Source organism: Watersipora subatra, chromosome 5 (assembly GCF_963576615.1).
Source record: "Watersipora subatra chromosome 5, tzWatSuba1.1, whole genome shotgun sequence".
NCBI classification, from domain to species: Eukaryota; Metazoa; Bryozoa; class Gymnolaemata; order Cheilostomatida; family Watersiporidae; genus Watersipora; species Watersipora subatra.
Genome location: NC_088712.1, coordinates 64,499,040 through 64,620,935, shown reverse-complemented (window position 1 = coordinate 64,620,935; position 121,896 = coordinate 64,499,040). Strand labels below are relative to the sequence as shown.

The 121,896-nt window shown below is 36.9% G+C and overlaps 3 protein-coding genes across 3 annotated transcripts; 1 reads left to right on the top strand and 2 right to left on the bottom strand.

Moving 5' to 3' along the window:
- Positions 1–912: 912 nt before the first annotated feature.
- On the bottom strand, positions 913–58,632 carry LOC137396342 (thyroid receptor-interacting protein 11-like). Its single transcript, XM_068082572.1, has 28 exons — positions 58,545–58,632; positions 55,705–55,781; positions 54,994–55,104; positions 49,839–49,980; positions 34,892–35,037; positions 25,226–25,279; positions 23,498–23,636; positions 21,786–21,865; positions 20,037–20,118; positions 18,448–18,521; positions 16,027–16,236; positions 14,893–15,018; positions 14,121–14,639; positions 13,230–13,974; positions 12,019–12,932; positions 11,695–11,813; positions 11,383–11,537; positions 11,019–11,272; positions 10,139–10,411; positions 9,812–10,000; positions 9,170–9,349; positions 8,787–8,938; positions 7,637–7,800; positions 6,256–6,459; positions 3,983–4,064; positions 2,712–2,925; positions 1,972–2,173; positions 913–1,590 (listed from the first exon to the last, which is right to left on the bottom strand). The coding sequence occupies exons 1-28, from the start codon at positions 58,630–58,632 to the stop codon at positions 1,295–1,297; spliced, it is 5,991 nt and encodes a 1,996-aa protein (XP_067938673.1). The 3' UTR covers positions 913–1,294.
- A 416-nt stretch (positions 58,633–59,048) lies between these two features.
- Positions 59,049–81,887, top strand: LOC137396438 (UBX domain-containing protein 1-like). The gene is made up of 11 exons (XM_068082720.1): positions 59,049–59,178; positions 60,580–60,633; positions 60,718–60,809; positions 61,700–61,787; positions 66,211–66,342; positions 67,214–67,333; positions 67,987–68,058; positions 73,773–73,827; positions 77,932–78,042; positions 80,961–81,141; positions 81,295–81,887. Exons 1-11 carry the CDS (start codon positions 59,126–59,128, stop codon positions 81,333–81,335), a joined length of 999 nt encoding a protein of 332 aa, XP_067938821.1. The 5' UTR covers positions 59,049–59,125; the 3' UTR covers positions 81,336–81,887.
- A 1,503-nt stretch (positions 81,888–83,390) lies between these two features.
- On the bottom strand, positions 83,391–96,168 carry LOC137396878 (segment polarity protein dishevelled homolog DVL-3-like). The gene is made up of 7 exons (XM_068083181.1): positions 96,119–96,168; positions 94,189–94,279; positions 93,607–93,735; positions 91,751–91,983; positions 89,017–89,163; positions 84,827–85,048; positions 83,391–83,825 (listed from the first exon to the last, which is right to left on the bottom strand). The coding sequence occupies exons 2-7, from the start codon at positions 94,254–94,256 to the stop codon at positions 83,674–83,676; spliced, it is 951 nt and encodes a 316-aa protein (XP_067939282.1). The 5' UTR covers positions 94,257–94,279; positions 96,119–96,168; the 3' UTR covers positions 83,391–83,673.
- Positions 96,169–121,896: the final 25,728 nt, after the last annotated feature.

Sequence of the window (121,896 nt, the reverse complement as noted above, 5' to 3'; positions counted from 1 at the left end):
ATCCCAGCATCACCATACCTTTTGCCTATCACACCAAGGAAAGCCATCACTGTGTGGAAATCTCTTAATCTAGAGACAAGTCTTGACATCAGAATGGGATTGAGGAAGCGAATAGTTTGTGCTTTAAAATATATAGCTTGGTCAAACACTACTACTGCAGTTTCTATAGCAAACTTGTCAGCTTCATCGATACTTTTCTGAAGAACCCTAACCAAGGTTTCCCCATAATTTCCCACACCATAGAAGACACACTTCTCATCATTCACGCTTTTATAACCTTAAAATGTGAAAACTTTATTCATAGCAGTAATTCCAAGCAGGAAAATGGTGATTTTCCGAAATTTTAGGAGTTGTCCTCCTTCGAAAAAAATCGTCTTAGAACTTATAAATCTGACCAGTTATATGTGTAGAAACTATATCATTCAACTCAGCATAAAATTCTGGCCAAGAATCTGGTCTTACTTTATTCTCCATATTTATATAAATAAGAGTGAACGATAGCTCTGGGCTGCTTCTCCACTAACTGCATGTAGTTATAAGAAATCCTGAATCAATTTATTAGCGAGTCCATAACACGGCTGTACTTCTAGCGACATCACCTTACAAAGTTTAACAACACCAGGGAGCTATCTATGCTCCAACGAGGAATATCGCTTGTGCAGTGTGAATCTAATCAAACAAGATATACTTGTAAGGTACTAAATATCCTTGTAACTTGGATCCTATGAACAAATACTTTGGCTGGTAATAGCTATGCAATCAAATTAATTTCTTGATTAAATACATTTACAAAAACGGCTATGTATAAGATATACATATATATGAGCAATCTTTATTGTGGTAGTCAATAGTCATATGGAAAACGGAGCACCCAAGGTTATTCTGCTTTCGTTAGTTTATATAAGAAAGGAGTTGCTAATCTTCAATTGGGCCATTAGAGATGCCCTAGTTTATTTGGAATGAATAATACTTTTGGGAAAAGACCGAAATAAATTAAGAAAATATCTGCATATAAGAGGAGACCAACTATCATCGCCCACTTCAAAAATGCATCAGAAATAAATAAGAATATCATTGACACAATAGATCAGCTAGGCAAAAGGTATATGTACAGGACATCGGGACAGGCACCATATTTGAGAGAAAAAGTAAAACTAGCTTATGTGCTACTGCAACAGCGAATTCTACAAGATGAATAGAAACAAATCAAAATAAGGAGAGATGTATCACAGTTCCTGTAACACAACAGAAATTGCATAAATAAAGAATAAGAGATCGAGTGATAGACTCGTGATCAACTGAGAGGAGTGCTGCTGGCAGTTATAGGTATGAACCTAACGCTGTTATCACCTCCGGCCGAACTGGGTATCGGAGTTAGAGACAGAGCACCAGACTGGGATGTTGAGAGGCTCTTGGAGAATTGCTGGCCAGAAAGTGGGTTTACGGATTGTAGTGCAGAATTGCCTCCCCCATGCTGATTGGATGAAATTTGACCGACTGACAGTTGACTGGCTGGTTGTGGGCTGAGGGTGAGAGGATTTCCTGTTGGTTGACTAGCAGAGTACAGAGGAGAACCGTCTCTTGTTACTCCTACAACATAGCAACATCAGATGGAAATTTCACAGATAATTGTGAGAGAAATAATGTTTAAACTTGTCGAAACTTTAAATGTCTAAACATAAACTGATGTTTTTGTTAAATGTAGAGCTGCAAAGGACAACTGCATGACAACGGAAGTGGCTTTGATAACCCGAAAGGAAAAACAGCTATAAAGTGCATGTCTCTGACTTAGAGCAAACGCAATAAACAGCTATTAAGTGCATGTCTCTGACTTAGAGCAAACGCAATAAACAGCTATCAAGTGCATGTCTCTGACTTAGAGCAAACGCAATAAACAGCTATAAAGTGCATGTCTCTGACTTAGAGCAAACGCAATAAACAGACAAGAGGCTGAATGGCTCTACTACTCACCAGCGAGTAAAGGATGGGAAGAGGCAGCAGCTCCTGATGAGGTTGAAGCTGTAGGGGCAATAAATGGATTGAAAGCAGCACGGTGATGCTGCTCAGCTCTAACCTTCTCTTCTTCCACCATGCGGTCAACGGGCAGAGGGAGAGGAGCGGGCTTCGGCGTAGACTCTGACTCGAGGAACTTTACAAACATCTCTGAGAATGACTGAAAAAGAGGGAGACTCTTGATAAGGTAGACAAACAAAATATGCAATCTTCTCCTACACTTACGTAACTTACATGAACTCTCCTACACTTAAATGACTTACATCACTTCTACACTTACATCCCTTTTCCTACACTTACATGACTTGCATCACTTCTCCTACACTTACATGACTTACATCACTTTTCCTACACTTACATGACTTGCATCACTTCTCCTACACTTACATGACTTACATCACTTCTCCTACACTTCAATGACTTACATCACTTCTACACTTACATCCCTTTTCCTACACTTACATGACTTGCATCACTTCTCCTACACTTACATGACTTACATCACTTCTCCTACACTTCAATGACTTACACCACTTCTACACTTACATCCCTTTTCCTACACTTACATGACTTACATCACTTCTCCTACACTTACATTATTCACATAACTTACAAGGCTTACGATGTTGATCGCTCGCACATCAAAGGCGATGAAAGAAAAGAGGTAGTGACATACGCAAACCAAAAGCAAACCTTACCTTGTCATGTGGGTTAGGTGTTGAGGGAGTTGTGGGTACGGGATGGGCTATTTTCTGCCATATCCCACCAAGCCATCCGCGGTGTTCTCCAAGCCCTACCCTAATTTTTTCCTCTTCCGTAAAATTGAGAACACGACCTATCAGCATCAGTACTTCTGGCTTTTTCGTATCAGGAGCCGTGTTCCAGTTGATGATCAGATTCTTTACTAGCAGCCTGCAAACACATTTCACTTATGTATTAGCTAACTGCTGATACATGACTTCCGATCACTACTAACCCGCTGACATATGCCATCAGATTACTACTAACCTGTTGACACATGCCATTAGATCACTATTACCCTGCTGTGTGTGATTTTTGGGATTTTGTAACCGCAAAGCTGTGTTTGCCTCTGTGCGCTATTCAGCGCTGCCAACTTCAGTAAAATGCTGACTGTTCTACTCACTGTTGGAGGTGCCACACACAATGGTTTTTAACCTTGGTTAATCCGAGTTGTTTTCATATTCAGCAAATACATGACTTGTCCTGCGTTACAGCGTCACACACAAGGCACAGCAAGGAAACTGTTAAAATCAGTTACATTATGATACAAGTAACTATATTTTGCTTTTAGGATAAACTAATCTGTTGCATGTCTGAGGTTATTAAATTTTACACAGGTGGCTGCTGACATATTAGCATTAAACAGAATATTGCTGTTCGCACAACTAACGAATCAGAGGCCACCAAGGTTACATATGTTACACTGTAGAGGTAAGTGTGACAAGTACCCCGTACATGATAGGAACATGCTACTGCAACGCTGATAAGCACAACACTTTTTCAATTAAATTGTAATTTGGTTTACCAGGAGCAGAAATCTCTAGCTAACGGCAGCGAAAGTGTTGCCATTAAACAGCTTTGTATCGCCATGTGACGATGAGCTGAGTTTTGCTTTTTCTATTATCTTTGCTTGGCAAGATAAATTTGAGTGAGAAAAAAACCGAATAGCATCATTTCACTCAAGATAATGTCCTGAAGGCATCGCTGTCGATGGTCACCTGCTACGATGACTCCAACTACATTGTCATGATTACTCAATCACATTGCAAATCAATAGTTTCAATCATTTCTGCTTGCTTTACAATGAAATAAAGTAAAAAGCGGGTCAGTTTTTTTAGCAGTTGTGCAGTAAAGATGGACCTTTGGCAGCTATTATAGTCTCATATAAAAGTTTGAATGCGCTATAACTAAACCTGAGGAGTGAAACGCTAGTGCAAACTTAACCTACTTCTCCACTTTACTCTCATTGTTACTCGAAAGCCTTCGGATTCTTTCCTCCGCCTCCCTCAGCGATGCTTCCCTCAGTCCGACTGCAACCAGACACACAGCGTTACACATTTGATATTTAGAATATCAATTTTGTGCCGCAATTAGGGATGATCTGGCCGGCATTACTTTATCAAACTATAGATACGCTGTAATAAACTTGGCTGACCCTCTCTGAGGTTGGTGTCGGCAGAATCCATTGATCGTCAGGTCGATAAGCATTCGCAGGTAAATGTAGAGCAAAGAGTTGAGTAATACAGCAGAGGCTGAGTTACAGTTAATCAGTACCTGATGTAATACTCAATCCTTTACACCAGTTCCATGAGTGAACAACTCCAACAATTAACAGGGGACATAAATACTCAATACGTGACATCATCAGCAACTAGCCAACTACACACCCAGAATCAATTTGTGGTGCTTTGAATCACAAAGCTTCTAGTTCTATGCCTAGTAACCTACTACTATATGATATATGTATTCGTGAGCCAAGTAGACAAAGTACATTTTGTATATGTGGTGTATATGATACAACTGTTTCACAACCAAAAAACATATTTGTATACGCAGTATATCCAGTAAAATTGCTTTACAGGTGAGAAAAAACATCATTGTAATTAAAAGGAAACATTAGACTCACTCTCAAATACAAACATGTTAGACTCCTAGACTATCAGAAAGAAAACCAGCCCACTGGCCTATTACATCATTCACTACGGCAGTCTAGTGGCCACGACAGCAGAGATCAGAAGGATAGCGGCAGAGAGAAAGTGCGACGGTCAGTTGAAATCACTCGGTTAGCGCCTCAATCAAAGAGTAAATAGAAGAGAGAAAGAGTAGAAAGACAGTTGACTACAGTTCAATACCAGCGGATAGCCTGAACTTACGCAAACTCAATTCAGATTTACCAGCTGATATTAGACCGTCTCCAACTCGAGCAGCAAGATCCCGGGCTAGGCTAGTAACTATTTCTAGTCTAGCAGGTGATGGACATGTTAGAAAGCAAATCACTACAAATTCCTAGAAATTCAGCGTTTACTACATCTAAAGCAGATGAGACAGTCATTGCTTTCCTTACATGATCACCAAATATTTCTGATTGAAGTCAATCGATTTTCTTCAAAGAACATGTAAGATTCGGCAAATTGAAGAAAACAATGACTGCTTACAAAAAATACAAGAAAACAAGTTAAAAATTTAAAACATCGGTAAGCAAATAACAAATAAAATAGATTTGGTAGAAAATTAGATAGTGGAAATGTTAGAAGAAAATGGAAATTCCTAGCCCGTAGCATTTACAGTTAAAACCCATAAGCTGGGCATAAACTTGCGGGGGAGGCAAAAAACTAAGCTATAAGGCTTTAGAAGGTTAGTTGAAAGCGGATAAGGCAATTAGGTAATAAAGCAACAGTAAGCCAACAAGCCACACAACACGCCGCATGCATAGAGGCGGACTGGGATTACAAGCCGACAGAGGTTATGCAGTCAGGCAGATTAAATCTCAGTCAGCATCAGGAGTTGTGCTATCGCCTCCTAATTACCAGCTGAGATTAAATCTGCAGACGTGTTTGCAGAGGGACAGGGTTATCAAAGCGAGTTGCAGTTAGGCAGGCAGACTATACGTTCATCTAAAACTTGAAAAGGAGGCTGCACAACAAGCGAAACAGCACACAGATCTGTTAGAAAATATACACACAGGACACCCTCAGCTCTGACACTTGTTAAAATATATACACACAGGCCCGCCTCAAGCTCTGACACTTGTTAGAATATCTACACACAGGCCCGCCTAAAGCTCTAACACTTGTTAGAATATACACACACACAGGCCCGCCTCAAGCTCTGACACCAGCTAACCGTTATGGTTATATCTGGTCTCTCATACAAAACCAGAATTGATTCCATATTCATTTCTATGGACACATTGTACTCCATTATTCCCGTGACCCAGCAGATTTGACTCAGAAGCGCCATTTGAATTTATGCATTTTAAGCGATGGCCAGCATTGTTTGCATAAAAGGCTTTTGTTGTGAAAGAAAAAAAACTACTTCAAAAATTGGAAATGTGGATATTGGAGCAATAAATAGCAGCAACGATGTTACTAGCCTGCTGCCACAGGCATGAAGACAAAGATACACAAATGGAGACAATAATGAGCAGGAGTAAGCGAGGGAATCCTCTGCAAGTGGGTGGTTAGAAGCTCACATGCTGGCACCTGCTGGCACCTGTCATACCTTCATCTCTCAAAGCATCCATAGCTTCTTCTTTCTTCTCAAGCTGTTGGGTTAGACGTTGTGCTGCCTCTAGCGCCTCACACTGACCATCCAGTTGCCCCTGTAGGGTCGAGAGCTGACTTTGTAAATTGACGATGATTGTATTGTTATTAGCTATGGTCGCCCGTAGCTTTTGCACTTCTGCCATATGCATGGAGTCCTTTTCTACAAAATGGACAACCTATCCATAGATTCAATGGACAACAATCGACATAAAGTTAATCTATTTCGATATTTGTTCCGTTTATCCAAACTGTGATAACGCGGAGTAAATATTCTTATAATAATATATAGTGTTTTGTTCTATTCATTCCAGAGCTCAATAAAGTAAGGTACATAAAGTAATTACATATATAGCATTAAAGCAAATGTGTTAAATAAAACTAGGCAAAAGAAACTACATATATATCTATTAATTATATATAAAAACAAATGAATAAAGTAAACTAATAAATATATGTTTTACTGGTACTCCATCTTACAAACATGTGACCGATGTAAGCTAGGCATAAAGTCTTGCGGTATAGCGAGTGATAATTTTTCAAAAACTTACCGTGACTTCAGTTTAAATCTATTTAACTGAGATATTTTTATTATTCTGTTTTAATATCATTTTCATCCGCGCTGTAATGCTTGAGAAGCTAGGGATGTCGTATATCGGAATTACTTCTTATATTGAGGCAAATATTTGCTCAATTTTCACATTTTAGATGTTGACAAATTTCTATGTAGAGGGGATACTATTGATCTAAGTTGAAGTAAGTCGATCTATAAAAGGCTGGGGCTAGTATTAATTCCCATTTTATAGTGTCCTTCTCATTGCTAAATATAACTCCAATTCAGGTTATTAAGTATTTGGTTCCATATGAACCAGTAAGAAAATTGGTTAATTTGGGGAGGAAGATGGGGTCTCTCGGGCCCCCTCTAGACTCAGTCAACTCTAAGAATGTTTATGACCATTCTTAGCGTTTCTTAGTTTGAAATACGTTCAATGGAAATAAGATTTACTGCAATAAGGTAAGGAGTCTTCCTATTTTTAGTAAACGATCCTTAAATTAAGGAATTGTCCTTCCTCTCCTACATATGGCCAGTTCAGTGAGTATATATATATCCACCACTCAATACCTGGTACCTTTATGCTAGCGATACAAGCAAGCCTGCCTTGGATAATTATTGGATAATCAAGAAGTCTGTAAATTTACACCCACAAATAAACACGCAATACGGATAACTTGTCTCCGGTAATTTCTTACTTCTATAGACTTGACGCTGTGAAAATATTTGTGGGGCCAATCGTAAGAGCCTAGTCCGAGTTAGTCGACAGCTGTTATCATCTCCTTACCTTTCTGAAACTGCTCGAGAACCCCCTCAAGGTTGGTAAGCTGTGTTGAGTACTGACTGCACTGGTCCTGGCTCTTGCTCAGCTCCAAAAGACAGTTATCCCTTTCGGCAGCGACTGCGTGGAGTTGTTCTTCCATGGAACTCAGCTGTCGTGATGCCTCCAAACTACACATAAAATAAGACTTGGCTATAACAGAACAAGATTTGAAACCACCCCAACAGCAGTGACCAGAATAAGACTTATCCGCTCCTAGCTGCATGGAACCCTCTTAAAACTGACCAATGGTCACGATACAAAGAAATGAGTGTACAGGGTAATAAAATAGATGGAACAAGCCTAGCGAGCTACTGCTGATTGGTCGAATGGCCAATTTCAACTCCGTGTGCTGCGAATGACTAAGGTAGCTAGACTAGACCTAGAGGATCAGTAGTCTACCCAAGACAAAGACATCTAATAGCCTTTTATTAGTCTTCAATAGATCTAACATATCATCTGTTTAGAACTCCGCATTTCCACTCACTAATCTTATGCAGCTTACTCATGAAGACCTGTGCAGTATTTTTAAGTTGATTAAAATGACAAGCGCACCATCGCAATAAATGCGTAAATAAACATTAACAAAGCTTCATGGAAACGACATCAAAAGTATAACACTATTGACACCAATGTACAGACATGACATGAGCCATCAAACACTATTGGCCGATGTACAGCCAAGACATGAGCCATCAAACACGAGCGATCTTAAGAAACGTATCATAAAGATAACAGAGGTTATCACCACTCGTGCCTAATTTGAAAGCGTCAATCAATGTGTTGTTTCAATAAAACGTCCTGTTTAGTTAGATCTTCAAAATGCGAATCAAGGCATTGAAACAGAATGGCAGCAATAATGAGTAATAGCAATAATAGTAATAACAGCAATAATAATAACGCAGGTCATCTGACAATACTGTAACTAGTTTTGCTCCTGTAATAATGCATTTGAGGGGTTCATTATGACAGGATTGACAGCACCCTGTCATGTACTCTCAAGATGCTGCGTGTAAACCATGGTAGTATTTTCGCTGAATCGACACCTGCCATCCCCATCAGCACAAACACACTACCAAGGCTTCCTAGTAAGGGGGATGAATGAACACCACTGCACCTGGCCTGCTGGACAGCAGTAGATGTGTGCGCTGCCTTTTCCTCCGCATTTGCTAGTTTGTTTCGAAGCTCCTTCTCCCGTTCCTCAGACTGTAAGAGGTCTGTTGTATACCCCTCCTCGATTGAGACAAGGTGAGATCTCAGTCTTTCTACCTACAGTAGAAATACATGAAGATGTGAAGCATGTTTGGAATTCAGCTTAAACAGAGTAACAGTAAAACATTGCCTATACATAGGGATTTCTACTAAAATATCATGTATCTCTACTAAAATATATTTTAGCAGCAGTGGACAAGTCAGAGCAAAACGGGTACAACTAGGAAAAAATGCTAAAATGACAAGATTGAAAAGAACCGGCTGTATTTCTTATCCAACTAAACTTACCTCCCGCTCCAACTTTTGCACTCTATCCTTGGAACTGTGCAAGCTTTTCTGCAGCTCCTCGCACGCCTGGTAATTCTGTTGGGCAGTCAGATGGGCAGTGTCTCTTTCTAGGGTCAGCGCTGAGACCTGTTGCAGCAGCCTCTCCTGCTCGGCGTCTCGGCTCTCTTCTTTAACTCCCTTCTATATAACAGACACACGAGTCCATCATGATGAGATAACTCCCTTTTATATAACAGACACACCAGTCTATCATGATGAGATAACTCCCTTCTATATAACAGACACACGAGTCCATCATGATGAGATAACTCTCTTCTATATAACAGACACACCAGTCCAACATGATGAGATATTACTCCATGTCCAGATTCCATTAGCATTTCTTTAATAATGTACCAATTTTAGTGCAATCGTCAGAAATAGGGCAATGCATATCATTAAAGAATTACTCCATGCTAATGTGCTAACCTCTGTCCCAGTGCTAACTTGCAATCTGGCTGTAATCAATCTTAGCTGTGAAAGGAACCTAGACAGCGAAGCCCAAGGTTTTAGACAAGCAAAGGAATAGCTATGACAATTCTCGAAAAAACCAAAAAAAATTCAGTGGAAAGCTAACCAACAAATGAATGAGGCATTCCTAACCTGGTTAGAAAACTGAGTGAGTTCTCTCTCGCGATCCTTTAGACTGCGCTGAAGTTCCAACTCTGAAGCCTGCAAGGTTTTGATGGTGCTGTCACACTGGAGCAGCTGTTCCCTCAGACTTCCTTCACTGTCCGTCTTGTCATCCCTCTCCGCTCTAGTCTCCGACAGCTCAAAGGTTAGATTCTCTATCTGTAGCACCAGCCCATACTATCTCACCGCTGCTCATCCAACTTGTTATCACGCGTCAAAGATAATTATGAAAAGAGAACTAAGAGACGACTTTTCGACTAAAGATGAAAGACATAAAAGGAATAGCGTGGTTCCTACCTGTTTCCTGAGGGCTCCACACTCGGACTGTAAGGACGAGTGCGAGTCAGCCTCACTGGAGAGTCTCAACTGCATGTCCTGGTATGTCTTGTCCTTCTCAAAAAGCGCTTCCTTTTGCTTCTCAAGCCGTGCCTTCAGTGCCTCCCCTTCCTGTCTCAGACTCTCATATGCCGACTTGGGCACATGGTCAGACTGAACAGCCGCCTCTAGTTGTGCACTCAACTCCGAACATTTTTGCTTGTACTCAGAAAGTTTATGTTGTGTTTCTACTAGCTGCAAATAAATGTCAAAAATTACCTTTCTTGTGCTCTTTGAGATTTTAAATACTCTTTCCTAGTACCCCGTACCTTTCTATCGCTAAATGATGAGAGAAGACTCTCTTCAACAAATCAATTTTGGTTGAATTGAGAAACCACTGGTGTAACCAGGAGTTGCTTTACACTCTTGGCATGTGAAACAAAGGTGAGCCAATCTTACATTTGTATGATTCTCTAACCACTGATTTAAAGACTTTGAAAACAATAGACTTAGGATACTTCCCATTTCCAAGTATTCAGAGAGTTTTTATGTTCAAAAAGTAAAATAAAAAACAAAAAGCTATTTATTCCAATGTTTAAAAAAAATTCGAATGTTACAAAATACGTGTAGGATTTCGGTTGTAATTGAATGCACATTTATTCCAAGAGCTGACAAATCCCGACATGAACTATCCACAAATAAAAGAATATCTAGTAGCATGACAATGAAAAGTTCGTAGTCTGACACGTACTATCATACAAGTCATTATATTATTCCTAATAAACCTCTTCCTTCTCTATGACAGTCAACTTCAGATACATTCAGCTACTAATAACATCAACTTTAGCAAAGACTAACTCACCTGCTGTTTTCTCTCATGATACTCGGATTGAAGTCTTTCGAGCTCCCCCTCTCCTCCGACAGTTCTCTCCCCCGAGCCTCTCTCTTCGAGAAGACCCGCTAATCGTACAGCCTCCTGATGAAATGTGACAGCTTCCTGGTGTTTAATCTGAAGAGCAGAAAAGAGTTGTTCCCTCTCGCTGGTAAGTGCAGCCAATTGTTGGGAAAGCTGCTGCCGTTGTTCAAGAAGCTGAGAAACCTGCTGTGAGTTGTCACCTATGAAAATGAGAGACATGGCATTTAGGTGACGGAGTGACCAATCATAAACAAGCTCTAAAAAAACTGCAAATCAGTTGATGCGTTGATGAGTAGCGCACGGTACTTACTGCTGACAAACGCCCCACCATTACTCTGCAATATAGAAACTAAGCTCTCGTTCTTCTGCTTCAATGCCTCAATCTCAACATCTCTTTCATTGACAATTGCGGAAAGTTTTCGTATAGTAGTCTTCGTCATCTCAGCTGTCTCAGCGTCCTTGACACTGCGGAAACGCATAAGAGTGTAGAGCTTCCTTAGCAACCTCCTAGATACTCTGGCTTAATCCAGACATTCACGCTGTAGAGCTAATCAAACTAAAACACCAAATGATAATAGCTTCCCTAAAAAATGCAAACGCTCTAGCAGAGAATTGCACCTACTTTCTCGAGCTGCTGGCATCCATAAGACTCTGTAGCTGCTTTTTAAGAGTTGTTATCTCCCTACTTTTTTCACTCAACACACCGCTCATTTGCTCTCTCTCCACCTCCATCGAGCGAACCTGCCAATAACGACACTAGGTAAACATAGAGATAAGCAGCTCAAAATTTCACAAACACTCAACATAGTCGTTAGGTTGTGTAAATTGTTTAACAAAATTTTTGAGCAACAAAATCTTATTTAACAAGTAGAATACTGCCAGCACGCAGCAGAAATTAATAGGACCAGAACTAGACATACAAGAAGCTCAGCATTCTAATAAATACCTGCTCTGCTAGAGCTGAGGGGTCTGTGTAAGATGTGAAATTACGGGGTGACGAGTGGGAGCTACCGACTAGACGCTGTGAGTCTCTTAGCTGGGCTATAGTGGCATCTTTCTCTGCCACCGTACTTTGCAACTGCTCCAAGCAATCACGAGATTCGGAGAGAGTTATCTTCACTTGTTCGCCAGAATTCTCGGCGATTGATAGTTGGTCATGCAGTCTTTCTATTGCTTCATCCTTTTCAGCGAGATTTGCCACGAGAGCAGTATTTTCACCGATTGCAGCCTGTAAACTCGCCAACTCCTCTTCTTTCTCTCGCAGACAATCGCTAGTAGTTGAGATAAGAGCATCTTGTGAGTCAAGTTTTAATTGCAGCGCCGATACTTGGGATCTAAGTCTCTTGTCCGCTTCTTGTGAGTCCTGAGTCAACTGAGATATGACGAGCTCTTGGCTGATGACTTTCTGCTCAAGTTCATCCACCTCCGCTTGTTTTATCGCAAGTTCTCGCGAAAGTTTCAACGATACCTCTGATTCGGCTTGACTCAAATCTTCCTTCAACCTCTTAATCTCTTCCGAAGAATCCTGCAGCGCCTCATCTAACTCTCTCTTACGACCTTGTAAACCTTCCAATGCTTGTTTCAACCGGCCACACTCGTTCTCTGTATTGCCCAATTGTTCTTCCAAATCTCCCACGTGAGATAACTGATCTTTCAGGGAACTGAGCTCTGAGTTAATGTTTGTCAATTTCAACTCTTTTTCTTCAATCACACCATCCTTCTCGGCAGACATGGCCACCAACTGAATTTCGTGTTTGCAGACTTCATTTTTCATACTCGCTTGAAGACATGAATCTCGAGACATAGACTGGGTGGCAACAGCGGGATTACTTGCAGAGGTCATATCCTCTTCTTCGCCACCTGCTCAATCATTGAAAAACAAAACCAATGTTTACTTTTGAAAATACTTTCTTAAAAATAGGGTTAATTGAAAAAAGTCTTATTTTGTGTGATGGATCACTGACACAAAAGAGCGAGTGTGCTCGATAAGATAGTTGGTCCTCCTGATCATAACAGCAAATAAAGGGACAAATAACTAAGAGAGTTGGGTAATTCAGTAAGAGCTATACTAGTCAATTTGAATAAAAAGGCAGCAGGCTTCGGACAACAACTAAACTTCGGCAGCAATATGAGAAACAAGCAGAGACGACTACCAACCTTTGAGTTCATTGATGAGGAGAACCTTTTGAGCGAGAAGCTCTTGCAGTTCAGCCAGCTGGGTTTTTAGTTCCTGCACCTCAGTGATAGAAGCATCGGAGTCTCGTGACGCCTCCAAAGCCTCCTCAGATGGCTCAGGATCGGGAGGCTCAGAGTCTATTGATGAGCTGGCTAGTTGCGAGGTGAGTTCAGCAACTTCAGATTCAGCCAAAACTTTGGCTCTAATGCTTGCATCGAGTTCTGCGCTGAGGCTATCCAGCTCATGGTTTCTACTCTCTAACTGCGTCTGAGCTTGCTCCAAGTCTAGCAAATTCGATTTATAATTGTCTCTCAGCTTGCTCAACTCACTAGTGACGTCTATCACTCGTGCCTTGAGACTTGATGCTTCATTCGCGGAGTCACTCAGCTCCTTCTTCAACTTCTCCTCCCGTGTAACAAGCAGACGCGTCTCATCAGCTAGGGAAATGTTCTTTTGCGCCTCATCTTTTAGGTTAGCTTCGGTTTCCTTCAGCTGCGCAGTTAGGCTAGAGATTATCGAGTCTTTAGAAGATAGATCTTTAGTAAGACTAGAAAGTGAACTTAGGCTTTCTTCAGATTGTAGCTTGAGATCTGATATAGTTTGTTGGAATGCTGAATTATTGAGCTTGCATTGACTAAGGCTAGCTAAAGCTGAGTCTCGTTCTGTCATCAATGAATCGAGGTTATACTTAAGAGACGAGTTTTCTTCAAGCGAAGACTTCAATCGCTACAATAGAACATCAAACTCAGAAACATGGGCGCTGCAAGAAATCAATCGCAAACAGCATCCGTAAATAATTCCAAAGGAGAATTCAACACAACTAATACACAAAAGTGCTGCATATTGATTAAGAAAGTCAAGAGGAGACAAACCTGTTGTACTGAGTCATATTCCCTCTGTAAGTCTGATTCAGATGGTTTTTCAAGAGATCCTTGCTGTGATTTGCTCAAATCCAATTCTTGCCTATCTTTACTCTCCTCTGCCTGAATAAGTTTAAGGCTAAGCTCATGAGTTCTTTGCTCCGATTGGTCAAGGTCATTCTTGAGCTGCCCAATGTCAGCCGCCGACTGGCTGATCTGCCTTTTTAAATCATCGGTGCTCAATTTAAATTGTTCAACTACTTGATCCAGCTTCAAATTCCTAGCAGTTGATTCTTCAAGCTCAATACCGAGTTTTTTATTACAAGCTTCTAATTGGTTGAGATTACTAGTCATTTCTAGGAGTTCAGCTTGTGATTGGCTGAAGCTGTTGTCAGCCTCTGACAGTCTCAATTCTAACCGGCTAATTTCACTTTTCAATAACATTTTCTCTTTTTCAATGTCATCCGCCTGCTGAAGCTCCTGACTATTCATTTTTTGGACTGTGTCAAGTTGTAGCTGACATTCTCTCAGCTAAAATAAGAAACTGTAAGTTATTGTCTGAGAATTCATAGAATCAAAGCAACAGCTCCAGGCCTGGCTTCTTGGATTGACCTATTGACCTATACTATGGTGTCAGCTAAAATACATCCGCACATCAAAGCAGCAAGATTCAACTGATAAACAAACAATCAGCAGCGCTTGAACAGGGTTTAGCTAACAAAAGCAACACTAATGAAGGTATTTACACTTTATCTACGCATCGACAGTTGGTAATTTGACTTACTTGTTGAGTCAGGACCTGCCTCTCCTCTGCCTCTTGCACGAACTTCTCCTGCTGCAATTCCAGCTTCCTTCTCAATGTGACTAGTTCCTGCGCTGACTCTACACACCGCTCCTGTTGTTCTGACAGCTGTAACAAGAAACCAGACAAGGAGTTAGCCTATGAAACTGTATTTTGCTGCGAGCAGGAGCGATGCTCTAACCTAATCTCTGTCTAAAACCTGCTTGCTTATGGCAAAACTGGGCCATAGAAATGCAAACCAAGAGGACGAGTAAAGTTAATTATTTTTCCAACTTCCACACAAACCCGAATCTGCATATATGATATTTTACTTGATAGATTTTGCTTGCATAGTTGTGGCAATACTAAAGAATACGTTTACTGACACACTGAATAAATTAGCAACCTATTTAAACCAAAAACCCATTGACTGCATTATTTATACCTTCAACAAGAGAGATTACAGAGAGATCTTGTGAAAAACTGAGAGTGCAGCCTGTGATGAGTAAATAATTGCTCAAAGAAATAATGGTCTGACTGAGGCATTTGGGGGCATCATATCCTAAATAAGCTAAACTGGACAAGCATTCATATGAAAGGTACAGATAAAAACCAAACGCAAATGAGATCTAATGAACAGGCTTCAACATACAGTCTGAAGGCATTCTAGCTAGACAACCATTTATAGCTAGACAATCATTTATAGCTAGACAACCGTTTATAGCTAGACAACCGTTTATAGCTAGACAACCGTTTATAGCTAGACAACCGTTTATAGCTAGACAACCGTTTATAGCTAGAAAACCGTTTATAGCTAGACAACTGTTTATAGCTGGCTAGACATCCATTTATAGCTAGACAACTACCTATAGCTAAATATTACCACATTGATTATAATTCTAACATTTATGAAGACTAACAACTTGTATTGAAACAATTGTTTGATCTTTCAAAATGGTAAGAAAAACGTTGAAACACTAAGTAGTCCAAGTTTGTTAAATTTGGTGAGAGGATTGATTTGTGATTTGATTTGTGATTTATTTTCATCAACAAAATTAGGTAAACAAAAGAAAAAATCTGGAGGAGTGATGAAGCCCATAATACGCAATAGCATAGCTAGTCGGATGAGCTGGTCACCTGGACAGTTAGAAGGCCGGTGTCGTGCCTTAAAGAATCTCGTTGCTCAACAAGCTCTGCCACGTATAGTTCATGTTCCCTGTCAAGGTCGGTGAGGCTCTGGTTAAAGGAGGAGTTTTCTTCTCGCAGCTCCTCCAGCTCCTTCCTTTGCTCTTCACATTCCCTTATTTTCTGCTCAAGCGTCAGCGAGACCTCCGCTGCCTGCTCTCGCTGTACAGGGGGATAGATGTACTAGTTAGTTATACTTCTGAACAACAAGCCAAGGGAAACAACCTACCGTCTCTTCACCCTTAAAAAGGAATACGACTTTCGATTGGCCATACTTTAATATCAGAAGAGAAAAATGTTCAAGTGCAGCAGCGGTGAGTTAACAAAGAGCGAACATGGTTAAGAACGAAGGAACAGTAAACTTTGCGAGTAAATGTCTAGCTAATGACATGAAGGTAGAGAGGCAGTAGGGGCTAACAAGATACATCAAGAGGGTTAAATTTCTAGCCAGAGAATCACACAAAGGACGCTAGCAAAGTTGCTTGCATTTTACAAAATGAGATCCGGAAAAGCAAGAGAGGACAACTTCTAGTAGTGAGCTCATTTTGACTAGAGGAAAAAGTCACATTTTTTAAAAATGTTAACCTCAACTCTATCGTTCAGAGTAATGGCAGATAGAACTTAAATAGATATTAATCCTCACTGGGCACAGGAGTTGTCATCCCAATATTCTTCACAGTTGTTGCGATAGCCAAAAGCTTATTATCAGCAGAGGATCTCAGAGCAATCACATATCTCACTTTTTATGCCTGTCCACAACAGGCACAACTATCCACAAGGAAATGGCTACCATTTCATTGCCTTTTACTATGTTTTGAGATTTTATTGGCTGAAACCAGTTTTAACTCATTTCTGTATTTGGATGAGCGGTCAGGTGAGATTCTCTGGCTACCTAGTGCTCTGTGTCTTGCGGTTTGTAAGTAAACTTGACAAACGCTCTCCAACATTGGAGAGAAAATAGTTTAGCTTAAAGAATTGCAAATGTAACAGAGCATGGCTATAAAATGAAGTAGGAAGGAAGAGAAGATGTGCTAGAGGAAGAGAGTAAAGGTAGCGGAGGGAAAGAAGAGAATTAGACAATGAGAGAGGAGAGGAGTACAGAGAGTCTGAAGGAGATAAGGGTTAGAGAGGGCGAGTGGTGAGTGATAGACTAAGAGAAGGAAAGAGCAGAACAGAACAAGACTGACTACCTGCTAAGATACTGCTTTAGAGAGGGCGAGTGGTGAGTGGAGTGGTGAGTGATAGACTAAGAGAGGGAAAGAGCAGGACAGAACAAGACTGACTACCTGCTGAGATACTGCTGCACGCAGCTTCCACCTATTCAGCTTCTCACGTCTCTGAACATGGCAGAGTGTCTCACTCACGCATCTGAGGGACACCTGCACACCCAACCCATTGTTTTGGTTATCACAAAAACCACAACCTGATTTTAAAATGTATTTTGGGAACAGAATGGTATAGGCAGCAATTGCAAGCACATGTCTAACAAATGAAGCAAAGCCAAGCCTCGAAGGCTAAAGGTAGAAGCAAGTTTTGCCGCTATAATGGTGACACCTAGAATATTTGACTACACTCTCTCACCACATTCTCACATATTTTAGCATGCTGATGAGACCCGCGACACGATAAGAACGAGTAGAGCCCGTGTGGTGACGAGCTCTCAATAACAGAATGCTGCGACTGGGCAAGAGCGATAGAAAAGGTTTTTACCGTCAGGGATATGCATATCCATGCCACATTAACATATTAACGGTTGATCAACTGTTGGGTTAGCGATGAATGATCGTCTGTCAACTATGATTGATATCTTGCTTTAATATTCTCTGCCACCGTTTGACACTGTATTTGGAGGATGGCATTTATTCGCTGGCCTGACAACCATGAGCTGGTGTCCGGAGGTATCCGCTGCGTATTGTAGTATGGTACCAACCTGTATCCAGACACATAATCTGCTGGGCCTATGAGAAGGCACACATACCTTTGACACTCACAGCGAGCCCAAGGCGCTCGGACATGCCCCAGTCACAGGGATTTTACTAAGCGGGAGGTATGCAGGTACTTACACTAGAGCCATTACACAGGGTCATGGCTCCTGAACAAAATCTGTACATCGGCATTTTTATTCATGAAAAGTCACCAGGGGCCCTCACGTAATTTGAATGTCCCTAACCCCTACATATATTTATAATCACACAATCTCATCTCTATATTCCTGTAAGCACCATCCGAGGGTGTTAATTACTTCCACTAATTAAAAAGGTGGCAATTTAAGGAGAAAACTGAAAGACAAGATGTGAAATAGAATCGCAAAGCAACCGGTCCCCCTTAGAGTATAAAAAACCTTAGGCTAAACATGTATTTTTAAAAGCTTACCATTTTTTCTTCCTGCAGTTCATGCAGCTGCTTTTTATGCAGACCTTGTTGCTCCTGGGTCTGCCTAAGGTGCTCTGTAAGACAAACATTAGCGTTTAGTAGCAAGTTATAGAGATGCGTGGTGACTAACTAGAAAGGCATACCACCACCCTATGACAGTCTAATAATAATACTTCTTGGCTGCTAGCCGACTCATTCTAAAAATGGATAATTTCAAAGCAATTGTATTCTAGCTATGCGAAATGAGCCTTTCTAACTAGATTCACAGATGTGCTATGGTAGCATTGTAACTACCACTTTCGACAGGCCAAGTGTGAGCCGCACTGCCTATCTTAGCTCATGCCAACTCGTTGGGAATGAACAGACAGTATGCTGATGAGCAATGGCTAACAGGAAGGCTGGTGGGGAGCACCTGCTAGCAAATGCCTCTCAGTGTCTAAAACTAGAGTAATTTTACATGATGTCGCCTTATTAGAAAAGAGTTATCTGCCAACCTCACAATATTCGGTTACTCCTTTTGAACTTTATGTAAAAAGAACTTTATGCATCACATTTTGGAAAAAATAGTCTTTTACAAATACTTTATTTGTTATGTTCCAGAAAGCAAAAACAGTAATAAGTTCTAAAGTAATTGCATATAATACTAAATATCTAAATATAATACTAAATATAATACTAAATATCTAAATATAATACTAAATATTTAAATATAATACTAAATATCTAAATATAATACTAAAACAAATACAGGAAAATTGTGTAAATACTAAATTTAAAACATTAACTTGTATGTAAAACTGAATCAATAAATTAATAATGATAATAATCAGTCAAAAGTGAATTTTATTGTCCTTTTACAGACACATGAAAGGATGTGTGTGCTCAGAACAGTACAGTTGAGAGGTGGAGTGTGTAATAAAAATGTGTAACAACTTACTATAACTTACACTAAATCTATTACTTACTTTAACTTACGCTAGATTATTACTTACTCAAACTTACACTAGATACATCGCTTAATTTTTTTCGTCTGAAAATCCAGTGTCCTGATCGTGCTTGACAGGAAATGGTTTACGAAACCGTTGTTATACCTATTTTTTTCTTACATGGCATGACCAATGAGTGATACGATACGCAAATTGCGTTGCATGTCGCATGAACGATGCAATTCAAATACGCACCAGAAAAGGTTCCTTTTGGCTTGCCTTTAGTGGTCAATGCAACAAGAGCAATTAAGGCAGACTCGCTAAAGGATAGACCACTGCGCTAAACAAAAATTCTTAGGAAGGCAAAGTCTCTGCCAAGTTTAATCAGGAGATGCTGAAGATGAAGTTTTTCAAAAATGGGTTTTCAAGCAACTCTAATGTCAACCAATTTCAACCACTCTAAAACCAACTTGATTGCGATTGGATGGCTCGCATTTTGAACTTGCCTTCTCATTGAGTCCTACGAACTTGCCTTGAGAAAGTTAAATTTTTTTTATCAAAAATGGCAAAAACGCCTTTTAGTCATAAACATTTCAAGTCATATTAAAACGAATTTTGACAAGTGAAAGTTTGGGCTCACTATGGAGGAACAACATGGCTTACCGGCAATCTTTTCATTAGCAATCCTAAGTTCATCCTGACTTCTTTGCAGCTGTTCATACAGTTTCTCTCCCTCCTCTTCCAACTGCAATATAATAATAAGATAATATATAATATAATAATAAATGACCGTTACAAATCTAGTTTAGCGCTCAGTTCACCAGTAAGTTTATAGTGAGAAGATATCAGGAAAAATGAAACTCATGTCTCCGATTTATCTCTTCCTCAGACAGCCAGCTAGACGGAGAGTTGATGAACAGGATACGGCATTGTCGACGGAGCTCGGTTCATTAGAGAAGAATCTGGTGCAGACTCCTCTGCCGCTATACAGAGTACGGTTCGCTGCTTGACATCAATGATAAATCACTGGCTTTCCATAATGGTGGGTCCCAGAAAAATCAATCTCTTCATTGTTGCTATTGATTCGGGAGCTCTGAGTGTGGAGAGTTGAAAAGAATGCTGTTTGGGATGCCTGCACCAGACAAACAAGCATTACACCTGATTTAAGTCCAGAGAGGGCCTGCATTGGTCAGCGAGTGCAGATGGTGCATTTTCGGCAGCAAAACCAATTTCCCACAGTCGTCTAGAACATGTTTGCATCCCGTTCTGCCCACACGAAGAGATAGTTGGCAATTCTATGCGACTTCTATTCACCAAGTTTTTATTTTCATGATATGAGGAGACCAAGGTGAGCCAGCAATCTAGACTGACAATACCAAACAACTCTTTATCACTATCTGATGTGATAGACGGGCAAGAACGGTGACTGGAAAAGCGAGGATGTGGAATCAATCAACTGACGCCTACCCGTCCACACAGCTCGAGATAACAGGCGGTCGAAGAACAGTTGATTCTGGTCACAATAAATGGGTACAGCAGAGCAGACTGACAAGAATTCAGGCATTGTACAATGAGGAGTATTTGTGAAACTGAAGGCATTGTCCGTGATGTGAATGGTGACAATAACAGACAAACGATTCTCTTGTTACACATTAGCATCGGATTCATGATACGGAGCAGGGCGCTTGGTCTACAAACAAGCCATTTCTTAATTGAGAACGGTCACTCGGTGATTGAAAATTGATCGCGACCAAATGCTGCACTCGGTTCATTGAACATAACGGCAACAATTGACAACTAATTACAACTACACAATTGCCGTTTTCTTCCAAAAAGCATGAGGAAAAATAGGATGGTAGACGGAGTGCTTCAGCTGAAAGCTCTGACAGTGCAACGTTTGAAATGGCAGTCATGTCTTTACAAAATTGTTCGATAAATAGAACCAGGATGAGTTTCAATTACTTAATAGGCCAAAGACTAGCGTTCGAGCATGGTTAGGAGACACCTACGACAATCCACGCAATCACCTACTTCTTATTAAATTGGTAGGAACACAAAATTAGCTATGTAAAGACTGTAAACATACACATCGGGACACAAGAGAGAGTAACTTCAAAACTATAAGCAATAGTACTCCATGAGCATGTTTGATAGATCTTATGAAAAATGTAACAAGTAGCTTGCTCGAGTCACCAATACTTCGATGTCCGTAAGAAATGAGAGACGAACATGCATTTAAGTCTTTGAGCTACCACAGTTACGATTTTTAAGAAAAAAATCTACAGGTTGAAAAATTTCAACAATATTACTACGCAAAAATTCCTGTGAGATACATCGTCTATCTGTACATTGCTGTTTTCTGACAATCAAAGATGTACTATGAGAGAAAATTGATGAAACAGGCTGCCATACCTGGTGAACTCTTTCAATTAACTCCGCTTGACTCTCCGTTTCCTCTCCACCTGCAGGGAGTGTCACTTGCTGTGGTTGAGCTGCAAGAGAGACAAGAGAGGTCTCCTCAAACACTTCGCCAGTAAACGTACAGCGAGCAACTAGCCGTTGTCAAGCCTGCCAAGCTACTAGCAAATGAAAGCTTCGCCTCCTTGATAGATCGCTTCGCCAGACCTGCCAACCGACTGCCCATTGGTCAGACGGATCACTTGTAGCCAATACGGCCAAGGTTTCACCTGCAGGCTATGCTTGTTCAAATATGCAAGAGCTTAAACTTTGTGGAGAAGGTAAAATTTATCTTCCCCTTGCACTTCATACTAACTAAATTGGACAAAAGACCAAAAGAGTGAATTTGTGGCGATTATCCCGTAGACAAAACAACATGGATATTTTTGAATAACACCAAAACATTTTTATTCCCCTAGCTTAATGGTAATCATTCACAAATGGAGCTGTTATTACAATAGCTGACACAGAATTCAATTTCGTGCACAAGTTAAGATTTACTGCTAACACTTGCGCTCCATACCATATCAATTCAAGCAGCATAGCATAGCTTTGAACAATTTATCAGCAGTAATAACAGTTCAAACCGATGTGGCAGATCTGTGACAACTTCTAAAAATGAAAGTCAAACAATAGGAATGCTAAGCTATCCATCATGTAAATTAGATATATCGCCATGGAAACTGAGATATCTTGGCTCCTTGTAATGAACCAAAAGCGCATCTGGCAGGCTAGAGGCGATATATCATCTGTACCCATAGTAACCATCATTTTTTTTAAAAAGGCCTGCCAGCCAGAGCACATTTCACAAGCCGTCAAATATGCTCGAGTCATAAAGAATGAGGCAAACTGACAATTGTGTCAGCCAAGCATCTATGTCCTTGCCACAGCCAACAGATAGCGAATGAACTGAGTATTTCTACTCTCACCGAGTTAAGTAAGGCTGTGTTAGAGGTGCCAACACTTTATGACACGCAACGACTGGTCCAGTAGCTCACAACCTTTCACAGTATTATCATGTCAAACTACCACTGAAAACCTCCCCTGTCATTGCTTGTTTCCCCTAAAGACTCGACAAAGAACTAGCTGAACAAAGTTGGCTTGCACTTATAGACCTCTAGCTCAAGCAATAGTGAGATTAACAGTGAATAAAATATATCTATGGCATTTCTGGAAAAATATGTCTACCAAACTTAATGTGTCAGAATGTCAGAACTTTGTCAGAATGTATCAGTATTCTTATCATTTGTTGTTGATGTTTGAGGCAATCTGACTGCCTGTATGTCTCAAGAGAGAACAAAACTTGATCGAATCAAGCGAAAGTGCGATTATGACATCTATAGTTGCAAAGAGACCGGCCTACCGATTAGAAGAAGCGGAGAGCTTCAACTTGAACGCAATAGTCAATATCAACTGTGGTGATGATAGCGACTAGTGATGTCATTAACTCATTTCTCTTCTGAGTGTTTTAACAGCGATCAAGTTTTGCTGACTTTAATCTATAAACATCCTGACAGTCACATCATCTCAAACATAAAAAACAATTGCGAATGATGGAAAAATACTGATACTTTCTGATAAAAGCTACTAAAATAGATTTTGTCTAAGTTCTCTTTTAAGCTTCAAGAACCAGGTAAATGAACATGGAAACAAAAAACAACACTGACCAAGTCGTGATTCTAATTCTGCAAGTTGGGTGGAGTGTGCTTGCTGGACACTAGCTAACCTCTGCTGGTGCAAATCCTCCAAAGCTGACAACTGTTGCTGGTGCTTGTCAGACGCTGATAGGAGGCGTTCTTCAAAGCTCTGCAAGTTACAAACGAGCAACCATGACCAGCTAGTAAAAGGTAAAAAGCAAGCTTTACGTTGAGTCTCTGCTAGCCTACGAGTTGACACAAATGCGCCGAGCTGCCATAAAAGAGTATTGCGCTGCACACGCAAAGGGGAAGAGGTCAATATACAGAGTACGATGCAGGACAAGACCATCCTCCTCCTTGTTTACATTGTTAGAATCAGGTCCTAAATGATTTTAGCGCCAAATGTTAGGAGAAAGAAACCGATTGGCTGCAGTGTTTGTCATGCAAATGTTTGCGCTGTAAATGTTTGAGTTTGCGCAGGCAACGCGGGATAATGGACTAAGACTAACGAACAGGTGAAAGGAACATGACAGCCGGCCAAAACCAGTAGTCAAAACTGACTAATGCGGGAACACTGTGGGTATTAAAGAAGGTGTAAAGCTCATAACTAATTGCCATGAAGTGATTAATGTGACAATATGGGGTCTCGAAACAATATAGATGCTTTGGAAAGGTGGTGCAAGGTCTTGAAGGAGTGGCTATTGGCAACATCCTGCCTGAATGTTCGTTCTCACAAATATAAGCCTATGTTCGTTCTCACAAAAATCTAAAAAACTTCCTTGTGTTAACATTCAAGGTCTAACTGTCATCCAAATTCTAACTGCAGTCCCACTCAGTACTGAATTGAGTTAGCAGACGGTGTCCATATATATACATACATGTATATATAGGCAGATACAGTCGCGTATCCTTCGTTTTTTTATTTTTATGACGTAATTTTATCGTTGTTAGCCATCTTTATAGACAATTTTATCGTTAAAAACACGAAGCTTTTGCAATAAATGTTTAAAAACGATGCTTTTGTTTGCAATTTTTTTATTATAGTATCGAAACAACACCAAAAAGTACTATTAAATAAAAGAAAAACGATTGTTTTCTACAAATATGGCGGCTTTTTCGTGAGCAAGCGCATGTGCAAATGACTTGATGACGTCAAAAAAACGATGGATAGCGTCTCAATACATATAGATACACATAGTATTAGCAAAGCGCAGCAACTTTCACAGATTGCACACGCATCTATTGTGAACATATGACAGACCTTTTGGTCACATAAGCAGCTAAAAAATGACTGAACTTTGTGGGCCTTCTAAAGCCATCTTGTTTTCAGTCGCCAACAGGTAGTAAACCCAAATTCATGAATTAGATGAGCATGCAACTGAGAATGACTAGAGATAGAAATACCAGCAGGCTATACAGAGATAAAAATAACAGCAAGGCTATACAGAGATAGAAATATCAGCAAGGCTATACAGAGATAGAAATACCAGCAAGGCTATACAGAGATAGAAATATCAGCAAGGCTATACAGAGATAGAAATATCAGCAAGGCTATACAGAGATAGAAATATCAGCAAGGCTATACAGAGATAGAAATATCAGCAAGGCTATACAGAGATAGAAATATCAGCAAGGCTATACAGAGATAGAAATACCAGCAGTATATACAGAGATAGAACCCTTAACCAGTCTACAAGTATTAACTGCCACTAACCATGACTATCTCTATGTCAAGATTGTTGAAATAAAAATGGCTACCTTTATTTGCTGTAACAGTCCCTCCTTCTCCTCAGTTAACGAGTGTGTTGCAGTCTACAAGGGAGAATACACAAGTATATTCTGATTGGAATGGTCTGCCTACTGATCACACACAAGCTATTTTCAGAGATTTCATGACTAGATTTCTTGATCTTCAAAACAAGTGTAGAGCCCGAAAAGCTGAGAATTTATTAGTTTCAACGCTAGTAAAACTATGACCTTCACCCTTCAGAATGGCTAACCAGAACAATACTGAGTACCTAGAATAACATGTCAGCCTGAACAGCTCTTGTGACATGTCTACTGTCATCAGAATGGTTTAATATTCTACCAATGTGTTAACCTAACAGTGTGATATGATATGTTAACATATTGACATGTTAGCACACTGTTGTGATTATATTGATGGCTAATGTGTGTTAACAGAATGAAGCGATATGTTAACACTGTGATAACATGTTAACATAATGACATGACTACATGCTAACATATTTCATTATACTTTTCATAAGTTAATACGCTAACACCATTGGTAGGTGAATATTTCACTAAGTTAATAACATGAGTTAACATACAGTTGAGTACTATGTTAGAAACACGATAAGATTGAAAGGAAAGCTTAACTTTCTAGTAATCACATTAAAGATGCTTGAGCGGTGTAATTAAAGTGCATTTGAAAGAATTTCAATGTCAGTAAGGAAATTGCCTTCTTGCTCAACGAGGCCGTAAGGAGCATTATCTGCTATCGGAGTGGGAAGAAGGAATGTGATGACCTACCTCTCGCAAGGCCAAGCTATCAAAGAACAATTCACATAACCCATGGCTACCTTCACGAAGGGATCAGTATTAGCTTCAAACTATCATGATAATCTTCACCATAAAATGGGGACCGTTTCGCATGCGCCCTACCAATGAGCTTATAGCGCTTGAGAACAGCTGTCTCCCGCTATGCACACAATAGCGGCCAGACAGTATTTGCACAGTGTAAGGACCTTATAAAATGTGGAGTGTCACTCCATAATAAAATTGATAAGGGAGTTTTTTAAGCAAATAAAGGGTTGAAATGTTACGGGAAGGGCCGATCAAAGCCCTAACTATAAGCCGAATCATTCACTTGTAACGGGATATAAAAATCTGCTAGTCATCCTGAAATAGAATACTAGGAGCTACCATACCAGCTCATTTGAATGTTATGGGAGCAATATGTAACTGGGCCACAAAGCCTCCTATGCATATTACCTGCCAGGCCTGTAACATCTATGTATTTAAAATCATACTTTACTGCCAACTAATAAATCATCTTTGATTTTTAGCTACGATAATCGGCTATAAATAACAAGAGACAATTGGAATACGATTAGCCGGAGACCCTACAAGGACAGCCGCGTAAAGCCCTTCAAGAGATCGAGTTGCCAATATAACGCCTGTCACCAATCCTGTCTCTTAATCCCTTTTATAGGAAATTAGCAAATAAAACCTTCGCTTTTTTAATATTGGATAATATTGAATTACAAGCGGCGCGAGTTGACAAAGTCGAGGGTTATCGACAGGCGAGCAGACAGCAAACATTCGCACTTACATCATTAGACAACGATTGCGTGTAAACATATTCTACCTGGCCCGTCAGCAGGCTCCGCAGCTTATGTTCACATGAAGCTGCTTCGCAAGTGATTCTATGATAAAGCTGCTCAAGCAAAGGTTGCTTAGAAAATGGCTGCTGTCAACAAAAGGCTGGAGTTGATAAGTGCGAATCACATATTGGTCACGATACGCTGGCAGACCTTCACCTGCATAATATATTTCGGACAAGTCTTGTCTGTGGTTCGTTTGTAAAATTTGAACAGCGATCACCAACAACAGCTAACTCTTGGAAGTTTATGTTCCCAGTTAGTCGAGATAATTTGGCGAGCCTATAAAGGTGCTTGTGTCTAAATGGAGACCAAGCTTTATCTTATCTTAGGAAATGCAAGCCATTAATAAATTCTAAGGGAGTCTTGTGTTTAACAGACCTATTCCTATTTTGAAAGCTCCGTGTTGCTGCGAGTATGCATTAGCTTTGTTATCGCAATACTGTAGAGCCGCTATATTTAAGATGTTTGTTGGCTACGAAAATTTCAGTTTTCAGCTGCGATTACAACTAAAAATGGCACACAGCGACAAAACTGCCTTATGAACCTAATAGTAGATGCATGAACCTCTTTTCTTTATCACATGGAACAGCTCACTAGTTTGCTAAAATTTCCCCAACATTTCGAGTAGGCATGCGAAAATGGTAACATCCCTTAGCGTCAGTCGTGTTGACCAGAGCTATCAGCGCTTTCCTCTTTCTTGCAACCAAAACATTTCTTTTCACGTAGCCGTTTTAAGATGGGCCATAAACCTGCAGGTTGCTGTCCGCTTGGCAGAGTAAAAACCAGGTAATGAACCCAACGAGACTGGTATCAAATCAAGACTGAGAACATAAAGAAACATGTTACGTTACCAGCATACAAAACATGATCTATTTGTGTCTATCTTTGCAGAGCCATCATCAAGGTAATGAGGATTCGTATCAACATATCCTCACAAAAAGTGAAAGTTATCCATGCGAAATCCCCAAGCTGTAACGAATCTGTACCTTATCGCTATGAAAACCTCATTCTTGGCGACATAATGTTACCACTATAGGGCCAAGCAATTTGGTTTCTACAGAAAATGGAAGACTGCTTTGCATCTAGAAATTAGAAGGTATTTATTGCCATCAGATTAACTTGTATTGCATTGCTACTATACAGATACGCACTACTACTCTATATAGGTCGTAGTGCCTATCTGTGTAGACACTACGACCTATATAGCGTCTACCCGCTATATACATGTAGGTCTACTAACTGTAAAAACCAATGCAATGGCTTTGTCATCGATTCTGCTCTGTGCCCTTAACACATTCTCTAAATGTAGTGCATCACTCATCGACAGTTAGCTTTTCAATTTTAGAGTCGTGGAGTGCTCATCCTGCTGATTTCCTTTTATTAACACTATCATGAGCTATACGATGCACGATGAAAAGATTTCCTGCAAGGCATTTTCAAGCACTGTAAAGATAGATGTAGAAACAGAATAATAATTCATGGTCAGATATAAGTTTATTATTTTTATGTTGCACATAATCAGAGTAACTGAGTAACGGATGAAACCATGGAGCCTGCATGTCAAATGGACACCATTGCCTATCAGGTGCCTCTAGGTGCTTGTCAAATGAAAACCACATCGCAAGTTTCCTCTAAATAGCCCTTTGAGTACATTCAGATTCCAGAGAGTTATGCACCACAATGTATTTAAGATATTATTGACAAACTTATTGATAATCCATAGACAATGATAAGGAATTATCCTGTCACGCGATAGTCAGCGATAATCGATTGACTGTATCGATTGGAGGATACAACGCTGTAATAACCGAGTAGGCTGGACATTGGCACTTTGTGATAGAAGTGGAGGGACGATAGATATTTGCGCAACACACTTTTTTTGTAAAAAAAAGACAGATTGCTGCTAGACAGCCATGGATCTTGACTGTTTTTAAAAAGGATAATAAATAATTTTGTATGTCCTTCCTACATTGAACATGAAACAGATGTGTGTTTACCGTGACAAGTGGAGTTGATCGCCGTTATAACATAAGCCACATTTATATAGCAGGTGTTAAAACACCTCGCGCAGCAGTAGGGAAACAGAAACTTTCACTGACCATAAAAGGATGCCTGCGAAAATAAATCTCTTTAAAACTTTGAATCTTCTTTTTGCCAGAAGAACCAAGCTGCTATGAAGGCCCAGAAGAACCAAGTTGCTATGAAGGCCCAGAAGAACCAAGCTGCTATGAAGGCCCAGAAGAACCGAGCTGCTATGAAGGCCCAGAAGAACCAAGCTGCTATGAAGGCCCAGAAGAACCAAGCTGCTATGAAGGCCCAGAAGAACCGAGCTGCTATGAAGGCCCAGAAGAACCGAGCTGCTATGAAGGCCCAGAAGAACCAAGCTGCTATGAAGGCCCAGAAGAACCAAGCTGCTATGAAGGCCCAGAAGAACAAGCTGCTATGAAGGCCCAGAAGAACCAAGCTGCTATGAAGGCCCAGAAGAACCAAGCTGCTATGAAGGCCCAGAAGAACCAAGCTGCTATGAAGGCCCAGAAGAACCAAGCTGCTATGAAGGCCCAGAAGAACCAAGTTGCTATGAAGGCCCAGAAGAACCAAGTTGCTATGAAGGCGTAGAAGAACCAAGTTGCTATGAAGGCCCAGAAGAACCAAGCTGCTATGAAGGCCCAGAAGAACCAAGCTGCTATGAAGGCCCAGAAGAACCAAGCTGCTATGAAGGCCCAGAAGAACCAAGCTGCTATGACGGCCCAGAAGAACCAAGCTGCTATGAATGCCCAGAAGAACCAAGCTGCTATGAAGGCCCAGAAGAACCAAGCTGCTATGAAGGCCCAGAAGAACCAAGTTGCTATGAAGGCCCAGAAGAACCAAGTTGCTATGAAGGCGTAGAAGAACCAAGTTGCTATGAAGGCCCAGAAGAACCAAGCTGCTATGAAGGCCCAGAAGAACCAAGCTGCTATGAAGGCCCAGAAGAACCAAGCTGCTATGAAGGCCCAGAAGAACCAAGCTGCTATGAAGGCCCAGAAGAACCAAGCTGCTATGAAGGCCCAGAAGAACCAAGCTGCTATGAAGGCCCAGAAGAACCAAGCTGCTATGAAGGCCCAGAAGAACCAAGCTGCTATGAAGGCCCAGAAGAACCAAGCTGCTATGAAGGCCCAGAAGAACCAAGCTGCTATGAAGGCCCAGAAGAACCAAGCTGCTATGACGGCCCAGAAGAACCAAGCTGCTATGAAGGCCCAGAGGAACCAAGCTGCTATGAAGGCCCAGAAGAACCAAGCTGCTATGAAGGCCCAGAAGAACCAAGCTGCTATGAAGGCCCTATACGAATATTCTCAGAGTCGGCTAGCGCCAGTTGTTTAGGAAAACTCTTTCAAATTTCTTTGTTTACCGAATGACCGGATAGAGTAAAAAACTCAAGCAAACTATTCTAAGAGAATTTGATGAAAATGTATTGACAATCATCATAATTTTACTGTGAGAACCCCGTTGCGTTTCAAAAGTAGTGCTTTTACTTTTTCAAAACTAGGTCACAGTGGTTTCTGAACAAGAGAATATTCTTAAAACTTTTGACTAAAAATCTAGCTTAAAACAGTTTAGAGAATGTTCAGCTCTGTTCAGCAGTCTTTATAGATGAGAGAAATGAAACTAGCTCCATGGCTATTCATTGTTCAGCTTTTAATACAGTTATCTTTAATTAATGAAAAGAAAAACAGTTGAAATATTAAATCTTTGTAGGTTATAGAGTTGAAATTACATGTATTTAAATCATATTGTTTCTCTTGATCGATGTTCTTAACAATATATATATTATATATTGTTTCTTAACAATATATATATTGTTTCTTAACAATATATATATTATATATTGTTTCTTAACAATATATATATTATATATTGTTAAGAACAATACGTGTTCAAGTTTGTAGAAATTCGCACAAGCTTCTCTGAACCTAAAGCTAGGACCCTACAACAACAATGTAATTGTATTAAACCATAACTGCCACGAACAACTTTTATCGTATTTGCTAGGTAAATCAGACACGCTGATTCCGATTTTGTAATCAAAATAAAGATTAGGCCACTAACTTTCAGAGTAATGAAGGATTTTTATAGCGTTTTAATATCGGTCTCGAAAACAACACGATCGGCATAACAAGCTCCGCCCATAAATACTTGACGTAACCAAGCTTTTTAGGAACAGAAGTTACGTAGGGATGTTTAGACCGATTTAGAATAATAGAGATGGGTGTTTTAAAATCCATTAATATCTAAATTCAGCCTTAAAAATAATATCAGTCTTTTCTGAAAGGTAGATAAGCTATTTAGCATTGCATATTTAAAGAGCGCGATAATAACGCTAGCTCGTGATAAAACCGCGCTTTTTGAGCTCATTTTTCTCGGCGTTCAGCCCATTTAAACGTCATGTAACAAGCTGCAAGCAATTTTAAATAGTTTATATCCCTTTCATAAAAAACTGAAATTATTTTACAGGCTGGATTTAGATAATAATGGGTTTTAAGACACCCATCTCTATTATTCTAAATCGGACTAAACATTCCTAACTTCCGTTTCTGAAAAAGCTAGGTTTCGTCACATATTTATGGGCGGAGCTTGTAATGCCGATTGTGTTGTTTTCGAAACGGATATTGAAACGCTTTAAAAAAGCCTAAATGACTTTGAAGGTTAGTGGACTAATCTTTATTTTGAGTACAAAATCGGAATCAGCGTGTCTGATTTACCTAGTAAATACGATAAAAGTTGTTCGTGACAGTTATGGTTTAAAACTATCTCTATAGGCTTGTTATGATCTGGGGAGACGATTTCTTTGGATTCCGACAGATGACTTGTTTTAAAATATCCGAAGATAGTGAAATATGCTGTTTACTGTATAATGTGAGAACACTAATCAATGGCCTTTGATTTGGACAAACAGATTTACTGTTTATAAATACTATGGGATATTTGTAACATGGTTTATATGCTTCCAGCGGCAACACCCCTATAACGTAAACATTTTACGTAATTTTCACATAACGTAAAGAAATTAGGTAAAGTTTTTGTATCAAGTGAAAGAGTTTTTTGCATCAAAAAAGTGAAAGAATCAATTTAAAATGATATTGACTGGATGTGGTCCCCTTAATTTAACGCAAAATTATTATAATCTTGGACTCTAAACCAATTGTAAGTGGTAAAAAAGGGAGAAATTGTCGATACCAACCAATAATACTAGTCACTTGAAATAAGTGTAGCTTTTTTTATTTTGAAGGGCCAAAGGGGTGAGTTTGAGAAGATCTTGGAATGGATTAGGCTATTTATAACATAAAATCCCTTCCTTTACCCTTCCTGTAACATAAAACCCCTATAATGGAGCAGATTAGTTGTTGTCGGGGCATTTACTGTATAAGTTATTCACTTGGTCAACACAACTATTAGGAATTTCACTTTGGAAGTCTTCCACAGTTGACAGTACCTCAAACAGTTGACAAGCTTCTCATAGACTTAATGTTAGGCAATCATAGAAACTCAACTGAAATTCTGTCTCCATGATAGAGTAATGAGAAAATAACATGCATGGGCAACTCTGAAGGTCATTGTTTATTTACCAATATTATAAAAGCTCGCAAGGAATGTCAACTCTGAGTGTTGTCTACCTTTGTCTCTGTTGGTTACTAGCTAGTAATTTAACTAACTAAAATATCTCTACTAGAAACATTGTGAGCTGAATTAGTTTAGCTAGTAGACTTCATTTACATAAAACAGAATGCTATCAATCACTCAGTGTTCTTTCGACGCGAACCAAAGGAGTTGAGTTGAACGCAGTACCTAATGGGCTAGGGATTCTGCTAAGTCTTTGGTACCGAGACAAACTCACATATAACTCATGTTATTATTTTGGTACTGAGTATAACCCCCAAACAACTGGTGTCTCTCATGCGCAAGATACTACTAAAACAGCTATTTATAATAGACTTGCATTTCCAGCCAACATTACTACATTATATTATATCTGTAATTGTGTTTCCTTAATTCATTTTATTATTCTAGTGTATGAGGCTGATCTTGAAGATATTTACAGTGCGCCCTCGGGTTACGATGACCCTCGAGATACGATGACCCTCGGGGGAGGATAGGCCTAACCCTCGGGTGAGGATAACCCTCGGGTGAGGATAACCCTCGGGTGAGGATAACCCTCTGGTGATGATAACCCTCGGGTGACGATAATAACCTTCGGATTACGATAAACCTCGGGTTACGATGACCATGTTATACAATTGTTTCGCCTTACGATGTGAAACACAATGTTTTTCGCTGTCGCCATACAACATATTTTTCGCGACACGATATCAACAAAATTTTTTCTTGAAACTTACATTTGACAGTTGGTATGCTAAATACGTCGGAATAGTAAAGATGCCAATGCGCTAATTGCCAAAATGCCTCCAACAGCATGAAAGATATGCTGTTGCAAGCTCAATCTGTCTCAGTTCACAGTTATTCGTTGTTAATAATGGTGAAAACGAAATTGGCAATAGGTGATAGAATTTTAGCCGATGAGAAAGTTGAAGTTTAGTGAAATAGTTAAAAACGCATACCAAAACTTAGTTTCAAGTATGTGTTTAATAAGCTAGGTTCATGTAAGTTATACGTCTGCCTTTAAGGTAAGAACTCCCCATGGGACGTACTGCGCGTAGTAAATTGTAATGCTACATTTTATTGCAGATCACAACCACTAAATACTCGAAAGTTACTGCAGGTAACTATAGTTACTAAGGTTAACATACTGTTTTGTTACTAATTGTTACGTGATGATTTTTATTAGGGGATGTTTGTGTCGGATAATTACTATGGTTTTTATACCCCTCTATACGACATTTTCACCTTACGATACCAACACTGGAATGAATTAAAATCATATGGCGTGAGTCCACTGTATTCAAGTATTGTTAGGTGCCACTATGTTGATCTGATAAAGCAATCATCTCTAGTAAACCCAATCTGATACATTTTCACATAGTTTAAAATGCTGGTTGTTGCCCACAATTGGTTAAGATTTTTTACAGTGGATATTTATAACTTCTACGTTTTCAGGCTCGGCCACCTCAAAACTATTTTAGAATTTCCAAAAACAGTGCAACTAGCGGTAGTTCTTTCTGTTAATGGCCTTCATTTTCAGGAACATCACAAAAAATAGATAATTAAAAAGTCCACAGCGAGAGGGATATACTTAATTACGTTGTTGTTGTTTTATATTCACTTCACTTGATGTTTTTATAAATGCACCAAGTTACAAAACAGCCTCCGGCAGCTCTTGCCGTAAACTCTAGTGTGCTGGAAGCTCTTTGCACTCGATAAAAATTGCAGTTCAGTTTAAAAATAGCCTGTTGCTTACAACTTGTATTGTATTGAAAACTTGAAATGCATTGAATTGTAAACCAATCATTTGTGGTTAGGCTTGGCCCGTATGTCACTATGTATTTTGTCTTTCCAGCCTCATTGTTCATATGTCCCATCTAATTGTGCATATGTCCCACCTCATTGTTCATATGTCCCATCTAATTGTGCATATCTCCCGAAATAACGAAATATCATACATGTTTATGAATATATCTGTTCCAACATTCGAAGGTTTCACCATAAGAAGCAGCAGCGGGAAAGGACTAACAGCATGACGCAATTTAACTGTCCTCTGAAAAGATGACTGAAGAAGAAGGTAGACTCTCCAATATAGGTCACCTATGGTGACCTATATTTGACTACTGGAGTAGCTCATCTATTTAGAAAGACGACCTAATAAAAGGCTCAGTGAGATCCTGCTAACTTTTTATAACCCTTCCCATAATGCACTATACTGTCTTTCCATGAGTATTATCATTTTGAAGCATTTATTTCGATAGGCTGTGTACTATAAATCGAGCACTGTTGTCTGCCGATGATAAGCCATGGGGAGAGTAGAACAGTGACACATTCTTTCCAAGGATGAAAATATAACATGCAAATATCTACAGAACTTACACCCAAATAGTTAGGACAAACTCACCTCTTGTGGAGTCGCTGTACGTTTGCTTTCCCGTTTCCAATGAATAGCTTCAGCTCTGCTTCTCTCCAACTCGGAATTCAGTCTATTTATTTCCTGCTGATGTAGGAGAACGTCTGTGATGTCTTCAGTTTCTTCGAGGAATGCTCCTATCAAATATACAACAATGCCTAGAGGCGATGTCTATGTCTCAATTAAGTTTATTATTAATAATTGAATTGTCTTTTAATGGCGAATTTTTGAATTACTTTTAAAATAGTGATTTTTTGATTTATATTCAAAAATTTTGACAGAAGTGAAACAGCTATAGGCATAAATATCAAATGCTCCAACAAATGAATCCACTAACGTCAGCTGAAACATCGACACCAGCAGGATTGATCGATAATTCTCCAAGGCGCTTCCGTCTTAGCAAAAAAATATTCGGTTTGGCTTTTTATCAGACTTATTTGTCAATATCTTCTCAACATTTAGTAAAGCTTGTACCGCAGTCCTGCATATATTCTGTCTATAAAGTCATAGGTAAACCGAATGACCACCTCCTAACTATGCCACTGTATAAACTGACAAAAAGCCCAAGTTCAGCCTTAATGTTTAACTATAGATGCGCTACAGTAGATGAAAGTGAAACGATGCCTGAATTTGATCTAAAGGGCAGCGTCTACAAGTATATCCAACCTACACAACAGAATAATGTTGACTGTCTAGCTAATGCTAACACTAATAATATGGCCACATGTGCCGATTTCTTCATTGGTTTTGACTGAAATCACGAAATGAACGAAAAACACTGAATTATTCGGCTGAAATTCACAGAATTGTCAGAGCTGTGCGTGCACACTGAAATCGTCGACGAAACGCTTTTACTTGGCTAAACAAATGATTAGGGAGCACGATTTTAGGAGCTTTCGCAATTGATATAGTCCAAGGCACATAACGCGACGCGCAAGAAAAATACGAACGCGAATCGCCATAGTAAATACGATGCAACTGACTTGATTGCGCTAAAGATGTCAACTCTTTTTACAACGCAACTTTTGCTGCTAAATAAAAAATGTTATCATTAAAAAAGAAATGATTTGTATCGATAATGTCTGATTGATAAAAAATAACAAACCACAATCTAATGTACTATGTTGAATTGCACCGGTACTTTTGTGTCTCGTAATACCTGTCTTGGACTATACCAATTGCAAAAGCTGCTACAATCACGCTCGCTAATCATTTGTTTAGCATATTAAAAGTGTTTCGTCGACGATTTCGGTGTACATGCACAGTTCTGACACTTCTGTGAATTTCGGCCAAATAAATCTGTGTTTTTCTTTTATTTCGCGATTTCGGTCAAAACCAACGAAAAAAATTGGCGTGTGCGGTAGTACCCTAACTTTACGATGTTCTTTTACAGACTAACATAGAGCCTACAGTATATGGTTAACTTTTATGCTATGTCATTTGTCTGTGACTGCTATTGTGATTGATGCTAAAAGTAATCCGTGGTTGAAGAATATCGTTACACGTTTTTAAAATCGTATAAGAACCCTCAACTCAAGCTACAGTTTTTAACTATAGACAAGTTATAGTAAAGTGGCAGTGGCTATGACATATTCGATGCATGCGTTTGTACCATTTATTATAGCTTCAATTTATCATCATGGATGTCGACATAGTACTATCTCTGTTAACAGTGTCTCAGTCTAATAAATGTTTTCATGTTCGTGAGCAATTAATAAAAACAACACTAAAACGTATGAGAATTCATTTATAAATATTATAAACAATTTGAAATACATTTAAACACAAATGTGATGCGATTACAAGAATAATCGTAAGTTACCATGTTATAACAGAGATCTACAGTCAGATCAGATTCTATAGAGAGGTTTGTTAGTATCAGTGGCTAACACAAAGGAAGTAAGCGAGTACATGGATCTGACACTTCTCGCAGGTGGCTGGCACCATCGCCAATATAGCATTTGTCTGCGTGATACAGGACTCGTTCTGGAAGTTGTTCATCAATCACACTAATCAATATTCCTATATTTATATTCATTTCTTATAACCTGGACAAACCAAGTTGAGTTGCCTAGTTCACCATTAAGTTCTACATTGCGACTAGTCATACGCTGTACCACCTCATGGCAAACTGAAGCGCAGCAGGCGAGAGGTCAAATACTACATACAAAACTCTAGCGATTACCCCAAAGTCACAAAATTGAGTAGCTAAAAAACAAAATTACAAGCAAAATTGTCGAGCGACAGCTCTGGATGACGGCTCAACAAGATCGCATGGCTTTGCTCAGATGTTCTTGTCACACAACTTGGTTTCAACTCATTTTTTATTTCAGTGTGCTCAACTCTGACATAAAAATGCCAATACTAAACATGACTAAGATTTAGTATATGCCCCAATAGCTTTTACAGAATCACCTTCGCAAAGGAACAACCTCCAACTTTTTACACACAAAAACGAACTTTCAAGTACTAGCTACTAGGAGATGAAAGCAATAAAACAAGTTATGAGCACCGGAGTAGGACTTGGAATAAGCGTAAGAGGGACTGGCAAGGTTTCATAACAATCACGTCCATTGATGACAGCTGCCACAGGTAGCGCAGTGGTGACAGTGTTTAGACAAAAATCAGATTTGCACATTAAAAGGCGATAAGAGAGAGAGAGTTTAACTTGTGGATGAATAATGGCATGATATACGTGCGTATAAGTATTTAGCCTGGTCAGCAGGCTTGGGTCAGATTATTGAAGCATCATAGGACCTGAGATGGGGTTAAAAAGCAGCTCATAGCTGACTGCTATTGATCTCAGATCAGAGTCCCTGAGTTACCTAATGCCTATTGCAAGTTTCATTGTTTTAAAAGTTTTTTAAAATGATTTACAAAATATATCAGCTTTGATAAACACAATTCCATTTAATTCATCATTTGTAGTATGGATAATTTATTAAATGCAAATCTTTTTGAATTGTTAAAATCGGTGTGCTAGATTTGGGCAACTCAGTCTGACTGTTTAAAGCCAAGCCATGGAAAAACAACAAAAGAATTTGCATAACCCAATTGATATTCATATCATTACGCTTGCATCTACCAGCCATGTACATTATTTGAATTTTTGGTGACTCGTAATACCAGGAAATGCGGCATGGTTGCGATTATGAAATAGCTAAGCAAACAACAGCCGGCAGGCTACTTTTCCCGCCAATATCGAACGGTACTACAAAAAGCACGCTCCCTTTTTCCCATATCATCTCTCAGTACTAGTTGCTAACACGTTTATATTCCCTAAGTTATAAAAGGACTTACTCACAAAACACGGCGTTTAGAGTTAGCTATTGAATAAAAGCATACAAGGCCAACACAGGCCTGCTTGTGAGAGGAAATGTAAAGATATGGACAATTTATTCACCTTGAACTAGACAGACCAGATGATAGCGCGAGTGGGATGACAAACAACGCAAGTGTCTGAATAGGCTTGTTGAAGAGATAACGTCTCATGTCCATAATGCATTAGAACAGCCTTTGAAATGACATGGCAAGTGTCTGCTTTAGGCATTCAGCATTTTGGTTACGCAAAAATCTAGATAAAGTTTGATGAAGGAGCAAGAAGCTCTACCTATTGAAATTCATTCCTTGTAACCAAAAATAATTTTAGGGATTTCTGTTCTAGTAAATTTAGTAATGAAAGTGAACTGTTGAAATTTTTCATAAAATAAAGAATGCCCCTCAAATTCCCAACAAAGTTGACAATTACCAATTCTACTAAAAGGTTTTAGCAATATAACAAGCGGATGTTGAATTCGGAGAAGACTGTCTGGAGGCAGCGATGAAGCACAATGTGTCCGTGCGAAAGTCAAAGGCAGTGGCCAAAGGGTTAACTAGTGGAAATACAAACAAAGTACTTTTAGACCAACTGAATGCGAGACACAATGTAAAGATAACAAAAATAATAATTTGAATAAATTATATTATAATAGAATGAGAAGTCGTTTATCTATATTCACAAATGTTAATATTCATTTATGTAATTCCTACTACTCTACTATATTCATAAGCTGCGTAAAAAAGGAAACAGCTGTTACCGTAGCGCAAATAACGGATTGTTTGGCAAATTAGCTCTCTTTAGTTCAAAATTTAAATTCTTATGTCTCCAAGTACCCGCTGACACTTGATCATAAAACCGTTTGAGATACGCAGAGTACTATGCATCTGATTAGCAATTCTACCATGGCCGCTATAACAATAGACTTCAAGCACCATTTAAAGCTGTCTAGAATATTTATCAGCGACAAATTAGCCTTCTATCACGTCACACAACGCGGAGATGTGAGGATGGTGCATTCAAAACTCAGTTTTCAACCATGAAACATGTTTGATTACCAAAACCATGGTAAGTGTGTACAAAGGAATCCAACTAAAATTATAAAAAGAGTTCCTATAAACTGCATTGAAGATTTAATCTATCGAAGACAGTCATACGTCGAGAAACTACACTGAGCTACAAGGCAAGAGAGCTCCGACAAGATTGCGCTATTAGTAAGAGTTACTGGTTGGCGTGTTCTGTAGGTAAAATAAGATACAATGCGAACTGCTAAAACTTGTATCAGCACAACCAAGCGAACTCAAGTCATCGAATACTAACTCAACTTTTATCTTTCACAGTTATGCCTGAGCTATGTCACTCATAATACAAAGTGTATTTTTACTATTCGTTGTTAGTAATTTACTTTTAAAACAATTATTATTAATAATTGAATTGTAATAAATAAATTTTTGATTTATACTTAAAAATGATGACAGAAGTGAAACAGCTATAGGCATAAATATCAAATGCTCCAACAAATGAATCCACTAACGTCAGCTGAAACATCGACACCAGCAGGATTGATCGATAATTCTCCAAGGCGCTTCCGTCTTAGCAAAAAAATATTCGGTTTGGCTTTTTATCAGACTTATTTGTCAATATCTTCTCAACATCTAGTAAAGCTTGAACTGCAGTCCTGCGTATATTCTGTCTATAAAGTCATAGGTAAACCGAATGACCACCTCCTAACTATGCCACTGTATAAACTGACAAAAAGCCCAAGTTCAGCCTTAATGTTCGACTATAGATTCTCTACAGTAGATGAAAGTGAAACAAAAGTCAATCAACTATTTAGCAAATTATCTGATGGAGATAGTCTATACTCTGAAGCGTTTAAAATCGCGCGGAACTATTTACGTAGTTTGTGCTTCTTTGTCAATATTTGAGTAACGGTATTCTCAACTGGATTCTGTTAAGTACCAGCTGTCTTATACTGACCATTATGACCGTGTAGTAACTAGCAAATATTAAATCTCCTTTTCGTTAGATAAAATACTATTCTTGTTACCAGTTGCAGCATGAAATACTTACCCTAGGACACTTATGTATTCGCCTCATCTAACTTTCGCATTTTCGCAGAGTCATCCTCTCGCAAAAATTCTATGAGTGAAACTAAACAATCATAACGAACGAAAACGCGAAATTAAATAGCTTTGTTCATTGATAGTCCAAGAAACGAATGGCAGCAAGCGATCAAATTGCATCATCGATATCGCCCACACAATTCTACCTGCGGTTTACAATTAGTAACTAGTCATAAATTGAAAAAAGTTAGAAAGCACAGTCCTAGTTCTGCGGCCTATACAAAAGTGCGGCTTATGTATCGTTTTATCATCGTTTATTGGAAAATAAAGCAGATGCAGCTTATATAGAGGTGTGTTTTATAGTCCGAAAAGTATGGTAGTCCCAAATTGAAAAATATTTCGTACCAGTGAACTGGACCTGGGGAATCTAATTATGTTTGTTCCACTGCATTTATTTTTACCTCACTATATTTTCGCACTCATCAGAGTTTCAAAATTACGTTGCAACGAAATTTTACTATGCATGCTACTCACGAAACTAAATACTAGCGAAATATAAGTGTCCTGGGGTATGTGGGATCGAAGACAGTTGGCAATAACCTTTGTGTACCCCAACAATCTGGAACATCAGAATGGCCGGACCACAAGCTGATGAATCTAAGGACAGGTAGCCAGTGTTATTGGTCTTCAGGCTATAAGATGTTTTGTTGACCACAGAGTATGTAATTAGATACCTTGAAAACCAATGAAAATTGTGAAAACAACTCCTCTATGTTGTTGTTATAAAAGACAAGAAATAAGGTGTAAGATGTAACTTTAACAACTGGATAGCATTGTCATTCACATATTTGGTGTAAAATTTAATAGCGGCTCAGGCAATGGAAAATTTTTCTAATCATTCAGCTCGACCAAATCCAGCCACCGGTGATTTAAATACGGACTGCCAATCGTTATTAAGGCGAGATCATTTTCAAAACTTGATCTGTCCAAACCAAACTCATAGTGTATTATCACCGGGTAGATGACGTGATATTTGCAGAAAGAGCCTATGCATATACAGTAGTCAAAACTGACGGGGATGTTGGAGAAGTGTTGGTACTGTTCAAACACTGATAATGCTACACCGACTAAACATCTAACCAACACGTCATGAAATATCATGTAAATGTATTATACAAGTAATTGACTTTAACAACAACGGCATGACTAGACTGGTTCATGTTTAACTATTAAGAAGGCTCTCATATTGTATCAGCACCAATGACAAGGGCAATCGTGTTGTAGTTTGTCATGGAAAGTTTAATACCATTGTATCTCACTTGTAAGTTTTGCTTAAGCCACTGAAAATAAATCACTCACGAGAAATATATTACCTTTGAGTAATAGTAAAGAATGATAGGCCTATTTTACTTTATTGATCATATTATTGATATATATATATATTGATATACTTTATTGATCATATTATTGATATATAGATATTGATATACTTTATTGATCAATATTATTGATATATAGATATTGATATACTTTATTGATCAATATTAAACTAGTAGCAACTGCAGTTAAAAAATGTGCACAATATAATCAAGTACAAAAGAACATCAAAATATATGGTGTCTTCGGAATATCTAGACAGCCCAGGGTTATCAATTTCGTTACCAGCTAGAGTTTCCATGGAAACGTACCACATCCTGATATTTTTGAACAAGTTTGAACTACTGAAGAACATCAACTCACCATTTTATATGTGAGTGTGTTCCCTGGAGGCAGCTATGCCAGTAAACACAGCAGACACGAGATAGAGCCAATGTTGTATCCATTTGTAACATGGCACAATACAACTAACATTTTATATATATGCCAGTGATGTTTCAGCTCTACAACAGCTTTAATGAACCCAGCTGTTTCCATGACATTTTCATTCAAACCGGGCTTGTTATGTCGATTGCGACACCGATATTGAATCGCTGTGAAAAACCTCTAAAAACAAAATTGACTTTGAAAGTTAGTGGGCCAATCTTTATTTTGAGTACAAAATCGGAATCAGTGTGTCTGATTTACAGATGAACAAACAATGGAAGCTGTTCGTGGCAGTTATGGTTTAAGTTACTGCAAGGTAATTAATGATTAGATAACAACTTTTTGCTAGTTATTTTTAGGTGAAAAGTTAGACTTACAAGTTTGTTTATCACTGTTAGAAAATCATGTTATACACTAGTCGGCCAATAAAGTTCTTCGAAAAAGTTTGATTGAACTTAAACTGTTATTAAACCATAAACAGAAATAAAATACTTGACAGAAAAGTGTGACATACACTAATGGCTATCAATCAGAAAACAACTTTGGGCAAAAAAGACATATAAAATGACGGCGGAAAACAGTGACTCCCAACACAAAACTACGCAAAAGTTTGTAGTTTCAACTAACAGCTAGTACTAGTACAGCTGTTAGTAGCTAGTACGGATTGAACTTAGAAACAGCATTTACAGAGTATGGGACCATCTCTTGCTTTATGTTGAAATTGTTGATTATGCAATGAAATATTTCTGTATGTGTAATATTCGTTTATGGCTGAGTGCCTACCGACACCTCTATTGTCTATTGCTGACACCTCTATTGTCTGCACCTCTGTTGCTTACAACGGTTTTGAATAAGTCTATAGTTCAAAAGAGCACTGCAATAGGAACTGCTTGAACACATTCTCTGAATTTGTTAGACCTCTATGCATTTTGGTTTGAAATCATGTTTGGTATCTAACAGGTGCGTCATCTTTGTAACTTTAGACGGGAGTTTGCATGCTTTATATACAGGCAAGTTTTATAAAAACTATGAAATTGCCCTACGGCAGCAAAAAACATTGGATGCCTACATAAATCTACTTTCTTGCATTTTTAAAAGTTACCATTGAAAATGCAAGGGCATAATTTTTTTTTAAACGCAGTAGACCAGAGTCAAACCCACAATATCAAAAGATCTGTACTTCAGCTGTAACCTTTTTCTCAAGGTACAGAATTTAAAATCCCATTAGCTTTTGTGAGACTTTTTTCACATCAGTCGCGCTCATTAAAACTTTATTGCAACGCGGTTTCCTGTTTGTAAGTTTATTACACTTGCCGGAAAAGACTTCATACAAGTGAACGATAAGGATTTGCATAGAGCTTGCTCATTGTACGTTACAAGGAACGGTTACAATAAATGGAAGCTTGGAACAAACACCCTTCTTCCATGTCCAAGCATTATTCTAAGAATTTGGACAAGATTACAGCATATCATCTCTTGGGAGGACACAGAAAGGCAGCCAAGAGAAAACAGACATGATCAGCTAACAAAACCTGCGTGCCTACGGGAGACCAAACTAAACACTCATTAAATATTTGAATGCTGACCAATAGCAACGCACACAAACTATAGTTTACTAAACGCAAAGTCCTATTAAATGATACGGAATCTAAAATCAACACATGCTGTTTCTCAGAGACCAATTTTTGTACAAAGTAAACACTGTCTCACACAATCTCATACAAGCTCACTGGCCATGATTAGATAAAAACCTACCTACTATACGCCCTAACGGCCTAACCATATTAGTATTCCAAGCCAGCCATATTCAAACATACAAGGGCCATTACGTGGCAAGCCACGATTACTACTGGCATTGACCTTGTTTTCATGAGCTCTGTGTTTAAGAAAATTTGTTATTCAGGCTGCGGGCACCATTTTGAACATCAGACATGAGTAGCATTTTGAACATCAGATATTGGCAGCATTTCAAAGATTACATATTCTTAATGTAAAAGCTGCTACTATACAATAATATATACTTTACCGCATTACAAGGTGCCTTCTTTGAAAGTCCTGTGATTCTAGCAAATGGTTCGTCGAACGTTAACAAAAGCCCGTGTTCTATAAATAGTTGTTAGTATTAGATATTTAGTAACAAGAAATTCAAATAATACAGCTTCCATAATAAAATGGTTTTGGACGACAGATTCGTCTGGTCTTGACAACTCGGAATGATGATTATACATCCATATGGCTAGTATCGAAGAAATGTGGAATTTTCATGATCTTTTATGCTAAAACCTTTAAAATGTGCAGATCACCAAGACCTGAGACTGAGGAGATTTCTACAGCCAAAACCCCAAAAAGCAGCACTGAAAAAACAGTTAAACAGTACAGAACAAACTTGCCTAAATCAATGGCTACAGTTCAATGTTTTAGGGAGTTGATGTTTTCAGGTAACGATGTTTTGGGGTGCAGATGTTTTAAGATACCAATGTTTTAAGGTGATGAGGCTTGAATGTGGCGGTGTTTTTAGGTGATAATGTTTTAGTGTGCTATTGTTTTGAGGGCGAAAATGGTCGACAAGGGGTATCATATTGATGTGTGGCCACACAAGTCAATCATGCTTACTAATGTTTTCTTCGGGATGCCTCCTTTACACTCTCTACTGTTGATAACGCACATACTAGCAATGTCATGTCTAAGGAAGTTTCACATGAGATTTTCAACTAATAATCCAGTTATTTTTAGTTGCAACATAATAACTGTAATCTTTACTATAATAATAGCCACATTCTTATGTCCGTTTGAAGCCACCCTAAGAACATTAGGAGAAAAGGCTGCCACACACTGGAATCAAACTCAGGTACTTGGTTCAACAGTCGGGCACGCTACCATCTGCACCACTCAACCACCTTTCCACATCTGAGAATAATTGTGCACATACTTATTCTGACAATCTCCCACGGCATATAAGACTGCTAGGGTACTAGTAGCAGTCCTAGTCCAATAGCAATAAAATTTAAAAACTATAAAGGTATGTACAAGAGAGCAGATTACACCAATGGAACAGAAGCAATCAGAACAAACACCGACATACTAGACTGACATCAAATGCGGGTGACCAAAGCATCCGGGTCGTAAAGACCGACCTGTGTAGCCATAGTTTAGATGCAAAACTTATTTTAGGGAGCACCAGCACTAGATTAAACATCCTGGGTTATACTAAAATACCTCCATATCTCATCAAGTCTCATTAGTCAAACACACACATATATGCTAGTGAAAACGACTGACAATTATTGTAGCATTGCAACAAATTTATGGTCGTTAATAGAGATGAGCTCTTCAGGAATATATCTAAAGTAGTATTTTGACTCCAGCTGCGGCTACTTTATGTGTTTTAACGAGTACTTTGTGTTTTAACAAGAGCTCCATGGTCAAGGGCAAGTCACTTAGATAAACCACTACGGGGTTTTTTCGCTTGTTTATGCTACTCAGAGACAAATTCTGACCAAGACTAAAATGGCAGACATACACTGAAATAGAAGAACTAGCCCGAGCTTTAGACTTTGGTTGGAGCCGCCATGGATGTTCGAGCGGACAGAGCGGCAGACAAACGGCTTTCTCAATACTAATCACGATAGTACAAGTGAAAAATCATTGAAAGGTCATCCTAACCACATATTCAAATATTTAAGAACACGAATATTGTTTAAAAAATGAAATTGGATCATTAGTGAAAAACTCATGCAAATTCCGCATGCAAACTCAAGAGCGAAATCCTATACATAGTGCTGCACATATTGCACATGGTGCTATACATATTGTTGCATGTACATTTGATCTCCAAATATATCGAATATTGGAGTTGTCTTCTTTCGGTATACAGTGTTAGGCTTTAACATGAACGATATGAGAAGATATTGGTTAACATCGATTGAAAAACAAGAGTTGTCCTCTCTTTACAATAAGGAGAATGGACAACTCCAGTTTTGCAAAATAAAATAAGCCGATATTTCGATAAAATATCAGCTTATTTTATGGAAATGAACAAGTTTAAGGAGAGTAAGTTGAAGGAGCACACTCAAATAATGCAAGGACAATTGTCAAATGAAAGCTGGCGAGCATTACAGAAATATCACGCAATTTCTTGCGTAAAGTCAGAAAATCTGAGCAGAGATTGACTGTTTTAGTTTTTTGCTATGTCACATTTGCTTCACTGAATGAAAACATTTCAAAAATGAATTTCTCCAAAGTATATGATTTAGATTAAGATATAAACTTCATAATATATATAAATTGCAAACTATTATTGTAAAAACCAAAAGTTCATATCATGCAAAAAGCTGTTAAACAAATACGTAAAAATTTCACAAATGAATTTGCCTTCAAATTCATGCAAAGATTCTTTAGCATGCTCTGGTCTTAAGATTATTATAGCTGTAGACAGACATTTCAGAGCATACGTCTGGCTTAATACTTATTGTTGGTTATAAAAAACTAACCAATATTTATAGAAACAAAAGTCACCATATGAGTCACCATATACGTAAGACTTACTACTCTCAGCACACGTACACAGTTACACACGTACAGACTATGATTGTAATCTCTCGCTACTTCACGACTTACCTTTCGCAGTTTTAGTACTTCGCAGTCAAAAAATGTCCATTAAAAGTAAATGAAAATTCACTAAAAAAATACATTAAAAAGATTGAAACACAAATATACTGTACATACATAAAATACATACATAAAATACATACATCTCATGCATTAGAAACATCTAACTCCTTTTTCCCAATTAACCCAGTCAACCGCATGTTTGAATATTTTGACAAAATGAAGTTTCAACTACGCCCATACTAGGTAAGTGCATTCTCCGGCTTAAAATACTGGGACTTAATATATTGGAACTGAAAATGAAATATAAGCTGACAGTCACACAAGATAACTTCAATTTATTTACTTGTTATAAAGGAAATAAATACAATATTGCTAGAAAGCAGTTAGGTGTTCTGGTGTGATAACTTGGCTCATACATATGCTCTAAAACATTAGTTTCTATTTCACGGATTTTCACTTATTACGAGGGATGTTGGTTCCCATTAAACATGCAGAGTGAGGAGTTACCATATGTAGATGATAATATCAGAGTACAAAATGTGGTTTATGATGAAAATTACTCCTTTATGCTAATAATTGGAATGTTCAGTGGCAGGGCATACAGAAGACTGTGATAGTTTGAACTAGGCTTGTAAGGAAAGTCAATTGAGGAGTTGCCTTAACATATTATAGTGAAAACTGACAACTCCAAATTTCAACTAAATATTACTCACACGGTTTGTGCTTGTTAACTCAAGAAATATTTTGTAAATAGCTGATCACTCTCTCCACACTTACTACTAAGTCTGCAAGGCTAACCATACACTCTTATATAAAAATTGTTTTGTTCTTAAAGGCAGAAAGGGGCGCTCGAGTTAATATGCTTGCTTGAGTAAGCATTAAAGCTCATCTTCCAAGTGAACTGAATAGATTCTCTGGAATTTTTTTTTGCTGCAGAATTGAATTGGCTCGGAGCATCCTGCCAGTAAGAATTGAATTGAGTCCTTACTGTCACCATAGATGAATTGCCTCAAATCTCTATTTTCAACAAGCAACACGACTCGAGTCAAAATGCACTTATGCTTCCCTTTATTATTACCGCAATGATGGAAAATCCATCTCGATCAGTAACATCTTAAGTAACCCAAACTGTTACTTGATACGCACCAGAGCAAAGATGTCAGTGCAGTCCCATGTTGCCAGTCGCACACGTTTTACAAGACCTCGACATCACTGCGGATATTTTATTGGTCGTTAATATGCACTAAACAATAACATAGTTTATCTCTACGGTTTTCATACGTACTAACAAAAAGCTTATTTATAAACTTTATAGCAAAAAAAAGAATCTCTAGTGAAATAGTTGATATTTGCTATACAAACAGTCAATAAACTCAGCTAAAAATGTGTAGCTAATTAGCGATTGTGAGTTATTGCTATTTTTATATATTGTTATAGGCCAATTTTTGTAAGAATTGATAGAGAATTGATTTTGTTTATTTGGGAGAATTGAGCCATTGAAGTTAGGATAGTTAAGGAATTGAGAATTGAATTATGTTTTTGAGATGAATGGTGAATTGAATCGATTCATACACGACGTATGATGCAAAAGAATTGAATGGTTAATTTTTTGATGAGAATGGAAATGACTCCAATCATTTTTCAAAGCCTTATAAAAATCTCTGGGCAAAGGTAAAAAGGTCTGATTATACGCGCATATAATCATGCAGATTCACCTTTACGAAACCAAATTGTCACACAAAAGCATGTTTGTTCACACAGCAGCAAGTGTTGAACCATGTGAACATAGCGTAAGACATAGTCAGATAAGACAGACAACTGTGTACATATCCTTAAAGCACATAAATTACATAATTATTTTATTGTATATTTCAATACATCAGAGTCTTGGCTTTCGAATGAGCTATTGTTTGCCATGGTGAGGCAGACATTGGTTGGTGTTTATAGGATTTCCCCAAAGTTCTACCGCGAAAAAGTTTACTGGCATAGTCTCGAAAATTGTGACGTCACAATTCTCATATTCGTTGTTGTGTGCTCTTACCGCTTATTTATCAACTACGATAATGACGCCAGTAGCAGGCGAAGGTAGGACAACTCCAGAGAACAAATGAAGATGACAAAGGAATCAGTGTCATTAGTTCTCCATGTACATATTATTTCTATGATAAGTACCTCAGACTCCAAGAACCATACTATATTTTCCCGATGATATTATGCACTAGCTCTTTATTTTTAATGTGATGTTGAGGGTGACGACTGACTAATTAATTTCAAGCATTGCGTGATCTCGAGAAAGTGCGATTGACATTTAGTCTTCGGGCCACGCAACCGCAGGTCATAATTTAATTGATGTGATTTCATTACCTTTATCAACAACAGTACATTTATTGAAGCATAATTAATTAACCCATAACATGTGTTTGTATTGGTCGGGCGTTAGCACGATCGCGGGCATTGTTTATCTAGAATCTTGGTATATTATTAGCGCTCTCCGGGTTTAACAGCACCGATTGTCACAGAAAAACGCAGCCTCAATGGCAGCGAAAGGGATCGCCGACCTAAGGCTAAATGAGAATTATGACGTCACATTTTGAGTACCTGAACCAAGTGGTTTTTTGCAGGACGTACTTTTGACACCCCGTTTTTCATAGTTCTATTATTCTTTGTGTATTGAATATAGGCTCATTCGAAAGCCAATACTCTGATGTATTGAAATAAATAATAAAAAAATTACGTAATTTATGTGCTTCAACCATGTTTCCAAAATTCGTCTTTGACTAAAATTAGCAAGGTCATTGCCAACAAATAGATTGCGAAACCACCTTACTAGTCTATTTAAAATAAGGATCAGTGAACTTGTGTGAACAGGTGTTGACAGGTGCTAGCAGTTGCTAATAGGTTATAAAAGTATTAATAGGCAGGTAAAGCTTATACAAGACTTGAAAGTGGCGTCAAGTGTTTTAGCATAAAGCTATTACTAGCATCAGCTTCATGTCCTGAAATGATTGACAAGCTCTGAGTCGCATCACAAGTTCGACATCGCTTACCTAGACAATAGCCAACCATGATTTTCTCTTCATATAGAGATATACAGATCTTGAGATACCAGAGCCCATGACTTCCTAATACAACTAATAATTACCGTTAGGCTGCGAATGTTCTGATTGGTTGAAATGATGGTAGTGGCTTCGGCCTCTCTCCGGTGGGTTATGGTTAGAGACAAGGAGACTTTTGTTGGACTCATTGAGTTCTTCAATTGTATGCTTCAGACTTTTTAGTTCCTCCTAATCAAACATAGCAAACTGCTAGCAGGTGCTTGTTAATGAATAGGCGTATATAGCTCATCCTATTTCACCTTTTCACTGCCATCCATGTACAAATTTAGCTTTCGATCTACTGCCAGTCATTTTATTGAAAACTGCCGATTTTGCAGCATAATACTTATACACTTTTTTCAATTTCAAACACTATTTAGAACAATTTTGTTACATATTTTATGTTGCAAACGTATTAACAAACAGAGCTATGCAAAAAATTCAATGCAACTATATAATGTCCCTTGCTAAAGATATGTGAAGCTACGATCGCTACGAAGCTATAACGATCCTCTACAATGTTCCTTACTCTTACAAAACTATTACTTTCACCACCATCAGAGTCAGTGCTGTCCTTTTTATTGTCTGAGTATTTAATGAAGTCTAAATCTAAATCGGCTATAATGTCATCAACAAAAGCTCTTCTTTTCTAACGCAGAAGACGCTTGCAGAAGTCGTATTACAACTAAAAAGTTTGATTGTCAGAAAAAAATGTTCGTTTTTGACTTAGAATTTCTTGATCAAAGGATATAATTTGCTTCATGAATATAGGGTAAATTTTTAGAGAAATATTCGGACAAGACTCTGAGCGCCTTAAAAATACAATGATTGTTGGTTACATTATCCTGAATAATTAATATAGCCGGAATAATTAATATCCTACGGAACTGTAAATTTCGCAAAAATGCGTCTTCGGCAGTCGATCATAGATATAGCATAAACTATGCTAGGGCAGTGAAAAGGTTAATAGAGAGATACATATGACACCTTCTGTGCTAGTAGAAGCAAGTATTAATATGCGAGTATTAATATGTATGACTCCCTACTGTCTAAGCTGAGACATCTACTAGCATGTGCTTGTTGGTAACTAGATAAATGTTGAAAACCCCAGGTGACTCAGCACAATCTAAGCTTAATTAAAGGTTAACTTGCAACAAAATTCACATTACAGTTATTTGATATGAAAAGATTTACCATGTCTTAGTCTGTTGTGTTGTAGGCGCAAAATATGTGGGAATGTGATTGCAACCTCTTGAAAACTAAAAAAACGAACAGGTAATCGCAGCCACACGAGACCGCCGTAGTTTGGATTCTCTTTCCAAAACGGCTCAAATGTGACGTAGTTGTGGGAGATGGTTTCTGTTTATACTTTCATGCAACCTTATTCGTCGAAATATTTTCACAAATATACTTCACGCATTCAATAAAACCATGTCTATTGTTCTTTCGCGTCTATTTTATCGTCATTGTAATGCTGTCACTTTTAGCAGTCATATCTTAAAACTTACCGTAAAAATACATTTAATTTTTTAACCTTACCTCGAAGGAGTACATATCATTGTCTGATAATCAAGACGAGCTTATTGGTCACCTGTGATAATTGAAAAGTGCTGCAAAAATTATTTGCGAAGTATTGGGTCACATGATCAGATTACGACTTGACAATTAGATCAAGCCGAAACAAAACTGTAAAATAGAGAGCATCTATATTTAATACGGGGTGTTCGGTAAAACCTGAAGTGTTTGTCATAAACTAGTGCTACGATAAGTTCTATATTGAGCTTTTTATTGGCATTTCAATTCACGTGAGAACATCACGTGACAAGACAATAACCAAACTGTCATGACTACGTCATCGAAATAAACAGATTCCAAGCTTCGGCGGCTTTTCGTTTTTGAGCTTTTAAGAACTTGTAATCACATTTCCACATGTTTGGCACTGACAACACAACAGAGTAAGACATGGTGAATATTTTGATACTAAATACATGTAACTGTAATGTGAATTTTGTTGCAAGTCAACCTTTAATTGGCACAGGTTTGGTGATCAGATAACCAATTTAGGTAATATTGATGCTGAACCTGATATCACTTCCATAACTTTTTTGAATTAAATTATCGACAGACTGAAAACTTTGATGAACAAGAAAAAGGTCTAGTCCAAAAAGTAAAATCACACAGCTAATAAATTGTGGAGATGCAAGGGTTGCTATTCTCGCAAGACTGATCAACTATCGCTACCATGTCTAAGACTAGTCGTTTGACAGATAACTCTTCCTTTGAAGTTTTGAGATTATAAGATAACACTAGAAACTTTTCAAATGATAAATTTTACGAAGTCACGTAAAATCACTTTCTATGTCAAACTGTCATAGTATTTGCTGTTGAATTGGGTTGAAAATTAAAATTTTAAAGATTTATGATGAAAAAGAAGAGAAACGTTGGTGGCCTGTTTGGAAATGAAACCAGGGTGAATGTCTTCATGTCCTGAGAGCAATTGTTATCTAATCTTTACTATGATGAGTAGTCCATCTGTTTGAACCCAGAGTTGGAGGTTGGGAGAAAAGATTGCATCGAATGGAATTCGAACTCCGTGACATTCGCCTTAACTTAGCTAATTATCTGTCTTCCAGCATATCAGAATAGTTGTGGCCTCATTACTCTCCGCGCTATAACAACACACCTGATGATCTCTCATGGTACACAAGACAGCCAGGCTACTAGCAACACACCTGAGGATCTCTCATGGTACACAAGACAGCCAGGCTACTAGCAACACACCTGATGATCTCTCATGGTACACAAGACAGCCAGGCTACTAACAACACACCTGATGATCTCTCATGGTACACAAGACAGCCGGGCTACTATCAACACATCTGATGATCTCTCATGATACACAAGACAGCCAGGCAACTAGCAACACACCTGATGATCTCTCATGGTACACAAGACAGCCAGGCTACTATCAACACATCTGATGATCTCTCATGATACACAAGACAGCCAGGCAACTAGCAACACACCTGATGATCTCTCATGGTACACAAGACAGCCAGGCTACTATCAACACATCTGATGATCTCTCATGATACACAAGACAGCCAGGCAACTAGCAACACACCTGATGATCTATCATGGTACACAAGACAGCCAGGCTACTATCAACACACCTGATGATCTCTCATGGTACACAAGACAGCCAGGCTACTATCAACACACCCGATGATCTCTCATGGTACACAAGACAACCAGGCTACTATCAACACATCTGATGATCTCTCATGGTACACAAGACAGCCAGGCAACTAGCAACACACCTGATGATCTCTCATGGTACACAAGACAGCCAGGCTACTAGCAACACACCTGATGATCTCTCATGATACACAAGACAGCCAGGCAACTATCAACACACCTGATGATTTTTCATGATACACAAGACAGCCAGGCTACTAGCAACTAATAACTACCTCAGAGTGATGCTGATGAAAAAACTCTTCATAGAATACTCTTGGAGATTTGTAAGCCAAATTTGTGCAAGCAGTTAAAATCTTCTTATACATGTACATATTAGATGTGTCACAATAGTTTTTAGCAATATTCTTTGAAAAGGTATTGTGAAAAATAATTCCCGACAGATGGAAATTTGTTAAAGTAAATCTACGTCATAATTTCCTGCAATTAGCTAAATAGATAAAATTTGTGTGTAATGAGAAAAGCTTAATTCAATAAATGCTCACAAAAGATTTCTGTAAGCAGGCTTTGTCAGGATGGAACTATGCCTTGTTCACACGAAAAAACCAGCTATCTTTGAAACGGTATGCTTTGCACAGGGTCACATAATGATACTAAAGGCGAAAAAGGACTGCATATCTTTAGGCCCTGATATAAGTCATAATAGCTAGTTACCCAAGTCCACAAATCTTATCATATTTTGAAATTACAAATAAAATTATGCAGAAAAGCTTTCCCAGTGTTTTATATGCAGAATAAATAATTCAAATCATACAACTTATGTATCAGTAGAGTAAAACTGTAGTTATTATCTTTTGTGTAAGTGAAAGGAGGTTTTAAGAGGTCACTACAATAAAGCTGGAGTTATCAGTTTCTGTCTAAGTGAAAAGATATTGAAAGGTTATTAAAATGAAACTGGAGTTATCAGCTTCTGTCTTAGTGAAAGGAGATATTGAGAGGTCATTAGATTCAAACTGGACTTATCAGCTTTTGTGTAAGTGAAATGGAAACGAGAGGTCATTAGAATAAAACTGGAGTTATGGTCTTTCGTGTAAGTGAAAAAGAGACATAGTGAGGTCATCAGAATAAAGCTGGAGTTATCCTCTTTCGTGTAAGTGAAAAGAAGATACTGAGAGTTCGTTAGACACAAACTGGAGTTAACAAATATTCTGTAAGTAAAACGATCGCGAGTACTAAATCTAATAGATATACAAGCTGAGCCAGAGTAAATTTAAAGAAATAACACTAGAGAGCTTTAGATTAGCATCTCTTGGATTACTTAGCAACTAGTTCATGTGAGAACTGCAAAACCAGTAAAATTATCTGTAGCTGTTTCTAGTTTACAAACTTTGAATTAGGTGAGTTTAGAATGTGTGACGATCTTTCTACTAATAAGTTTATGTTAAAGCTATGTAAGTCATAAATATGACTGCTATGTTACGCTACACGTGTATTTGCACAAGAGAGAACAACTATGCATTAAGTTATTTATATAAGCAAACAAGAGCAAATGTCCAGTTTTACAGTGTTATAAATGAGCTAAATGGATGAAGATGAGTAGGCCTACTTATGTAATGCAGCGCGACACTCACTTACAGAAGTTAGAATATACATTAATCAGACTTAAGATTCACATTCAGTAGATTATAAGTAAACAGTTCATCTTTATATAAGTTGCATGCTTATTCTTATTCTCTTCGACCGCTCTGTCATTTTATGTACAGTAATTTGATAATAATAATCTAATGCATCTATTGAATGCAACTACATGTATACCAGGCTGTTAGTATCCAACTTCAAATATATATATGCAATTACCTTATGCACATATTAGACTTGCTAGTCAAGTTCTCTAGTAGTCACTATATTTGTGTTCCATGTCTCAAAGAGCTTCAGTATACTCAGGAGGACAAATGTAAGACCTCAATGGTGACAAGAATAGACAGGTGCCCAAATGAGCCTCACCTCTCTGTCCTGCAGCAGGCCCTTATACTCTGCGCTCACCGATGTGATCTGTATTTCAGCTGAGTGCAGTGAATCATTCAACTCTGCAACCTTACTTCTCAGCATCTCATTCTGCAAGCAACAAACATTAGTGAGCTGTTCAAGACAACATACTTCATATTACCATAAAAAAGCTAATCATGTGGAAACAAACCTTTATTGTAAGGGATGACACCAAGTCCTCCATTCAACCAATAATACTACCCCTTAAATACAACGCAGCAATTTCAATGAAATGCATTCAAAAGGTGCTTCGGGATTCTCAACATGTCATTGAGAGGATTACTCATAAAATATATATGTGTTGTTAAACTTGGAATAATCCTCCACATGAACTTTCAGCGATGCGTGATCAACCCGGCCGTTACTCTATCCATACAACAATCACACTTCTTGTGAAACATGAGTCTAGTTATCATGGACTTGAAACATCAAAATATTTATAATGACTTGGAACCACAAATTTTCACACACACGCGCTTATTCACGTATCGACTGGGTATCTGTGAACCCATGTGTACCTAAAGCAAGATAAAAGACTAATTGTCTTTAAATTTTCAAACACCTTACGAGTACCTCCTACAAACAAAGAATCCGCAAGTACTTATATATGTCTCTATATATGTATAACATATATACATTATTACATTGTTTATATAACGATGAACTGACCTCTCCTCTGATAGATATGTTCTGAGCGTGTAGTTCATCTGTCTTCTTCTGCTCTACCTGCAAGGCTGTCGCATGGTCTACAAACAATAAACATCTACAGTATGTTTAGCTTGTAACAGAGTAGTAAAATTATTTCCCAATCCATATTTGTACACTTCACTGTAAGTGTAAAAAGACTTCACTGGCTAATAGCCATAGGTACAATATAGAGAAACAAACTGTCCAATCATGCTTCTTAAATATCTGAATGTAAATGAATTGCAGTTAGATATATAAAATTATCTCACAAAGAGGTATGTAAGTGGAATTTGCAAACAAAATGAAGGGAGCTGAACTTCATATAATTTACATGTGGAAATACACTGAAGATACGCCGTCAGATTTGGACACATTTTAAAAAAGCGTGTTGTCTATCTTTCTATTTTGACAGATGAAACCTATAAATGAAAACATTTTGGTGTGCAGTGTGAGTGGCTGAAGTTTAATATGAGATGCAATACCGCTAAGTGCAAATGCAGAATGAAGTGCTGAGTTGTACGAAGTTGAATAAAACAACCAGGGTTGTGACGCATTACAACTGCACTGCGTCATTGCAACACAGTAATTTGGCAATCAATTACAATTTCCTAATGCGTAGTAGACATTTACTGCTGTACTGCTTTAGTAGCAGTAAATGTCTACTGTGCATTAGAAAATTGGGCAGTCAATTTTCATCAGCAATTGACTGTCTGTTTAATAGTTCCTATTGCAAATTATCGCTGCGCATCTACTTTCATCATGCATTACCCGAAACCCAGCAATTCATGCTAACTGCAAATGCGTGTTCTTGAAAACTGCATGTGTACTGCACATTAGTATGAAGTTGATACTGTGGATCATCTGAGCCTGCTGGATTTCCAAGCATCGATACTGCATTGTACAAAATTGTCAGATACCACGTTGAGCAAGCTCATGAACTCGTGCTTTAACCCCCATATCATTTTAGAATAGGGAGTCGGGCATTATCACCATTCCGATAATGAAAATGGGATTTTTGTATTGTACTTTAATCAACATTACATATATTAAAAGTATAATGAACCTTCATTTCTACCATATGCAGCATGACAATTATTGCGATCAATTTGTTTAATAAAGTTCTGTGATGGGTATTCATGAAAATGTGCTGTGCATGCATGTAGCCCACAATATAATACAAAAGTTAGTACTGCACTGCGAAATGCGCACTAGCAATACTCCCACCACATCCAGCACTACACAATGTGCAGTAGGCACCGCGTAATGTACCGCGTAAAGTACGTAATGCAATACACTGCATCACTGTGACATGTTTTCATCTACTACCGCACTGTTAACGCAACTACGTAGATATCAAGGCAACAATTTACTGCAATTTCAATGGATTTTACATATGAACATCAGTGAGTACTTATCAATGCAGTTATTATTTATCATAATTGTTTATCGTATTTATTTAACCCTCAAAACAATTCCCTTTACAAACTACAAAGCATCAAGTCCATTGGTGAGACAGTGTCGAGAACAAAAAGATTAAAGGTTAAAAATCAAACTCAAAGTCACTTGTACTTCCACACCAATATGAGGATCTCATTGGTACTTACGCTATATATCTGCTGAATGCATTTCTTTTATCCAAGCAAGAGCTTCATTACACATATTTTGCAGCATACTGTAAAGTACTAGCACAGGGAAGCCCAACAGTCTCATTCGCTTGTGTAGTTTTTTGACAACAGTTGAGCATTTATTTGCATCTGTTTGATGAAATTCAGCTGTGCTTCTTTTGCATTCATGTTTTATGATCATAAACATAACATAAACATCTATTGCTTAATTAAATGAATTGGAACAAAACTTGTTCCAAGCCAGATGTAGAAATCTTACTAATACCTAGGGATTCGCCAGTTCTTTCAGAAGTCAAATTTTCATCTTTCAAATGCAATTGCTGATCCAAGCCTTGCGCTTGAGCCAATAATAAAAACTCAAGTTATGACAGCCGATAGCAGTCTGTGCAAAAGCAGATAATACTGGAAACATCCAATATGCCGCTCTAGTGTAAACGAAAGATATCTCAAATGTTTTTCCTGATATGAGCAAAGTGCTCTATACAAATACAGGTTCTTTGAAGAGGACATCTTAGCCATGAGGTTCCCGACTCGTCCTCAACATTTAAGAAAAAGGGGCAAGTAGGTAACAAAAGCACAAACTCTATAGTAGCTGTCTAGGCAGCAGTTCAAAATTCTTCACGATTTGCAAAAACCATCAAAACATATTAAAGCAAGAAATTTAGCCTCATTAAAAATCACCTGGCAACGGGAATCACGCAAGTGTACCACACCGGACACAATATACGACTTACCATGCCATTAAATTTCTAAAGAAAAGTATGTGCAATAGCAATGTAATGAAATAATGCTTTTCAATAGGCTTAGACCTATGCTACACTATCTTGCTTCGTCTTCCTTCGTAAGTCATTATGTAATTGGTTACCACGTTCCTTAGCGGTTTCATACGAACGCATGTATTTTCATTACTCATACATGTACACCTATTATATCATATGTCTGAGAATATCAGCGCAATTCGTTTCTATTTCACTTGTGCTGCGCATTAGTGCAACTAGCCAATATCACTGCACCTCTCTCGTCCTATAGGCAACGTAAAGCAACTTAAAAAAATAGTCGCGTAAATTATATAGAATAGTAAAAACGAGCTCTTTATTGTCTGTTACTCATATCGATAAAAAAACTAACTTGTCGACTAGGTGGCTTCATGCACATATTTAACCTGCTATTTGTTATTACGGGTATACATGAACTGACCGTCAATTTCTTCAGTTCCTTCGGTCAAGACATCTTTTGCCATAGAAGACAACTGCTCCGTCAAACCACCCCACCATCCTGTTGCCATTACTAATGGACTTGGATAATATGTTTAAAAAAGAGCAGACGTCATACGACAGGTGATAATAATAAAACTCCTAGCCAGCATTTTCTACCGCTGCCAACGCATCTGCGGCCCTGCAGCAAGAGCACCAAATGTAGATTTTAGCTATAAAAAGCTTTGTGTAAATATTAACGTCAAAAGACAGTTTGCAGATACCTTATGGCAAAGATAATAAAAAATTTTTTAGTTTATTTGCATTAAGTTTTTTATCTAATAACAGTAAAGCAGAAATGTTAAATTTTAATATAAAAGCTAAAATGATATTTTGGTATAATTTAATTTATGTTTTGCTTGGATGTAAACTGCGTAGGTAAATTAACACCTACATACAAACTCAGTCACTTGTTTGCTTTTTGCATTTTGTAATTGTACAACTTTTTGTAGCGAGCATAGTTTTGCTGATTCTAGCTATAAACTTTTTCCATTCGAATGATTCCCAGCTTTATTGTCGTACACAATGCCATCCAATGTTGATATACTGGTTGATATGGGATTTCCACAAAATCGAGCGTAAGTATTGCAAGCAAACCCAGTAAACCATTCTTAAATGTAATCTTCAACACTTTAATGCGAGACGATATGAAATCATGCTTACATACGATAGCAGCACTATATTATTCTCCAATCTATGTTACTGCGGTCATTACAAACATGTTTAACAGAGCGAGTATTGGATTTATTTTAGTTTGGATTCCATCCCTAGTTTTATTTTAGAGTTAAATAGCATGAACTCATATCAAAAGTTGCCTAGAAGGGTAACAAGGCCCTGGCCATGACAAGAAGAGGTATTTTTAACACTTCCTGTCAGACCAAACTGATTGCTTTTAAAACAGTTGTGAGGCCAATTTTTGAATATGCCTGTGAGGTGTGGTCGCCATATAATACGTCCTTAATAGATATGCTACAAACTATCCAGAGGCGTGCCATTGGATGGATTTTCAGACCAGGGCAATCAGAAAATGCCACTAGCTGTATGAAAGAGCATTCTATAGATACACTTGAGGCTTGTCGACAGGAGTTCAATAAAAATTTTTTTTGAAAAAGTTGAATCTGGTCAATATGACATTGACATAAATGATTATATCTCTGTTAATAAATCATATTCTACCCAAAAAGGTACTGTCGCTCCTCACTTTCGCTTGAACCGATTCAAGTTATCATTTTATAATAGAATTAGAGTTTTATTAGATGGACTAATGCAACCGCCATCATAGTAAATTGTGAATAGTTCCTTGCTTCATTTTAGTGAGAAAAAGGAAGGCCAAAAGGGAAAAGTAAAACTAATTTTTTTATTTTATTTATTTATTTTTATTTTGGTAAATTTATATACATGTATTGCCCACGGGTGTAATAGATCATCCTGTATATATATATATAATTTATTTATTTGGAGTTGATACAACGATGCCTCAACAAATAAAGTACTGTGGGCCCAGCGCCTCGACTAGCTGCAGTGCTACTGCGCATGTGGGTCTCATCATGCCTCAACGAGTAGGAACTAAGCTTTCATTTATTTTGTTTGACTTAATCAATATTATAATTATATCTTCATTTTTGCTTAATGTTTGCTTCCACTATTGATGAAAAGAAATACATACACATACTGCGATTTTATGTAGAAAATTATTCTTCCAATATTTGAACATTGATGCCCGATTGAAAATTTTGAGATTAAATTTGTATATCAGATCTCGTAATGAAACAAATAGGTTGTTATTATATAATCATCGAAATGCAATGTAATCTTATGGGTTTTGAGATTATGATGTTTGCTTGTAGCAATTCATGTTTGCAGTCCAGTTAGTTTTTTGACAATACCATGGCATCAGTTTACATAGTTTTGCCATTAAACAAACCCATGTTCAGGATGAGGCAGCTTCTCCTATGTAATGTGACTTATAATGCTTACAGAGAGAAAGCTCTTGCTAGGACCAATTATAAAGGCGTGCAGGAGGCAATGGATTGGTATGTTTTATACCTTTTTTATTCATGAGTTCTCATTGTTCTACTCGGTGTAATACGAACTTACTCATGTCCTTGACCTTGCAGGCTACTAAGCCACTCAGATGATGCCGACATAGATGAGCCTGTCGATGCTCCTAAAGGAAATGTACTGAATCCTGATGCATTCGTCTATCATGGTTTGAAATATTTTTTACGCATCTAATTATGTTTTGTTAGCTTTGTGTCAATGTTTTATTCGTCCCTATAGCATTAAAATGAAACATTTTCAATAGTTACATGGTCAGAGATTGGGAAGGTATAACTCGCGTTATTCATTTGAAATTTAAAAACAAACTTTGCATTAAGCTAAATCACACTAGTGGTGATCAGTCACACCAAGTTGCCATGATCTTCAACTGCTAGTGTATTTAGTTATAAGTTTATCAAATGTTTCAGCAGTTAAAACTTTGATGTGCTAAATCACCAACATTCTGCCCACTCAAGCTATTTGTAATCCATGAAGTCTGGCTCTTACATTTTCTTAGACTGAAGGTTGCAGCCAAGTATTAAGATTGCTTGGATGAAGCCAAAAAAGCAGAACACACTGAAAAAGCTTTTGTTAAAGAGTATGAAATGGCTTCTAGAGCTTTCTAATCAATATTTGCGAACTAGAAATGTATTCAAGTTGCCTGGTAGGTAAACATCTGAGGTATGTTCAGTAACAATTGTTTTTTCTTGGCTGTTAGTGCCATTTTTGAGAGGTACAAATAAAATATTGTTCACGATGCTATAAATATTTTTCAAAGGGTATCATCCTCCCTTAGACACTACGTTTCTCTATTGCTTCAGTTATGGCCAACTATGGAGGAATACAATGGTTTGACATGTTGACTACCGTTAGCCAGAGTGAGATACTCCCTGGCTAGTTGCATGAGGTCAACCGGGTGCATGTGCAAAGATAACTCCGTCTTTAGTCATCATTCAGATATTTTTAGCTCGGCAGCAGCGGCCATTATAGTTATTAGGTTGTGTCACTAGAGTACTTGTTTCAATGTTTTTACTAGCCTTTGTTTCCCTTGCTTTCAAGAACCTAGTGAGGAGGGAACATCAACCGCCTCCACCCCACAGCAGTCAGAAGAACCTGAAGCTGCGGCACAATCATTTAAGTGTGAAGAGTAAGTGAGCTGTTTCCTCTTTTCATTTTGTTATTTCTCTGTTATGCTGTTTTCCCATTATGCTGTTCCCCCGTTATGCTGTTTCCCTGTTATGCCGTTTCCCCGTTATGCCGTTTCCCCGTTATGTCGTTTCCCCGTTATGCCGTTTCCCCGTTATGCCGTTTCCCCGTTATGCCGTTTCCCCGTTATGCCGTTTCCCCGTTATGCCGTTTCCCCGTTATGCCGTTTCTCCATTATGCCGTTTCCCCATTATGCTGTTTTTTCATGGTCTAGTATTTACTATGGAGTTCAATTGTGTGAACTTGGCGTATATAGGTCAGTTATATAGGTCAGTTCAATCTTTAGTCTGCAGAAGGTGTTACAGTTTTTAACGAGAAAGTTAAAACCCTAAACAGATTCGTAGGTCTTTACAATTCTATGATCAGCTGTTGAATGTGCCTGGGGAACTCTGCATCAGACTGCTCTGAATATTCTTTCAGATAATAATATCCTAAGTGGACCAACAAAGTTTTAAAAACTATGAGTCCTGGTGGTGGCACAGAAAATAAAAATTTCAAAAATTAAGATTTGATTAGAGGTGTTCAAGTACTTTGATATCCCATAAAAATTGAGCAGTATCTTTAATTGTAATTTTGAAACAACCTGTAAATTATTCCCCATATAATTCATAGGTATGGCCTCCAAGTAATCACTGTAATTACACAGCAGATTTCAACTTTTTAACATATATCTAAGGATGGGAAAGTTGTTCAGTCTTAAAGACGGACCATGAAAACATTACAATTAGTAGCTTTTTATTTATAATTTATTTAGAAAACTATTTTTAGATTTGGTTTTTTTGTCATTTTTCAACACTCAAAAGCTATATAAATTTATATTATTATTAAATTTATATACAAATTTGAACTTTATAAACTTTGTCATATTTTTAAAGCCTCTAAAATAGGAAGTTCTCCATTTTTTTAAACAAATTTAAGTAAACTTGATTAAAAAACCAGCAACTTTAAAATACTGTAATGGCAATGTAATGTAAGGATGGATAACAAACAGAAATGGACTCCAGTTTTATTACAGAGTGGCCCAAGGATATTATACTCAATAACCCCCAAATATGTGGGTAGCAAATATTGTTTTCACTAATGATTTTAAGGTTCTGTTCAACTATGTTCAGGTGAAACACTCTGTTAACACCATGTTAAGGTGAAACAATCTGTTAACACCATGTTAAGGTGAAACAATATGTTAACACCATGTTGTTAACATCGTGTTGTTAAGCAGGTTCTTTTTACATAAATCAACACATGTCGAGTCATCTAGAGCTTTAGTTGTCTCGTAACTGGCTATATTGCTCATGCATATATAGCCGTGGCTCGTGAAACAATTACGGTTTCTACCAGTCATTTGATGATGTGGGTTCTTAAATGTTTCAACGAGTCGCTGTCTGCTACTGGAGTAGAGAGAATTCGACTCCTACTAAAATATTCATTTTTTCAAGTGCGAACTCCGCGTTTGGTGGGTTTTCATAAACTAGCTCCAGTTACACAGAGTAAAAGTACATCTGATGCCCTTTAAACTCTCAATGCTAATTTCTTTTTATTGTTTAGAACTTGTTTCTTGGTGATTGGAGCCAATATTTTATAAAACAGTAAATATACTAAGTTTTATAAAATATTGGATAATAAATATATGTAGGTCTTTGAAATAACCCCAATTGCATCAAATTTTAAACATAAAAAACTGTAAAAATATGATTTGTGACGCATTGCTGTTTATTAAACCCTGGGAAGTTTGAAACTGAAAGCCAGTTGTGCGTTTAATTGGATAAACCTGGCAGATCAGTCAGTCCATTTCACTCCAAATGTTTGTTATAGTAGCATGATATTATTTATTTTATTAATTATTGGTTAACATAAATTGAACTGCAGCCATCATTATTATTTAAACAAGTTCCTTATATCTCATCTCTTCTCTCTCGTTTCTGTTTAGCTGATCCGTATTAAGGTTAGAAGGCACCCTCGGAGAGACCCCCCATCTATATATAGTGTTACAAACTTACAAATGTCATATTCTGGTGTAGTTTTTTTAGACAAATCTAATGGTATACTTGGTTTGTTCACCAGACAAACGGTTCCCATTTTATGAGTCAGAATGTAGTTTCGAAGTCATGTTTCTCATGCAAAATATCTGGATGAAAGTCTAAGTGTACCCACTTTAAAAGTGGTTATTATAGTGCCAAACAGTGTATATCATGACAATATGGGAGCAGAATTTTCAATTACAACTTTTTTTCAGGTAAAAAGAGACAAAAAGTCATATATGCGAAATCAGGTTGGAGTTTGGATCGTGGGTTGGACCCCGTACACAGAGAAGAAACATTCTGAGACCATAAAAACATCAGTTAGGTTTCAAGGATTGGCCATACAAAATTTCAAGTCGATATCTTTAAAATTGACAAAATGACAGCGTTTTAAAGATTGAAAACACTGACAAAAAGCCAATAATGAGAAAATGTTGCCTAAAGTTTGGGAATAGAAAACGGATGATTTCTTTACAGTTATGGGCAGCTGGATTGTCTCATACACTTTTAAAATCCTCCACTTGAATATGTATTATTAAAACCTTCCACTTGAATATGTATTATCATCTGGTGCAGCTGACCTTCTGTTTGCCTTCCTAGCAGCAATTACCACAGGTTCAGCTGCCTTGTTTCTACGTACCACCCGGCAGCGATCAATATCTCGGGCATATTGTCTCTGGAAGTGGCCACCATTCAGTCCAAGTTATAAGTGTTTTAAAGTAGTTTGACATACTTTTTAGTAGCAGCAATGGAAAGAGCACACTTGAATTATATAGGAAACATGTTTTTCTTGAAAATAATTTTTTTTGAAAAAAATACTATTTTGAGGGTGCCTTCTAACCTTAATAAATCACACTTGGTCATTGTGTCTGTCTGTTTATCTGCGAAACCGCTACCTGTTTTTACATTTTTTGGCTGATTTCATCTAAATTTCACACGCATATGTTCCGTGCCTTCCACCGGGTTACTAGAATACAGTCAAACATGGATAACTCGGCCACGGATATTTCGAACACATTGTTAACTTGAACAGATTCTTTGGTCCGTTCATACGCAATGATAAATTGCTTGAGATAACTCGAACTTAACATCATTAACTCGAACGGTTTTTTTGCCGAAGGAACAAACTTTGGTTGTTATTTATGTAAATTCCTTCGGATTAAAACAAACTTTGGTTTGTTTCAATCCGAAGGAATTTACATTAGTCGCGGAGCTACGACTACTCTGCCTTCCTAGCGAGTAAAGCGCTCCTTATATGTATATTGTGTACATACATTTTCCCCGTACCGTATAAAGGAATTGATTAGGAAATCGTATAAAACCTGATTAATGGGGTCGCTAACACGTCGGCTGAGTTACGACCAAACTAAAAACGTAACAAAGTATTAGCGATAAAAATTTAATAAAGATCGACACAACATGCAAAAATGCATATTGTAAGAGTGATTATATGCGAATATATAAGGATAACACACCTTTTTACAGACTACACTCGATAGATTTTTTAAATGAAACAACTGATCCGATGTAAATCATGCGATTTTGGATTGGTCGTAAATGTTTACTCGTGTGAAGTTTTAAAAATTATCCGAAAATTTAGATATTTTTCTATCAGCTGAGATTTGTTTGTAGTTTCAGGTGATGTGACTGCCAGGATGTTTTAAGATTAAAATTGGCAAAATTGATCTCTGTTTAAACGCTCAGAAGAAAAAAGATGGGTCTTATTCTCCGAGTATTTTAACGGCGATCAAGTTTTGCCAATTTTAATTTGAAAACCTCATGGCATTACATCACCTAAAACAACAAACAAATCTCAAGTGACAGAAAAATATCCATTCCTAATAAATAATTTTAGAACTTTACATGAGAGGCTCTATAACTTGCAACAAGCAATCTATGATTTTGCTTTATACATAGTTTGTATATGTACATTTATCTTCTGTTAAATACATGCACTTGTGACAGTGCTCTGATAACTTGAACGCTCTAATAACTCGAACACTTTCGCTCGGTCCCGTGAAGTTCGAGTTATCCATGTTTGACTGTATTTGGTTTCAAAACCTAATCTGCTCCCTGACAACCAGCCGCTTGCTCACCCACCTGCTGGATATCCGTAAGCAAATGAAAGAAATTAAAGTGGTGTGCCATAAATACTTCACTTGAGCATTCAAGGTGTTCAAATGCAGTTCTGGTTGTTGTCAGTGTACTGAGACATTTCTCAGCCGATCTCTATTGCCTTGCTATCTAGAATATCCTAGATACAGCTGCATTAGTCTAGCATTATTCTAAAGGATGAAAGACAAGCTGAGATATGAAATCACGTTATATGGTGGGTGGTCATTGCAGTTGTGGGAAGCAACTTAAATCAGGAGATGCTGTCCAACTCCATGCTGCTAAAACTGGGCACTCTAACTTCGCAGAGTCAACAGAAGAAGTGAAGCCTTTGACAGCTGAAGAAAAACAACGACAGTTGTCTTTGTAAGTCACTAGCAGGTGTCTGCATAAGTCACTAGCAGGTGGCTGCGTAAGTCACTAGCAGGTGTCTGCGTAAGTCACTAGCAGGTTTCTGCGTAAGTCATTAGCAGGTGTCTGCGTAAGTCACTAGCAGGTGTCTGCGTAAATTACTAGCAACTGTCCTTGTCTGTATAGCAGACCAGAAGCACGTATCAATGTAAGTGTACAATTGAAAGTGTAGTTATTATTAATCAAATACATTGAATTGTTTAATGTTCAGTAGAAGGTACACTCCTAATTTTTAAAGACTGCGCAGTCAGTGTTTTTGGTTTTTAAAATCTGGTCTTTCGACAGTTGAACTGTTAGATAAAGAAGAGAATACTCGGTTTCTTTATTCTGTCAAACAAGGTAACATAACTCTTTAAAAGCTGTTTAGGGAGCTCAAGCTCCATTTCTTTTTAATCGCTGTTTCCATGGCGCGGTAATCCGCAAATTTGCATCCATCCGCAAGATGGCAAAAATAGGCGAGCTAAGCAAGTTTTGTCACTCCCAATTCTTTACCGAATGTTTCATGTTTGTGAAGATGGAAACGGCACCCTCCGCAAGAAAAGAGATGCGCACGAACAAGCTATTCCATTTTAAATATTTTTGCACATTTTATTTCTTATTTCAATTTGAGCAGTTCCAAATGCATCGCTATTAGCTCTGGCATAGAAATTCTTAACTTTTTTACAAAAGCACCCAAATTAGTCCGCAACATTCCAATGTCCATTGAAACACTTATCACATGGTAACTCGACGTGTGCACAACCCCAAATCCTTGTCATTAATATAACGAATCTAATAATTTAGGTCGGTTTTATATTTGTTTAAGCTGATATCGTTTTGTGTGTAGACTACAAGAAAAGCTCACTAAAAAAAGGCAAGAAAGGGAAGCAAAAGAAAAAGAAGAAGCAAAGGCTAAAGAGAAGATTAGGAGAGCTCAGGGAAAAGACATCACAACTGCCAAGCTTGAGTACGTGAGTTGAATGTGCCAATCGAGCCTCTTAAAATTAAAAGTTGATGAGCAATAGCCAATAGGCATTACTGGCTATCGACCAATCAGAAAGTTCATTACGCGATTTGGAAATTGGATCAATGCCTACAGTTATTAGTTTTTTTTATCAATACCTACAGTTATTAGTTATTTGATTAATACTTACAGTTATTAGTTATTTGATCAATACCTACAGTTATTAATTATTTGATCAATACCTACAGTTATTAGTTATTTGATCAATACTTACAATTATTAGTTATTTGATCAATACCTACAGTTGTTAATTATTTGATCAATACCTACAGTTATTAATTTTTTGATCAATACCTACAGCTATTAGTTGTTTTTTAGCAATGAACTAATAAAACTGAAATAAGGGGCCTAGTTTGATTTTTCTGTAATAGTCTAAGATTTCACTAGTAAATACATTTAAAGTTCTGTCCACTGCGCCAATTTTAAAGCTATCTATAAGCTTCAATGCTATAAGCTATTTGGTGCAAGCTTTTTTACAACTACTGAAAGCTATATATGTTTCTAACTTTAAACCCATCCTGTTTCAAATGTCTATCTGCTCCTGTCGAAACCTGTTGACACATCTCACAAATAAAAGTATCAATGAATTTGACCAGGATGGAACAGAAAGAGATTCGTTTACTTGCTGAGCAGAAAAAACGGGAAAAGGCAGAGGAACGAGCAGCAAAGTGAGTAATATGCAGTTTTTCGCAGACTGTTGATGTTTAGGGGTTATGCAGGTGTGTATATTATAGGGGTTATACAGTTGGTGTGTGTTTAGGGGTTACACAACTGGTGTATGCGCAGGGTTACACAGTTGATATATGTTTAGTGGTTACGCAGTTGATATATGTTTAGTGGTTACACAGTTGATATATGTTTAGTGGTTACACAGTTGATATATGTTTAGGGTTACACAGTTGATATATGTTTAGTGGTTACACAGTTAATATATGTTTAGGGTTACACAGTTGATATATGTTTAGTGGTTACACAGTTAATATATGTTTAGTGGTTACACAGTTGATATATGTTTAGTGGTTACACAGTTGATATATGTTTAGGGGTTACACAGTTGATGTATGTTTAGTGGTTACACAGTTAATATATGTTTAGTGGTTACACAGTTGATATATGTTTAGTGGTTACACAGTTGATATATGTTTAGTGGTTACACAGTTGATATATGTTTAGTGGTTACACAGTTGATATATGTTTAGGGTTACACAGTTGATATATGTTTAGTGGTTACACAGTTAATATATGTTTAGGGTTACACAGTTGATATATGTTTAGGGGTTACACAGTTGATATATGTTTAGTGGTTACACAGTTGATGTGTGTTTAGTGGTTACACAGTTGATGTGTGTTTAGTGGTTACACAGTTGATATATGTTTAGGGTTACACAGTTGATATATGTTTAGTGGTTACACAGTTGATATATGTTTAGGGGTTACACAGTTGATATATGTTTAGTGGTTACACAGTTGATATATGTTTAGGGGTTACACAGTTGATATATGTTTAGTGGTTACACAGTTGATGTGTGTTTAGTGGTTACACAGTTGATATATGTTTAGGGTTACACAGTTGATATATGTTTAGGGGTTACACAGTTGATATATGTTTAGGGGTTACACAGTTGATGTATGTTTAGGGGTTACACAGTTGATATATGTTTAGTGGTTACACAGTTTATGTATGTTTAGTGGTTACACAGTTGATATATGTTTAGGGGTTACACAGTTGATGTATGTTTAGTGGTTACACAGTTGATATATGTTTAGTGGTTACACAGTTGATATATGTTTAGGCGTTACACAGTTGATGTATGTTTAGTGGTTACACAGTTAATATATGTTTAGGGGTTACACAGTTACTATATGTTTAGGGGTTACACAGTTGATGTATGTTTAGGGGTTACACAGTTGATATATGTTTAGGGGTTACACAGTAAATATATGCTTAGTGGTTACACAGTTGATATATGTTTAGTGGTTACACAGTTGATATATGTTTAGTGGTTACACAGTTAATATATGTTTAGGGGTTACACAGTTGATATATGTTTAGTGGTTACACAGTTTATATATGTTTAGGGGTTACACAGTAAATATATGCTTAGTGGTTACACAGTTGATATATGTTTAGTGGTTACACAGTTGATATATGTTTAGTGGTTACACAGTTGATATATGTTTAGTGGTTACACAGTTGATATATGTTTAGGGTTACACAGTTGATATATGTTTAGGGTTACACAGTTTATATATGCTTAGTGGTTACACAGTTGATATATGTTTAGGGTTACGCAGTTGATATATGTTTAGGGTTACGCAGTTGATATATGTTTAGGGGTTACACAGTTGATATATGTTTAGTGGTTACACAGTTGATATATGTTTAGTGGTTACACAGTTGATATATGTTTAGGGGTTACACAGTTGATATGTGTTTAGGGGTTACACAGTTGATATATGTTTAGGGGTTACACAGTTGATATATGTTTAGTGGTTACACAGTTGATGTATGTTTAGGGGTTACACAGTTGATATATGTTTAGTGGTTACACAGTTGATGTATGTTTAGGGGTTACACAGTTGATATATGTTTAGGGGTTACACAGTTGATATGTGTTTAGGGGTTACACAGTTGATATATGTTTAGGGGTTACACAGTTGATATATGTTTAGGGGTTACACAGTTGATATATGTTTAGGGGTTACACAGTTGATATATGTTTAGGGGTTACACAGTTGATATATGTTTAGGGGTTACACAGTTAATATATGTTTAGGGGTTACACAGTTGATATATGTTTAGGGGTTACACAGTTGATGTGTGTTTAGGGGTTACACAGTTGATATATGTTTAGTGGTTACACAGTTTATGTATGTTTAGGGGTTACACAGTTGATGTATGTTTAGGGGTTACACAGTTGATATATGTTTAGGGGTTACACAGTTGATATATGTTTAGGGGTTACACAGTTGATATATGTTTAGTGGTTACACAGTTGATATATGTTTAGGGGTTACACAGGTGATATATGTTTAGGGGTTACACAGTTTATGTATGTTTAGGGGTTACACAGTTGATATATATTTTTAGTGGTTACACAGTTGATATATGTTTAGGGGTTACACAGTTGATGTATGTTTAGGGGTTACACAGTTGATGTATGTTTAGGGGTTACACAGTTGATATATGTTTAGTGGTTACACAGTTTATGTATTTTTAGGGGTTACACAGTTGATATATGTTTAGGGGTTACACAGTTGATATATGTTTAGGGGTTACACAGTTTATGTATGTTTAGGGGTTACACAGTTGATATATGTTTAGTGGTTACACAGTTGATATATGTTTAGGGGTTACACAGTTGATGTATGTTTAGTGGTTACACAGTTGATGTATGTTTAGGGGTTACATAGTTGATATATGTTTAGTGGTTACACAGTTGATATATGTTTAGGGGTTACACAGTTGCTATATGTTTAGTGGTTACACAGTTGATGTGTGTTCAGTGGTTACACAGTTGATATATGTTTAGGGTTACACAGTTGATATATGTTTAGGGGTTACACAGTTGATATATGTTTAGGGGTTACACAGTTAATATATGTTTAGGGTTACACAGTTGATATATGTTTAGGGGTTACACAGTTGATGTATGTTTAGTGGTTACACAGTTGATATATGTTTAGGGGTTACACAGTTGATATATGTTTAGGGGTTACACAGTTGATGTATGTTTAGGGGTTACACAGTTGATATATGTTTAGTGGTCACACAGTTGATGTGTGTTTAGTGGTTACACAGTTGATATATGTTTAGTGGTTACACAGTTGATATATGTTTAGGGGTTACACAGTTGTATATGTTTAGTGGTTACACAGTTGATATATGTTTAGGGGTTACACAGTTGATATATGTTTAGTGGTTACACAGTTGATATATGTTTAGTGGTTACACAGTTGATGTGTGTTTAGGGGTTACACAGTTGATATATGTTTAGGGATTACACAGTTGATATATGTTTAGGGGTTACACAGTTGATATATGTTTAGTGGTTACACAGTTGATATATGTTTAGTGGTTACACAGTTGATATATGTTTAGGGTTACACAGTTGATATGTGTTTAGTGGTTACACAGTTGATATATGTTTAGTGGTTACACAGTTGATGTGTGTTTAGTGGTTACACAGTTGATATATGTTTAGTGGTTACACAGTTGATATATGTTTAGGGGTTACACAGTTGATATATGTTTAGTGGTTACACAGTTGATATATGTTTAGTGGTTACACAGTTGATGTGTGTTTAGGGGTTACACAGTTGATATATGTTTAGGGATTACACAGTTGATGTATGTTTAGTGGTTACACAGTTGATATATGTTTAGTGGTTACACAGTTGATATGTGTTTAGTGGTTACACAGTTGATATATGTTTAGGGTTACACAGTTGATATATGTTTAGTGGTTACACAGTTGATATATGTTTAGAGGTTACACAGTTGATGTGTGTTTAGTGGTTACACAGTTGATATATGTTTAGTGGTTACACAGTTGATATATGTTTAGGGGTTACACAGTTGATATATGTTTAGGGGTTACACAGTTGATATATGTTTAGTGGTTACACAGTTGATATATGTTTAGTGGTTACACAGTTGATATATGTTTAGTGGTTACACAGTTGATATATGTTTTGGGTTACACAGTTGATATATGTTTAGTGGTTACACAGTTGATATATGTTTAGGGGTTACACAGTTGATATATGTTTAGTGGTTACACAGTTGATGTATGTTTAGGGGTTACACAGTTGATATATGTTTAGTGGTTACACAGTTGATATATGTTTAGTGGTTACACAGTTGATATATGTTTAGGGGTTACACAGTTGATATATGTTTAGGGGTTACACAGTTGATATATGTTTAGGCATTACACAGTTGATATATGTTTAGGGGTTACACAGTTGATATATGTTTAGTGGTTACACAGTTTATGTATGTTTAGTGGTTACACAGTTGATATATGTTTAGTGGTTACACAGTTGATATATGTTTAGTGGTTACACAGTTGATGTATGTTTAGTGGTTACACAGTTAATATATGTTTAGGGATTACACAGTTGATATATGTTTAGTGGTTACACAGTTGATATATGTTTAGTGGTTACACAGTTGATATATGTTTAGGGTTACACAGTTGATATATGTTTAGTGGTTACACAGTTAATATATGTTTAGGGTTACACAGTTGATATATGTTTAGTGGTTACACAGTTGATATATGTTTAGTGGTTACACAGTTGATGTATGTTTAGTGGTTACACAGTTGATATATGTTTAGGGGTTACACAGTTGATATATGTTTAGGGGTTACACTGTTGATATATGTTTAGGGGTTACACAGTTGATATATGTTTAGTGGTTACACAGTTTATGTATGTTTAGTGGTTACACAGTTGATATTTGTTTAGTGGTTACACAGTTGATATATGTTTAGGGGTTACACAGTTGATGTATGTTCAGTGGTTACACAGTTGATATATGTTTAGTGGTTACACAGCTGATATATGTTTAGGCGTTACACAGTTGATGTATGTTTAGTGGTTACACAGTTAATATATGTTTAGGGGTTACACAGTTAATATATGTTTAGGGTTACACAGTTGATATATGTTTAGTGGTTACACAGTTGATATATGTTTAGGGGTTACACAGTTGATATATGTTTAGGGGTTACACAGTTGATATATGTTTAGGCATTACACAGTTGATATATGTTTAGGGGTTACACAGTTGATATATGTTTAGTGGTTACACAGTTTATGTATGTTTAGTGGTTACACAGTTGATGTATGTTTAGTGGTTACACAGTTAATATATGTTTAGGGGTTACACAGTTACTATATGTTTAGGGTTACACAGTTGATATATGTTTAGTGGTTACACAGTTGATATATGTTTAGTGGTTACACAGTTAATATATGTTTAGGGGTTACACAGTTGATATATGTTTAGGGGTTACACAGTTGATATATGTTTAGGGGTTACACAGTTGATGTATGTTTAGGGGTTACACAGTTGATATATGTTTAGGGGTTACACAGTTGATATATGTTTAGTGGTTACACAGTTGATATATGTTTAGGGTTACACAGTTGATATATGTTTAGGGGTTACACAGTTGATATATGTTTAGGGGTTACACAGTTGATATATGTTTAGGGGTTACACAGTTGATATATGTTTAGTGGTTATACAGTTGATATATGTTTAGGGGTTACACAGTTGATATATGTTTAGGGGTTACACAGTTGATATATGTTTAGGGATTACACAGTAGATGTGTATTTGGTGGTTATACAGTTAATATATGTTTAGGCAGAAGGCATTGGATGATATACGTAGAGACAAGGAGGCAAGAGTAGCTGCTCGGGTATGTTTTGAATTATAATGCTGTCTCTTTTGTTTGATGAAAAAATTATTAAATGTAGGGATTGATTGCCTATTGGTCAGTGAAATTTGATATTGTCACGAGCTGACTGGAGTTATTTTCAGCTGCACGAAGATCTTTGTTATTTGTGACTACACTTATTTTCCAGGAACTTGACGGTTGACTTGCAACAAACTTTGTATTACATTTATTTGGTATCAAAAGGTTCACCATGTTTTACTCTGCTGTGTTGTAGGTTCAAAATATGATTACATGAAAATGTGATTACAAGCTCTTGTAAGCTCAAAAACGAACAGTTAAAAAAAGCGGCCGTAGGTTGGAATCCCTTATTTTAATGACGCATTCAACGTGAAATGGTTAGTGTTTTGACACATGAGGTTATCATGTGAAATGAAAGGCCAATAAAGGGCTCAATATAAAATGTCTCGTAGCAATAGTTTATGACAAACACTTCGGGTTCTACTGGAAAGCCTGTATCAAATATAGGCGCTCGCTACTTTACAGTTTTGCTTCAGTTTGGTCTAATCATCTAGTTGTAATCTGATCATGTGACCCATACTTCCTGCTAAATGGCGCGAACAATGTCTGCAGAATTTATTGACTATCGCAGGTGACCAACAGGCTCGTCATGTTTATCAGAGGATGATAAAGCCCCTTCGAGCTGTTAAAAAATTAACCTGATTTGTAGGCTAGGTTTTGAGATATCAGTGCTTAAAGTGACAGCATTACAATGATAATGAAATAGATGCGTAAGGGCAATAGTCTTACTGAACTAAAGGGCAATGGTTTTATTGAACGCGTGAAGTATATTTGTGAAAATATCTCGACGAATGAGGTCACATGAAAGTGTAAACAGAAGCACATTGCGTTCAACTACGTCACATTTGAGCCGTTATGAGAGGGATTCCAACCTATGGCATTTTCGTGATGGCTGCGATTATTTGTTCGTTTTTGAGCTTTTAAGAGCTTGTAATCACATTTCCGCATACAGTCATACTTCAACTTACGGGCTTAATGCGTTCCGAGACTGAACTCGTATGTCAATTTACTCGCATGTTGGTGCAATTTATTTATATATAGAACAATTAAATATATTTTGATTGGTTTCCATACTCTAAAAAAAACAAATAAAACACTCAAAACAAGATATTGTAACAGAAAGAACATGTTGGTTATTGTTCTTACGTACTACATGCTTTCAAAAAGCAACAAATAAAAAATAATGCAAGGAAATGTGATTAATTAAAATGTAAAATTAAATACATACAATAGCAGTTAACACTCGCATTTGCCAGGGAGGGAGATATAAGTTATCCTTCGTTACTACAGTTGACTTTGATAAATTTGGATTTTATCAAAGTGTTAAAAGACAAACTTAGAAGAAATCTAAAAGCTAACTTTCATTTTCAACTTAACGTAATTAAAATTTCTTCGGCGTTCATAGTTTGAAGTTTCTCGCTGGTTAGCGAGAAATTTTTCCTTTTTTTCGCTTTCATGACTAGCCGGCCGTTTTAAGATAAACCTATCTAAGGACGTTTGCCTTTGTCGCCCTTGCAACATGTTGTGATTAGGACGAACACAGGTGTCGTCACAAATGGTTAATGCACGACCACTAGCCAGCTTGTCCGAATGTCTATTTTTATAATTTTGATAGATAGCACTGGCCTTTTCAAATAGCGTCGTTTCAGTTACGCTCTCACCGGCCAATGGTTTATCTTTTATCCAATGCCTGAGCGGTCTCTCTATCAGCGGCGGTGAAGATCGCCGCGCCGTTTAGAAACTATGGTTAGTCCTTTTGCGAGCTAAATGCCCTGAATATAATCCTTATGTTTGATAATTGTGGATGTATTTCTGTCATATTGCTGAGCTAGCTCAATCATGCATACACATTTCGCATATTTTTCAATATTTTTTCCGTTTAATATCAATTGTTATCATTTGCTTTTTCTTTGTATTATCTTTCATTTTACTGGCAAACTTTTGGTCTACGCACAGTACGTTTAATTCACATAATTTTGCACAAAAAATCGTGCACAAAAAACACGGTACAACAGTATAACCTGAGCAGTTGAAAAATACAGAATGATGCTGTTGTCATAAAACACCTCTGGCATACTGGGCAACTGACTCAAGTGCTCGTATCTCAAACATGGCTCGTATGTTAGTGCTAAAACGTGCTTGAAAGCTGGCTCGTATCTCAAGTTTCTCGTACGTTGGAGCACTCGTAAGTTGAAGTATTACTGTATTTTGGACCTACGGCACAGTGGAGTAAGACATGGTGAACCTTTTGGTACCAAATACCTGTAATGTGACTTTTGTTGCAAGTCAACCGTTAAGACTGGTTATGCTTTGTGTGAAAATTAATATATTAATTAGAAGTTATAAGAATTAGAAGTTCATATTGATCAGAAGTTATATTTCGATGTCGTCTCGAAAGCATTAACGTTCAAATACCTTGAGCTACACTTTTCATCTCGTGATACCATTTTAGATGGGCTGAAGCATGACTCAAAGATATTTAATGTTATGTCAGAATGGTGGAAAAACAGCAACCTTAATTTTACTTTTCCAAAACTAGATGTAGACTTGACTGGTTCTTTCTGAAATGGTTCATTTAACTGGCTAAAGATTCTTCAAGCACTTTTAGCTGACAAACTGAAAAGTTTCGTTTTTAGTTTTTGGTTCTTAGAAATCAAATGATTTAAATCAGGATTTATTAATCATGAGTTTTTTGTGAAAAATAACGCTATGTTTTGATTTTATAATTGTTTTGAAAAGATTAGTCTTTACAACTATATTGTTTTGATTATTTAACAAATTTATTAACACTTCTCTGTCGTGTTATTAACACTTCTCTGTCATGTTATTAACACTTCTCTGTCATGTTATTAACACTTCTCTGTCATGTTAATAACACTTCTCTGTCATTTTATTAACACTTCTCTGTCATGTTATTAACACTTCTCTGTCATGTTATTAACACTTCTCTGTCATTTTATTAACACTTCTCTGTCATGAATTAGCAAGTGTGATGGAGATAATCGACTACAAGTGTAGTACAGTGCTATAGAAGGACTATCGAAGTTAGGACTTATGAGTTTATTTAGTAAATCTCAGAGCAGGATTAATTCTGAAGTAGCAACTGTAACTGGTACAGTTTTCTTTCACTTCTTTGTTTAGTGAATTACATTATCACATCAAACTCTTTACTGCAATCAGCTCAAATGCTTCAAAAGAGTGTTCTCTCTCTACCTTTGGTTTTGTACATTCAAAAATAGGAAGAGAAGTAACCGGTATAAACGAGCGAACTGATGTTTATATTTCGCATGATCAACAGCATTGAACACAAGTGCTCAAATATTTCATAGCATTCTTTTGTCTTCATGCTCTCATTCGTACTGCTCATTCGTACTTTGTGTGAAACAGCTAGTAGCTCCACTCCATTAACTTACACGTAGGTTACACATTATAATATTATATGACTGTTGAGTGTGAGAAAGATAAGAATCTATCAAACTAAAGCATGTAGGTCACTAATACTAAAAATGGGCTCACCAGAATTCTGGTGTCCTGTGTAATGCTATGCACAGACAATTTGAAGGAGCAAATATGGGCAGAAAAATAAAATTTAACCCAAAAAATCGCATAAATCTATTCAAGTCAAGAAACTCTGATTTTTGGTTATATTCTTTAAAAAAACCAATTTTGTCTGGTTAAACCCTGGCTAGAAATGATTAAGTCCATGAATTTTGGTCCCATATAAATAATGTACGGAAGCGGAGAATAGACGTATATTTCATATCAATGACCGACCTGAAAAGTTTAGTTTTTTAGTGTTAATGTTGTCCCAGAAGTAGAAGTTGGTCTCCTTTCTGTCATTTTAGCCAAGGATTTACTAAAACTCTGATAAACATAAACAGCCAGGCAAATCAGATTACTATTACCAGTGGTCATGCAATTCCGTTATTGTCGTAGTCATGCTCCTGCATACATAGAACAATGATATTCCTTGTATATACATGTAGTTCAGCAACAATATACTTTTATACTGTTAGTCTCTTTTATGTGTAGTCAGTTGATTTACAGGCAGCTGCCAAAGGGCAAGTACAGAGTCAGCCAGCAGCAGCCGTCGTAGCCCCAGCCGCTGCCAGCAGCACCCCCGTAGCGAAGAAAGAGTACACAGAGTGTAGATTACAGGTGAGGGTGTTGTTGACATCATTTGAACCAATCCGATAAAAGTGAAACTAGAGGCAGCATGAGCTCTGCTCTTTTAACATTATTCTCTCACCTAGATTACTTTGCATTAGGATTTTAATTATAAGAATGGATTGATAATAGCATCGTAAGTTTAAAATCTATTAGTTGTTGTACGGAGTTGTCCGCTCGTGAAGCTCAGTGATGAAATAACTTATCTGTAGAATTTGATTCTATTACTATGCAGACACATATTAATTGTAGCAGTTTGCTGCACTATATCCTAATAGGTAGCATGTTATCTGATACTACATAATATAACTTGAAAATATTAGAATGGTGTAGGGCTCTATTTAACTGAATATGGAACATGGTGTAGGGCTCTATTTAACTGAATATGAAACATGGTGTAGGGCTCTATTTAACTGAATATGGAACATCATAACTTAACCCAGAGGATAAGCTGTAGCATTTTATGCTGTCTTTTTTGTTCCATTTCTACGTTTTTCATGTTAACTTCCACATGGTTAGGTTTATTGTTCATCTGGTAGTGTTAATATTTTTCCTTTATTTGGCTTTTCAATTCTCAGACAAGTCCGGTGTTGTTTTTACTTCTGCTCAAGTCACACTCGTCTCGGCTCAATAATTCTAAAGCTTGAAAGGTAGGAAGCACTGTGCTATGTGATTTGAGATCCAAGTTATCAGGAACAACTGGGTACACATGTGCTGGTTCACTAAACCAGCACATGTGTTTGCACCAGGGTTTCAAGAAATATTAATTGTTAAACATACAAGTTCATCTGTTCAACTGATCGTAACCTGAGGTTTGAGATCCTGAGGCTATTGATTGTATTTAGTTTCAACTTTAATAATGTTGCAAGTTTCTGATTAGTTTTCTGGTTACCATCGGAGCTCTTATCAATGTTACCATCAGAGCTCTTATCAATGTTACCATCAGAGCTCTTATCAATGTTACCATCAGAGCTCTTATCAATGTTACCATCAGAGCTCTTATCAATGTTACCATCAGAGCTCTTATCAATGTTACCATCAGAGCTCTTATCAATGTTACCATCAGAGCTCTTATCAATGTTACCATCGGAGCTCTTATCAATGTTACCATCGGAGCTCTTATCAATGTTACCATCGGAGCTCTTATCAATGTTACCATCAGAGCTCTTATCGATGTTACCATCAGAGCTCTTATCGATGTTACCATCGGAGCTCTTATCGATGTTACCATCAGAGCTCTTATCGATGTTACCATCAGAGCTCTTATCGATGTTACCATCAGAGCTCTTATCGATGTTACCATCAGAGCTCTTATCGATGTTACCATCAGAGCTCTTATCGATGTTACCATCAGAGCTCTTATCGATGTTACCATCAGAGCTCTTATCGATGTTACCATCAGAGCTCTTATCAATGTTACCATCAGAGCTCTTATCGATGTTACCGAATCATCCCACGACCAAACGAGCGGAGCGGATGTTTGAGAGTTTTATGATAAATGCATGTGCACACAACTCACGAAAATTATTCATCAACAACGTCGCAAACCCTTGTACCGAAATCTCATCAACAAATTTAACCATTTTTGTGTAGAGTCGTTTAAGTATAATAATGATACAAAACACATAAAAACATATTTAAATATGTTACCAAGTCTTTGAAAATTGTCGACATATTCCTAAACCTTACCCATCTGATCGGATTATACACAAATAGATTAATTTGGCCGAAAATCGTTATTAAAACTTGCCAAGCCTTGCTTTTATCAAAATTAAGACCGGCAAACGAACCGCCGAGCGACAGAGAATAGAACCATTAAGTCGTGCGCATTTCACGAAAGAATAACGTGCACATTTCACCAGTCTATAGCATTGGCGAATTGCCGAAGGTTTTTGTAATTAACGTAGAAGTACTGAAATCGTTTCTTTTTTGCCGATTTCAAAGTAACTGACATTTTGGAAACTTTTGAGTACTTTGGTATTCCAACTGATGACCAAATCAGTGAAAGTAAAGAAAATGACGATGATATTTTTTTCTAACGATTCTTAGGAGATTATTACAATATTTAATTATAAGTTTGGATGACTATTGAAGTGTTATAGTCACACTAACAACATCGATGATGGGCAATATGTTACTGTTATTATTTTTTTCTAAATAGTTTTGTTAAATAGATTTTCTAAAAATCTATATAAATATCACAACTTCTTAATATTGTTAGCTATGGCGTTTTGAAATGTAAACAAAATTGTGCATTGGTTTTCTATTATTACTGTATAATTACTATATTAATAATATTGGTTATTCTAATAATATCAGTGCTTTTTACTTCTAATATTGCATTTCTCCTATTGCAGGGGGAGAGATATAAACATATAATCTTTTCCTTTCATTATTGCTGTTTGTTGTATATAATAACACCCACACCCAGTACATTACAGCTACCATTGCAGTTATCCTATTGCACTGCAGTGCCATTTGACTGTTAATATTGCATTTATCAACCATCAGTACCCTTTCTTTTTTCCAATATCACTTTGGTCGTGGGCTGTATGAAAGGGGAATTTCTAGTTTTAATAATTATTGTTGGATTAGCCAATCATATTTTAGCATTCATTTAATAATCACAGCTTAGCTAAATCTCATTATAGAAAAAAAAATGTTTGAATTGTCTGCATAGCCTTTGGTAAACTGACAACTGATGTATAACTGGTAGGGGGGGGGGTGTGAAACTGAACAGTTTGTCTACAATTACGCAGTTATTTTAGCATACCTATCGTAAGTATAGGAAGCAATTTATTTGAATCATAACTTTTGCTTTCGATGCTCCTCTTCTGTGAGTGTGCTACCATAGAAATGGTTGAACTAGAGTGCACACCTTTTTTATTAATTGGTTCCATTGCTGTTAGATTCGCCTGTCCAATGGCCAGCCGATCACACAGACATTTAAAGCGAATGAGACGCTGGCAGCAGTGCGACTCTATACGAGTCTCAGCAGCGGTGAAGCGCCGGGAGACTTTACCTTCATGACGACCTTTCCTCGTCGAGTCTACACCGAGGAAGATATGGAGGCGCCTCTTTCTAGTCTAGGTGGGTGGCCTTTAATTTTTATGGGTGGACAACTCCTTTTTTAATCTATCAAGTGTGATTCTTTACAGTAAGTCAGTTGGCCACTCGTGTTACGCATCAGTATGACCTCGACATTGCTGTTTTTATCTTATCATGCTGGTTCCTTTGCTTCAGGTCTGGTCCCGTCAGCGGTACTCATGGTCAGCAAGAAATAAGTGAAGTTCCAGCCTTCAGTGAACCGATGTTATTTTATGTGTGGTCTCTCACTTTTTCACATTGATTATTCAGGATCAATAGCCAAGATGAACTTGAAACTCATGTCTAGACACGTGTTTATCTGCTCTTTGCTATATTGTTAATATAGACATTAATGTTAATTATATATTTAAATTGAAGTACTTGCCACTCCATCACATATCCTTAGATTAGACATAGATTAGATCCGATCTAATACTTTCAATAAAGCGATTATAGTTTTTATTCTCAAGCTCCTTGCTTGTTACAGTAATAGTAGTAATGTAGTATATTAAATAGACAACTAATATTCATGCATAGTAATCTGACATGCGTTCAAGAGACAACAACTACTCATAATTGGTGCTTGTTTGTCAGCTCCTTTCAGTCATGTGACAGCAAGAACAGCTGAATATATTAATGAGCTTACACAGCTTTGTAACATAGTAAGGTATAATATATTAATGTGGGTTTGATAACAAAGGCATAATAAAATATTGTCCTTTACGGTATGGATAGTCTATTTTTATCTATCAGTTGTCTTCCCTTCATTGTTTATCAAGTTGCGATACTATTTGAATACTGGCTGGCTATTTGGTCGCTAGGAAATCATTCCTCCTAAATATAGGTAACCTATGAATAAATACATTGGCAGATGACCTTCTCTGTTGGCACTCCTGCTAGCAATCCATGCAAATCTCTAACTTGCCAAGATCTTTATCTCATATTTGGGAGTGATTCATTCATAACACTCGAGTGTTAAAATCTCTATGGAGCCGATGGTGACCATGGCTAATTACTCCTTACATCTTTAAACATGGCTTCTTCCGACCCCTTCCTTAAGATAACCAATATAAGGTGCATGAATTATATATTAGTCTTCAGTTTGCGGATGACTTTGACTAAAAAATTGGAATACCATCTTCCACTGTTATAGGGGGAAAGGTTCAAAGGTCATGAGGAACATAAGTATTATTCTATATGTGGTATTTCCACGTGGTTGCACTGTGACTGTCACCACTTTCAATCACTTGTTCCGCGTGTCAGCTGTGTTTCTGACTAATTGGGCCGACTGTTAACACTTTGAAGCCTGGGACCAAGAAAATTTTGGGAGTTGTTTTTCATCTTATCCTATGCCTGAGTAGACGCGGCTGCGTAGTTTTGCTTTGTTTTTCCGTAGTTTGGTTTATGTAGTTTATGTAAGATTACGATATTTTGGTCAATTTTTATGTGTTACGTTGTGTAATACGTTTTGAATAAAATTCCAAAGTTTGAAGTGGATTAAACTGTTAGTTCTTGAGATATAGTCCAAATACCGAAAGCAGTTCTTGCCAACTGAGAAATAGAAAATGGCTGCCAACAGAACACTATTTTCTAATGACACAACTGAGTGAAGTTCTCTGTAATGAAGGATCAAAAATAGACAAAACTAGAAAGCTTCTCCTCCGCAACAAGAGTTTTACACTAAAACTATTTGTGTTTTTATTGATAGCAAATATACACACGTTGTCAGACTCGTTGTACTGTAATCATTACATTTCTTCAGTTACCCCTAAATCATCATTTTATAAGAGTGTGAAATGAGAACTATTTACTCTATTTTATTTCTTTTTTCATTGAATTCTGCAAGCTTGGAGCTTCAACAGAATTTTCAATTTTAAAGGAATTGCACTTTCCCTGTCGATGGAAAGTTATTACTACAGTCTAGGATCATTGGCCCTGCTTGTCTGTACAAAACTAGGCCTCAAACTGTTGAAAGGCATGTGATGTTTTGCCGTCAATATTCCATCCAATTTCATAGTCGTTCTGAACGATTATGAAAATGTTCCAAGTTTTCAACTACCACTTGACATCCAAAGTGTGAGATAGACCGAGTTTGACTTCAGTTGTCTTTCTCACGCAACCATCTATTTAGGAAAGGATGGATTTGCAGACAGGATGGCTGTAGCAGGCGCCGCTGAGCTGCCCTAATGCGAGATAAGCTCGCTCATTTCTCAGATGTCAAAGCTTGGGTATGACTAATGTTTCTGTGAGAACATAGATTTATTGCGTGTTCCTTACGTAACCCCTACTCTTGTATTTTTGGAATACCACAACAGTAGGGTAGGAGCTAACTGGCTGTACCCTCCGCTTTATGAGCATTTCTAGTGTATAAGCACATAACAAAATATCTATCATCTTAACAATGAACCCATCAAACCGAGAGTTAAACATTAACATAACGTTTAGAAATATTTTGAAGGATTTTTACATAATAATGATTGTCAAACTGTAACTAAAAACCTGGATGAATCTTCAGCAGTCATTGCGGCTCGCTAGTCAATAGCGTCGAACTGCCAGTCCTGTGGAAGATAGCTGGTTATGGAGGAGCTGGAGACGGTCTATGGTCTTGTCTGCGAATGCCCTTGATGTAGAGCTACTCCATTGTGAGTTCCATGAATTTTTGGTCATAGATGATAGAGATTTAGCACCTGCAAATTATGCCAAAGTAGAAAAAACTAAAATAAGACAAGGGCAGAACGTATATCGACAATCTCAGTTATTGCATTCATTCAGTAATTATCTTCCTGATGTGTTCATTTTTGCGGTTATAAGAGCATCCAAATCTGCCATTGCAGTAAGTCTTTGCAGTAAGTCTTTTAGCAATTAAATTAAGTCGATGGTAACTTTTAAAAACATAACCTTGTAACTGAACAAGCAGCCAGCTCAAGTTCTATTGATAGTCAATCTCGATTTAATTGTACGACAATACAAAAAAATTCCCTGTATAGACACAAATATACGCTCTTTTCCCAAGCACATGCGTGTCTTGTCACTCCCTTGAACTAAGTTAGCATACATGTTTGTCACTGCTTGCTATTGTTAGCCACGGAGCCATCAGCAGATGTTAGAATAGCAACAAGCACTAAGGAGGCCACTACATTTTCGTAAGATCAAAGGTAAATCTAGATAAATGAGAGACATAAAAATACCGCTCGCTTGCCGACATAAAAGTGCTACAACTACTTATGCGGGTGATTCGTGTTGCATATTGTAATCCCTGACAGATAGTTTTCTGGCTATTACAATTCACTTGAACTGTTGCTATTACAATTCACTTTTCGGCACTTGTCTCACCCTGTCTCGCCAGCAATGCTAACTGAACTACTTGTCTCACCCTGTCATCAATGCTACCTTATTTGCCTCACCCTGCCATTAGTGCTAACTGAATTACTTTTCCAACCCTGCCACCAAAAGTAACTGAACTCCATGTACTTGTCTCAACCTGCCACCAATGTTAATTGAACTACTTGACGCAACCTGCCACTAACTTTACCTCAACTACTTGTCTCACCCTGCCACCATTGCTAACTGAATTACTTGTCTCACCCCGCCACCAATGCTAACTGAATTACTTGTCTCACCCCGCCACCAATGCTAACTGCCACTGAAGCTTATTGAACATTGATCACTCAACACAGGGAAACCTTACCCGGTGTCATGGGTCTACCAGGTGTGGCAGGTCTTGTGTTCACAATGTAATTTTCACTTCTAGAAAATTGCTTATTGGTGGCCTTGTTGCTGCCTTGGGATAAATACGCGCTGGCTGGCACCAAATAGTTGCTTGCGATTAGCTGGCTAGCATAGCTCACTACTTCGGCCAAATCTTTGAATCCTTTGATGTTGTTATACAACCACATCTGCAACTCTGCACCTGTACAACATACACATTCATAATTCTATCAACAGTTGAGTCTGTAGCGATAGAACTAAACACTAGAGCTGCCACAGTACGGCAGCAATTCAAGTAAGTCTAGTAACAACTTTGCAAAGCTTTTTTTAGTAGATGCCTCAATGCTGACTTTTTTTATTACTGAAGTAACATTTCAGTGTTAATATCTAATGCAACTACTAATAGTATAGATGTCATTAAAGAGTTGTCTTTCCCTATCGGCACAAGCGAATAAATGTCCTTCAAAGCTTATTTCTTACTAAGAGCAAAAGCATTGCGTTTGGACTGCCATAGGACCTTTTAGCCTCAGATCTACAAATATGTTTTATAGATAATCTCCTACTCAAGCCATAGCTTGCGGTTCGGTATCTGTGTGCCAAGAAGGTGTTTGTCCTCATAAGCAGGAGAGTTATGAGCTATATTGAGTGATACATGTTCCAGTCAAGTAAAATATTTCATTTCATGCACCATTAGTGTGATACAGACACCCATAACTAGCAGACGCCAAGAACTGGTAATTTTTATTTTACACAAAACTATAATAATAAGCGTAATGATACATGTTTCTAATCTTTAATATAGCAAGATACGTGTCTGTCCTTCCGTTTTGGTTTTTAAGAAAAGATTACGCCTCATAACAATCGAACCCATAGATCCGGATGCATAAATGTTACGCCTAGCATAATACCACTGAACCATTCAGCTTCCTCGCCTCATCTTGGACTAATTGCACTTATTACCGCTACACATCATGATCTCTCACGGTCCGTTAGACTACAAATGTTGTTTTTGGGGAAGTTTTATGAACGTAACTTTTTCAAGTTCTTCTATAATGAAAACTTAATGAGCTGGTAAGATGATATAATTTAGACAATCTGCTTTAGTTCAAATGTGCTCATTAAATGCTTTGTATAAAAGCCTTCAAATCTTTTTATTCCATCTTTGGAATTTCATGTCAAACTATTTTTCTAAAATTCATTTCACTCACATAAAAACACACAGTGAGCTTTTGGCTTACAACATTTTGAATAGTGGCATGTTGTTGGTAGCATGTGTGACACCTTATTTTTACAACTATGTGACAACTAGGAACAGGTGCTATATACATGTAATTCCATGCTACAAAACTCCAAATTGACAATAGATTACTATCTCTATAATGCGATATTCTCAGCCATTTTGTCATCACAAAATTGTCTACTCACTACTGTTCACTATTACTCACTACTACTCACTGCTACTCACTACTACTCACTGCTACTCACTACTACCCAACCCACTACCACTCACTACCACTCACTACTACCCACTATTACTCACTACTACTTGCTACTACTCGCCACTACCCACTATTACTTACTACTACTCACTGCTACTCATTACTACTCACTACTACTCACTACTACTCATTACTACTCACTGCTACTCACTACTACTCACTACTACTCATTACTACTCACTACTACTCACTACTACCCACTATTACTCACTATTACTCACTACTACTCACTGCTACTCACTACTACTCACTATTACTCACTATTACTCACTGCTACTCACTACTACTCACTATTACTCACTATTACTCACTACTACTCACTGCTACTCACTACTACTCACTACTACTCACTACTACTCACTGCTACTCACTGCTACTCACTACTACTCACTACTGCTCACTACTACTCACTACTATTCTCCTTGAAAGAAAGTCTATAGGAGCCTTCATATTCATCCCAAAAGCTTTCGCTTTCGGGGAAAACCTCAACTTGACCTTCTCACCTAACTCCTACTTTAGATACTAATCTCAGAAATTACGAGGCATTTGAACACAAATTATTCAAGAAGAAAGGCGACATCTGGCCTGACAGACTGTGACAAATGACCCAGAGTTATTAGGTGTACAGAATTAGTCAATGACCAAACATTTTTATCCCTAGATATTTGTCCCTAGATATCCCTAAAGACTGTCTGATAGTGAGTGCAGCATACCACCAGGAAAGTTTCTGGATGATTTCCTCGACTTTCTTTTTAATCTGATAAGCTAAATATAAACACAATAGCAATATTAAAGATTGTGCGAGAGGAGAGGCTTTTCAGAGAGACATTTTTTTATCAGTGACGAGCACTCTTAACAACGATTAACTTCATTTGAAGTCCGTATGATGCTAGCTCTTTGTGGAATTGAAGGTGTCATAATGTGACACACTAAAATTGTTTAGGATGCCCAGAATCTTTTGCCTAGAAATTTAGAGTTTTTTTCAGAAGCCATGTGATTTAGATGAAGGTGAACTAACTTTTCAGATTTTTTTACACCAATTTGTGCTTGCATAGCTGTACACGCTAGTCATAGGATTTACAAGGCGTGTAACTACTTTGGCAGCAGCATTCATTTTAAGAGAGACAACACTTACAACGTAACGATTTGTACAGTTCTCCATTATCACCATTATCTAATTATGCTATCCAACTATTATCAGAAGCGCATCAGCTAAAGTTTATCCTCGAGCTCTGTACAATTCAGGTTCTGAAAAAGAGATAAGAAACCAACCCACTGCAGCAGCTAAAGAAGATTTCTTATTCCAGCTATTTTTAGCTCAAAATGTCAAAAAAGATTAATAGTTTATCTCACTCGAGCAGTTTCGGATGAGTTTTGCATCGCTCACAGTTCAGAATACTTAATTGCTGGATTACGACAATTCTCGATGAGGTTTTTGGCCGACCTTCTAACAAAGCTACTTATTATCTTCGTGCACTCACCATAATCCACATTTGAGCAGTCTTAATGAAATAAAACAGGGATTTGCTGGCAGGCGCCATCGCTAACTGCCCTTCAAAGCACGATAAACCGCTGCAGTAATTGCTCAGCTGTGATGAGCTCATAAAAGCTGACAACTTTACAGCTTTTTCGTTAGATCTACCAATAAGTAATGATTAAGAAATTATTACATAACTTCAAGAAAGTTTGGAATTGCCATGTTCCATTTTATGGCGAAGCACCATTGGGCAAGTGGTGGATGGCTGAACTGGGATGCACTCGCAACAAGGTTTTAAAAGTAGGCAAAAGTAGACAAATATTAGTATAGGAGGGATATAAAAAGGGAACTGCAGACAAACCTAGCATTATCAAAGGCAAGCACATTTTAGGTGATGTAAGAAGAAGATTTTGCAACGGAAAATGAAGCAGTCTTTTGTGTAGATAGATATTAATCTGTCTTCTACCTATATATGCAAATCTCAATATCTGATTGTCAAGTGTCATTTATAGCTACAAAGTTTGAGGAACAAAAAACTACTTCTCACTGGAATTAAACTCTTAAGTCCCAGTTCTGCAGACAGGCATGCTATCTACTACATGGCCTACTTGCCATACTATGGAATAATTGTGCACATACTTATTACACCTGCCAATCTTTTACTGCGATTGATTAACAAATACTCTCGCTTCACGCTTCAGCTAGCCCACTTGAACTAATCTATTGAAGAGAAAAAATTTGCTAGAAGAAAAATACATGCCTAGACTGGTCCATACGCTAGAAATATATGCATATATAGCGTAAACTTTATTAAACTTATAGCACACACATAAATAAACACTCATCTTAATTTAAAAGTTGAAATCGTTAATGTTGTAGCCTATATGTTGATTGAAGACAAAATTTTCTGTGCAAAAACTTATTTTTTACCCGCGCAACACCGGACATTCGTCTAGTTTTCACTATAATAAGAGCCGTGCTCTTCGTCCGTAGCAGCGGTTAGAGGCTGGTAAAAAGCAATGTATTGAATTTGAACTCTCAACTTTTAGCATGGTTGACCAACACTCCAACATCTCCACCAGTCAACCGCCCACTGGTATTCCAGAATATTTGTATGCATAGCTATTACACCCGATGATCTCCTATGTCCCACTAGACTGCCAGGGTGCTAATTATATAGTATGAAGACCTTACCATTCATAGAAACTGTATTCCGGGTGGCTTGCTGAGTCTGCCTGCAATTGTTCCTTTCTATTATGAAAAGTCGTAATCTATTAGCGATGATGTCAGTAGGAGTTTCTAAAGGCATAGCCTTCTGTCCAGTTCTTGTTTTGAAGCGCGCTGCAAATGAAAGTAGAAAGCTGTCAACAGGTGCTACAATAGGACAACAGAAAGCACTAGTTGACATGTGCCGCAGTGTCTATTCATTTCACACGAAAAAAAATTGCAGTGAGTTTTCCATGGAAAACTGTTTGTATAGCATCTAGGAGATCTCTTCGAGAGAAGTCTATGGAACACTGTTCTCTATTGCTCTTCCACATACATGTGTAGGCTTTCTATGAGAGGTCTCTAGAAGAGATTTTCCAGACATAGCAGTATTTCCCTGCTCTTCCACATACTGATGACAATGAGAGGAACTCTGCTCACTCAGCTTATGAACTTACGAGACGGACAGCTAAAGATATACCGTGACTCCATAGACTGTGATATCAGACACTGGCACACAGCCATTCGGACTGAATGGAGTGAAGAGTTATGTGCAAATACGCTTCGCTTCGTGTACATCAAAGAAAATCTGTTTCAAAACTTTTTACAATAACAACTATGGATTAATATTAAACTATAGATTTACCTCTCTTTCTTTGACCTTGTGGCTTTGGGCGTCTGACCTTGGGTGTTGAAATGCTAACTACTAAGCATTTTAATTATCTCTTGGTCTAATTCGCTTTGAAGGACATTCACTGGTGTACATAGAGTTAATATCTATCTTTCTATCAATCTATTTCTCAAAGTTGGTCTGTTCATGTATGTGTCCACCTATAGTTATTTTATTATCTTGGAATAAAGAATCCATAAAGCAGGAAAATTGATCTCCGAGCCTCCTGTTCACCAGTTTGACGTCTTACTGACTAACCCACAGAGCTTGATAGATTTACTAGGGTGATGTATGTCGCTATCTGGGAGCAAATAGGCTATGGCTCTCGGTCATGATGTCGGACCGAAAGCTCCTATTAGTAAGCTTACTCAAATTATCCATTGGCAATGTGCCAGGCTAATAGCGTGTGGCAGGCAACTCTCATTACCTCTCATTGTTTATAAGCTGATTTTAGCACCCGGGCAACACTGGGTAGCACAGCTAGTCTATCTATATGTTCAACTATATATCTACTTATTTATCTGTCTGTCTATCGCTGAGTATGCAATACGTCCAGATGTACACACATATCAAATAATTGAAAAAGTAATATATATTATAATATTTCTAGTACAGATACAAATCAGATATCTTCAATGAGCAGTTTTTTGATGTGTACCCAACGATAAAAACACAAAAGTTGTCTAATAGTAGGTTTTGCTGACTTCCAAGCCATAGCAGCAGTAAGCAATAGACAAAATCCGAAACAGTTTGTATCAAAAGAATGATGTCAAATGATAATGCACCCAAAATTGTATTCATGAGATTTGTTTTTGTGATGGATCTTAGGCTATCTCAAAGATGAACTTGTACAATGTTTTACAAGATTTTATCAGAAAGTATCGACATATTTTTATCAATTGCGATTGTTTTTGATGTTTGAAGTGATCTGACTGTTAGGATGTTTCAAGATTAAAATCGACAAAACTTGATCGTAGTTAGAATGCTCAGAAAAGAAATACGGGCTAACTGACATTTCCTATAGTTGATATCAGCTATTGTGTTCAAGTTGCAACGTTGCGCGTCTCCATTCTGTTGGTCTCTTCACCACTACAGATGTCATGCATTTTCACTTGATTTGAGCGATTTAACTGCGATCAAGTTTTGTTAATTTTAATCTTGAAACATCCTGGCTGTCAGACCACCTCAAACATCAAAACAATCGCAAATGATAGAAAAATATCAATACTTTCTGATAAGACCAACTAAAATTTTGTGTACGCTCATCTTTAAATAGGGCTCTCCAAAAGCTTTGAGCAACAAAAATGAATGTGGTAATAATGCGTTATGCAAAGAGTTAATTTCTTATTTTGGTGAGTAGATAGTCTGCTACATTGGGACAAGACTTTCTATTCGCCAACTTTACTGCTCATGTGTGGCAGCGCTGAACAACTATAAATAGATTTAGAAGGGAACTAATCTTAGTTATAGCAAAGCGGTTTGTCCATGTAGCAATTTTCAGAAAACTGCACTGACTTTGCCGCTGTCACACCTCCTTTGACACTGATCACTCTACTGATTCTAGTCTCAAACCCTGATTTCTTAACAACAACCAACCAATACACAGTTGATTGTTTGACAGTGCATAGAGTAGATATTTTCATCGTGACATGTCAATTCAAAAATTTATGGCATTGAAAAATCGGTTGACCAATGAGCATTGGCTTTAGTTGTGTAAAGGTTGCGACATCCTGGCTGGGTTTTCGACTTTTGTTTCTAAGGCAGTGACCTTGTATTAAACATTTATTAGGACTCTTCAAATTGATGTTATTGACCAATCGGAAATCATAATCAGTGTTATTAACCAATCAGAAGACATAGTCAATGTCATTAACCAACGAGATTTCAGAATTAGAATGATTAACCAATCAGAAGACATAATTAGTGTGATTAACCAATCAGAAGCCTTAGTAAGTATCTTTGACTATCCAGAAGTCAGAATTAGAATGATTAACTGATCAGGATCATAATCAGTGTGATTAGATAATCAGAAGCCAGTCAGTGTCAACTTACCGGCAGTACTTGGCATGCTGCTGGAGAGACTGCTGCTGACAGCGCTAGTCTGTGAATGGAGAGCCTTATAGTTAGGCCATATCTCTGCCCTTCTTCTCTCAGGACCCTTGTCCGACTGATAGGCAAAAGAGCTATGAGCCAACCATTGCCATGGCTCTATCGGCTCCACTTTTGTAGCACAGCTTGTAACGCTCCCATCATCCCAACTTCCAACTATTGTAAGAGTTACTTCCCTATCAAAAACACACTATGGCTAGCAGGGCAAGCGTGAGTTAACTTTACCTCTATATTAAAGAACCTGCTGTGGCTAGCAGAGCAAGTGTAAGTTAACTTTACCAAAGTGAAGTTAACTTATCGTTAGCCTAACCAAGTTAACTTAAGTTATCAAAGAACCTGATATAAGTAGTGGTTTAAGCATATGTGTATATATTTTTATACTAAATGGGTAATAAACAAACAGTTTATAAACAGTGGCAGGTAATGTAGTTGCCATTGACTACGATTTACCATACATGTAGCTTCTCAAATTATCAAACTGGCTAATTTGAGTAAACTATGCTCGTGTATTGTTAAACTTACTACAGTGCACCTCTCGAGCTACGATTACACTGTTATACGGTTTTTTGCCTTACGGTGTGGGACTCGTTGCCTTTCACCCCTGCCATGCAAATTCTTTTTCGTCGTTAGACATCAACAAAAATCTCTCCGAATTTTAAATGAGGCAGCCAGTGTGCTAAATACATTGGAATAAAAAAGATGCCGGTATGTTATTTGCCAAAAATTCTCCCACAACGTCTGAAAGAGATACGATGTTCGCTCTCTCAGTTCGGTGTTATTCGTTATAAGTTATAGCAAAAACAAAACCGGAAACAGATAGAGGATGAATCTTTAGACAATGGCAAAGTTAAAGTTTAGTGTAGCAAAACATATACAAAAACTTAACATCAAGTGTGTGTTTAGTAAGCTAAATTCATTCAAGTTTAATTTAAAGTTTGTGTTATACATCGGTCTTGAAAATAAGATTTTCTTATAGTACATACTTCACATAGTACATTGTAATTCTACATTTTATTGCAGGTCATAACCACTAAATACACCAAAGTTACTGTAGGTAACTATAAGTAAGGTTAACATACTATTTTGTAACTAATTTATAATATATACAGTGTGTATATAAAATTTTGATGTTTTTTACCAAGGGGTGTGTGTATTAGATAATTAATATGGGTTTCTATACCATTCTATACAACATTTTCGCCTTACGAGGGCAACACTGGAATGAATTAATATCGTATGGTGAGTGCACAGTATATTAAGAGCCGTGAGCTGTGAAGCCCATTAAGGTGTGAGCCACGGAGCCAGCTTTAGTGATGTGACGCGGCACACAATGTCTGATGTAATGACTATGAGCAGGATTAATCCATTCCATCTCAAGTAGCCAGTCTAGTTTAATAGGTTAGCTTGTCGCCTCCAGAACTGGAATCGGAGTTGAACTGAAGTTAAACTGGAGTTAAACCAGAGTTTAACTCTAGTTTAACTAAGGCTAAACTAAAGTTAAACTGGAGCTGAGGTGAAATTAATATCCAGTGTGAAACGCATTTTTTGTTGCTAAATTTTGTTGCTATAACTGGACACAGGACAGACAGACAAACAGACCAACAGGCAAACCCTGAGATTTATATTAATAGACAAATGCTGTTTAAAATTTTTCTATCGTTGAAACTAAAATTTCAACTCAATTTGAGAACTTTTCCTGTTTGTTATAAATTTATTTTATAATTGCTCGGTCCTTGTCGCTAGAATTTCATTTGACTGACTATGTGATATGAAACTGTTGTATTTTCTCACTGACTTACCTGTTACACTTAACTGATTGTCTTAGCATTTCTACCGCTTCTCTTTTAGACATTCCTTCTAAGCTTTCACCATTGACTGCAAGTAACAGGTCCCCAGGCTGTACTCTCCCATCTCTGCTAACGGCACCCCTGCAGGAAGTGAACACAGTAGTTCCACTGCACCCTTGTTAGATGTGATTCATATGATAAGTCAAGCCATTTTGTTTGTACATTCAATAAGTTCTGGACATTGTTTTATATCATGGCTGACCATTGTTTGATATTGACCACCTTTAGCCTGGCATCCTATAATTCTACAGCAAAGCTAATACAAAGCAAACTCTTCCTTGTATAGGCCATTGGTAGACATGCACCTTCGGAGTTCCATGTGATGCCTTCAAAAAACCATACAATTTTACATAGCTTATACCACCTGCGACTCTTGCCAAAACCAACTCATATCACCTGTCACCCTGTTTCAACCTAGCTCATGTCACCTGTTAGGCTTGCCAAACCAACTCACATCACCTGTTACTTTTGCCAAACTAACTCATGTCACCTATCACGCTTGCCAAACCAACTCGTATTACAAGTTCTACTCACCCAGCTATAACGTCTCCCACAAATATACTGCTTTCACCATCACTGTATTGCTGACCAACTATGCTCATGCCAAGGAAGTCTTCCGAAGTTGCTATAAAACATGCAGGTGACAAGTAGCAGCAAGTCGTTGTTAGAAAGTAACCTTTAACATTCCTATATCGTAGTTCATAAGCTGGCCGAAGTTATTTAATCAAAGAAGCTTGACACTGTTTTATCAATATTTTACAGTTCCACTAAACAACCAGACACAAGTATTTACAGTTCAACTAAACAACCAGACACAAGTATATACAGTTCAACTAAACAACCAGACACAAGTATATACAGTTCAACTAAACAACCAGACACAAGTATATACAGTTCAACTAAACAACCAGACACAAGTATTTACAGTTCCACTAAACAACCAGACACAAGTATTTACAGTTCAACTAAACAACCAGACACAAGTATTTACAGTTCAACTAAACAACCAGACACAAGTATTTATAGTTCAACTAAACAACCAGACACAAGTATTTACAGTTCAACTAAACAACCAGACACAAGTATATACAGTTCAACTAAACAACCAGACACAAGTATATACAGTTCAACTAAACAACCAGACACAAGTATTTACAATTCAACTAAACAACCAGACACAAGTATATACAGTTCAACTAAACAACCAGACACAAGTATTTACAGTTCAACTAAACAACCAGACACAAGTATTTACAGTTCAACTAAACAACCAGACACAAGTAGCTGATTCTAAGAACATTTTTGCTAAAACTGCATTAAATTTTGCCAAAGGTTGAGCCTTGACAAGCTTTGCAGAAGATTTTGGATATCTCGTCAAAGCCCTCACAAAAACAATATGGTTAAATTTCACGCAACAAAATAATATTAAATGCTTCTTTCATCTTCTAGTAAAGATGTGTACTTCTGCAAGCATTATTATGCGATTGAGTAATTATTTTCCATGTCAAAATAACTAATGCATTCGTGTTACAGCTAGGACTTCAAATATCTGACACTACTTGACACGCTGCTGAGTGACAGCTGAGTGACAGCTGAGTGACAGCTAACTGACATCTGACTGACAGCTGACTGACAGCTGATTGACAGCCGACAGCATTAATAAGAGCAATTGTCACTTGCATCTTTTGCAGTCAAGTCTTCTAAGACAACTGCAATGCAAGCTACTCTGATTCAGTTGTACATACCAGCTAATTGCCATGTGTCACTTGTCTACTTCTACATTGCCTAATAGAATGCAAGATAGAGCCGTGGGGAAATAACATGCTGCCACTCAGCGTTCTAAGTTTCTTTGATAATTAAGTATTAAGAAGCCAAATTAAAATAGTAATTCAACAACCACAATTAATTGCTTTTTGCTATTGATTAACTGGCTGCTAAAACTTGCTGCCCAAAGTACTGCTGGCAACTGTCACAGGTGCATCAGAACAGACAGACTGCTGGCAACAGGTGCATCAGAGCAGATAGAATGCTGGTAACTGATGCAGGTTTCTCAGAGAAAACCGACTGCTGGCAACTGCCATAGGTACATCAGAAAATATTGCACTGCTGGCAACTGTTGTAGGTGCTTCAGAGCAGATGGGCTGCTGGCAACTACTGCAGGTACATCAGAGAAGATAGACTGCTGGCAACTGTCGTAGGTACATCAGAAAATATTGCACTGCTGACAACTGTTGTAGGTACTTCAGAGCAGATGGGCTGCTAGCAACTACTGCAGGTACATCATAGAAGATGGACTGCTGGCAACTGCTGCTGGTACATGAGAGAAGATAGACTGCTGGCAACTGTCGTAGGTACTTCAGAATAACCAATGCCTTATCCCATGGCTTGTTTTTACTCAGCAATAAGGCTTGAACTGCACAAATTCTCACACACTTTTACTGTAAGACTAAGTCTATCAACTTACCAAGATATATCTTTATATCCTGTTGGTTGCTTAAACTGAACTCCGTAGAGTTGTCACAATTCCAGGTCAACTGCAAAAATAGTTTTTTGATTTTTACATTTAGAGAATTTTTTTTAATGATTTCAACTTAAAGTATAATATATATTTTTAACTTTAGGATTACTATATGGTCTATGCTATAATATGATGTATGCAGTCCTAATTCGCAAAAATGTATGTTTTGCTGACAAAATAATAAAGTTCAATGCGATAAGCAATGTTTCAATGCTTGAATTGGTTCAGAGTTGCATGCTGTCGACAAATTCACACCCTACTGTTTCAATGATTTAGAGTTGCACTATATACATCTCACAGCAGATACGTTTGCACAAATTTAGCAAACAAAAATGTCATCAAATGCATTCGGATTTTATCATTTCTATTATTCGTAGTGGAAGCAACTCCCAACCAACTCGGAGCATGGAAACAGAGATGGAAGGCAATTAAAAATTTCAATTGTAAACCCTTATGTCTACTAAAACCTAACCTGATCCAAGTTGTCAGCACCGTCATAGTACTGCAAAGGAGGCAGATCGTCAGCATATCTCTGAGTAGATGTAGAGTGCATGTCTGAATCTGTCAATGATAGACATGTGCCCCCTGGTAAGAAGAACAGGTATTATGTAAGACAACTCAGCAGCGTTTTCGCCTACTCCTCTTTTAGGTAAAACCCTAAGTTGACCTCAGGTGGTCAAAATTGTCTAACGATGATGCTGATGCCTAATACATTACAACCGCTGCTAATTATACTTCATAATAATAACCAACTGAGACCAAAGCCTTGAGCTCTGAAAATGTCTGCCCTTAGCCATATAAACCACGCTGTTTTCAATTCACACTCAGCTTTCAGGCTTCTAGTTTCAGGTCCTGAATTTCTAGCCTAAGTTTGAGAATCTCTAGCCAGATTTCTCCAGTTGCCGTCTCCCTTCCTAAACTATAGCCAAAGTAATCATAAAAGCTTTTGTTAAAAACACTGACAAGGATTTGCTTTGTATCAAACTTTTAGCATGAAAATACGTAGTTAGCGTTAATGGATGCAGCCATAGATGCAGCCATAGATGCAGCCATAGATGCAGCCATAAATGCAGCCATAGATGCAGCCATAGATGCAGCCATAGATGCAGCCATAGATGCAGCCATAGATGCAGCCATAGATGCAGCCATAGATGCAGCCATAGATGCAGCCATAGATGCAGCCATAGATGCAGCCATAGATGCAGCCATAGATGCAGCCATAGATGCAGCCATAGATGCAGCCATAGATGCAGCCATGACAGTAGAGAAAACAAATGTTTAGTAGGAAGAGATAAAGACAATGAAGATACAGAGTTCGAATGAACTTCAAATTAATATATTTTATATATTTTTAGACTCGATATTTTTTAAAAATTCTATTTTTACTTGTCTTGGCTAGCCTCGGTTTGGACTTTTCTCAGCACTTTTGTCACATAATTTGTGCTTTCTTGATAACTACTACACGCCTTCAGTGTAGTAGTTATCAACGCCTACTAACGCTTGTAGAGTTAAAAAACAAATCACTTTTCATCACCATCAACACTCACACTTATCTTTAGATCAATTTAAAACCAAGATAAGTGGATGTATGAATGATTGTCTAGCAAGGTAAACATAGGAATGAGCTCAATAAACTCCTAGGAACAAACATCCAATGACAAACGCTGTCACAAACATCCAATGACAAACGCTGTCACAAACATCAAATGACAAACGCTGTCACAAACATCCAATGACAAACGCTGTCACAAACATCCAATGACAGACGCTGTCACAAACATCCAATGACAAACGCTGTCACAAACATCCAATGACAAACGCTGTCACAAACATCCAATGAAAAACGCTGTCACAAACATCCAATGACAAACGCTGTCACAAACTAAATAACTTTAAATTGAAGTTTAAAAAGAAGGCTGTGGCTTACTAGAAGATGATAACCTGTCTAGTGCAGGTTCATTGTCTGTACTGCTGCCGCTGGTGCTGTCTAATGAGCCTCGCTTTTCATTGGTTGAGAGAAAAACTTTTCTGCTCAAATCCCCAGGAGATGCTGGTGCGGAACCTAGCCTTAGTACTGCTATTCTCTTCACAAATGGCAGACACTCCATTTCCTCTGTTAACTGTCTCTGATTCAACTCACCAATATCAGAGAGGTTAAAATGATTTGGTACCTATAGATAATAATAATAATATTATTATTATTATGATAGTAATCATAGGTATCATCTAAGGTATAAAATTTATACCATGTTATAGCTTATATGATATACATAGTAGGATTCATAGGTAAAGCATCATGTTATAACTTAGATGATATACATACTAGTAATCATAGGTAGAATATCATGTTATAGCTTATATGATATACATACTAGTAATCATAGGTGGAGTATCATGTTATAGCTTAGATGATATACATACTAGTAATCATAGGTAGAGTATCATGTTATACTTTATTGATATATATATATATATATATATATATATATATATATATATATATTGATATATATTTTGTATATAAGATATATATTGATATATATATATATCCTATATATATGTATATATATACATTGATATATATTTTGTATATAAAATATGTATTGATATATATCCTATATATAAAAATAATATATGCATTGATATATATATATATCTTATATACAATATATATATTTATATATATATTGATATATATCTTATATATACGATATATATTGATATATATATCTTAAATGTAGGAATATTATATATAAGATATACATATATATAAGATACATAAGATTTATCTTATATATACAAGATATATATCTTACGGATCTTATATATATTATATATATAGAATCAATAGATATATATATATAATATATTATATATACTGAGTAATGGATAGAAAATGAATAATCCTTGCCTAATAAATATTTATAAGTAATAATGACATTAACCAATGAGCAAGATAGCTTTAGAATATTACATGAAATGATGTGCATGTAAAATATAAAAATGAGGCAAAAGGTATAAGCTGTTAGGTTCTACTCACCCCTGAATGAGAACGAGTTGTAGAGCAATTTCAAGCTCATGTAATGTAGCTCTCGCCCTCTTATGGTAAATGAAGAGTTTTAGAATTAAGGCTTGGAAAGCACACCTACTGTTTGTTTCAAATATGTGGGTTTCTAGTGGAGTGACTAATGACGCGTAACATAGGTCTAATCCTATTAAATTTCTCTATATATAGTCATTTTGAAGCAAATCTACTGACAGAAATGTAAAGTCAAGAATTAAATTTGCACACTAATAGTATTGTAATTTCAGCTATCATATGCTAATGGGCAAGCTTCTCTTTGCAATCCCAAAGGTTGAATGGTAACAATTACATGTTAGTAATGATAATGTTATATTGGTAAAGAACACTGCAAACTGCATTAGCTAGCAAACAGAAAAAGTTAATAAATTGCATGATACGGTATGCCGAGTGAGAACAACTCCAAATCAATGTAATAAGCTGCTTGCCAAATTATTCATGAACATTTCTAACTTATTGATTGATGTCACATACAGCCGAACACATGCACCAAACGCTTTAGGGGAACACAACTGTGTGTCAGCAGTACGGACTGTAAGTGAGGACAACTCTGACTTGATGTAAAGTTCAGCCCTTTCCTATGCAGCCTAAAAACTTGAATTTAGGGCTTTGTGCTTTTTGGACTTCATTTATCGGAGTTTTTTTCTCCGCTTTATCTACTGATTCTGAAGTACTTTCTTCCCTTAAAGGCAGATGAAGCCTTTTGACAAGGGTCGAAGCCATCAATGGAAGCTGGTCAGTTAATTGTTTGTAACCGTAAATAGCAGCGATAGTCTTATGAAACATTATTTGCATGTCAACACAATGGGAATGTGCCCCTTCACCCTGAGGTTCGCAACAAGCAAGAAGCTTGTCTCCCATAATAAACTTTGCTGACTTGTGTGGTGGTACGGTGGCTGATAAATAGAGGAAATGCTCAGGTACATGGTCTAAAGCATGGCGCCCAAAACCTGCAATACAAAAATAAGTGTGTGCAAGAACAATGTTGAACACAAATAAGAAGAATGAGACAAAAAATTTGTAGAAAATAAGTTAATACATTGGACACGAAGGAAAGCATCTTTTTATAAGAACACATTGTATTTTGTTGAACTTGCTCTAGATCTGAAGATGAAAGAATAACCACCTCAAGCACATTGAACACTGAAAAGTACTTTGAATATGTCAAGACCTGTTTAAAAAATATAAATTGTATGTAAAAACCCGATTTTTGCTTTTGTAAAAGTTTTAATTAATTAATAATAAATTAATTGATAAAAACTAAATTATTTTTCAGAAGAGACCTTTCCTGCCACTTTACATTAGACCAATTTGAACTTGAGTGTAGAAGTGAAGTGAGCGGTAGGAATACAGTAGCTGACTTACCTAACTTACACTATGTATATATAATATACCTATATATATACCTAGCGTATATACACTAGGTATATATATAGTATACCTATATATATACTTAGTGTATATACACTAGGCATATATATAGGCACATGTATACTATATATATACCTAGTGTATATACACTAGGTATATATATAGGTATGCTATATATACATAGTGTAAGTTAGGTAAGTCAGCTACTGTATTCCTACCGCTCACTTCACTTCTACACTCAAGTTCAAATTGGTCTAATGTAAAGTGGCAGGAAAGGTTTTTTCTGAAAAATAACTTAATTTTTATCAGTTAATTTACTATTAATTAATAAAAACTTTTACAAAAGTAAAAATCGGGTTTTTAAATACAATTTGGAATTTTTAATCAGGTAATCAATACACTGGCTCATTGCTATGGCTTAGATGATATGCATATCAGTAATCATAGCTAGAGTATAACATAGTTAAGATGATAGCTACACTAGCAATAGGTAGAGTATCATGTTATACATGTAGCTTAGACGATACATATACTAAAAATCATAAGTATCATGTTATAGTTCAGATGATACATATACTAGTGATCACAAGTACCATGTTATAGTTCAGATGATACATATACTAGTAATCATAAGTACCATGTTATAGTTTAGATGATACATATACTAGTAATCATAAATATCGTGTTATAGTTTAGATGATACATATACTAGTAATCATAAGTACCATGTTATAGTTTAGATGATACATATACTAGTAAGCATAAGTACCATGTTATAGTTTAGATGATACATATACTAGTAATCATAAATATCGTGTTATAGTTTAGATGATACATATACTAGTAACCATAAGTACCATGTTAAAGTTTAGATGATACATATACTAGTAATCATAAATATCGTGTTATAGTTTAAATGATACATATACTAGTAATCATAAGTACCATGTTATAGTTTAGATGATACATATACTAGTAATGATAAATATCGTGTTATAGTTTAGATGATACATATACTAGTAATCATAAGTACCATGTTATAGTTTAGATGATACATATACTAGTAATCATAAATATCGTGTTATAGTTTAGATGATACATATACTAGTAATCATAAGTACCATGTTATAGTTTAGATGATACATATACTAGTGATCATAAGTACCATGTTATAGTTTAGATGATACATATACTAGTAATCATAAATATCGTGTTATAGTTTAGATGATACATATACTAGTAATCAAAAGTACCATGTTATAGTTTAGATGATACATATACTAGTAATCATAAGTACCATGTTATAGTTTAGATGATACATATACTAGTAATCATAAATATCGTGTTATAGTTTAGATGATACATATACTAGTAATCATAAGTACCATGTTATAGTTCAGATGATACATTTACTAGTAATCATAAGTATCATGTTACAGTTTAGATGATACGTATACTAATAATCGTAAGTACCATGTTGTAGTTCAGATGATACATACACTAGTAACCATAAGTATCATGTTATAGTTTAGATGATACATATACTAGTAACCATAAGTATGATGTTATAGTTTAGATGAAACATATACTATTAATCATAGGTACCATGTTATATTTTAGATAATACATATACTAGTAATCATAAGTATCATGTTATAGTTTAGATGATACTTATACTAGTAATCATAAGTACCATGTTATAGTTTAGATGATACTTATACTAGTAATCATAAGTATCATGTTATAGTTTAGATGATACATATACTAGTAATCATAAATATCGTGTTATAGTTTAGATGATACATATACTAGTAATCAAAAGTACCATGTTATAGTTTAGATGATACATATACTAGTAATCATAAGTACCATGTTATAGTTTAGATGATACATATACTAGTAATCATAAATATCGTGTTATAGTTTAGATGATACATATACTAGTAATCATAAGTACCATGTTATAGTTCAGATGATACATTTACTAGTAATCATAAGTATCATGTTACAGTTTAGATGATACGTATACTAATAATCGTAAGTACCATGTTATTGTTCAGATGATACATATAGTAGTAATCATAAGTACCATGTTATAGTTTAGATTATACATATACTAGTAATCATAAGTACCATGTTATAGTTCAGATGATACATACACTAGTAACCATAAGTATCATGTTATAGTTTAGATGATACATATACTAGTAACCATAAGTATGATGTTATAGTTTAGATGATACATATACTATTAATCATAGGTACCATGTTATATTTTAGATAATACATATACTAGTAATCATAAGTACCATGTTATAGTTTAGATGATACATATACTAATAATCATAAGTACCATGCTATAGTTCAGATGATACAAATACTAGTAATCATAAATGTCACGTTATAGTTTAGATGATACATATACTAGTAACCATAATTACCATGTTACAGTTTAGATGATATATATACTAGTAATCGTAAGTACCATGTTATAGTTCAGATGATACATATACTAGTAATCATAAGTCCCATGTTACAGTTTAGATGATACACATACTATTAATCATAATTACCATGTTATAGTTTAGATGATACATATACTAGTAATCGTAAGTACCATGTTATAGTTCAGATGATACATATACTAGTAATCATAAGTACCATGTTATAGTTTAGATGATCCATATACTAATAATCATAAGTACCATGTTACAGTTTAGATGATACATATACTAGTAATCATAAGTACCATGTTATAGTTCAGATGATACATATACTAGTAGTCATAAGTACCATGTTATAGTTCAGATGATACATATACTAGTAGTCATAAGTATCATGTTATAGTTCAGATGATACATATACTAGTAACCAAAAGTACCATGTTATAGTTCAGATGATATATATACTAGTAATCGTAAGTACCATGTTACAGTTCAGATGATCCATATACTAATAATCATAAGTACCATGTTATAGTGCAGATGATACATATACTAGTAATCATAAGTAACATGTTATAGTTCAGATGATACATATACTAGTAGTCATAAGTACCATGTTATAGTTCAGATGATACATATGCTAGTAATCGTAAGTACCATGTTATAGTTTAGATGATACATATACTAGTAATCGTAAGTACCATCTTATAGTTTAGATGATATATATACTAGTAATCGTAAGTACCATGTTACAGTTCAGATGATACATATACTAGTAATCATAAGTATGATGTTATAGTTTAGATGAAACATATACTAGTAACCAAAAGTACCATGTTATAGTTTAGATGAAACATATACTAGTAACCAAAAGTACCATGTTATAGTTTAGATGATACATATACTAGTCACTCACTTGTCTTGCTACGAATAAGGCGACGAGAAACTTGGGAAATAAGCTTTACAGTGTCTTTTGCATCCTTTTCAATTGCATCAATTTCTTCTTTTTTTTTTAGGGAAGATAAAGCTCTGCTTGCAGCAAACATTGCAGATAAAGCTAAGTTCTGAAGAGTTCTGTGCTCCGGCAAAATCGATTGTTTATTTTCTAGATCGGTAGGCATTTTAACATTGTTTGGCCTGCCATGTTTGTGGACAATGTTGGTCAATTGATCATCCCTTTCCAAACTTGTTTGCAGTAACCTTACCACAGAATTGTCAATTTCTTCTCGAACGTGTGGTGTAAATTTATGTGGTTTAGCTGTGGAACTTTGGCATGCGTCTACTATCAAAACCTGTTAAAACAAATAATTGTAAGTGCGAAGAGTGCGTACAGGTTTGAATGCAAAAATGGCCAAACTTGCAATAATTGTGCTATCTATTTTCCTCATCTGTTATCATCATCGGTTATCATCGTTGGTTATCATCATCTACTGTCATCATCTATTTTCATCATTTACTGTCATCATCTACTGTCATCATCTACTGTCATCATCTACTGTCATCATCTACTATCATCATTTACTGTCATCATCTATTGTCATCATCTACTGTCATCATCTACTGTCATCATCTATTGCCATCATCTATTGTCATCATCTACTGTCATCATCTACTGTCATCATCTACTGTCATCATCTACTGTCATCATTTACTGTCATCATCTATTGTCATCATCTACTGTCATCATCTACTGTCATCATCTATTGCCATCATCTATTGTCATCATCTACTGTCATCATCTACTGTCATCATCTATTGTCATCATCTACTGTCATCATCTATTGCCATCATCTACTGTTATCATTTACTGTCATCATCTATTGTCATCATCTACTGTCATCATCTACTGTCATCATCTATTGCCATCATCTACTGTCATCATTTACTGTCATCATCTATTGTCATCATCTACTGTCATCATCTACTGTCATCATCTATTGTCATCATCTACTGTCATCATCTATTGTCATCATCTACTGTCATCATCTATTGTTATCATCTATTGTCATCATCTACTGTCATCATCTACTTTCATCATCTCTCGCCATCATCTACTGTCATCAACTAATGTCATCATCTATTGTTATCATCTATCGCCATCATCTACTGTCATCATCTATTGTCATCACCTACTGTCATTATCTATGGTCATCATCTATTGTCATCATCTATTGTCATCATCTACTGTCATCATCTATGGTCATCATCTACTGTCATCATTTACTGTCCTCATCTACTGTCATCATCTATTGCCATCATCTACTGTCATCATTTACTGTCATCATCTATTGTCATCATCTACTGTCATCATCTATTGTTATCATCTATCGCCATCATCTACTGTCATCATCTATTGTCATCATCTATCGCCATCATCTACTGTCATCATCTATTGCCATCATCTACTGTCATCATCTATTGTCATCATCTATCGCCATCATCTACTGTCATCATCTATTGTCATCATCTACTGTCATCATCTATTGCCATCATCTACTGTCATCATCTACTGTCATCATCTATTGTCATCATCTATTGTCATCATCTACTGTCATCATCTATTGTCATCATCTATTGTCATCATCTACTGTCATCATCTATTGTTATCATCTACTGTCATCATCTGCTGTCATCATCTACTGTCATCATCTACTGTCATCATCTACTGTCATCATCTACTGTCATCATCTATCGCCATCATCTACTGTCATCAACTACTGTCATCATCTATTGTTATCATCTATCGCCATCATCTACTGTCATCATCTATTGTCATCATCTATCGCCATCATCTACTGTCATCATCTATTGCCATCATCTACTGTCATCATCTATTGTCATCATCTACTGTCATCATCTATTGTCATCATCTACTGTCATCATCTATTGTTATCATCTATTGTCATCATCTACTGTCATCATCTACTTTCATCATCTCTCGCCATCATCTACTGTCATCAACTAATGTCATCATCTATTGTTATCATCTATCGCCATCATCTACAGTCATCATCTATTGTCATCATCTACTGTCATCATCTACTGTCATCATCTACTGTCATCATCTACTGTCATCATCTACTGTCATCATCTACTGTCATCATCTATTGTCATTACATATTGTCATCATCTACTGTCATCATCTATTGTTATCATCTACTGTTATCATCTATTGTCATCATCTACTGTCATCATCTATTGTTATCATCTATTGTCATCATCTACTGTCATCATCTACTTTCATCATCTCTCGCCATCATCTACTGTCATCAACTAATGTCATCATCTATTGTTATCATCTATCGCCATCATCTACTGTCATCATCTATTGTCATCACCTACTGTCATTATCTATGGTCATCATCTATTGTCATCATCTATTGTCATCATCTACTGTCATCATCTATGGTCATCATCTACTGTCATCATTTACTGTCCTCATCTACTGTCATCATCTATTGCCATCATCTACTGTCATCATTTACTGTCATCATCTATTGTCATCATCTACTGTCATCATCTATTGTTATCATCTATCGCCATCATCTACTGTCATCATCTATTGTCATCATCTATCGCCATCATCTACTGTCATCATCTATTGCCATCATCTACTGTCATCATCTATTGTCATCATCTACTGTCATCATCTATTGTCATCATCTACTGTCATCATCTATTGTTATCATCTATTGTCATCATCTACTGTCATCATCTACTTTCATCATCTCTCGCCATCATCTACTGTCATCAACTAATGTCATCATCTATTGTTATCATCTATCGCCATCATCTACAGTCATCATCTATTGTCATCATCTACTGTCATCATCTACTGTCATCATCTACTGTCATCATCTACTGTCATCATCTACTGTCATCATCTATTGTCATTACATATTGTCATCATCTACTGTCATCATCTATTGTCATCATCTACTGTCATCATCTATTGTCATCATCTACTGTCATCATCTATTGTTATCATCTATTGTCATCATCTACTGTCATCATCTACTTTCATCATCTCTCGCCATCATCTACTGTCATCAACTAATGTCATCATCTATTGTTATCATCTATCGCCATCATCTACTGTCATCATCTATTGTCATCACCTACTGTCATTATCTATGGTCATCATCTATTGTCATCATCTATTGTCATCATCTACTGTCATCATCTACTGTCATCATCTACTATCATCATTTACTGTTACTATCTAATGTCATCATCTACTTGGTTTACATAGTTGTTACACAAACAACAGAGATGTTTATATGTGCCTTTGGTTTTCCTCTCATAGCATCGCAGTCCATTGCCTCAATTATCTCAGCTATGTCCATTGTCTCAATTTGTTGATCCTATAAAACAATAGAAGGCTGTTTAACATGATTTTCTAGTATAATATAAAATTCTGGTGCATTCATCTCACGGAGATCTGAGATCGTCCTACCTCTCCATCAGCGCTTGTCTTTTCCTGTTGCACCTGAACCTGCCCACTTTTACCATGTGAGAAGTAAACTACTATTAAGCAGGACACAAGGCCTTGAGACTTTTCCTGAATAGTATTTAAAACCTCTTCTCTATTTTTGTTTTGATAGCATGTAGAGTCTGCTTTAAGTTTTTTGCCAAGTTTTTCAAATTGGCTGCGTTTGTGTTGTTCCTTTGGTCTTTTGTAATCTGTGGAGAAGATCAGAAAGGTTGGTGGCGTCGACAACGGTTTGTGGTAACAACCAGCATTCGAAAGTGCTTTTTTCAGAACCGCTTTTACATTTAGAGAGGTGGCTAATTGGAGCGGCGTTTCTTGTGAGATGTTTGTACGCTCGAGGACCGACTCCCATGGTTCAGAAGCCTCCCAGTTTAATAACTCCTCGATCGCTGTCGTATTGCCTACCTGCACAGCAATATGAACCAATGTGTCACCGTTGATGTCTGTCCAGAGGAGTATGTGCTGGCTAACCTTCAGCTCTGCAAGTAGAGTTAACCTTATCGTTATATTAGAATTAGTTCACTTTGAACAAATATGAATATTTGAAAAACACAGCTTTCCAATTTTTTACGACTTAAAATTAAGTCTGTATGTCCACCTATCTAATGTCAGATTTCTTGATTAAAAAACTCAATTCACACTCAGCAGACAGAATGCCGTATACATATTTTAAAAGCACTTTCATGCCATCCTATTTATTTAGTACACTATTATTTAGTACTAGTTTGAGAGAAGCAAAGTGAAATTAACTTAGGGAACATGTATGTCCTCTAATAATAAGCCTTCTTAATTCTTGATTTGGAAAAGGTTTACGACTTCTAAGATGGTTCCACCATTTATATCTATTTATATCTAATTTTTAGCCCCTTTCTGTAAGAGGCTGCTGTACTTCAATTTGAAAATGAACTTTTACATATTACTGCATGTTTATAAGTTTATCAAGCACTTGGTTTTGTGCTACAAATTTTTTCATTCTGAACTTCTTTTTTATCTGGTTACTCATGCCACAAAGAGAGTGTGACGCTTGCGTAAGACAGCTCAAAAAGATTCCATGTGGACATTGCTGATGAGTATTAAATTTTGTCCCTTTTTTGATCAGCATGAATGATGCAAAACAAAGGTTACATTTCATAACTCCATCAACTTGCAAACTATTTCTGCTATGTTATGTTTCTGCCGTTAGCAAGTGGTGTGGTTTCACTTGAAACAACTTCATTTGATGGAACTACATGTATATCATGTGAATTGATATATTCCCCACTGAGAGTTGTCCTCTCTTTATTGTAACATTCCCACAGCAAATATTCAGTTTAATAAAAACTAATTAATTTAGCGTAATTTGAGGTATTTTGACGAGCAAGCATTTAAATAAAATTACTCCTATCAGTCACAAATTTAAAAGTAAATAGAAATTCATCTGTCATACAGCCCACGACCAAAGTGATATTGGGAAAAAGAAAGGGTACTGATGGTTGAGAAATGCAATATTAGCAGTCAAATGGCACTGCAGTGCAATAGAATAACTGCAATGGTAGCTGCATTGGTAGCTGTTATGTACTGGGTGTTATTATGTACAACAAACAGCAATAATGAAAGGAAAAGATGATATGTTTATATCTCTCCACTGCAATAGGATAAATACAATATTAGCAGTCAAATGACACTGCAATGCAATAGGATAACTGCAATGGTAGCTGTAATGTACTGGGTTTTATTATGTACAACAAACAGCAATAATGAAAGGAAACGATTATATGTATATATCTCTCCACTGCAATAGGAGAAATACAGTATTAGAAGTAAAATGGCAAAGCTGCTGTGTAATATACACAGTTTGAAAGTTGGTTGTGTTGAATGTAGAATGGTTTTGACAGATCTGCAACAGAAAGCAAGCATTAACATTCACTTGTGTCTGGAGGTTTTCTGCAAACTGGAGCACAATAAAAAAATGGGTCATGATCCCAGAAACCATAGTTAAGTCGGGTGTGTGAGATTTATAGTTATCTACACTAGCAGAAGGAGAAAATTCTCACAGTTATTTTGCAAAAAGATTTTGATTCCAGCTTAATTACAGCAGATTTTATGGTCAATAAACTGAATACATGTTTACCATTAGTGCGAAAACATAGTTCTGAGAAAACTGGTGTTGAAGTTTGAGAAACGAAAACCAATGCACAATTTTGTTTACATTTCAAAACGTCATAGCAACCAATATCAAGAAGTTGTGATATTTATCTACATTTCTGTATTTATATCCAAAAAACTATGCTGAATTTAAAAATCTAAACAGATTTTATTTGGTTGTCAGATAAATAAATGTCTGTATATCTATAAGAAAGTGTAGGCCTATTACTTAATTTTGCAGATATTAAAAACGGCTTGGCAGTACCGCGATATTGGGCACAGCCGTAGTATCATCAACAAAATCTTTAGAAAAATAATAACAGTAACATATTGCATACCATCGGTCACTATATACATCGATCTTGTAAAATCGAATAATTATTCTTATAATTAAATATTGTAATAATCTTATAAAAATCGTTAGGAAAATATCATTGTCATTGCCTTTACTTTCACTGCTTTGGACATCAGTTGGAATACCAAAGTACTCATTATAAGTGTCCAAATGTCAGAATTATCTTTAAAATCGACAAACAAGAGACAATTACTTTTCAGTTCTTCTACGTTTATTACAGAAACCTTCGGCAATTGGACAATGCTATAGACTGGTGAAATGTGCACGGCTTTATGGTTCTACTATCTGTCGCACGGCTTTATGGGCAATTTGTTTGCTAGTCTTAACTTTGATTAAAAAGACTTCTCAGGTTTTAATGACGATTTTAGGCCAAACTAATCTTTCTAGTTATGTATAGTCCGATCAGATGGGTAAGTTTTAGGATATTGTCAACACTTTTCAAAGACTTGGTAACATATTTAAATAGGTTTATATGTGTTTTGTATCATTATTATACTTGAACGACTCCAGAGAAAAATGGTTAAATTTTTTGATGAGATTTCGGTACAAGGGTTTGGATATGGCCGTTGATGGATAATTTTCGGGAGTTGTGTGCACATATGCATTTATCATAAAGTTTGGTTTGTGTTTGGTCGTCGGAACATCTTGTTCTGCAGACAAAGCGAATGAAACTATTACTATTATATAGCGGTACACACTAGGTTCGAGCTCGCGAGTGTCTAAAGGTGGAATTGAATCACTGATTTGGAGATGACTAAAATCTACTGTATTGAACAACATATTTACGACAAGTTCTTCCACTGCAATACAAAAAAGAACGACTTTATAAAAGACGAAAAATTATCGACACTAACCTTTGCCATCTTTAACAAACATTCACAGAGCTATTTCAATTATCCAATGAAACCAATTTACAGAATAAATGTCAAAATGCTCTGATCATCAGCTCGTTAGAATTTCAAAACCGTAATGCCAAGCTTGGATAGAGGACAAATACCGGAAGTAAAAATTTGTCTTGACAAGAGGCTGGCCACCAAGGATGGTCTGATCCTTTTGCCAAACCACCACCATTGTTGGGCCGAACACATCACACGCTAAAATAACTCTCGTGGCCCCTTGGACCCAAATACAACGATGTTTGAATTAACTCAGGACAATAAAATTGGTGAGTAATAGAGAGAAAAGGCTACTTGGGTTCTCTTACGCTATTACTAATGAAAATGTTTACTACAGGCTGGCAAGCTTCACAACAGTATCAGTGATACTGTACAGTGACCTTTACATAACTGGAGAGATTTAAATTTGCCGCTTCGAATTGCTGACTCTATGTACATTTATTACTTTTTATGGGATGTGATTTATTTAAATTTGAATAGTTGATTACAATATGCTCGCTTAACGCATGTCTGTTGTAGTATAGATGTATGTTTCATAATAACAAATTTTCAAGTTAACCACTTATTACTATACTGTTTTTAGACTTGGATGTTACTCTATAAATACTCAGAAAATTGTTAATACATATACTATTTGATTAGTTAGTGGCAATCATCAGTTTTTGTGTTCAAAATATTTTATTGTAGCAACAATTAACTTATTTTTTGTGCAGCCAATCAACTGTGGAATTTTCCCTTGCTTTGCTAAATAACAATTCAGTTTTGCCTTTACTGGGCGTGCTACTGCTTTGCACTGTGAGTTATGATACCGATAAAGATACTGCGTTCTTTAGCTATATAGCTCTGCTTGATTGCATAAGGAAAATTAGAGTAGAAAACTCTTGTCTCTGTTTCTGACTTTAGCATTGTTGTATCAGTCAGAGTATCATAGCTGCATTCACTATAAGTGCTGTTGACTGAACACCAAGAATTACCAGGGTGTAAAAGTTGGGAGAATCCACCCAAAAGTCTGTTTATTGGCTCGCCCTCGAGTCTGTTTAGCGGCTCGCCCTCGAGTCTGTTTATCGGCTCGCCCTCGAGTCTGTTTAGCGGTTCGCCCTCGAGTCTGTTTATCGGCTCGCCCTCGAGGCTGTTTAGCAGTTTGCCCTCGAGTCTGTTTAGCAGTTCGCCTTTAAAAACCTTGTCTAAACTTGCTAATTCTCTTGAACATCCAAAGCAGCAAAAAAGTGATGTATTCTTTTCTGAGCGTTACAACTTTAATCAAATTGTAAATTTTAATCTTGAAACATCTTGGAAGTCAGATCACCTCAAACATAAAAATAAAGCAAATAATAGAAAAATATCGATTCTTTCCAATAAAACTATTAAAATTTTGTGCAAGTTCTTCTTTCAAGTACAAAGTATGTTAGCAATTGGTTACTAGACAATTGGTTACTAGACAATTGGTTACTAGACATTTGGTTACTAGACAATTGGTTACTAGACAATTGGTTACTAGACATTTGGTTACTAGACATTTGGTTACTAGACAATTGGTTACTAGACAATTGGTTACTAGACATTTGGTTACTAGACAATTGGTTACTAGACATTTGGTTACTAGACATTTGGTTACTAGACATTTGGTTACTAGACAATTGGTTACTAGACATTTGGTTACTAGACATTTGGTTACTAGACATTTGGTTACTAGACAATTGGTAACTAGACAATTGGTTACTAGACATTTGGTTACTAGACATTTGGTTACTAGACATTTGGTTACTAGACAATTGGTTACTAGACAATTGGTTACTAGACAATTGGTTACTAGACAATTGGTTACTAGACAATTGGTTACTAGACAATTGGTTACTAGACAATTGGTTACTAGACAATTGGTTACTAGACATTTGGTTACTAGACAATTGGTTACTAGACAATTGGTTACTAGACATTTGGTTACTAGACATTTGGTTACTAGACATTTGGTTACTAGACAATTGGTTACTAGACATTTGGTTACTAGACAATTGGTTACTAGACAATTGGTTACTAGACAATTGGTTACTAGACATTTGGTTACTAGACATTTGGTTACTAGACATTTGGTTACTAGACATTTGGTTAGTAGACATTTGGTTACTAGACATTTGGTTACTAGACATTTGGTTACTAGACAATTGGTTACTAGACATTTGGTTACTAGACATTTGGTTACTAGACAATTGGTTACTAGACAATTGGTTACTAGACAATTGGTTACTAGACAATTGGTTACTAGACAATTGGTTACTAGACAATTGGTTACTAGACATTTGGTTACTAGACATTTGGTTACTAGACAATTGGTTACTAGACAATTGGTTACTAGACAATTGGTTACTAGACATTTGGTTACTAGACAATTGGTTACTAGACATTTGGTTACTAGACAATTGGTTACTAGACATTTGGTTACTAGACAATTGGTTACTAGACAATTGGTTACTAGACAATTGGTTACTAGACATTTGGTTACTAGACATTTGGTTACTAGACATTTGGTTACTAGACATTTGGTTACTAGACATTTGGTTACTAGACATTTGGTTACTAGACAATTGGTTACTAGACATTTGGTTACTAGACATTTGGTTACTAGACATTTGGTTACTAGACATTTGGTTACTAGACATTTGGTTACTAGACATTTGGTTACTAGACATTTGGTTACTAGACATTTGGTTACTAGACATTTGGTTACTAGACATTTGGTTACTAGACATTTGGTTACTAGACATTTGGTTACTAGACATTTGGTTACTAGACATTTGGTTACTAGACATTTGGTTACTAGACATTTGTTTTGAGCGTCTGTCCCAAAATTTCATTGGGATTTCCCAGTTATCTACTGGTTGTTGTCGAATTTCTTACATGTCGGGTGGGGAGAAGTTATGTGATTAGGGAATGCCTGAAGTGCACAGATTCTACTAGATGCATATTCTTAAAAATCTTAGTAGATTCAAGGTAGTTTTGTCATGATCGATGTACGCGAGTGTTAGGAATAACTGGGTATAGTAGTCGAACAGCCGACAAGCGCTCATGCATGAGTAAAGTAGTCCAAAAGTCGACAAGCGCTCATGCATGGGTAAAGTAGTCCAACAGTCGACAAGTGCTCATGCATGGGTAAAGTAGTCCAACAGTCGACAAGCGCTCATGCGTGGGTAAAGTAGTCCAACAGTCGACAAGCGCTCATGCATGGGTAAAGTAGTCCAACAGTCGACAAGCGCTCATGCATGGGTAAAGTAGTCTAGCAGTCAACAAGCGCTCATGCATGGGTAAAGTAGTCCAACAGTCGACAATCGCTCATGCGTGGGTAAAGTAGTCCAACAGTCGACAAGTGCACATGCATGGGTAAATTACTGAAAGTTGAGTCCGTCTTTAAAAAAATTTATCATTTCAGTCCACAATAGCTGCATGCTTGTCTTACAAGAAATGCAGTAAACGTTTGCTAACACGGTTTGTTAGATGATTGTGTGGGTCATAGATATAAAAACTAACGTGTCTGTCAAATATTGCTTATAGATGACTAAAGGCATGCTCATTGCTTACCCTATTCTAAAATAGCTATTTTTTGGGATATTTTCTCATGCATAGCTTTGTAATATGTGTAGAAATCTGACAGCGTCCTTGGTAAAGAATACAAATTTGAAGCTCTCGTCACGATTAGGCATTTTTGAATAATAACTGCAACAACACCCCTGCCAATGATAGATCACTTTCTAGGTTCTGAAATGATACAAATATTTTAATGTTCAACCTAACTCATTGGTCAACTATAGCCAAAAGTCCACAATTGATTGGTCAACTATAGCCATAAGTCCACAATTGATTGGTCAACTATAGCCATAAGTCCACAATTGATTGGTCAACTATAGCCATACGTCCACAATTGATTGGTAAACTATAGCCATAAGGATAGCCACTATAATAGTCAACTATAGCCATAAGCCCACAATTGATATGAATTTTGAAATGGCAACTATGACCATTTAGAAATAAACTGTTTCAATTTGCCAGTTGATTATCACTTAACAAAGACTTGGCTGTTAGAAACTTTGGTACATTATTTTTTAATAATGTGCGTGTTAGGTTACCTTTTCCAGCATAAATCAATTAACTAGTGAAAAAATAATTATGCTAGCTAATGGATACACTTAAAAAATATTGCGGCTACCCCCTTGAACTAGCTAGTTCAAGGGGGTAGCAGAGTTAAATGCTTACATTGCTATAAACCACGCATTGAAGTATGGACACTCTAGATGAACGCCGGGCGTTACATGGAAAATAAAAAAAATTTATGCGGCGAAGATTTATTTTTATTTAACATATAACACTTACCATTCTAACTTTTAAACTTCATATCATGAGAAAAGTATTTTTGTGCAGTTCAAATAAATTTAGAGAAAAAATAAACAATGAGCACATGTAACTGTGTGTATAAAAATGTTACTGTTGCAGCAAAAGCTCGTTGTATTCAAAGTTTTGATGGACGATACTAGTACCTCTTGATACTGGTACAAACGTAAAAATGAGATATTGGACTGTCTTTGTCTGATACTTTGTCTGGCGGAACGAAGAGATAATGTAGAGGCAATTTTTACTCCAAATAATAAAATTACCCACGAGAAAAGTATTTAGCTTTTAAAGATTTACCAAAACCGGAAATAGGAGTGTTATAAGGCGCATTTGACATCGAAACGGCACTTTTGAAAATTGCAAATGAAAAAAATAGGCAATGGGTAAAAAAAGCTAATACAAATTTTTAAAAATTAACAATACTATAAGGTAATATTAATTAATGAGTGCATATTTATCGTGTGCAATCACGATAAGGATATACTAACTATATGTAAGAGCATTATATACGATGGGAACTGCTTAGCCTAGTGGTTTGGCGCACTTGTTTGTAGGCTTGCGATGTGCATGTTGCGGGTTGAAATCCTCTACAAAGTTGATTTTTTATTGTTATATTCTAATCACTGTAACTGGACACACGGATGAAAACAGACAGACCAACACAAGGACCAACAACATGTAGATTAGGACACATACTATACAGAGAAGTAGTACAAGTGGAGCACTTCTCTGATTAGAAAATGTTGACTCACCCTTGGATAGGCAGCGGCACAGTGAGCTCAGGTCCTCTAACAGAGCTTCATCCCTTGTGTCGGCAATCCTTTCAAAAAAGTTTTTGTCTTCATCCTTTGTACGTATATAAGGAAATAACTCTTCCTGCTCTTCCGAATTGGCTTGAAGGTCACATAACCATTTTATAATCTCTGAAGCTTCTGATATTTTTCTCAGTGATTTTTTCAGCAGAACAAGAATAGCTAGTCGTTCTGTTTCCATTGAAAGTTCCTTCAACAACGATTTGAATACAGAAAGGTTTCCAATCCACGCTTTCTGTAGAGCTAGCTCTACTATGGTTGTCCTTGGTGTGATGCTTTTTGTGCTCTTGATGAATGCTTGAAGATGCTGACCAAGATCATAGCATATGGTATCATTAAAGCATTTGTCTTTTGCAATTTCTTCCCTTTTAGCCAAAGCATTTAGGATGTTGTCCAGAGGCTCAAATGTTTCAACATCTTTAAAAAGCATCAGAATGCTTCTGACTATTTCCCAGCTTCCCGACTCGACAGCCGCCTGTATAAGACTTGGCTGTCCGGCAGACAGCATTCTCTTGACAATATCTGGGTTTGTCTTGTATGATGAGGTTAGCTCTTTTCTAATCCTGTCGATAAAGCTTTTACACACTGCCTTTTCATTTTTAACTGCGAAATGTAGAACTGTTTTGTTTTCTTCTGTTCTTTTTTCAAGATGACTGAACCAATCTTCGCTAGGAATGAGCTCAAGCAAACTTTCAAAAAACGAATAATGACCATTCTCTACCGCTAGATGCAAAGGAGTAGCACCGGTATTGTCTCCCACTATATTTACACGTGCAGGTTTAGGTGCAGATTCCAGTGGAGGTTCAGATGCAGGAGCAGATTCCAGTGGAGGTTCCAGTGCAGGTTCAGTTGCAGATGTGCTAACCTCCTGGTCCAAGTCATCTGTGCTTTCTTCCTGGTCCAAATCATCTACTTGTTCAACTGCTATGCGAGTAGACATTTGTTTTATGATGCTGAGAATGTTCTCTAAACCATGCTTTGCAGCAACATGAAGGATGGTTGACTTTGATTTGGTTGCCTTATTTATCAGCTCAAGTCGTCGTTCAAGGTCGACCTTCCCTAAAAGAGTTTTAAAAATTTCAAACTTCTGGGCTTCAGTGGCGCAATGGAGCACTGTTTTGCCATCTTCATCAGTAAGTTGGAGCAAAGACTCAGCATCTGAATCATCTATACTCTCTTTCAGAAAGTCTAAAAAGTTTTCTGCTTCTAAGCAGTCGAACAAACAACACTTTTCCTCTTTCTTCAACTGTTTCCAGCACAATTCCTCTTCCTTCAACTGTTGAGCAGTATCTATAATAAGTTTGAAGACCTCTTTAGAATTGCATTCTACAGCCACACGAAGAATTGATTTGCGAGGACTTGACTGGGCAGCCCTTGCTTTCACTTCTTTAACTTGCTGAACGGTTCCATTTTGCTCAGCAGCTGTGATAACCCTACTCGGTAGCCTCCAGTCATCCATTTCTTCGATGTAGCAGCAAGCCTCACAGCTAAAATAGATATGCAGATAGCCACCCATCAGAATTGGGACTCAGTCTATAATTTTGAAGGAGTGATTCAATGATAAGGATAGAATGCCTGAAACGTTCTATATGCAGTGATAACCTACAACCTTAGGAACATTCAGACAGATGCACTTAGAGACATACAGACCGATGTCCTTGGAACATACAGACAGATGTGACTGGGCACATACAGGCAGATGTCACTGTGGACATACAGGCAGATGTCACTGGGGACATACAGGCAGATGTCACTGGGGACATACAGACATATGCCCCTGGGGTATACAGGCAGATGCCCATGAGGAAATACAGGCAGATGCCCTTGTGACATACAGACAGATGCCCCTGGAGATGCACAGATGTTCTCAAGTTATGTGGGAAAGTTTTTAAACTTTGCTGTTTCTCTCATGTTTGTTTCAAACAGCTAATATCGCCTGTTTGATCTGAATATATACATTTTACTAAGTTTTCCATATGGTTACATCACACCTAGGACAGCTAAAGTAACAACTATTTACAAATTTTAGTAGATCAGGAACATAAACTTATCTTTTAGCCTTTTCCTTCAGAGAATGGGCTACTCAAACAAAGGTGTTTCATAGTCAGAAATCTATGCTGAATTCAATTATAATATTTCTACACCTATGTGTTCGCGCATTTCTGAGCTAGAGATCACTTTTGAAATGGGAGGGGGCAACTCCAAGTTTGCTTGGAAAACCTTACATATCAGACAAAGAAAACTACTGTAATTTATAATCTCGAAAATTAATAAATGCTATTATTTGAGATTAGGTGAGTCAACTCTCAGCATTTCTTAACCTATGCCAAGGATGCAGCAAGACTGCTTGTTTCACTGTCCTGATCAGTCTGTGAATGAAACACTAGTCAGAGTGACTAAACTTCAATATGAGACGGTCAAACAGTATTCAAACAGATGGTTGATATTAGAAGAAGAGAGCATTCAATGTGAAATTGCTCAAAAAGTGCTAAACATTGAGAACTTTGACGAGAGTTCAGACTTGTCATGTCATTATGCCTGTTATAAAAAGTATTGTAACAAACTCGTTATGAAATGAGCTGAGAAAAGACATAAGAAGAGACAGAAAGAATGTGATACAGCAGAAGAGGCGGTACTAGATATTTATTACTTTACAAATTCATGATGATTACTCCATGATGATGGTACTGTGGTGGGAGAAAAAGAAAACATTTTCATTTTTGTCTTCACATTTTGTGAGCAGCAAAACTAACTCTTTGCAGTTTACATGATGTGTTTTCGTCTATAATTTGGACATAAATGTATAGATAAATTACATGTATGATCCTTCCTTGGTTTTTTACATATGACCACAGAAACTATGCTAGATATGGCGCGCTGTACTATGCAGAGACGACTAATCTGAAAGTATCACATAGCATAGCGAGGCTCTTATGAAGAAGGGGTATTTTACTTATCAATCACGATATCACTGTCCATTCAGCTCTATCGCTTGTGATCAATCTATTGAGCAAACAGTTGAAAGAGACTCAAAGTCTCACGGTGGAATCATAGGGTTTACCAGGAAGTCACTGGCCTCTCAACGCTGGACTCTATCTCACCCGGAACAAACAGCTGTACATACAGACATGAAGAAGATGCCAGTACTTGGTGATTCGGATACAGCAAGTTACGAGATACGTGAAAAGGCATGGAAGGCTGATGAGGAATTGAGGGAAGTCATGAAAGACTCATAACAGCAAGAATAAATCCGTTTGCGTTTCAAACCGCCAAGCTAGTACATATTACCAGTGGTACAAAAGCCGCCATTGAAGTGAAGCAGGATCTTAAAATGGCAAATGTGATAAGAGAGAAACAGCTTTCAGAATTTGTCCAGAAGAGGTTAAACACCCAGGAGATTGATTTCTATGCATCTATCAAGTCAAACAAGCTCAAAACCTTCACCACATTACCATCAGCTAAGAAGAAATAAAAAAAAAAGTTCTAGAGTGTTCGCACAGACTGTTTGAGAATTTGTTAGTGATCAGCCAACAGCGTAACTTGGATTTGAGAAAAGTGTTATCATTCTCTCTTGGCAACATCAGCTGGTCCCTAGCTAACTCTGATGGCTCTATATTAGCAGTCTTCAAAATAGAGCCATCAGAGTTAGCCAGGGACCAGGCTAACTCTGATGGTCTGGTCCCTGGCTCTCATTTTCATTACCACATTGTTGGTAGAAGCGCATAAAACATTACAGACATTTATTTAATCAATATAATATATTAATTAAATTGCTCAAAAATGAACAATCTGAGAGGTGTAGAAACCAGATATTTGAAATCAGCTCGAAGTTCTGATCTAGATGTCACTTTTATCACATAGCCTACCTTCAAATGGAATAAATCACTTTTTTGACAGCTTTTTGATGCCCTCCTGCTCTACTATTTGGGCCGATGTTTTATCCTTGTTGCTTTATCAGCTCATATTAACCAGTCATATAACTAAGGCATTAATGGCTGTGATTGTTTTTAAAAATGATGTATTGCATTTTTTTAAAGGTGAGAAGGATTAGGGTATTTTATAATTTTAAGCATAAAGATTATTTACATTTTGGTATGTTGTAGCCCACGAGGTGCCAAAGTTTACACTGAAATGACCCCAAATCGTTTTAAATCTGAACTAATTGGTGGCAGTTCCATCATTTGAACTCTGACCTTATAGCTAGTTACTAATCCTGTACTGCGATGTAGTCACAAATGTTTGTGCTGATGCTACCTTAGCGTTCAAATCTCCAGTATTTACATAAAAACTTAAAAGTAAAATCAATGCTCATCTTATAATTGTTTGCATCCACCATTTTCAAGACACTACACAGGAGTTGAGCTAATATTTGTCTCAAATTCTGTCTCAACATATAAAGTAATTTCCAACATACAAAGTCCATCAAAGTTGCCTTCGTTGAATGGTTGAAGTTGCCTTCGTTGAATGGTTGAAGTTGCCTTCGTTGAATGGTTGAAGTTGCCTTCGTTGAATGGTTGAAGTTGCCTTCGTTGAATGGTTGAAGTTGCCTTCGTTGAATGGTTGAAGTTGCCTTCGTTGAATGGTTGAAGTTGAAGTTGCCTTCGGTTGTGCTGCTCACTTTACATGTAAATGACACATACTCAATAGAACTGACTCATAATTCATGAGAATGACTCATGAGCTGTGTAAATGACTCATGGACTGTGTGAGTCACTCATGAACTGTGTGAGTCACTCATCAACTGTGTAAATGACTCATGGACTGTGTGAGTCACTCATGAACTGTGTGAGTCACTCATCAACTGTGTAAATGACTCATGGACTGTGTGAGTCACTCATCAACTGTGTGAGTCACTCATCAACTGTGTGAGTCACTCATAAACTGTGTGAGTCACTCATAAACTGTGCAAATTACTTATAAGCTGTGTAAGGAACTCATGCATTGAAAACTTACTTAGCTCATAGAACTTAGACCTCTAGCTTAGTTTACTGAACCCAAACCTTCTAACTGATTTTATATTTCCATCCAGTAGTTCACCAACTTAAGCACAGGAGCCTGATTAGAGCTGTGCCAGAAATTATTGTACCAAATGAGAAATGACTTTTGACAAATTTTATTATAAAGAATATCCTCTTTTACCCTTTAACTTGCAGTTATCACCATTTAAAAATGAACTTGTAAACTTTTTTTCAATTTAATCAGAAAGTATAAGTATTTTCCTATCATTTGCAGTTGTTTTTGATGCTTGAGGTTGGCTGATTGCCAAAATGTTTCATAACTAGAGTTGTTCAAACTTGCTGACAATTAAAATGCTCAGATTAAATGAGAGTACAATTTACTGTCTATAGTTGCAAAGAGATTGACAGAAGAGAGACGCTTAATGCAGCAACTTGAACACAATAACTGATATTAACTGTAGCAGCGATAACAACTAGTGACATCAGTTAGTGCAAATTTTTCTTCCGAGTATTTTGATCATGATCAAGTTTTATTAATTTTAATCTCAGGAGATCTTCGTTATCAGGTCACCTCAAGCATCAATAACAATCGCAAATGATAGACAAATACTGATACTTCCTGATGAAACCTATTTAATGCAAGTTCATCTCATATTAAATGCGTTGCATCTTATTAAGGTACCGAGGAAGACGCGGCCACCAGTAAGAACTCGGATTACCGAGAAGAAGACCGAAGGACCGACAAGCAGACCGCAAAGATGGCTGAGAAAAAACTGCGTAACGAACAAAGAAAAATGGGCCGAGCCTAAA

Excerpts from the sequence above, each read along its gene's own strand:
- LOC137396438 (XM_068082720.1), top strand. The coding sequence starts at position 59,126 with ATGCCATCCAATGTTGATATACTGGTTGATATGGGATTTCCACAAAAT. Across the intron at positions 73,828-77,931 it reads AGGCAAGAGTAGCTGCTCGG|GCAGCTGCCAAAGGGCAAGT; the intron begins GTATGTTTTGAA and ends GTTGATTTACAG. Across the intron at positions 78,043-80,960 it reads ACACAGAGTGTAGATTACAG|ATTCGCCTGTCCAATGGCCA; the intron begins GTGAGGGTGTTG and ends CATTGCTGTTAG.
- LOC137396342 (XM_068082572.1), bottom strand. The coding sequence starts at position 58,632 with ATGGCAACAGGATGGTGGGGTGGTTTGACGGAGCAGTTGTCTTCTATG. Across the intron at positions 21,866-23,497 it reads AGAATTAGAATCACGACTTG|CTCAACCACAGCAAGTGACA; the intron begins GTCAGTGTTGTT and ends TCTCTCTTGCAG. Across the intron at positions 11,814-12,018 it reads CCTCAGCTCTAGCAGAGCAG|GTTCGCTCGATGGAGGTGGA; the intron begins GTATTTATTAGA and ends CGTTATTGGCAG.
- LOC137396878 (XM_068083181.1), bottom strand. The coding sequence starts at position 94,256 with ATGAGCATAGTTGGTCAGCAATACAGTGATGGTGAAAGCAGTATATTT. Across the intron at positions 93,736-94,188 it reads GTGGGAGACGTTATAGCTGG|GGGTGCCGTTAGCAGAGATG; the intron begins GTGAGTAGAACT and ends CACTTCCTGCAG. Across the intron at positions 83,826-84,826 it reads TGGTAGACCCATGACACCGG|GTGCTAAATCTCTATCATCT; the intron begins GTAAGGTTTCCC and ends CATAATTTGCAG.